Here is a 144,179-nt window from a genome sequence, read left to right on the forward strand (position 1 = left end):
TGCAATCGATTCAATAATCAGATAACCCCCGGGGGCGGAATGTGACGCTGAAACTGGAAGAAAACAATTGAATATCTGGTTGAACAACGCACCCACCTGCTCTCTGTAGCTAGCTGTCAAAATCACTTAAATACGCAAACATGGAAGAGCGTCTCTTTACGCAGCGAAGATCAGGACTACATTGTGTTTAATTAGGTGGAAAATTCCTAATCCAACCGACTAATGAAGAGACAGACTATCGATTAGGATAGTTAACGCATGGCATTATAACAGCACAGTGGATTTTTTTTTGGCCAGTGCCACATTTCCATAATGCTTTAAGGAACCCACGGCTTAATTTCAACCGGATCAGCAGTTAGGCTATACACCAAAATGTGTGTCCCGCCAGATTTATGGAGAAACAGATACTATGGTTATTATTGTGAGATGCAGCTAAATTGACCTTTGTCTGCATGGTGTGTGAAAAAAAGAAATCATTAGCTGATGAAAACTTGGAAGCCCTGTGGATGTGGTTAGATACTGTATGTGCATGCGATTTAAGCATCAATTTAACATCAGATTTTCTCAACATGTTCCTCATGGTCATATTAAGGTCGGATTAGTGTTTTTTTGATGTGCTCGAACTTTCTGCACTGACCCGTCAGTCTATCACCCTCAGTGTTTCAGTGCCTCGTCCTCATTTGCATATAAATCACCGTCTACACACGCACCCGGGCGCGCTCTCTCTCTGTCCTTCACTCATTTTGCCACGAGCCCGCCACGCGCGTTTGGACAATTTGATGGGTGGGTGGGGCGCCTGAGGGAGGGGCCTGTCCGGGTAAAGGCAAAAAAATCAGCCCGTTCGTGCCATTTGGAGATGAAAGTTCCACGCGCACTTATGGCTGCATGAATCATCAGAAGAGTTTTGAACACTGGTGGATGCACGAAGAGACAAAACGCATAGAACCTGGACTTATCAGTCAGTTGCTGGCTTTTTTGTTGTTGTTGAATTAGACCGTTTTTCTTCTAGTTACTTCGCACAGAGCAAGCTGTGAAACCAAACAGGTGAGTTAACTAATGTGTTTGCATTATTAGTTCAGGACATTTTCCAAAATAGATTTGTTTTTAGGCTATCAAATTTGGGCTGCTAAATGTTGACTTGTTGGCTTTCAAGGTCCAAAAATGATCACTAAAGCTCAATTCAATAAATGTCAATTTCGATAAACTAAAACAAAAAGTGTTGCATTTGAAATATTCTTGCAATTATATTCAGTAGATTTTGGCTCAGACAACATCGCGTGCCCAAAATTCTAAATTCATAAATTACAATAATCTGTCCCACTTTTACGCATTAGTGCACCATCATTAACTGGGACAGTTGTTTCAAAACAAAAGCAAATTCTCAGTTTAAGGTCTGGGTCGGAGATTTTCTGAAAGATAAATAGCCTAAATACAACTTTGTTGCTCAAAGTCCTTGAAACATTTGCAATTATTCTGCCAGGACTAAGAATTGCTTTAAAAATCAGACCGAGAAATACAGTTGTCTGCTTGTTTGCATTTGTGTGGGGTTGCCTATTTAATCTGTTAGTTTTATATGCTCTGTAAATCCGGTCGTGTCCCAGATTGACAGCGGCTCTGCAGCGACAACAGCATAACAGCAGGGGACCATTCAGTCACCTCATTCTTAAAACAGTCATCTATTCCATCATATCAAAATATTATCATAGGATACATTTAAACTAGCTTTGGCGTGTTGTTAGACACAGCCACCAGCTTTTAAGTAAAATGAGTGAGCTGTCCACACTGCAGTGCTGAAATGAGAGCACCCATTCTGTATTCCATTGGACGGGAGTTAGCAGCCACTGCTTCAAGTTGGCTTATCAACCATTCACACAATTGTAGTACTTACATATTCATTTAGATCGCCCAGTTGATTGACAATTTTTTTTTCTCTGTGTTTCCTCAGATCAAAATGATGCCCAAACCATTTGGAAAGAGCGGGGATGTGAGTGAGCTGGTGAGCTCCCTCGGCTGGCTGGAGGATGATGTCAGCTCTCAGGATGGGGACGAGAGCCCTGATATGAGGGAGCGCCTTGGCCTGAGCGGGAGTCGAACACACCGCACCGAACTGGGCAGCGAGGATATGGAGGAAGAGGAGGAGGAGGATGATGATGAGGAGGAGATGAGTGGACCAAACGGAGAGCAGGCTCCCAAACGGAGAGGCCCCAAGAAGAAGAAGATGACCAAAGCCAGGGTGGAGAGGTTCCGTGCCCGGCGAGTCAAAGCCAACGCCAGAGAACGCTCACGTATGCACGGGCTCAACGATGCCCTGGAGAGTCTGCGCAGAGTCATGCCATGCTACTCCAAGACACAGAAACTGTCCAAGATTGAGACCCTGCGGCTGGCCCACAACTACATCTGGGCTCTGTCAGAGGTGCTGGAGAGTGGCCAGTCCCCAGAGAGCCACGGTTTCATGGAGATGCTGTGCAAAGGTCTGTCTCAGCCCACTAGTAACCTGGTGGCCGGCTGCTTGCAGCTAGCGCCCAGTCCCATAATGCTCAACAAGCTGGAGGACAAGTGTGGAGGGCCGGGGATGGGTGGTGTGGGGGGTCAGGCTGGCCATCCCCTCAGCTACCCATCTCCAGGGCTTCCCAGCCCCCCCTATGGCTCCCTGGAGGCTTCCCACCTCCTCCACATGAAGGGATTCAAGGGCCCTGTATACGACAACCCCTCCCCTAACGAGTGCAGCAGCGGCACCCCACCGTACGACGGGCCCCTCACTCCTCCCCTGAGCATCAGTGGCAACTTTGCCCTGAAGCAAGAGCTTTCTCCCCATGAGCCAGAGAGGAACTACACACCCCACCCTGGCCACCATGCCCAATACCTCTCATCCCACCATTACCCTTCCTCCACGAGCCTGCCAGGGGGCCCACAGGGACACCCACTTTTTCAGGCTTCACGCTATGACCTGCCCCTGGAGGTGGCCTTTGACTCATTCACTCCCTCTCACTTGATCACCTCTCAGATGGGCAGCATCTAAAAAGAGGAGCAGTTATTGACTCGGACTGCTCTTGAATGAACTGCTGTATGACCGTGGTGCTGACTGTATAGAGAAAACGGTTTGCATTTATGTTGTTAAGTACTCTGGGAGAGGAATTGATGCTAAGAGAGACTCACCACCTCAACTCAATCTACCTGAAACAAACATGCACCCATAACTTTTAATACTTTATTTATTATTTTTTTGATGACGATTCAATGTTGGTACTTGGATTATGAATATATCTGAAGAAGTTGCCCCCTCAGTTGTTGCAGAGTGATTTAAGATTATTTGACCATATCAGATATTCACATTTTAGCATTACACGGATGTTTTCTGTAAGTGCAGGGATTGAACCAAAGCATTAACTTTGTTAGATCTGCATCCCTACTTATAAAACAATTATTAAATTGTGCACTGAGGCCTACAACCAATGTCCCCATCGCCATAAGAAAAAGCAATGCATCTATTTATATCTGTATTTAATATTTATTTTGATAACGTCTTGTCCTTTTTTATATTTTCTTTTTCAGCACAATTTTTGTTTCACTGTCTTCCTTTTGGTTTTGCTGTCAGTCATTGGCAGCTGTACTGTATTTAATTATTATTTATTTGAGGCTTTCAGGTACTTGTTCATTTGGTGTCACAGTTTGTCATACTGTACTGTTGTAAATATTTTGCTGTTTCGCACTTAATTGAATAAATATTCTTATATTATATTCTATTTCCATAGTAACAATATTTGCCTTGTGTTTTCTTCAATTCATCTGACTGTGCTGTACTTAAAAGTTCAATTCAAGAAAAAGTGCATGTCTCCCAGAATAGCTCAGGGTATATGTACAGCTCTAATAAATTAGTTCAAATGGATACCAGTGAATAGACAATAATGAGGTGTTCATAAAAATAGGACTTTCACAATGCAACTGCCATGCAGTAAGTACTGTATATACTTGGTTGTCCCTAACAGTTCTTTATGTCACCACAATTAAGACCAACCATTTTTACTATATTCTGCTCCAACATTCAAATTAAGTAAATTACGTGCGGTTTCTAGCTAATAGTGTAAGAACATCTCTCTGTAGTTTTAAAGGCATATTGTTAAATGATAAAACTTCATTACACAAATACAACAATAATACACTGAAAATTGTAATCTCATGAAAAAGGAAAATTATCATTGAGTGTTTAGTTTTTAACATCACAATAATTTACATAGGCACAATGTGATACCAACAAGGAAAATATTAGACTAACTTGCTGGAATAAAGGGGTACTTTGTAGTCAGGAGAAAGAGATCTGTTGCAGGATGTGTGTGTGTGTGTGTGTGTGTGTGTGTGTGTGTGTGTGTGTGTGTGTGTGTGTGTAGTCATTCAGAGGCTTGCTCCGGGGTGTCTGTCAGGTCAGGCAGGAGGCTGTTGTGGGCCATGGGAAAACAGCTCTGTGAAACAGGTGAATGTGTCACAGGCTTTTCTGAGTGTCTGCTGTTCCTCCTCTGTCTCACACACATGTCCTATTTTCCTATCTAGCTCATGCCAAAACACTGTGAGGCAAGAGCTCATTCTCATAGGATCTACATATAATCTACATTAACCCAAAGAGAGAGAGAGAGAGAAAGAGAGAGAGAGAGAGAAAGAGAGAGAGAGAGAGGGGGGGGGCGCACATTTCTCTTTAGGAGACAGCATATGTATACGGATACTTTTAATTAATCGATGTTATTTTTTAAATGTTCAATTAATTTATCAAAATTATGTAATCCAACCACACAGTACTTTTCATAATATATCATAAAATATACTACTCTGATGCATATTTCCAGATCTGCTTAAACTAACGAGGTTCCTAACTCATTTATATCATTCAACTAATGACAAAAGTCTTGGTTTTGACTTTAACGGTTGTGTTGAAGGACATGATGGCTTTTGAAAATAACAAAAGAACATGCTGGCAGAGGATAGAGATGGGAGAGGTGAGAGCAACGCGCTGGTATGTTTGAGTGTGTTGTTATTATCATTGGGTCCTTTTGGGCCATTGTAAGAAGGGGAAGGTGCCTCAGAGGGCTTGTGCCCAAAGAGGACTTCCCCCCTCTTCAACTACCTCTCCAAAAAGGTTTGTCTTTTCCAGTCCTGGCAATAGCGGAGAAGGGGTCGAGGAGAAAAAGGGAACGATTGTTTTACTGGGCGCCACTGGTCCATTGTGAACACAGCCTGTTCTTTCTCTTGACCTGTGACCTGTATTGTTGTGGCGCTTCTAGTTTAGGGAGGGCAGACAGCTGGGGGAGCAGCGGGGGGGCGGGGGGGGGCTGACGGACAGCTGGGCCAATTTAGAGAGAGAGGGAGAGAGGGAGAGAGAGAAAGAGAGAGGACAGTGAGAGCATGAGAGAGAGGGATGAGAGAGGGAAAGGGGAATTAGTTTGTTGGGGTGGGGAAACGGAGAGGATGAAAAGAGAAGGAGAGGGCATGAGAGGTGACAGAGGTCCTTGCTCCTCATTCAGAAGTTTGTCCTCTCTGCTCCTGTGGGCCACCCTTGCCATATAGGAATGACACATAGCTTTACACGCAGGCAGACATTTGGCCTGTGAGAAAGTACTGGCAGAGTTTGCCGGCGCACACCCTCTTTGTGTCTTTGCCGTTTGGATACGGCAAAAAAAAAAAATAGGTGGGGGGCAGGGCTTGTGGATTATCCTCCTGAGTCCAAAAACACGAGTGGGTGGATATGGAAATAATCCACGTAAATTAACTTTGGATACAAGATTACAAAACAAGAGATGCAGGACAGTCTCTGGAGATTGAGGCATGGCGGTGGAGAGGATAGTTTCACGGAGCAATTTAGGAAGTAATAGGAAATATATGCATGATTTTATTTTTAAGGCAAACCTTAAAGGCTTAGTATTTTGTATTCAATTTGTTGTTTTTTTTTGTTGCAAAGATTAACATTTATCATGTTAAAATTAATGAAATAAATTAATAATTCTGTGCAATACTTCTTTGGTTCCAAGAATCGTAACCCTGCAGTATCTAAAGTACAGTACAGGCAACAGATTGAGTGAATCAAGTGATCCTTATCTATGATAAGGACATCTTAATGGGAAGGAAACACATGCTCTGTAATGCCATCTCGGCCAAGACAGGAGACAGCAGAGCGTGACCTGTAGATGTATCCCCTGGGGGAGAGAGCTCATGATATGTATCTCTCCACTGAAAATAAATGGCAGTGCACTCCAACTTGTGGTGCCTTCTTTTTTTATAAACTTTTATTTGTACATACATAATATAGTAGATGCCTACAACTTGAACGGCAAATTGAAATTATACAATTGAAATCAATTGAAGTTGGTTTTTATTTTTGATGTTTGTTTTTTATTGATATGTCTGAAATAAATATAATCAATTCAATTCAAACTCAAAATTCAATTCAGTGAAGTTGATGTGGCAGAGTTAGAAGAAGATTAAAAAATAAATCTGAGCCAAGAGAGACTGAGTTCTTTCCCTCTAGCTCTCTTGTGGATATATTCTAGTTTCTGTGGGCAGCACACTTAATCCACTGGCCAAACAAGAGTGGCTCCCACTAAAATGAAAAGGTCCTGATCCATAGGAGCTAGATAGAAGGATAAAGCATTGTGATTAAGATTGTATTAATGGTGCCATAGGAGGCTGGAAGGCTTTAATCAGTGTCTGTGTGCCGCTAATCCCTCTGCCTTTAAGCTGGGGAGAACACAGTGATCCCCCCTGCTCTTGGGCCACAGTGTGCATGCACACACATGTTCGCGCACACACACACACACTCACACTCTCACTCACTCACTCACTCACTCACTCACTCACTCACTCACTCACTCACTCACTCACTCACTCACTCACACACACACACACACACACACACACACACACACACACACACACACACACACACACACACACACACACACACACACACACACACACACACACACACACACACACACACACACACACACACACACACACACACACACACACACACACACACACACACACACACACACACACACACACACACACACACACACACACACACACACACACACACACACACACACACACACACACACACACACACACACACACACACACACACACACACACACACACACACACACACACACACACACACACACACACACACACACGAGTGCCCAGGTTGAGAGGTGGAGCGCCTCCAAGCAAGAGACGCCCTAGACTTAGAGCAGCTGGTAGAAGAAAGACAGAGGATATGGATAGAGAAATAGATGTGGGAAAAGACAGAGGAACACAATGATATATAGCAAGGCTGGTGTTATGAGAAGATGTATGTAGGAATTAGAGGAGGGGGGAATTGAAACGTTGATTGACTCAGTCATGGTCAACATGGCAGAAGCCATTAAAAATAAACTAATAACACATAAACCTTTCCTGACTTTATATCACATCACATAATTTCAAAACTGATCTAGTCTAGTGAGACTTGAATGAAATTAATTCCATCTTAAAATAAATATCTAAAGATAAGTCCAACATCTCATATTAAAAACGTTGAAATTGAGAGGAAAGTTGAAAGGATCGTCACTTTGGTTATACAACTTGCAGCTTGTTCCATCAGTGCAAGATTTACATGGCAGGGGAGGATAGAGGGCAGCTCGCATGCTCATTACCTATGTGAGTGGATGTGAAAGGTGACATTGTGCGCATGGGGATAAGGGATGGGCCTTCTCCTCCCAGAGTTGTGAGAGTATTAGGGTGTAGGAGTTAAAGAGCTTCTAATGGGATCTAGATGCTGTGGTGTTTACCCTGCACCCCCCGGCGCTGCACGCCCACCGCATTGTGGAACTTGCTGGGCTTTTGGAGTGCCACAATAGGCCAAGTGTAGGGACAGATGGAAGTCCCTTTGGAAGGGGGCACAAAAAAAACAAAAAAAACAGCCAAGGTAGGAGGGCCGTGTCGTCTGAGAGAGCAAGCAGCCAGCATGCCCTGCTGCCAGAAACGTGAGCGAACATTCAAAGTGGGAAGTGGAGGAGGGAGAAGAAAACACTGAAAAGGTTTTTTTTTTCTTTTTTCTTCCTAATTATAATGCAAGGAAGAGTGTAACTTGGAACGTCCCTCTCTGCTCTGGTAATCTGTGTGTAAATTTAACTGTGGTGTAGTAGACACACTCGCATTACTTTGGTTTCAGCATCACCGTGCAATCTATAGGCTTCTCTAGCCTGTGCACATGCCAGCCATTTATCCTGCTTTTATATTCTCAAAAAGTACTATTGCAGAGTTGAACATGCCAGCAAAGCTAAAGAAAAGGAAATTACAGTGAGAAAGACACAAGACTTTGATAACACCATTCATTTAGCTTTCGTTTATTAGGGGTTAAACCAGGTCAGGCCACAGGGTAAGTGCTGATGTCATTCATTTAGCGCAGTGCAAACCATGGAGCATCAGGGGGAGAGAGTTGATGGATGCTGATGAGGAGAAGCATTGGAGGAGGGTAGAGGGAGGTACCGAGGCGCAGGAGCAACAGATGGGGCCTGATGGAAGGCTCAGGTTGTAAACTTTCTGTTGGTAACATCTGTCCGTTTGCCCATCTGCTACACTCGCCGTTTACAGTTTGTTTTAGCACAAAACATTAATTAGAAAAACTGCAGCAGAGGCCAATGGTTCACCCTTTGTCACAGCATACTAATTAGTTCAGAATAGAACCAAATCCATGTGCAGCAAAAAAATTAATTGCTATTAGTGTAATCACTCAGGTTAAATGTATTCTAATGGGTTTATAGTCATAACTGCTTTAAAAACTGGGGTTTGGTGGGAAACATATGAGGCCAGGCCCTGACCTCAGTTATGATCCAATCAAATCAACAGTTTTGCACCATTCCCACAGATAAAGCCTGTCTATCACATCTGTGCCACCCAGGGACAGAAGTCCAACATGCTGTTCCCTTTGTTCATTTTCTGGAGCACACAAATAAGTGGATTGACACGGGATGTGGGAATAAATCCTGATTAGAGTAACATTAGCAATTACTGTAAACACATTCCATATAATTCGGTTCTTATGCAAATACCACACCACTTACCTAACTACATGTCAAAAACCAACATTATCTCATCAGTAAAATGGTTGGAAATTTTTATGCATTACATTAATTTGGTGTTCATCGCCATACAAGATGGGAACATGCATCTTAAACGAACACTTTTGCCCATGACAGAAATATATTAATCACCCAGTGACTATCACGCAACAGCATCTATTTAAGAGCATTAAAGAAAGAAAAAAACAACTTTTGAACTATAGCAGTTTTATTGGAAATGTTACATCACCTACGGGTATTTTACTTTTCTGGCTAAAAATATTCTCTCTTCAATTTGCTCTGCAGTGAGTGGATAAGGGAGAATTAAGCAGCTGATCTGGGCTCAGTGGCCAGAGTGTTACATTAGACATTAATCCAGAACAGTGGAAGGTTGGAGAAGGGATAGCATCTTTTAATCCTGCACTCCATTCAGCCATCCCTCCCATCAGTCACAGAAAGAGACTCACAAACTGAGCCAACTTTTTGTTTCTGCTACATGAAAGAAAATAAAAATGTCAAGACTTTACACCAGCTTTTGCAAAAGATGTTAGTGTTAAACCATTGTTGAAATTCTAAATAAAAGCAGTGAAGCGTTGCAGTGTGACAGAGTTTTCGTGGAGCCTTTTACTGCATGGGCACCTTTTCCCCCATTGTCATCTGCAGCATCCTTCAGTGTTTCCTTAAATCCCAGTCCTCCTTATAGGGTTACTTACGCAAGTGTCCTGGTGGGCCCTCTCAGTGCACACTGCCCCCCTATATGTAACAGATGTTACTGGGGCAACAGTTGGTATTGGAAGGGAGGGGCTTCGGGCCATCTGTCCAGGGTCAAGTTTTGAAAAGGGGTGGTAGAGATGGTGGCACGTTCAGGAAAATGGTAAGTATTTGGTTGAAAAGAGGGAATATAGCCCACATTGTAATCCTGCTCAATAAGCGCTTTCATTTCTGATTGCCTTTGTGGAGGTCTCTACTAGTAAGATTTCAAAACTCCTGAAAGTGTGTGTGAGATGGAATGACTGCAGCTCTAGTGCAAAAGCACCACCTTGTGGTTGAAGACAATACTACAGACAAAGTGTAATATTCCTTATAGCTTTATTGATATTTAAAAAAATGCCATCACATCAAACTATTGTGTCAATGTTCCTGCTGTCCACCTCAGTAGAGTGTGTGAAGGTTTTCAGCACCTCCACAGAGGATTGTATCCACGACGTGTGGGGTCACACCGACCAGTTGAGAGATGTGAGGCTCAAACCCTCCAACCATCTGCAGGCTTACTCTTGCTCAGGCTTTTGCTACAACCTCAACATTGGTGTGTCAAGAAAGTCATAATATATGGATTGGTTTGATTTAACTCATTTTGAGTCCAGAGCTCTTAGGCTCTCGTGTGTATGGTCTATGCCATCCCGCAACTCTGCCATCTTCTTATTATAAATTTTTCTCTAGAAAAAAAAAATGAAACATAAGAACAATCCCAGCTTAAGTAACATCTCATTTCATTGCAAACAATCTACAGAGATAGCAGGGAAACTTACAAGGTAGAGTTTTAGCCTCTCCTTCTCCACCTGATAGTATGCTGTCACTGTCAGCTCGGTGAAGTCTTTCTTCATCTTTAAGAATCCACAGTCAGGGACGCGTTTCATGTGTTCAGACCTGGGCAGAGAAACATTTCATGTTTGTCGTTTTTCTGAGGACACAATATCTGATTGTTGGACACCAGAGCAATTCTTTGTTATACTTCAGAAAATCCAGCAGGTTACCATCGTTTGTGAAAGAATAAACAATATAAAAAAAATAAAAAATAAAATAAAATTCTGGCATTATGCTAATCAAGATTAAGAAACAGCAGCAATATTGCATCTAATTGGGTTTTGTAATAGCATTTACTTTATGGGACAGCCATCTTTCCCTTTTCCATTCTCTATGGCAATTGTAATGTCTAAAAGGTAAATCTGCGTTCGGAGTAACAGACCAACAGAATTTCAGATCGGATGTTTTTGTACCCCTTTACGTAAGTGTCGTAATATTCTACAGTGGCTCGAAGCTTATGATATAAAAGGAAGTTGATATGATTTTCTTACCAAGGATCATCATCTGGCTCCCAGCCCTCAAGCTCAACCAGACAGAAGAAACAGCAGGCAACATCAGGCTCATTCTCACTGGGGCAGTGGACAAACCCAGCCCTGGCCATCTACAAACACAAGCAAAACAGAAACAGATGCCTCAATGTCCATATCATTTGTATTTCCGACTACTGTAAAACTTTTTTTTTAATGATAACTAAAGTGCAGTTCAAGAACAAGAGACCATAGCACAGGAGGATTAGTGTCAGCCGGAATGTAACTAGAGGCTTTCAGGTCTTGGGAGGTTAAGAGCTGGTAATATGGCACAGAGTGTAATTCATCGAGGGAGATGTCAGCAGCACATCCATCATAACAAAAGTAGGGTGGGCAAAGTGGACACTTGATGCCAGGAAACCGAATCTGGCACCTGCTTTACCGTAAATCGCAAGCTGTGACAGGCTTGGATAAAAGGCGGTGGTATAAAATTGGTATGTAAACATGGTCGGAGTATACCAATCATATTTTCCATCCGCCATAGTCATGTATTGTGTAGGCTTTTATGAATTGGGACATATTTCTGAGAGCGTACGAGCTATCTGATGCATCCAGTTTAAACTTACATTACACACAGTCTGACTCTCTGCTAGGCCTGTATTACCCATAAAGGAGGTTTCTTTACTGCAGAAAAAACAATCTTCTCTTGATTAAATAAATTGGGACACTGCACTTTTAAATATGAAAAAAATCTAATCAAATAAATATCACTGAAAGCATTTTATAATTACAACAAGTGCTCCGAAAACTTCACTGGCTGTCTGTGGCACCACAGCAGCCTTGTTACCTTTTCTGGTGTGCAGTTACACTCCTCTCTGAATGGCCAGTCTGCAAAGCTTTGCTCCCGTAAGTCCTGACTGTACATTTTGTCATATGATAAAAACCTTCTTTCCAGTATAGCTATGCTGGCCATATCTTCAGGGGGGAAAACCAGCTCAACCCAGTTGTGTTCACAGTGTCATTGCATGTGGAAATGTTCTGATCCCTTGCAGACTCCTACAGGTGTTTTCAGTTTTGGCTGATTAAACAGTGCTCAGGTTCATGGTGGGCGTGGCCTTAAGGTGCACCTCTATCCCTGCATTCCAATACCCATACTTTGCTTCTATTAAGTATGGCAGAACAAGATTTAGGATGTCCCAATGCACTGCGGAGCTGAAGTTACATTTCATAAACTGGGCCGCCAAGAGAAGACAACTAGCAATGCAATGGATATATAAGCTAAAGGGTCAAGTTCAAAGCACAATTTTATGTTTCTCAGTTACTTTACACTGGTTTATTATGTCCTATGTGTGAAATCAAGTCAGTCTGTCTCAGTACAGCACCAGACCTGTATTTGTTTATGTAGCAAAACACAAGGTGTGTGTGTGTGTGTGTGTGTGTGTGTGTGTGTGTGTGTGTGTTTTACCTACGCACTGGGCTTATTTAATGCATTTGTAGAGAAAGATGATATTTTATTTTAAATAATATAATGCAGTTCCACCTGAGACAAATTTGTAAAAAAATAAATAATAATAATAATTGACACATAAATATTTAATTGGCCTCATGACATTCCTCATATTTTGAAATAAGAATGTTTTCATAACATAATTGTAACGTCAAACCTGAAGATCTCATATATCAAATTATGTAGATGCACATAATGCAACTTGTTATGAAAATGTCATATTGATCATTTACGCTTCTCTGTCTAGTTCTTATTTTTTACTCTTATTCAACTATCCACAACCTCAAGAAACCTACCCACCTTGCAGTTCACAGAATATATGAACATGCAAAAAAAAAAAAAAAATCATTTGTATTACACAGTCTTGTGAGGCTTCAAATTGTCTTCATGTGAACTATATAAAATATTTCTGCACAGAACCTGGAACCATGAATTTTGCCCCCCCTCATCATTCACATTAGAGTCTCGTTAGGAAGGGATCCATTCATGGGCAGGAGGAAAGATTACTTCAAACTCTTTTAAAGCACATACAGACCCACGCCATTTTTGTTTTGAGATACACTTGAAAGCATGTGAACCTATGTCCTTTTAAGCCTTACAGGACAGGCTTAAGTCACTGTAATCCTTTGCTGTGAAACACCATTTTATCTCCTGATCTGACCCCCTGAAACACCAACCTGATCCCCTAGTCTTCATATAACACTGGTGAAAGCGGAGGAATTTACTTCCCCCTGTTGGTTATTGAGTGAAATGTAGGGATGCTGTTTGTTGAAGTGATGAATAGGCTACCCCCTTAATTCTCTTCTCCTATTTCGTTACAAAACAAAGTAAAAAAAAAAAAAGAGGTAACTCTTGCCCTGTTTTTCCTAATGCTTCAGAAACAACTTGTATTTAAATACTACATCACACATTATATAAATACATGGCTACAAAGACACACAAACGATCAATCAGGCATTATTATTGAAACACACTATTCAGTATCAAATTACTGCTTCCGGTTGAATATTTTCGTGAAGTTTAAAAACAGACAACTTCATAGTCACAAAGTCAACTGCCTAATTTAACAGTTTGTTTTTTTAAACTTTATTTGCCAGTTTATTACTGTGAGAGACAGAGATAGTCTCGGTGTGCAGTGTGTACTAGTAACACAACCCCTGAGGGTGCTGGGTGCTGAGATGTGCTTACAACTATAAACTGTTCTCCTTCTCCCCTTCTAACCTTATCTTCCAGCGCTGACACCAGTGTGCCTGCTTACAAGCTCAGGGTGTGTGATTTTTTTTATATAATTCTTTTATGTGGATTGTTTTCTACTCATACATAATTGGCAGCCCTTTTAGAGGTGATGGGTTTTTTTTAGGGCTTATTGAGCAGGAGGCAGAAGGTTGTGAATTTGACTGTACATTTGGTTTAATTTTACTGTTATCCAATGTGTCCTGTATGGTGGGTTGGCTGCTTATGGCGGACAGTGCAGAATAACGTCTGTCTCTGAATTTACGCATGTGTGTGTTACAGTTGTCACTCTGCGTTTTTCCATATGTTCAAATGTCCTTGCTGTTTTTCTCAACTTTTGCTCTTTCAACATTGCTACACCATAGGTGTAGGTGTATAATTTTGACCTCCTTCAATCCCTAGTCATTCTGTGAAAGTGGCCACGCATGATGTTGAGAGCTTCAGCAATTAAGGCCCATACCAGTTATTTACAGAGGTTCAAAAATGGTCCATGTGCGACAGTTTTGAAACAGTTTTAAGAGAATGTGTGATATTTTTCTTTCCTCTGCACACTCTATCTTAATATTACTCCAAATGCCTCCAATTGACATTTGATTCCTCCCTGGCACTGCCTTCTGCTCTGTGCGCTCTCCTTGCCCTGGTGCAACTGCCCTCACTTATTAAGGTCTACCACATTTAGCTGTTGGAATCTCCTCTTCTCTAGCTTTGTTTTCACACAGGGCTGAGAGATAGCGAGAGAGAGAGAGAGAGAGAGAATGAGAAAGGATGTAGAGAAGTAGAGAGGGGAGGTGAGAGTGGCTATGTGTTTGTGGTCTCTATTTCCACATGTCCTCTACGTTACCATCGGTGGTGGGCGTAAGGTTGTTTGCGTACGCAGCTCTTGGGATCTTTTCGAATTGATGAGAACTGTTGAGGATCTTTCTGATCACTTTCCTTCTGCCTGAAGAGCCTTGACCCTGTTTCATGTGGGAGTGTAGAGTTCACACAGGAAATAGTTTTGCCCCGTTTGCGATTCACTCAGAAAGAGCATCAGGAGGACCAGAGGTGCAATCAATGTGGAGCACAGGTAAGAAAAGGAGCCTAGTATAATCTACTGCATGGTCTGCTTTCACTTATAATTATACAGCAATGTCTCTGAGGGGTACAATTTTTTAAAACATTTTTTATAGCTCCGATATGGTGTATACGGTCAGCTGAGTTTTGTGAATTTTTGGTGATAAACATATGCTTTGATGCAGCACAAGACATGTGCTTCCATGAATAATTCGTGTGAGTGTGAGTGTGAATGTGTGTGTGCGTGTGTGTGTGTGTGTGTGTTTGTAAGCAATTGGTCTTAATGCTGAGTCTTCAGCCTTGTCTCAGTATACATGTCCCATTGGAGCTGACAAATGTCCTGACAGCTCCACCTGTCTTCCTTTGCCCTCACACCCCAGACTGAACACGGCACATTCGGGTGAAGCTGATCTTATCTTGCGTGTGTGTGTGTGTGTGGTGAGGGGGGAGGGGGTGCATACACTAAATCTGTGTGTTTTTGAATGCATGGATTAAATAGTTACTTGTGTGAGACTTGTTATTGCGTGCTCCATTTGCACATTTGTTAAAATGGGATGTGTGTCTGATTGGTGTTTGAAGTGTTTGTTTTATATACTATCTATGGTTTGAAGTAGACTAGATTTTGGAAAAGGGATGTAGTGGACCCTTGACATCCATGAAGAATTTTTTTTGTCTGCCACATCACTCTCAGCTGAGGAATGTCTGAGCTTTAGAAATAGACTATGATGTGTGGGGAACATAATTACTCCAAATTGCTGTCTTCTAAAACAAATACCACATTGCGTAATAAGGACTTGGAATGTGTCAGCCCCAAAGTACTTTATCTTGTAACATAACAGCATAACAAAAAAATTACTGAAGTGAAGTTTCAACAAGTAGAAAGTGTGTGATCCAAGTTTGGTTGGAAAGAAAGACGTCCTGTCTTCGGTGCTGGTGTAAAAATGTCATGGGCGTGTGAGAGTGTGACAGTCAACATCAACATTCTCCGTCTCTAGGCAGGCGTGGATTCGCAGCAAAGGCACACCCACCTGTGTACACACACACACACACACACAAACACACACACACACATCCACGAATCCCCCCCAAAAACTACAGTCTCAGTATTCCTTTTGCCTCTGTAAAGTTTTTGGAATGGCATTTTGATCAATTAACAGGTTGCTTTAACATTAATAATTAAGTCAATCTTACAACGTCTGCAACTAAAGATTATTCTCATTATTGATAGAGCTGTTGATTATTTTTTTGAGGAATTGATTCATGTTTTATTTTTCAAAATGTCCGAATGCAACAGAAAATAATGATTACAGCATCGGAGACCATATGGCAAAAATATATTTTATTTACCATTATTTAAGAAAAGCATCACATTTTTACATTTTGGAAGCTCGTCAAGTGTTTGGTACTTTTCCCTTGAAAAATGACTTCAAATTAATGATGATACATATTATTTTGCACGACGCATTGATTATTCATTGCAACTATAATATGAAAGAATAATATGAATAGGGGAGAGCGGGGTAAAGTGAGACACTTTTTACATTTGCTCCCCTCTAAGCGAGCTGAAAGGATTTATCAGCAAAATGTATGCATTTCCCATTAATTCAGGATGTTTCCTAACAATGGAGATTATCAGAATGTATTCAGGACGAAGGGCAGTGCAAATATGATTGTTTTAGAAAAAGTTGTCTTGTGTCTTACTTCAATTGCGTCTGAACGTGTTAACTTCTGAAACCCTAAAGGGGAAAACGGTTGCGGGGCTTGAAAACATAATGCTCACATGACCAAAAATGAGTTCCGTTGCCTGGATACAGGTGTCTCACATTACCCGATGTCTCACATTACCTCGTTCTCCCCTACTTAGAAAAAGCTGTGCACAATAAATGAAATTAAACAATTCATGTCTGACAACCCGTATTTGTTGTAACATGAAAGAAAAGATGTTCCACATGAAGACGTGTCTTAAATAGATAAATTGTCCCCTAACTTTTTGGAACGTTTTTTTGTTTGTTTTTACCAAAATAGTTTTCCACTGTCTTTGTATTTCATTGGCCACATTTTTGTTGGCCACTATTTTCTATGCACAAGTTATTTTACTGACTCTCTCTCTCCCTCTACACACACATGCCAGTACATTACATAAAGGCTTGAAAATGATCAGTTGGCATATAAGGCAACAAAAACCCACTTAATTTATAAAAATCAAAGCAGATTGATACTGATTTATTTGAACTCTTCCCTGGGGAAATAAGGAAAACATATTTTTATAAGTCTTACTTGTAAAATTATTATATTCTCTAACTTATAATGTTTCCAGAGATAACGTATTATACAGCTGGCTGTATTTCCACACCTGATCAATAGTCTAAATTTAGTGAGATGATTATTCCTCACAGCAAACTGATATGCTTAACTGACTGCAGGCTCAGGCCAGTTCAAGGGGAATGTAGAGGTCTTTTTCGTTCATACTGGCTTACTGGTTGTGTGTTCTTTATGCTTATGTGCCATGACTAGCTCACTTTCTGGTATATAGAGATACATTATTGCTTTCTTTTGAAGTTACATAATATTTCATAGTCTAACAAACTGTGATTTATTGCCTTGTAGCTTTAGTAAATGCATTGCCAACTTATGAGGGGGAAGTGCAAGTATGCTGATGCCTTGCGCTTTCCCGGGCCTCTCACCTTTGCCCTTCATAGGCAGTCTCTAAATTCACCACCACGGTGCCAGGAGACATCGGAAGCATGATTTATGACCTAGGTGTGGAATCTGTATCAACAGTAATCATTTTCATTACACTACATGCAAGCAAACTCTAGCAGCATAAAATGCAAACTAATGTTTCTTCAAAGTCCCAAAGCACCTGCAGGTCCTGGCTCATGAAATATGATTTAAGATTAACCGAAGATACATTTTGGCGCTGCATTTGAGCTGCTGCGAGAAAGCGAGTAACAGTCATTCTGACATTTTTTTGTGAGTGTAGATTTACAGCAGGAAAGAATGAGGAAGGCAGATCATATCTTTCTACTAATTTAGGAGTTTGGTGTTGTCTGTCAAGTCTGATATATCACTCACTGCACATCACCTGGCTAAATCCTTGAAGAATCTTCATTGTCATTTCTTCACACATTGACTGCTACACTTAAGCTCTGTGCAATTTGCCAATAAAAAAAAGAGACCCAACAGATGGCCTCAGATGCCTTTTCAAAACTGTTGTATGGAGAGTTTTCTGCTTGAGTAAGGAATTTTGGGATTGGGTCTGATAGGCCATCGATACTATGCCAGCTGTGCCTCATGTCTGTTTAGTTCCCTTATTTACCCTTCTGTGTTGACATGGCTCTAGGAACATACATGCCTCTCAGTTTACATTGGATCCTTTTTCCTTATGGAACTTTAGCAGATTCCTGTCTAGTACCATGGTCACTATAAGCTGGAAAACGTCAACAGCTTCCCCTGCCTGCTCTGTTTCCAGGAACATAATCCTGTGTTGACATGCTGACACCTGCAGGGGGCGGCATAGGTTAACAACTCATCACCATCCAGGCTCAGACAGTCCAGGGTCCCGAATGTGTTTGTAAAATCGTATTCATTACATTGTGGGAAACTCACCTTCAACGTTTGGACAAAAGCTGGTCCTCTCAGGGTCAAACATTCATTTTAGGGTTAGCGTTTGGTTTCAGTATTAAGGATATAATTGAAAACCAGTTGAAGGTAGGATTAGAGTAACGTGCATATGCCATTTAAGGTCAAGGTTGGGATTAGCCTCCTGGGGAATGTGAGTCAACTCAGTGTCGGCCATAGTGTGGTTGAAAGGTGAAAAGTTCACGTCCGTCGCCTCAGAGTGAGAAAGTCATGTATGTTGGTTGAACTTACTTTATTAATACAGTGGCCCTGAGGTACAAAAAACAACAATGTTGGAAACAACACAACAAATGAGGGAAAATGACAACAAACCGGAACAATATACAAATTATTTTTATTGAACAAACCTTTTATAATACACAATGATTCAGGAAACACAACAATAGGAAGTAAAGGAAAAGTAAAAGTGAACGCCTTATTGACTTATTTTCACAGACAATGTTACAAGACTTAAAATGGATCACTTCCACATGGATCTTGGATCGTCATAAAACTCTCCTGGGTTAATCATTAGTCCATTTATATTTGGTTTTGTGGTTTGTCCCGTCTTGTATAATATCAGTGTAGCATTGTATGTATTATCATGTGAATTAACACACCACACACACACACACACACACACACAAACACACACACACACACACACACACACACACACACACACACACACACACACACACACACACACACACACACACACACACACACAATTTTGAGTCAGCATATGAGCTAGAGTTGATCATCCTTTTAATCATTTCACAAAAAAGTTCCTGAAAATAGAAATAACGCTCAGTTGGTACACTTTTGTTGAATTAATTCAAATCATTTTGTTGTGTAACAAAAGCACTTCTTTGATCAGAGACACAGCAGGTCAGTTGGAGAACATACACAAATAGGAACTTTCTCTTCACATAGTGTACAGTAGTATTCACATCTATGAATAGTAATGAATGAACTGTTTGAACAGGAGAAGTTCTACCTAGGAAAATTCCTGCTTTCCATGTATTTACTACAAAATGACACTATTCATGGAAGGTTTCCCATAGGAAATGAAAGACCTGTACTTCAAAGTGTTATTAAGCTGTATATTCTATTTCTCCTGGCACTTTTGAAGAAGCTCTTGTGAGTGAAGTACCTCTAGCAACTCTAGTGAATGCAATTAAACGAAATAAATGAAATAATGTCAGTTCATAATTCATTAAAAATATCCCCCTGGTGACAACTTAACATGTGTCTGATGATGACCGCCCATCCAAAGGTGATGGAGGTCAGCAAATCATCTTCACATTGATTGATTCATAGCCATTGGCAAGCAAAGGGCCGTAATAGCCCAATTTTCCCTCCATCCCTCCTATCTCTTCTCCCAGTTTCTCTCCATCAGCCCTCTACTCACATACATGTCCAATAATGCCATCTGTCCTCCCACCAGTGGCCTTCACCCCATCCCTGTCTCCTCACTTCTCTCCCCTGTCCTGTACTCCCTGCCTCCTGTTGCCTATGGACGACACAGGATCTCCGTGCTCCGATTTCACCCTCTCATCATGACATCCATTAAAGTGGCACTGGGCCCTGGGCCCCTGTTGGCCCGACAGCACATTAGCACTCGGCCCATTGAACGCCAACAAGGACCGGCTCTGAATTATTGATACCAACACAACTAATGAGGAAACCCTATCTCAGCTCTTTTGCTGACACACACACACACACACACACACACACACACACACACACACACACACACACACACACACACACACACACACACACACACACACACACACACACACACACACACACACACACACACACACACACACAGATGCCCATGGAAGGACTTGCACGCATAGCTGTATTGATAATAACTTTTGCTCCAGTGTCCCATTTTCAGAAACTAATATTCTAGGTGCTCAGTCCATTTCCTGCAGACATGATGTGGGTATGTGTGTGTGTTTGAAGCAAAGACCCATAGGCTCAAATTCCTTCTGTAATGTCAATCCTTTTGCACTATAACATGTTTGTTCCACACATGTAAGGTCATTATTCTGTGTACAACTGCTATTTTTCATTGCGGTAGTAAGTGTTAGATCTCGGCGGCTACGATACTGTATGTTCCATAATGCCAGCAGCTTCAAGTCAGTGGATTTTATCAAAATTTACAATCTGTAGGAATCTGTGTGGTGTTTGTGGCCCCTCAGTGTGCCAGTGTTTACATACAATGGCTTAAATGTGTGCAGTGAGCTGCTGTGCAGAAGGGTATTGTAGGTGTCAGCCATCGTCCTTAGTATTCACTCCAACACCCTGTGACTCATAGCCTCAGCCAGAGAGCATGAGAGAGACAGAGCTAGAGAGAGAGCTAGAGAGAGAGAGAGAGGGGTGGTGGGGGTAGAAATGAAAACGAGAAAGAGAGAGTAGGACATGAGGAGGCACTGCGAACATCAGGCAGCTTTTTCTGTAGCCCGCAGGCTCACGTGTTTGTATCTGTGTGTTTTCAAGCATGCTCGCCCAAGGGGATTAATTTTTTGACAGCTTTGTTAAGCCTTCCCTTAAACACTAAGCATCTCAGTAACATCATGGTTGTGTGATTTTCAAAAGTTTCTCTCTCGCTATCCTGGCGAGCAAGAGAGAGAAAGAGAGTGAAAGAGAGAGAGAGAGGGAGACAGAGTAGTGCTCGGACATGAAACCAGACGTTGTTTGAGTGGTTTCTTGGTGTGGAGTAAGTGGGCCATATAAGAAGCTGGCTGTGAAGCTCCTCTTCAATTAGTGACCACAATGCTGTGGTCCACAGTTTCATTCTCCGCAGCCCTTCTCCTGTGTCTGTCTCTGGCTCTGTCTGTATCCCATCCTCCCGGTCCTCTCTTCTTGTCACTCCACATCTCTTCATCCCTCTGTCAGTTTGTATTTACTTCAATCTCTGCTCCTCTTTCCTCTGCTTCCTCCGCTCTGTCGCTTTCTATTTCTTCTCTCCTTTTTTTGCTTGCCCCATCCCCCTCACCCCCCTCACTCCAAGTATAAATTCCTCCCCTTTGTAGAAAAAACGCTAGAGGTTGATAACATGCATAACCTTGCCTCGGCAGGTTAAGAGATGAAGGGAGAAAAAGCGAGACTAGCAGAGCCTCGCGGATAAAAGGTTAATCCTTTAACAAGTCCACACACACATGGAGTCAGAGGACAAAAAGAGAAGGAGGGGGCGGGTAAGAAAGAGACACAGCAAACGGTTTTGGCAATCAAGCTCTCTGTAAGGGGGAGATGATTTAGAAGAATATGGGAAATGAATGGGGGAGTAACAGTGGTTGGGGGAGAAGGCATTTTCAGTAAAGCTCTGTCTCTCCTTCAGGACTTTCACTCTGCATGATGACAGGCGTCTGCTGCTGTTCCCATTGGTTGAGGCTGCCACCAATCGGAGCAAAAGCATGTAAGGTGCCTTTAGGTCGTATACCCAACCACAAAAAAAAAAGAGAAAGGAAGAGGAAGCCAGAGAGTGGGAAAAGGAAGGTGTAGTTTTACAGAGAAAGACCAAAAGCAGGCACCGAATGTATAGTGCATTGAGCACCTTCCATCTGAGGCAAATGACACAGTGAAGAAGTAATTGCCTGTCGTCAGCTGTTTGTTGGAGACCACTGCATTTCCTCCTGGCTGCTGTGTAGGAGAAGATCTCAGCTCTGTAGCCTCCTCCTGTGATTGGCTGCCACACTTTAGGCTCCCCCTCCTCTCTCTGACTCTCTCTCTCTCTCTCTCTCTCTCTCTCTCTCTCTCTCTCTCTTCTATCTGCTACCCCCTCCATAGTGTCCTCAGGCTTACCTGAGCCACAACTGCAGAAACGCTGGACCCCCTCCTCCACATACTCCCTCTCTTTCTCTCTCTCTCTCTCTCTCTCTCTCTCTCTCTCTCTCTCTCTCTCTCTCTCTCTCTCTCTCTCTCTCTCTCTCTCTCTCTCATACACACACTCAGCTTTTCACCTGGAGAGGGCAGACGCAAGGGACAGCATGTGCAGCAGCAGCAGCAGTCTCTCCTCACATCTAGCGTTGCCTCTCTGAGTTGCCTCTTTCTGGAGAGTGGAGAGGAACTCTGAAAAGACATTTAGGAGCCATTGTCCCCTTGAGCGAAAGCAGGAGAGACCAGGGCAGTAAGGGAGCACTGGTCAACCCAGGGACACCAGAGGCAACACACAGTCATGATTTTGGGTGAGTTGTCCCTTTTTTTGCATGAGTTTTTTTTTTTTTTTTGGAGAGGTCAGTCACGCTGTTGGATCACTAATCCCTACTTAAAGTTGGCAGCCAGCAAGCTCTTTATTAATAGTGAGCTCTGTTCGCTTTCCATTCCACACAGACATCTGTCAATACTGGAGCTCTGGGATGGACCTTTAAATCATGGTTAGTGCTTGTAATTACGATAACAGAGTGCCATCAATATGGCAGGTGTGAGTGATGAGAAGGAAGGTCAAAGTGTTTGGAGCTGGACTGTATCATTACGGACTGTTTGGTCACATGACCAGGCTTAACCATTCTCATGTCCCTTTCAGAGGAGGTGAAGATGACAAAGCTGGTTTCATATCAACCTTATGATAAATACAAATGTATACAAACAGTGAACAGAATTCCTAAAGTGAATGCGTAGGTCTTCGTTGCACTACCACGTAGTTTCCACTTAGTCACTGTATAACCCTGTTTACCAATGACCAGAGCATGGTTCATCCCATGAATGGCATTTTTAAAGAAGAACATAAAATATTCAGCCCTTAGTTTGCAGCACGTTGAAGCCTTTCCGTTACTCTAGGGTTGTCCTGTTCTGAGTCAGCCAGTGCTTTCTTCTTTAGTATTCTGCTCGCATAGTGGCCATGTCTGAGAGAGGGGTTTCTGTGTGTTCTCTGTGCTCTACATAGTCAGCATTTACGTTCATACAGAGGACGGCAACTTGGCACTGTAAGCCCAATGATATGACTGATGATGAATGTGCCGTTGAATGGAAATGATGGGATAGGATAGGGTAGTGTGTGTTTAATAAGAAAGACAATGCGTGTAGGCTTGTAAATATGTTCCAGATTCTTCTCATTTGTGTATGTCTGTGTCTGTGCTAGATTATTGTGTGTGCACCACAAGTAGCCTATGTGTGTTTGTGTGTGTGTGTGTGTGTGTGTGTGTGTGTGTGTGTGTGTGTGTGTGTGTGTGTGTGTTCTCTGCCGGAGAGGCCACTTTGTTTTAACGCATGCCTGGGCTGATTCAGGCACAGCCCTGCTCCTCTTCTCTCCCGGCAGGCATGTTTTTCAAGCAGACAAATCTAATGATTATAGTCATGTAGTCTGAGGTGTGCGTGTTTGAAGTGCGCACATGGAAGAGTATATATTCCTGTGAGCTCGAAGCTGGTCAATGAAGTTCAATTCCTAATGTAAAATTGACAACTTTCTTCAGTCTCTCAATCGTCTTTTGTGGTTTTTAAATGGAGATCTTTTCATTTTGTTTCTGTCTTTTTTTTCTCCATGGGTGACATTTCCCATTTCTGCCGCTGGCCAAAAGTGAACAGTTACCTTCAGCCTCATTTAATGGGAAGACAAGCTCTGTCTTGATCAGGTTTGCAGGTGGTAGCAGCTCCTGTAAATTATATTTGTCCGGGATGTGTCTACAGTAGTGTTAACCCATAACCACAGCTGTCTCACTGTAACAAATGGGAGGTAAACTGAGGGTAGTTATTACAGTGCGTCCATTTGAACTGTTTAGCGCTACAGTTGTGGTAGGAGGAATAATAAAACATGGAATGTGTCTTCTGTTTGGAAGTACCACGACTTTTGCCTTTGCATGAGCACTTGATGCTGTCCAGTTCACTGGCTGCATGTACAGCAGACTTTTACAGCAGAAATAATGGAGCAATGATAATGTTTATTCAGCTCAGAGATACCAAATCTGTGTGTTTTCCATCCCATCTAATGGTCTGTAAAATCTTCCGCCTTCACACCTGCCAAAAACAACACTGACCTGGACACCTCCTTATAAAATATTCACTCGGATAGGTATCTTAAATTATTTCCGTCAGAACTTTGAGATTTTCCATTGTCTAACAGTCTGCTTAATGTGCACGATGATGTGGCTGCTGAGTGATTTTACATTTTCTGGCTTTCCTCCTCTGAAAAGGCTAATGTCATTGTAATGACCTTTACAACTCTGATGCTGGCTGATCCGGAACTTCAATCAGCAAATATCCTAATTCAGCTAAATGATATAAATCTGCAAGTTGGTGATAACATATCTCTCGACAAACGGGAATGTGCATCTTTTTTTTTTGTTGATTTTAAATAATGTGTGTGTGTGATATGTGTGCGGTGTGAGTATGCCTGTGTTAATCACATGCTTTATCAGCTGTGTCTGCATAGCTATTAGCTGTTCCTATCCATTGTTGTGTATGACCTTGAGCGAACAACCTTTCCCAATGATGCTCTGTCCTTGACGTTGTATTCACAAGTCCATGATAACCATCGCCCAGGCAGAGGTCTTTGGCACACTGTGATAGCGATGATAGTCCTGATACCGATAACGGCTATGAAAGCGCGGCTGCGTTGTACCGTGTCTTCCACACAAAGCTGTAGACAGCCCAGCTTAGCTCTCTGCCTGACAATGGCCTCTGCAGCAAGTTAGAATGTATGGTGCTGCTGCTGATGCTGTGCGTGTTTGTGTGTTAAAGTGAGTGGGTATTATCTTGGCAGAGGACAGAGCGAAACCGCAATAGAACAATGTAGAGAACATGATCACCAAGCTTCTGTTGACTGCGCTTTGTCATTGTGACCAGCCGCCATCTTTCCTTTAAAAAAAACCTCCTATGCTTTCAGCCCGCTGATGCCTAGAGGCAGCTCCTAGTATGGAATTATAAAAAAAAAGTCTTATCAGGTCCTCTCACTGTCACCAAAAATTGCTGCATTATGACTGTTTCTTAAGCATTCTTGGGACATTCTGCTATGTTTGCTTCATAACAACGTGTATTTATCTTTTTGTGTGGTAGCCTCAGTCATGATCAGTTCAAGTTCTGGATGTTGTTTTATGTCACATCATCCGTCTTGTTTGTTTGAGTCTGAGCTCACCTCCTGAGCACAGGGCGATGAGTCTATCTGTCTCTTTGTCTTGGTGTTTGTGTGTCCACTCCAACCCCATCTGTCTTCATAAAAATCAGTCTCTCTGTTGACCTGTCTGCATAGCTATTGCTCATTCCTTTCACCCAGTCCCCCCCCCCCCCCCCACACACTTACCTGGTTCCAGAGGTCAACTCAAAGAGACACCACCAGAGAGTAGGCTATGCCTTCGAGCAGATCAGCAGTTTTTTTTCCCGTCCATTTTGTTCATGACATCTCTGCTCACTTTGTTTATGTCAAAGTAACACAGTAATTATAACACCATAATGAGCCAGATATTTGCTATGCATGGCACAGTGTTTTCCAGATAAAAACTGGAATGCTTCGGTGCGGCTGAAACTTTCATATTCTGCAGTGAAACATGCTGAACAAACCATGCATGGCTACTTTTTAATGCTCTGGCAATAATACAGAGATGTTAACCTGAATAAGTGATGAGCACCTGTGAATAATAAAGCTCACTTCATCACTCAGCTAAATTGGATGTTCTGTTATTGTTGTCAGACCTTTAATATGCCCACTTTACATTTTCCTGCATGTGGGCCACAGGCTTCCAATTTCAACATTGTTGTTTTGCTGGAGATTTCCTTACTGATAACATTTTTTTTTATGGCAATTGCAGTGGGGTGGGTGACATATTGCCGTGGGATAAAAAAGTCCTGTGCACTTGCCCTTACTTCACCTTTCATAAGCCCCTAATGTGCGAGGCACTCTTGAGAAGACTTATTCCCATAATTGTAATTACAATAGGGCAACATATCTTGTGAGTGACCTAGGTTGCAAGATTAATGTGGCACTCATCTGAAGGGGGACTGTATTTTGTGTGTGTGTGCAAATGTGTGTATGTGTGTGTGTGTGAGCGTGTGTGTGTGTGTGTGAGAGAGAGAAAGAGAGAGAGGGAGAGAGAGAGAGTGAAGGTGAGAGAGAGAGAGAGAGAGAGAGGAGGAGAGAGAGACGATGTGGGCATATACTGTATGGCTAGAAGTGCACTCTTTCTCTTCTATCTTTAAGTCTATATAGCTCACTCCTGACTTGTCAAAAAGCTACTATAACAGGTATTTTCCTTCTTCTCCTCCCTCCATTGCTCCATATGTTCATGCTGGAGTGACTGTGTGTCAGCAGGTTGTCGATACTGTCTGTAAGAGACTCTAATGAATAGGCCTGTTATTGGACTGGTGGGAAGGCAACCCATTGTGTCTGTGAGTGCATGTGAGTGTGTGTGTGTGTGTGGCCCACCACCAGTGTGTGTAGCACTGCAGAGCAGAGGGAGGTGGAGGTGTCTGTTCCTCTGACTCCCACTGCAGTGCCCTCTGACAAACACCATTCACTAAAGCTGAAGGCCAGAACAGCACGGGAGCTCGCCTGGTTTCATTTTGTGAATCAGAGTGATGAGGAACATGCAATGAATGTAAACATGGGGCAGTTTTTCAGCTCTTGCGGACACTGGAATGTTGTGTATAGTGTACAGCGACACAGACCAGTGCCAGCACCTGCCACCACCAACAGCCCGCTGCTGTTGCTCTGCGAAGCACAAAAATGCACCTGCGCGTGATTATGGTGTCACATTAGTTCATTCACCAAAGGCAGTCTGGCTGACTACTTACTGGGAATCCTGGGGCTACGACACACCTGGGAGTTGAAGCCTGGAAAATGTTCCGTATGCTTCAACAGTCACTCTGATCACAAAGTGGAAAGTGGCACAGATGATACTTCACACTGCAGCTCTCTGTTGTTTGCAAAGGTGCACTGTTGCATTTAACACTTTGACATTTGTTTTTATCTACTCTACTTTTGTATTTGCAATTGATTTACTACACAGATAATTCTGAAATATTGTGTTGATATCTTGATTGTCATTTTCCCTGTTGTTTTGACCGTTAATATTCAATGGTTGATGTGTATTGTGACATTTAGTTCTTTAGGAATTCCTATCTTTTTAGATCTTGGGAACTTTAAACGAGTTAAACTCTATTTCTCATGTATACTTGCACGGCATAGCATGGCTTCATTCTTTTGCCCGCACAGGTGTTGGATTACCTTGTGTCAAACATTTTCCCTGATAAAAGTCTGGAGACTAAAAGTCTGGCTTTTTTTTTTCTTTAATGCTTGGCATTGCATTGCACCTAAGTATGCACATCATTATTTTCTTCTTCTCACTGTAACAGAACGGCATTTCTAGTTGGACCATCAAGATAGTGACATAATTCTTTTATGAGGTGAATTATATACTCTTTACATGTTGCTATTGACTCTGTGATGCAAAGCTGCACACACTAGCATTCGGTACTGAAATACTGTCCAAATACTGACTCTAATAAAGACCAGGGACCAAAAATATATACAGACCTAATCAGGTTAATTGCATGTTATACTGTACAAGTGCAGGTGTACTATGCAGATATATATAAAAAAAACGATATAGCTTCAAAGCACGCATATATGGATACTTTATAATATTTAATAAGGCAATAATCTGCTGTTAATATTTAATAAGGCAATAATCTGCTGTTGCAGTGCTTGAATTCGCAAAATGTCATGCAATGCTGAGTGTCAGATTTATGAAGATTTAAGAAGCATGTCTCATCCGGCTCTTGTGTTTCCCTTAAACCAATACCGATCATCAAATGTAAGTAAAACGGTTTTATTAAGCAGCTGATGTGATAATTCAGTAACAGCGCTGGAACGTGAGTGAATGACAATTTCCCAAACAGCAGGCAAGCATGAAAAGGTTGAGCAAAGCTAACATTTGGCGGCGATAGATGTTGCATTAATCATGCCTGCTCTATTTATGTGTGCTCAGAAGAGGAGAGGAAGAGAAAGATAGAAGTAGAGAGAGAAAGAGAGAGATAGAGAGAGAGAGAGAGAGAGAGAGGGGGGGGGTGCAGACGGATAAAATGGAGTGAAAAGTGTCCTCGTGAAAGAGAATTAGCTCCATGCAATTTTGGGCGGTGGGGGGGGGGGGGGGGAGGAAATTCCTCTGAGGGCTGTTTAGATAGGGTTTCACACAAAGACCCAAAGAGAAATCAATTCTCCTTGAGATGCAGCAAGGTCAATTTATAGGGGCATGGGGAGAGAAGGTGGAAGCTAAAGTGGAGGAGGAAGCTGATGAAGCAACCAAAGAATGGGAAAGTGGGATTGAGCGAATATAGTGTAGTATCGGAGGAGAGCGATTTAAGGGAGCATTGGAGGGAATTACGGCAGAAAGGAAATGATTGATATGAGCCAAAGACTGGATATCAGGTTGGGGTGACAATCCTTTGGTTAAAACTGTCCTGTGGAGAGAAACGGATGCCTTCCTACCAGAGCATGGTTACATTGAGCTGCAGTCTCTCTGTCAGACTCACGCAAAAAGGAAACATGAGCAGTAAATCTGACACACACTGTTGCGAAAGTCCTCCTACAGCCCTGCATGAACTTTACTTATAGCCACAAGGACATCACCGCACTCCCTGACCTCATCCATCTACACAGCTCTCATTTTACTACAGGGTTAGCCAGGCACACAGACTGAAGGAAGAGTGCCAGCTTCTGCATGCAAGAAGCCTTCAACTAGCTCTTAACCCTTAATGTTACATGAAAAGATTACAATTGCCTTAATCTCCACCCCTTCAACGCCTTCCCACTGCCAAATAAAACTGTTCCAATGTGCTTGAATGGTGCGTCTATTGGCTTAAGGGATGCAGAAAGTCCTGGTGATAGAAAAGGCGGCGGAAGGATGGGCCCAGACCTGCCCTCTGTGGCGTCTTTCCCATCGACAGCCACTGAAGCCACAACTCGCAGAATGGTTCTTGGGGAAAAGTAGCTACGAGGAGCTTTCAGTTTTGGTTGATTCTACTGGCACCTTTAGATAAAAGCGGTTGTGTTTTTACGACACCAGTGCCTCGTCCTTTGCCTGCGGTGCGTTCATTTGTTTAGGAAACGAGTGAAAGAGAGAGACAGAGACTGCAGGATGCACAGAGATGAATGTGCAATGCACTTATTTCTGACTATGTAAGATTAATAATGCTAATGATGATGTTGAAGGTGATGGTCTTGTTTGCTATTGCAGGTCATTTATGATAACCACAGACAGGAAAAATTAGACCGTTTCATAAAAATGTAAAAGCTTCTCGTAGGAGGTTTAATTTCAACAGTGGATGTGAGCTGGGGAAGCCTAGCTAGCAGGTAGTTACGGGATTGGCGTGGTGTAGGGCTTTGTGCAAGCGTCAGGTATGCACACCTGTCTCCACACAAGCTCTCCCCTGAACAAGGGACCCTACTCCTCAGAGAGAGAGAGAGAGAGAGAGAGAGAGAGAGAGAGAGAGAGAGAGAGAGAGAGAGGGAGAGAGAAAGAGAGGGAGGGAGGGGGAAGGTGAGGGTGTTTTGCCAGGACCTGCACCACTGCGGCCTTCCACTGCCTGGGGGATGCAGTGGGAGGAGAAAGGGAGGATTGGGAGGGTGAGGTGCCATTCGAAGTGGTGGATTCGAAGGCTGAAAGGGACACAGGGGTAATGTGATACCTGGGGTCATTCATTTATTGATTGTTGCTTTGTTTATTTTTCCTTATTGCTGATGTTTGTGTGGCGTGCCGTTTTCTGGGCCCTTGGCTCCCTTTGGGGGTCACTTCTTACATACATTTAGTGGACAGATTTATGTGCTTGATCTTTGCAGTTATTGTGGAGAGTGTAGCCTGGGCTGAATACACCCACTGTCAGTTCCTGCTAATATATTCCACCATGAGACACACGGATGGATGAACTCCTGCTTACATGTTCTACGTAGCTCTCAGCTAACACAGAAAAACTCAGACAGAGGCTGTTATTGTGGTTCAAAAGAGCACTGATGAAACGTAACAAATGGGAGGCAAAGAGGAACAGTGGAAACACGCATTTCCATAAAATTAGCATAGTCAGGATCAGTGCAATTTGCCCGATGAGACAGGAACAACAGCGTAAACATAAGCGACTTCACATTGCATTCTTCACATCTGAATAATGTTGGTTAATGTTTGGGCTTGTAATGGGATTGCCTATTAATTTAGCATCAGGGGTTTGACAGCGTGTCGGAGCACAGCAGTAGCCAGCCAGCCCACGAAACATTTAGTTAAAGCAGCGTTTATGCCTGCACCCTTAATTCTTTTCATTTGTGCCTGTGATGGCTTGTGTAAATGTGAGAGATTATACTCACTGTAGCACCGAAGATGGTTTTTGTCTTTGTGCGGGGCCAATAATCGCCAGCTAGCCACTGCCACAAATCTTCATTAGAGGATTAGCCGACAGGGAGACAGCCTGTGTTCTTTTGCTTTGATTGGTGGCACTGTGTCCTATGCTTTCAGAGTCGCTTTCTCCACATTCTGCCTCCTGTGCTTAAACCTGTGAACACAGACGACAACGCTCACCCAAGAGTCACACACTCGCATGTACAAGGCATGCACACACGCACACCTACACATTCACTCTTTTCTTTGTGCCGTTTCACTTCTCTCACTTTATGCCCCTATCTCATTCCATTGCTGCCTTTCTCCCACATATGCTCAAACCCACATGTACGTAATGCTCACACACTCTGTCAGCTTGTTCCCCTGGGGTGCGTCAGCTGCCCAGTGGGCGCTCATACTCAAGACAGAACAAATTAAGGTCACAGTGGGGAGAGCCATAGCCAGCAAAGGACAACAGGATCTGCCAAGTGTATTGTGTGTATGTGTGTGTGCGGTTTTTGTGTCTCTTCCGACATCTAAAACAGTGGCAGGACTCCAGAGAGAGCCGATGTCAAATTGCTCCTGTCCAACTCAATGGAAAACTGACCCCCTTCGTTGCACCATTTTTGCAGGATAAAAGGTGCCATCTCCCCCTCCTTTTGAATCCAGGCTACAAAAACAGTGTGATCAATGCTCTTTTGAAGGCTCTTTGATATCACCTGATCTTGTGCCTGACGGGAGTATTCTCCCAATTGCGGTTCGTAACTGTTATTAGGCTGTAACCAGTTTTGGACTGACCCCAGCACCAGCCCGGAGCTGGCTATTGGTTCCTGTTGGTGTGAAAGGGGTAAGAGTGACTCATCTAGGCCTGTTGTTGGCCCATCAATGAATGCTGTTCTGATACCTGAGGGTTGCTTTTCCGCACACTTTGGTGGTGAGCACACGAAGCAGCCACGGACACTTAGTTGGAGCACACTGATTACTTTCTGCCCTTCTACCTTTTATTAGCACTTGACTAAAAGTAGTTACCTTATTGTACTTGCTGGTCCTGGTGGGGTCCAGAAGATCCAGAGGGCTTGTCTGTGGCAGCCCGAGCCTCAGACCTCCCCTCAAGGGCAATATCGTATTCTGCCTGACTGTGCGTGCCTGTGTAATCTAGCTGCGGGGAGGGTGACCTTCACAGCATGCAGCCTCACAGCAGGCTGCGACACAGCCACTTAGGGAAGAGGACAGGTTGGGCAAAGAGGGTGCTGGGGGCAGGACACAGCAATTCTTAGATTAATTATCCTTTCATATTACATGTGGTTTCTCTCTCTCACTCTCTCCATATTTCATGTTAAAGCTCTAATGAATATACATGTTCTTTTTCAAGAGGGCTGTTTTAATTTTGGGGAAAAAACACATTGTGTGTGTCCATTTAGTTATTCTCAACTATAGCAGATTCAGTTTTGACGAGAATAGATTTGACTTGTATTTCCCCCCCAGTCCCACTTAATAATCACGCTGTTTGTGCCACCACTCCCAATGGAGTTTAGCTCAAACCTGATGGAAAGAAATGTGTCACTGTTAACTGTTAAAACAGCTTCCTGCAGTTTGCCCTGTGTCTTAGAGAAAAAATTTGATATATCATTTAAACATTTACTCTGCATCGAGTGCATCCTGCTGCCTGAGTAAAGGTGAAACAAAAAACTTATTGGCAGTTATGTGAGGAGATGACGCAGCCAAATAAGTCCCTGCTCATGAATGATGCATGTCCCCACCGGCCCCTGATGGAGAAGGAGAGTGAAGCTGATGACAGCTGGGGTGCTGTGTGTGCATGGTGCAGAACAAGGTGAGACTCTTTGTGGTACAGCCAAGCTCTCTCTCTCACTTTCTCTCTCTCTCTCTCTCTCTCGCCTTGTTCTCCTTCCCTCCTTTCCTTTCTCTTACCACGTCACGCACATTTATACACAAAATCAGGAGTACCCAGTGGAGCTGTGACTCTTTACAAGTCTCCGCTGAGCCTGTAAAGCCACACGGTGACCTTAGAAATGGTCTGCTCTAATGCTCTCTATCTCTCTTTTTCTTTTTCTCTCTCTATCTCTACCTTTCATCCATGTGACTATTTCTCTCTCTTTCTCCCCTGCTCTCTTTCAGTGTCTCCCTCTCCAGCAAAGCCTCTCTATTTTGGTCAGAAACAATCACTGTATTTTCCGTCTCACTGCCCTGCGCTGCTGCAGTCTGAGGCTGTGGTAGCAGGAGGGAGAGAGAGAGAGAGAGAGAGAGAGAGAGAGAGAGAGAGAGATGGGGAGTAAAGGGGGCGTGGGACATGTGCAGCACGCACGGCAGAAACAGGAAAGGCTACATAATGGCTTGTTGTCGTCGTCACTGTAGCATCACATCTGTCTGTCCCCTTAGCAGCAGTGGAACAGCAGCCTGAACACTGTTTGCATCAGCAGGGCTTTACACCAGTGTCAGTGGCCACACATACACTTGCACGGCGATTGGTATAGGCATACAAACTGCATATGCGTACTGCATCATTCTTATTCAGCAGAGATGCTTAGAGTTGCTGCCATGGTGCCTTTTTTTATTTGGCTAACCCCTGCAACACAGGGGAACAACATCAAGTAAGGAAAGGCCAAAGATATATTTTTTATGAGCGAATCTTTGACTCTCTGATGCCATAGCTGTACAAAGCTGTGGCAAATCTAGAACCCCCTCCAGGAGCTATACTCGCAGGCTGTGATACGCGCATGACATTTTAGCACAGTACACATTTTCAAAATAGTAGCAACTGGGCATAAAACCGAGGGGCTGAAATGCAAACAATGACAGCACTCCTGTGGCTGTTTGCTCTGTGGCGGATACAAACCACTCACCCAGCTGATCTTCTTTGTCCTCTTCTGTGGACGCCATTACAAACATGCATATACACATTTTCATATGTCAGCATTGGCCTTAGGGGATGCATCAATATTCATTGAATCTGAAAATCTGACTCGTCCCATTTGCTTGGTCCGAGAGCGACAGGAGTGGTTTTTACTTGGAGGATAATTGCTGGTGATAAACTACCACCACAAACACAGCTACATTGATTTAGACAGAGCACCTGTGTAAGGGAAACTAACAGTGATAGATTTCAACACGTTACTAACGGACCCAGCGAGCATTTGAATAAAACATTGTGCACGGGAAACAGCATTGTTGAGGAAAGCCATTAACTCTCAGATTAGTATCAAGGCTAATGCAGTCAGTCGGTGTGTAAATCTGTATAGCTCTCCAGCACTCAAACAAACACATCAATCTGACTAACTGTGTGTGTCAACATGTGCCATGATTACCTGAAAACAGGAGACCACAGGAGATCATTACAGTCAGACAAGCGGACTTGACTAAAGTCACAACTCAAATGTACTCACTGTCACAAACACCTGCACACACACACACACACACACACACACACACACACACACACACACACACACACACACACACACACACACACACACACACACACACACACACACACACACACACACACACACACACACACACACACACACAAATGTTTCTCCTTTTTATAGACCAATGGTAAAATTATGTTTTTCGACTATCAGCAAAATGCAAATGGGCTCTGAAACACCTATTGTGCCTTGCTATCACACGTACACATGTGCACGCTTACAGACAATGCATCTCTGCTGCAGTGATATTCAGGCACCAATTTTATAACACTTTAGCGGTAATGTCATGTAAATAACTTGTGAGTGTTAGAGATTTCATGATGTGCTGGTGGAGGAGGGTGAGCCTGCAGGGTAGAGAGGGGGACTTTGGTGTGTGTGTATGTGTTCACGAATGTGTGTTTGTTTGTGAGCCGGGTAGCCTACATTTAATCTTGTAAAATTTGATAATAATACATGATGATTGTTGCAAATATGAAAGTTGGAAAGAGAGAAAGGAGAGTTTGAGGTTTGGGTTATCCTGAAGACGTGAACTGAACAGACTTGGTTTAAACTGGTGGTTAATGTGACATGGGAGTGTGCCAGAGAAATAATGTGTTGCTACCTGGCTATCACACCCGACATGACAACATGTCATCGTGAAGGGCAAGGTCATTGTTGTAAGTGAGCTCTTCTGTTTCATGTGTGAGAGAAATATGGATATTCCTCCAGTTTTTGAGGACACAAGTAAACAAAATTAGCAATGGAAGGTGATGGGTAAAGTTTTTCCTCTGATCATATTCCGAAAAGACAACATTTCCTAATTGCACATATATATAGGCAAGAAAAACAGAAATATTGCAGGGCATAAAAAAGAGATTGCAACACAGCTGAGTTTGTTTACGTAAACTACATTTTGATTCAGATAGATCATTGATAGATCTCTGATAAGCTGTTTTGTTGTGTTACAGTAAGACCTTAACACAGTACATTAATTATGCCATTATTTAATCTATTTAGTCTATTTGAAACAGACTTTGTAGCATTATGTGCTTGATGCGTCATTGTATCTCATTCGGAAGCCCCATCTCTCCAACATGGACTACAGTTTATTCAAATGAATCCTGAAAAGATATCAAAATATAAAAAATGTTTCAAACAGTAGCTGTATGTGGACAGTTCATGCAGCCCCTTTCATGAACTTGCCTTTTGCAATGTTGTGCAGATTTTGGGGTATGAGTACTTCAGTGCTTCACATCTTTCATTGTCACCTGGTCTCTTTAGGATCGGAAATGTGCTGGCGCTGCACATCCCCGGGTTCACACTCACACCCACATGCACGCACACAGATGCACAGTCACTCACCATGGTAACATTGGGCTGTCCTCCAAGATTAAAACACAATGCTGTTGATGATGCAGGACTGCATGCATGGCACAGTCACAGCAGAGCAGAGGAGAACAGAGTGAAGGAGAGAGTGAGTCAGAGAAAGACGGAGGGAGGGGGGCTAATTTGGGATGCATGGCATGTGGATTTAAGATAAGAATCTTTTCTGCAGCTCTCCTCCACCACCACCACCACATTGTTTCTTCAATTACAATTTACTGCAGAGAGAGAGAGAAGGACAGAGAGAGAAAAAGGGACCAGAGGGAGAGCAGAAAAGAAGAGCAGGGGCGACAGAGGGAGAGGAGGATGAGGAGGATGAGGCACTCAGTGATGCAGGGGATGAAGAAGTAGATGTGAAAGAGTTGTAGAGAATAGAACGAGTACCAAAACAGTGTGGGGGGAGAGGGAACACAAACATTCTGTATAGAGAGGCAGGGAGATGCAGAGGACATGGGGTGAGATGTGGTGCAGCGCTGACAGTAGTTGAAACACGCTGTCACATAAAAGTGTCATGTCCTCACTGTGCGCGACAAGCTCTGCTCTGAAGCACGTGTGTGCTTTGCTTCAGCTTGAACATTCATAAATATAAAGTCTTTGTGACAAGATGTCCTTGTGTAAAAGCTCACCACATGCAGAGCTACTGTTATTAGAGATCAGAGAAATGTGATTTTAGCTTTTTTTATTATATATATATATATATATATATATATATATATATATATATATAATACAATAAATATATCTTATTATAAAAAACTATTCCCAACTTTCTGCATGGGGTCCAAACTGTACTTAACTTTAGATATACAGAGCCGTATCTCGATCCACTAGCTCCTCTCATCAATTCTCCCCCTCTTTCTTGCATCCCCCTTTTTAAAATTCTAATCCCTCCCTCCCTATCTTCAGTCAACTGCCCCCTTCCTCTATAGTCTCTCTCTCTCTCTCTCTCTCTCTCTCTCTCTCTCTCTCTCTCTCTCTCTCTAGCTGGCTCTGGCCCTGGCTCCAGTGTACGGAGCAATTACAGAGATGATATCCGCTGTCATTCAGCGGCTCACAGATGAAGCCGGGCCTCTTTAACATGCTAATAGAACGCCAGATTCAATCAGCCTTTGTATGGCAGAGAGGAGGGCAGCGCTACTCATTAAAAAATAAATCATAATAACAATGAGGCCCAGGCTGCAAAGGCAAGCAGCACCTTAGCCGTGGCGCTGAACTCTCTCTCTTCCTGCTCTGCTCTCCAGGTCCGTCCTCCCTCTCTTCTTCCAGTCCTCCCCTTTCCCTTCCATCTTTAGACAAATCAAGACGCCAAATAGCGGCGCTAGTGGTGTGGGGGATGGATGGCAGGGAGGAGAAAGAGAGCAGGCAGGGTGCATGTGGGTGCAGACTCCCTGAATCATCTGACGAATAAAAAGAGCCAAGTTATGTCAAGTCAGCACCCTGTCCTATTCGCCTTTCTCAATCTATCTTTGTCCCTCTGTTCTCACTCTCCAATAAGAGCTCTGTCCTCCAATCATCCTCCATAGAGGCACACACACGAGCATGCACGCATGCACGCACACACGCACGCACGCACGCACGCACGCACGCACGCACGCACGCACGCACGCACACACACACACACACACACACACACACACACACACACACACACACACACACACACACACCCACACACAATTTAAATAGCACATTTTTGTTCCCTAAAGCAAAAGGTTTTCTCCAAGTCAAATAAGTTAGAAAATCGTGATGCAATCCTGCATAACAATTTTAGGATTTAATAGCAAGAACTGTGTGTTTGTACACTCTAACTTAAAAACTATATTTGCCCGTAAACATTTAATTTCTCAGAACTCAGTGTTAGCCAGTTGCTCCCTCCTGAGCCACAGAAGACATTTAACAGCAGTATGTCACAGGCTGAGTAGTGCTCACTATATAGTCAACAAATTATTTTGCATAATATTTTGTGTACCTGTACTTTAACTCTCTGAAAGGCTACTTGAGGCTTGACCCTCGAGTTGTGGGCCAGTGTTACCCATTGCCAGATGTCCCTGCTTGTGGCAGGTTACGTTTAGATTTATGAACACTTTCACTTAAAGTAAGGTGTCATTAAAGTGGGAAACTTTCGACCATTAGACTGCACACTTGATTCAGCAGTGTTTTGCTTTACAGGGATGAACCTCTGATGTAATTCAACTGTCACATTTAACAAGTATATTGCACCACGTTCAACGTCTGATATTCTCATTACTCTCATTACCATGCGCCTTTGGACAGCTTTTCAAAAGCCAACGCTCCTTTCATCCATGGAACACTTAGTTTAAGATCTCTCCACGGCCGTGTGATTCAGAGTTGCTCACTTCCTCTTTATTCATCATGCATCAACACACGAGAATGCATGTTTGCGTGAGTTACTGTGTCCGGGTTTGTCCGAGTGTCTGTAGACCGCACATTTATTACAGCCAAGATCAACCAGAGCTCACTGAATAATGCATCACTTGCTATCGTGGAAAAATATGCTGAATATGCCTCAGCTGAACTTAAAGGTGTGGTAGGTGGTATGAATTCTGCTTGCTCTCAACTTCTATGTATGAGAGAAGAGAGGGAAAACATTGCTCTCTTCTTTGACAAATGAGCTCAGGTCTGGTTCAAGGAGGTTTCCCTCTTTCATGTAACAAGCTATTCCAGGGGAATCGGCATCCATTGGGGTTCTTTTTATGTGGGGTTCACTTAAAAAGTCTTCTTACAATATGTTGACACACAATTTTAGCCCAGCGTTTTCAATTTCAGATGCTGTTTCACCTTTAAAAAAATTATCAGCGGCTGCTTGCCCTGCTTGTCTAAGCATTCACACCTCAGCAGCTGCCCACACTTCTGTACAGGGGGAGGGGGGGGGGGGGGTTGATGGATGCTGATTTAAACAAAAGTGTCACTTGTGGCCATGCCAATGACAAGTGACATTACAGAAGAGACGCCCAAGCACTTAAAGAGATTGGGCCGTGTGTGGATTGCCCAGGGATGAACAGAGAGCACCGTGTTAGAGGACATGCCTGTTTGTTTAGCTACTCCATATTCATAGACAATGCACTGCAGGGCGGAAATGAAAGTAGTGGCCATCAACCACACAGAGTCCCCTTCCCCCTCTCTATTAGGCTGATAGCATATTGCCCTCTACCCTCCTTGGGGACTAGAAGTCAATGAAATGGACTGGCAAACACTGGGCAGGGTGCATTATGGTTCACATTCTTTCAAAGGGCATAAGTACTTTTTTTCGTAAAACTAATCAGGCCTTCTTTTCTCTTCCCCTAAAGCCAGGGGTCTAGTCTTATCTTATGGAGAATCTTGTGCCTTTGTTGCCGTCCTCCAAGGTGTATTTGGGTTGATCCACCTGTTTGTGGCTGAGTGATAGAATTCCATACCGGAGGGTGCAGGTTTCGGGTAGGTGCATGGGAATAAAGTTGCTGGCTTTTGTTCTACCTGGGTGTGTGACCACTGCCTTGAACAAGGGAAGAAGAAGGGGAGGGAGGGAATTTGGGTTTGGGTGGGTGCAGGGAACAAGTGGCAGCTGATTGGAACAGGCTGCGGGGAGGAAAACAACGGAGTACAGGTGGAGAGAGAGGCACAGAGGGTACATGTTCCGGTGTGCTGCCTTCTCATACTAGGAATGTCACCTTGTCCTCTTTCTTTCCCTCTCCCCCTCCTTGTTTCTGTGTCTCCCCCTCTCTCCGTCTCTTTGTGCCTATGTTCCTGTTGCAGTGCACTGATTCACAGACACCATTTTCTCCATGTTTTTTTTTTTTTTTTTTACCAGTGCCATAAGTCTTATCTCATTCCGCAGCAGTAGATCACTGTATTCCAGCAGACACAACAAAGAAACGCTCTGGTTCCTTACTCTATAGCATTCCAACAGTCCATCCATCACTGACTCAGACACTGCCTACAGCCATCTACATCAGACACACATCTCCAATGGACATCTCTGTGATCATCTTACAAACCTGACTGGCCCTCAGCCAAGGGTTCATTACAAAAAGAAAAAAAGAAAAATCATACAAAAAGATAGAAACCTGAGAAAGAAAGAGAGAGGATTTTAAAAAGAGGACAGAAGGGAGACGGAGGCGAGGAATCGGCAGTGGAGCTGTTTGTCTTTTGAAAACAACCGCTGGATAATAAAGACAGTCGGCTTATTCCCTATTCATGTGCTATCACTGGTACCAGTTGTTGGGCTTTACATAATTGAGATAGTCACGGTACACCAAAATACATTCACCAACTTAGCAAATTGCTCTACTCTACAGTCTGTTCATTTTTGTGTGTGTGTGTGTCTGTTAAATTTTTGCTGCCTCTGTGTGGTTCCTGTTTGGAAATATACAGAGACTCAATGAGTCGCTGTATATTTTGTGCATCAAATACTCCTTCGCTAAGGACGGTATATTGTCAGCCTATAGTCACAGTTATAATGTATTCCACTAGTGAGTCAAGTAGTATTACATGTCCAGAGAAACATCTTATACCTCCCAGCACTTTAGGAAAATATATTTTGCTGCCTTCTACAGCATGGCAACAGACCCTGCACTCCGAATCGCATACTCTTTCTTTTTTCTATTCTACATACTACATCTGACAATACAAATAATCTAGTTAGGATGCAGTCTGCTACAGTTGGGACATACTTTTAATTATTCATTCATTTTAACATTGCGCCTTGATCTTGCATCTTGCTTTTATATCAGTCGCATCCCCTTTTGGAGTCTCCATTGATGTGACGTAACTTCAGGTGCGCACTGGATTATGGGTCAAAATCGCCCAAATAGGGTGCTGTTTTCAACACTAAAAATCTCGGCCGGGTCTTTCTCCATCCTAAATCTGGCCACAAGAATCGGGTCATCCTAAATCTTTTTTCTACCATACTAAGTATTAGAAAGTATACGATTCGGAATGCAGGCAGGGTGAGTGTTACTTTAAGGGTCAAGATTAATATTGGAATTAAGATGACGTAAAGTGATGTCGGCAATCAAACCATGTTGAACTAAAGGTTGAAATTAAGGAATACAAGTATGCCAGTGATCTGACAAGAGCAACCGCACAGGGGCGTGTGTTTGCGCATACAGTAATTGTGTGTTTGTTTTGTGCACTCATCGTGACCCACTCTCTCTGTGTGAACACTGTAGCAGCACTGAATGCCTTGTCTCCACAGCCGTATACTGCTTTGAGCTGTGCTGCGCTGTTCTCTCTGTGTTCCCATCATCCCTGCCTGTCCCCTCCCATTAGCCCCGACAGCTATTTGTCTGTCATTACTGACCTCAAAACAGCACAAACACTTTCCTTCACAACACACACACACACACACACACACACACACACACACACACACACACACACACACACACACACACACACACACAGAGGCAGGCTGCACATGAGCTGAGCCCTGCACTGCAAAATCATTTTGTGCCTGCTCTGTAGTTTAAACTTAATTATATGGTATGCTTTCATCACGCGAGGTGCCATGGAGATAAATATCACATTGGAATGTAATGAGACGTAGGCCAATTCAGACATATTTTCATTAAGTCTATTAATCCTGTCCTGAATGGGTTTGTGCAAGTTGCAACAAGAAGCCTAACATGTGGCTACCCTCCCAAAGTAGCATCATTATCTGAGCTGTCATTGATTTAAGGTGTAACTAGAGACAAAAAGGAAATGAGTTGTGTGCGAAGGAATAGAGCTGTATCATTTTACCGGCCCACCTTAACTGCCCTTGGTTGGATGGCTAATACAGGGGCAGTGTTAGACAGGTTAAATTACTTAGTCAAAGGATTTGGCTTTGCAAAGCCAATCCCAGTGCTACGACGTATCTACACAATTGGAAAGGTTGCAGCCTACTCTAACAGAGATCAGCCTACTAGATCCGTGTGCATGTTTGTGCATGTCTGCGTTTGTGTGTGTTGTACCAGCACACCCTCACCTCACAAGGTACAAAAGCCAACAGCCTCCAAAAGTTCAGTGGCTGTCAGACGAGGAGCCAGCTGGAGAATTATCTGTAGGATTAAAGCGGCGTGCATCTGCCTCTGTGGCTCAAGCACGTGCCCCGGCCTCAGTGTGAATTCAGGACACTGAGTATTGTGGAGTTAAGGGTCGCAAGGCAAGGTAGGCAGGGGGTAGGCTACCAGAGACAGGCTGTGTCTTCTTTCAAACCCATAATTGTTTGCATCATACCTCCTCCCTTACCCTCAATCTTTCTTCCCTCAGTCTCTTTTTGGAATCCCCAGTGAGCTCCTCTGTGTCTACCAAAGAGACACACCGGCAATTAAACCCTCCCAGCCTTGATTCAGCTACTTAGGGCAGATCAAGGTAGGATCTTTTGGGGGGCTTTTCGAGGCCTGCCTCTGTCATATTATCTCACTAGCGTGTCATTACCACCCCATCCACTCTGTCATTATAGGCACAATACTCCCCTTTGGGAGAGACTGAAGGTTTACCCTGCCTTATCTGTGTGTAGTGTGTGTATTTTTATGAAGAGCAGGTGTGCGTTTGGTTTAATTTTTTAAAATGTGATAATATTTGCAGGACGAGGTGCTCTTGAAATGGACCTGTCTGGAATTAGGTACTCTGATCAGATTGCAAAGGGCAGCAGATAGAGTTCCTGCTGTGTGTGTGTGTGTGTATTTGCGTGTGTCCTTAGCTGTGTAGGGGTGTGTGTGTTGTGGAAGGATGGGAGGGAGGGGGATTATGAACTAACACTTGGTTGCCCTTCCTGTGAGCTATGCCTGTGGGACTTGAGGTTTTGGAAGCCTTGATCACTCATTGGAAGCTGTTTAACTCTGTTTGACCTTTATCAAATGTTGTTGCTGCTCAGGCATTTTCTATTTAATTCCATACCCAGAGCACAATACCACACGTGCACAGTCTGTACTTTACTTGTTCCTTACAGTACAATGAAATTAGTCAAATTGCTGTTCTCCAAATTGGTAGGTTGGGCACAATCTGAAAAACCTACAATTAGAAGGGAAATTTGACCACCCTCCTTCTGATGCAGAAAAATGTTCACAGACAGATGCAAACTTGTTGCCAGTGCAGTTAGGCAACACTGACACTAAATCCAAAAATGTAATAATCCAGAAACAAAGCCAGTATTCATTTTTAAGACATTTCTAAACCCATCATATTTCACCAGCATTGTAAAGGGTTGTTTCCAGTATTTGAGTGTGTTGTCATGGCTCTCACTGCACTGCGTATATTTGGATTAAGGAAGGAAAAATGTACTGACTAACACTTACCATTGTGCCAACGCCTTTAGCACCCAGAAGCACTGTATCATTTCCCAGTAACCAAGCTCTCAAAACCTATGTATACTATCTGACATACGCATGAGCACACATGCTGTCAGACACACACACATACCTTACATGCAGTATGGGAGCAAACAGAGGAAACAAGTCGCATTGAGGCAAAAAGACATCTTTCAGCTTTCCCTACTTACCCCAACCATAATCCTCCCATTGAAGCGTAGCATAACACCAGCAGTTCCAGGCAGCAAATCAAACAGATTTTTATCTGCATCCTCCCACCTTGTGTGCATGTATTAACTTTAACAGGAAGCTAGAAATTACCATAACCTGGTTATATATGGTGGGGAAGATTAAGTTTGATAAGGACTCATTGTTTTTATATCTTCTCATAACCTTTGCTAACCTAAGAACATGAAGTGGCTGCTTTGAAGTTTATACAGGGCCTCGACAGCTTACTTTCTTGTTGTCACTTATACCGCTCAGGTTTATTTATTTTTATTTTTTGAATGCTTGGCATCACTGTCGTAGTGGGTATGAAAATGTTGGTGGTGCCCGACAATTTTTTACAAGAAAATGTGATGATACAATCCAAAACTTTCATTATATTGAACCCCACTCTTACAACCAATAAACTGACCGCCATTCCGTGAGGGGAGACACTGACTAATGGATCGCCGTCTATTTCGCTCGTATGTCCGGAACACTGCAGGTATAGATATAGCTCTGCCACAAACTCAGGCAAGCAGCATGAGGTCAAACTTACACACCTTACAAAGTAATACTTTTCTAGAGACAAAATTGCATCGCAAAAATATGGTCTGAGATTTAATGAAATAGACAAAGGTGAGTTTGCTGTTAAACTCAACACATGATTATGTCACAGAGAGAAGCTCACAACTCCCGCACAATAGCACCTTCTAGTGGCCCTATGGTCCCCTTACACCAAAGCTTGGCATAAAGGTGGAATGCTTCACTGAGTGACTCCCAGATCTATGTGAGCCCTGATACACTTAATGCTTTCTCTGATGATGTTCATCACTACCTGTGAGTCAGAGGCTGTGAGTCCATAACTCACTCCTAGTAGAGGCAGCTATCTGGAGGCAGGCTGCTGTCTGTGAAGGGAGTGTTCAGACGGGTTAGCAGCTCAGGATACAGCTGCAAGGCAAAACGCTCTGGGCTAATGACCCGCACAGTGCTCTGTGACACAATATATAGTTGAGGCATCAGGCCGATCTTGTGTTTTTTATGAATGTGAGAGGGTGTGTTTACATTGATGTGTGAAAGCAGAGTTAAACCACAGTCAGCTACTTTATGATGGACACTGGTATAAAGGCAGAGAGACATGTGAGTCAGAGGAATGTTGCCTTTCATGGTTCTGGTTGGATAATCCTCCATATGTGTAAAAGTGGGTGCACTGGAGTGTAAATGTGTTTTAGAGGAAAGGTGAATCGATTATTTTGGAACACTGTGTATGTGTGTGTGTGTGTGTGTGTGTGTGTGTGTGTGTGTGTGTGTGTGTGTGTGTGTGTGTGTGTGCGTGCTTCCGTATGTGCGTGCGTGTTTGTGTATGTGTGCCTGCTGTGTGCGTGTGTGCGGGCACATAGTTGTGTCTTTGATGTGTGTGTTCAGGTGTCTGTCTATTCTGTGTGTAAGGTATCTGCCAACCTTCGTGTGTGAGTGCATTTTCATTGTGAATTTGAGCCGCTGTTAGCCAGTCCTGTGATCCTGTTGATTGCACTTGAGTCCAGGTGAAAGGGAGGCATGCTGTCTTGCTGGGCCCGAGACTGGAAGGCAATACTGAATGGAACAGGGCCAGATTTTCATTCGCCCTCTCCCTCTCCTCTAGCCTGTGTCTGCACTCTATCACGCTGCTTCCACTGCTGAAATGATTTGGCTATTCCTGTAGGCCTGGGCACAGCTGTGTACAGCACAGACTACACACTGAGTCCCTCATGATGGAAGAAAGGAGCGAATGAGAGTGAGATATGAAAGCGAGGGAGAGAGATGGCAAGAGAAAGGGAGACAGAGAGACAGGTGGCCAGCCATCCGTCACAAACTACAACCCATATGAAACAGTAGGCCTGCAGGGACGTCAGCTTTACACCAACAAATGTAATAATAACATGCATATTTCTTTGGTTCATGAGAATTCTCCCTCTTAGCAGTCTGGCATCCCCAGTTTGTATCTTTGCCTTGAGTCAGTCAGTGTGCAGACAGACACCATCTTCTGAACTGTCACACTCTATTGCACTGTACAAGTCTGGTGTTCTGGTGGAGTCATGTGTGCCTGAGAGAGAAAGAGAAAGAGAGAGAGAGAGAGAGAGAGAGAGAGAGAGAGAGAGAGAGAGAGAAAGAATGAAAAAAAGGGTTTGATTAAGGAGACTACTATATGTTGGGGGTTATGTTGAGAAAAGCTCCCAGTGTAGGCCCAGGTCTCTTTAAATCATCTGACTGACTCAGAGTTCTCTCAATAATGCATACATAAGCCAACGACAGGTTTTCTCAAGATTTAAAGCCGGCAGTTAGTCTGAAATCTCAATGTGCCGCACACACACTAGGTCGATAAAGTAAATTATGAATGTCACACCGATAATCGCTAAAGCTGCTGCGTGGCACAAAGCTTTGAGGTGCCAAAAAAATATTTCTCACTTGTCATTTTCATTATGTTAATCCCTAGTCGGGTCTTGTATTGTCAAATGTATTGAATCTTAGCAGGGCTTTGGTTGGTAATAATATCCAACCAGAAAACATATCAGCTGCACTGATTATAAACTAAATGTATAGTCCCAATGTCTCCCTCTCCCCTGGGCCGTGTGGTGGGGGACAGGTGCCTGCTTCATGGCCCAGCAGAAAGACAAGTTGGCAGCCTGACTGTTACCACCTCCCTCTCCCTGCTGCTACTGCCAATGAACCTGGCAACATCTGTGCCTGTCCAGCGTGCCTGGTGCCAGCTACCCTGCTCCTATTGTTCTCTCCTGAATGCACCCAATGCCCATGGGAAAGAAGGCTGAACTGTGTGGCAAAACCTACACAGCCTGTTAGATAATCTCAAGACATGAAAGCATGAAAGCAGCCTAGATTTTTTAGAAACAGCTTTTTTTGTTTTGCAGCACAGATATGAAAAAACAACACCCGATGGTGATTCTCAATAGACTGTTCCTCTATCAGCTTCAGTTTCTAGAGTTCTGAGTATGGAATAGTTTTTGTGCTTTTGTTTGTCACCATCATATTGGTACTGCATCAAATCATAATTATTGCACGAGGTTTGGAAACCCAAAACTAAGGCAGTATAGATATAAAAAATATATATATATTAAATAATTAGGGCTGTCAAGCGATTAAAAAAAATAATCTAATTAATTACAGGCTCTGTGATTAATTAATCTAAATTAATTGCATACTTTTATGATACTTTTATACCTGTTTATAAACGGCTGTATAGCCTGCTAGTCTCTCTCTCTATCTCTCTCGCTCTCCGTCTCTCGTAACTTCTGTCTCCACAACAGACAGCGCTGCACTGCCACAGATGCCTATGTCGATTCATTCACCATCGTCGTACTCATAGGCAAAACTATTGACACACACACACACACACACACACACACACACACACACACACGGGGCGGGTGTCCGTTTACGCGGGAGACGAGACAGCTAGCAAACAAAACTGAGACACACGGAGGAAGATTGAGAGATACTGTTTTGAACCTATACATTGTTGGACCCACTAAATCACAGACACTGCGGAGAATAAAGTAAGATGTCTTCCTACCTTCATGCTTATTTGCCCGAAGCATCCCATAAACCGTCCATAGAGCCCTCGGCCCCGCCCTTTCCTCTGCTTCTCTCTTTACTTTTCTCCCTTTCACCCGTGCGGGCTGTGTATGCAAGCTTCAGGTGCCGCTGTGCACCACTTTTGCATCGGGTCAAAGGGCATTATAGAAGTGCGATTAATCTGCGTTCATTTTTTTAATCGCGTTAATTTTTCTGTGATTAATTAATCGAATTTAACGCGTTAATTTGACTGCCCTAAAAATAATATGATCCTCTATCTAGTATTTTTTCTCCACGCACACAAGCGACCACACACACACACACACGCACGCACGCACACGCGCGCGCACACACACACACACACACACACACACACACACACACACACACACACACACACACACACACGTAAAGTTAGGAATTAAGATGAGTCAGATGGACAAATAGGATTGGGATTTGGAGGCATTGATTTGTGTGTTTTTTGTGTATAATGAATGTGTCCTTTCGAAGTGGAGGCGGTGATGTGGCCAGTAGCAGGAGAATCAGTGGTGCTCGCCTTTGATCTCTTTTCTGCCCACTACCTCATTTTAAGCCTCCTTCTGTCCCCCCTACACTCATCAACACTTATCGGCCTTGATCCCAACTACATGCCTAACCCAAACCCAAAATAAACCTTAATCGAAATTATAAACAAAAATGCCTCGGCTCTCATGTTCCACAAATCAAAATGGTCCCCACAAACATTAAGCTATAAAAGGTGCAGAAAGACACACTTCAATCAAGCCACTGGTATAAACACCAAGCCCACTGGTGCTGTCCAGAAGGCTGTGTTACTGTAAAGAGCCCCTGCCAGCATAGGATTCCTGACATGTCAGAGGGTTTAACAACATCCAAATCACTGTCTGGGTCCTCTCAGCTTTACCAGACTGGCCTGTCACTCACTCCATTTCAGGCACCTAAAGCCAGTAGGGAGAAGTAAAAAAATCAATTGAGTCCTTGATATTTGTATGTGCTATTGAGCTTGTGGTTTTACTGAGGACAGCAAGTTATTTACAAGGTTTGTCTCCTAATGGCTCGTTCGCTAACAGTCCTCAAAATGTGCCATGACCTTCAGGAGACAAAAACAGCCCATCCTCACATTTGAGAAGTGAATGTTTGGCATTTTGCTTTTTAAATATCAAAATTGTTGTTAATTAATACAATTTCGATTGTTCTATGCATCTATTCTATTACCAGTGTTACAGCTGTGCATGAATGATCTGCCACGATTCAGTGTGAACATTGGCTGTTCTAGTTCTGTTGTTGCAACATTTACAACTTATTATTGAATTAGCTGCAACTGTAATGCAAGATTTGTGTAATGTGCAAAGTGGAGCCTCTTGGGACCACATTTAAAAATTCACTTTTTGTCACACACCGCAAAGACACATTTATGCTCAAAACCTTGTGTAGGTCACACACGCACACCCCTGTGTCATACAGTGATTTGTTTGATTTACTCTGCGAGAAGGTCTCCACAGAGAGGTTTAAATTAATGGGGTAATTATACAGTGGGAGAAGAAAGCAGCCACACTCTGATTTATGCACACACACACACACACACACACACACACACACACACACACACACACACACACACACACACACACACACACACACACACACACACACACACACACACACACACACACACACACACACACACACACACACAACACACAAACACACATTCACATGCACATGCACAGTGTCCCTGCTGGAACAAGCCCTGCCTTTGCTCCAAGGACAACTGCTCCTCTCTTTCTCTTTCTGGTTCTAAGCCCCATTCACTTCTTCAGGGTTTCAGCTCCTCCTGTTCTGTTTCCAGGTCAGCCAATCTCTCTCTCTGTCTGTCTGTCTGCCAGAGGCTGGCTGACCCACTAGCAGTAACCGACTTTATGTTCAAGAGCAGACTCACTGGGGAGCTTTAAACATTACGACTTTAGCGAACAGAGTGTCGCTCCTTCCAAGCAAAACACACTCACACAGATGCCTGCACGAGGAGGGACAGACACAAATGCGGGCCATGCATCAACACACGGTGTGTTGATAAATGCATCCAGAGGCGTTGTATTAGTCATGTTGTCATGGTGCAGCCCCAGAGGAGGAGCTGCCTGCATCAGTCATCCAGGTATAGGTGGAAGAGAGTGCAGCAACAGGATCTCCCATCCTCTCTCATCACAAGCAAAAGCATCTAGGAGGAGCTCAGACAGGAGTTAAACAGACTGAGGAAAGGGAATGTTTGTTTGCTCATCTGAGAAATGCGGGACTGTGCATCCGTTTAGAGAGTGCTGAGTCAGCCTGATGAGTACAATCCACCACCAGCTATAACCAACAAGCAAGAGGCCACAAACTTGTTCCCCAGAGTGCAAGAATAGCTCTGTGTGTGTGTGTGTGTGTGTGTGTGTGTGTGTGTGTGTGTGTGTGTGTGTGTGTGTGTATTGTTTGTGGTTTGCTCGGCAGAAGAAACGTACATGACCGACTTGACGTAATGATGCAGTCCTCCGGGCCCCACAGATGCGCAGCAGAAGGCAGCTGGGCTTGAGCTGAGACAGCACTTTCCCTCAGTCTGACAAAGTCAATCTCTTTCTCTCTGTCTCTTGCCCTCCCCTCTCTCTCTAATACAAACTTGTGGAGACTGCGTCATCATCTATCGCCACATTCACCATGCGGCACGCAGCAGCCACATTATTTTTTCTGATCACACTCGTCGACATAAAGCTTGATGAAAATGCAGAGGTGTCAAATAATGCCCCAATTACCATGTGAACGTGTAGGCAGGTATATAAACATATTGCAGTGGGAAGCAGAGCGAGGCACAGCAAGTAATGGAGCGAGAGAGTAGCTTAGAGCAAGCTCAAGCAAAAGGAGAGCAGCAGAGCTTTAAGTCCCTGAGGGAATTTGAAAGCCACAGAAATCCAGTTGCAGATATTAAGAAGCTTAATCTAAGAGCTTGCAGAGGCTGAGGAGTTTTGCTGTGTGGGCCCCATCACTATCATCCCTGACAGAGGTTAAAGAGGAGACGAGGGCCGGGGATAAGGAGCATAGGAAGAGAAGGCAGATGGGAGCAGTGACTAGAATAGGGAGCCGTGTATCATAATGACAGCCGTGCGTGCTTTTATAGGAGAATTAAACCTTGACATAGTGCACTGGCTTGTGTGTATGTGTGTATTTTTCTCTCTGTGTGTGAATGTGGGGCGTGCATACAGCGGCTTTCATAAGTGACTGTGCTTGTGTAGCCCCCTGTGGAAATCTACCCTTAACACATGTTGGTAACATTCAAAGCAAAGGAGCATGTGTCAGACGCGAGTAGAGAAATCCGAGTTTGTGATTCATTTACTCCATAATTAGACACATTCAAGTGATCCCACACTAGTGAACAAGTCCGGATAACAAGAAGCAGCACACGCTGAATGAAAGAGATGAAAGTCATTATCATCAAGCTGCAGATATCTCCCAGGAGAGGAGAAGAGAGGAGGAGAGGAGAATAGAGGGGAAGAGAGGGGAAGAGAGAAGGCAGAGGAATCCCTACCACCTGCTCTGTGGCATTCCTTTCTTCTCCCTGGCATTCCTGCTTCATTTGATGTGAACGTTTTAGTGAATTGAAACGCTTCGCTGATGTGAATTCTGCAAAGCCGCAGCACTCTGTCGCGTCAGCTCTGTCAACTTGTCGAGAAAACCAGAATGTCTGTCCAGACTCCACAGCAATAATTTCAGGCATCCTTAAATGGTCAAATGCTGCGTTTTCTGACAGTTTAGAGATAGGGAGTCCAACGGGGTGCCTCATAGCTGTGCTTTGTCTGCAGAGAAATAATTGCCTTGCAATGCAATTACTGCTCATTGTGATTTTTGCAAATCACATTTCCGGTGTCCTTGAGTGCCGAGAAAGGCGCCTTTAAATAAAATGTATTATTATTTAAGGAAAAGAATAGCATGTCATTTTGAAAAAGCAACCCAATTATTATTTTTCTCTTCATCTCTCTATTTGTATTCTATATTCAATTTTACCAAAGACATTTACTGTCAATCGAACATGGGTTAAATTACAAGATTAGGACATGTATGTTTATCTTTCTCTGTCTGTTCTGTGTGCAGGAGGCATAAACCGGGCCGGGGCGGCAGTGCCCACGTTCTTGCGGACACCGACGATGCTCCAGCCCCACCTGGACATGAAGCAATTCCTGCAGTTCCCCATGGATACCACCCCTCCCCCGCACAGCATGAGCCTCTTCCACAACTTCAACACGGTGAGGGTTGATGCAGTCAACACACTGAAACAAAGAAACAAACCAACAAACATTCCTCTAGCTCACCCAATGCAAGAACAAAATCACACAAGATCCCCATAACATTATGCAAGACATAGTGATGTTGTGTTTTTTTTCTGCTTTTACTTACAGTGTTAATTTCGTTACTGTAATGGAGTATACATGTTTTTTACATATACTTAATTACAGTGGCTTTGAAGGTAAAATGTGTTATATAGGTGTATTTTGGCAGCACCTAGTGGTGCAAAATATAGTTAGCAACGGGCTGTTGCTACCCCTCCCGTTTGTAGAATTTACAGAAGCTACGGTGGCCTTCAATGCATTACGCTAGTTACGAAAGATGGCATCATCCACCACTGCCTCAAGTCTTTCAACAATATCAAGTGATGAGGTGAAGATGTATTAAGTTATTTATTATATAGTACTTTTTCTTCGTCCTCCAACAGCTGCATTTCGAGCTGAAACCCAGTATAAAAATGTATGAGGCTGAGAGCTTATAAAAAGTTTGTCCTATGCTACTGTAGAACCTTGCTGTGCAACATGGCATCCTCTGTGGAGGGTGCTCCGCTAATGTATATATAAAATGCTCATTGTAAGGTAATACAAAATCAAACACTTACCCTAGGCATACTTTTAATTTACTTTTTTTCAAGTCTGTTCTGAAAAATTACAATTCCTTTTACACACTGCACCTTTAAAGTGTGTGGTCAAATTGTTGAGGTGCTGTACTCATATCAAGAATGTATGTTGTTGTGTTGGACAGGCCTGACTATGAGGGAAGCAGGGTATTCCCCACACTGAATTATTTTGCGTCAGCACATTCTGTCCCATTCCTTGACTCAAAGTACAGAACTAAAGAGCAGCTCTAAGGCCATCTTTATCGCTGTGCACTTCAAACACCATAGTTTGTTTGATGTGGTATTTATTTTAACCGAGAGGGATCTTCCTGCTTCCCCAGGCCCTGACTAACATCTTATCATTTAGATTGGACCGTAGAGACATTTAGCATTTCACAGACTCAGCATAATCGGCCGCCTGCTCCTCCAGACTCCATTAGGGAATGTCAACACATTTCTCGTCAGCATTATGTAAAATCAGTGAACTTTGTATGTAGGCTACTCGGTGTGTGTGTGTGTGGGGGGGGGGGGGGGGCATGCTATTCCTGGACCACGTCTGCAACAGAGAGTTATCCTCTGCATGTGTCAGCCTGGTATCTTTGGCTTCAATCTGCTAAAAGCGGCCACGGAGCAAACACCTGTCACTAATTGGAAAAATCTGGCACGTGCTGTGACCACATATATATGTCACCTCGGGGATGGTAACACGAGTGCAGACACTGTTAAACACATTCAAACGATACAGTCATTTTAATAGCCCTCCATGGGCCATGAAATAAGTGGAAGCATTCTCACTGATGGTAAAACTGCAGTGCACCCAGCAGACAGGGATTAATAGAGATACTGGAATGATGCAGGCACTCAGTTTCCACTCTTGCGTCTGTTAGCACAGCTCTGAAATCAGTCTTGCTCGCTGTTTTTTTCCCACTTCTGTCTCGCTGCCTCTGAAACACTCCCTCCCTCAATCTGTAACATCCCTCTGCTCCCCATCCTCCTCTTCGGAAACATTAACTTACGATGGAAGGTCCATAGGGATGCTGTGAATGTTAATAGCTGTTGCTGCAAGCCAGTCCTGAGTGGTGTTTTACAGCCCGCTGGCCAGGAGATGGGGCCATAGGAGAGGCTTGGAGGACATATCTGTTTTTATAGTGGCCACTGCATACTGACACATATACATGGACAGTGCTTAAATGCTTTTACTTGCATAGAAAGAGAAAGAGAAACGTGTAATGGACACGCTCACCCTGATAGTGCAGTTGGTATTTGACTGAGAGGTCTAAGGGAAGGGCATGTGTATACATTTTCAAGCCGTAAAAATGCTAAAATGAAACATTCAATTTTGATTGCTGCTAATGAAAGCTCTGTCATAATGTTTTTCTAAGGAGGAAGTCATTGCCCTTTTGTTTTCTTGGACATGTTTTTATGTTTATTTCAGGGTTGTTCAGTGGAATACATTTATACAGGAAGACCTGGAGTAATGGACTAAGTGTGTGCAGCTCTGTTTACATCAATGACTCTAATTTATGGCTTGTTGACCTTTTTACGCAGTACACTGTAAACTATCAGAGAATGACTCCGACTCGGTCTCATCTCTTTCATATTACTGTGTGAATGGATGGTAAACTGTTGTTGTTGTTTCACATTAAAGGCACATTTCTCAGATGTTTGTACACCTTCAACAGCTGCATTTCCAGCTGAAAGCCAGTATTAAAATGTGTAAGGCCGAGAGCTTATCAAAAGTTTGTCCGTTCTGTGCTGCTGTAGAACCTGGCTGTGCAACATGGCATCCTCTGTGGAGGGTGCTCCGCTCATATGCATATTTAAAATGCTCATTGTAAGGGGATAACAAAGACACTAACTAAGCATACTTTTGTTAAATTACATTTCTATCAAGTCTGTTCTGAAAAATGCCAATTCCCTTTACACACTGCACCTTTAAAGTGTGTCTTTAAATTGTTAAATTGCACCTTTCCCAGTGTCTCAGATGCCCCTTGATGTCCGTACGCATCAACACAGTGTTATAGTATATGCAATAACACTGAGAACTGTAATCTGCCAGATAGTTATTCTAACGCTTAATAAGTCATCTGTGCTGAGTTTGTAGATCCTTAATGATACTCACATTGAGGGTTATTAGAACCATAGTAGAGGAATGGCCTCTCCTAAAGCCATATACAGCTTTTAATGGTGCTTTAATGAGATGTGTCCTTTACTCGCCTGTCTTGCCCAATGTGCCTCTAGACAGTGACGAGGCTGAATTATTTATTTGCAGCAGCTGGCCCCTGATATAGACGCACTCTCACACACTTTGGAGCAGAGCCGTCCGCCCCGGTGTGGACTTGCTCAGACTGCACAGTCAGGAATTTTCAATGAAGATGTCGAATCATGCAAAGCTGTGTGCAGACTTGTTGAATCTCATCTGCTGTCAGTCCCCACTTTCATCTCTTGTTTTCCCCCTTTCTCTTCTTTAAATATTCACTTTCTAACATTATGGGTGAGTGAGAGTTGGAACCAAAAGGGAAGTTTAGTGAAGCAGGATGGTGTTTGGCAGAGCTGAGCACAGCGGGGCGTTAACAGATCTTATGCCTACTGATGTCGAACTATACTGTAGCAAGAAAACCAGAGAGGAAGAGTATTGTGTGTGTATTGGGTGTGTTTCTGTGTGGTTTGGTTGGGTTGTGTGTGGGATGGATGGATGGATGGATGGGTGGGTCAGGCGAAAGCTCCAGTGGCAGATGATGACATATTCGATATATGGTGTAAACTTGGGGAAGAGGGGAGAGAAGAGCAGGAGGAGTGTGGGTCATACAATCTTGGCTGCATCTGGACGGATTGAGTATGCATGGAGAAGGGGAACACCGAGAGAGAGAGAGAGAGAGAGAGAGAGAGAGAGAGAGAGAGAGAGAGAGAGAGAGAGAAGGGGTGGAGAAAAACTGGAAAGCAGAGTGACGGAAGCGTACAGGGGAAGTGTGGGGCAGAGAGAGAGAAAGTTGCTGAGAGGAGAGCAGAGGAGAAGTGAGGGAGGGAGGCTAAACAGAAAGGGACAGGCACTTGCCAGGTGATGTGTCAGTGAAAATAAGAGACAGAAAATTCCTTCCAGCATTTAAAAGAGAGGCAGGCAGTGTGCCAAGATAGGAAAAACAAAGAATTCTCAGCTGGCAATGCATCACTAGGCACAATACCTATTTTATTTTATTTTTAAGTGAGTTTGCATCCAGCATTGACAACCAACTATAGGAGGCTGAATGAGTGAGGAAGGTGCACCACACTCTCTCAGTCTCGCACATGCCGAGAACCAAACACACAGCTCGGCCAGCAGCACACACACAGGAGGACCAATGCAGCTCCAAACTTCTACAGACACAGAGGAGAAGCAGCAGGTGAGTACCTATGGGGCTCTTTAGCTGTTTCAGTTTTGTTTTTTACCCAACTGTGTCACAAGTTAAACTGTGCACAAGGCAAAAAATTACTGTGGAACTTTAAGCTTCAAAGGCTGCTTTCATCTGGCACTGTTGCAGACTTCACAGTGACTGCCGGAGTGGCCCCACTGAGAGTCAGAGAGCAATGCATTTATCATTCCCATTGGAATTCCAACATTCCAAACAATTTGTTGCAGGGAGTTGATCAAACAACCTAGAAAAATGAGAATAAAAAACAAAGAAAATAAGGGAAAGACTGGAAATGATAAAGAAGGGAGAAACAAGAGTGGAAGAAAGAGAAAGTAAAATAAAGATGTTGGTGGGTTTGGGTGCGTATCCTTCTGTTGTATCGGGAGATGCTTGCTTGCTCTTTTGGTTATTTCTCCACAGAGACGTCCCTGTGTTAAAGAACATGGCATTGAGGGGTTTTTCTTGGGTCTTTAGGACCTGTGGATCTACTGACATGATCGCTGAGTGATGCTAAAATCAGTGGTCTGTGTGGTTTACTTACATCTGCCAAAGCTCACACCACATTCAACGGCATCATACTTCCACATGAACGTTTCCAAAACTCACTCAGTTCACCTTTAACAATCAAGACAACAATGATATATATAATTTACCCGTTTGATTTAAGGAGATTCAAGGGATTTAATCATAAACTTTTAATATAAGAAAAGTCGCCAGTTTGAAAATACAATCCCTGATTTTTGGTCAAAGCGATTTGAGTGGGTTTTGGAAAAAAATCTTTCTTCAGTTACATCATGATTGCTCTGCTCCTATTTAGTGTGGACATGTTTTGGAGAGCGTTTTGGGTTAGAGGCCCGTGTGAGCTGCTGTCCAAAAAGGCTTGTTGGCAGCTGGACAGTGTTTTTAACAGCTGGATAGACTGGATGGATCAGAGCTGACCCACACCCAGAGCACTTCACTGACTGGCCGGGCGGGGAGAAACCCATGATTCATGTGTACAGATACTCCAAGCACCGACCATGTTCAGCTCTTGTTAAACTTTCCTCAAATGGGAGGGGGATAGTGGGTCACAGCATGGACACCCACATACAGTGTAGTAACACAGAACTCTTTGAGTTTGATTGGAATGTGGGAGTTGGGGTAACATTGGGTAAGATTTTGAAAGTGGAGAGTTGACTGCTTTGTTGTCCGGGACTAATGCTAAGTTATCGTCCACCAACACCATTGCTTAATACACCCCCCAGGCCCCCCCCCCCTTCTACTATCTGAATTTACAACAACTGCAGCAGGGGGGGGGGGGGTACATTAGGCTGTTACTTGGGAGAGAAGTAGAGGGAGTAATGGAACGTGGAGCATGGGAGAGAGAGCCAAATGAGATAAGAATGTGCGATGAGAGGATGTCCGGCCTGGGCCTCTTTCGCTCTCTCTCTCTCTCTTTCTGGCCCCTTTTCCAATCCCCCCCACCTTTGTCTTTCTATCCATCCCAATTCATCTTCCTCTCCCACAGTCTCTCTCTCTCTCACTCATTCGCTCCTCCAGATGTTGTGTTTCTGTACTGTGCTGTCACCCAGCTAAATGTTTTAGGCCTCCTACCCATTTCTCTGTTTACCTTGTTTCCTAGGAGTTGCCAAGTAACAAGTACCGTGCAGAAATTCTAATTGTCTGCTCAGAGTTACAAGAATATCCATGTACGTTCTAGCTGCTCTGATTCTCTCCATCATTCCTCGGGCCAGAGTCTTGAGCCATTTGTGTGATGTGACTATATGGTTCTGGGGTGCAAGATAGCTGAGAAAATAAAGCTAAGTGATTGGTCAAATTAAAAGTAGTGATGAGCCACATTGAGTAATTTAGTGCCTGCCGTGCTCTCCCGCAGGCTTTCATCAGACTTGGAGGGAGGACTCTCTCTCTGGAACCTTCCCTACACTGCCTTACAAATTCAAATCACACGGCATAATTTCCAGTTTGTTCTTAGGACCAGGACATTTGTTTCCCTTGATTTCTTTGGATACAGTACAAAGCCCCCGTCATCGTATACATTTTGACTGCTTTAGCTGCAGACGTGTTGCCTGACAATTGCCCTGTGGTTGAAATCCACACCAGCCGTTGACTCCAGACTAATGCTAGAGGTCAATTAACAATGATCGCTAGATAAATTCAGGTTCAAACACAGATGAATAATTGGAATGGTGCCCTTTTGAGATCAGGGCAAGCTGGGCCTTTTGTGTCTGGGACAGAGTTTAAGTGGGCGGCTTAGCCATCAAAACCATGGAGAGCTGCTGAAGCGAATCAGTTTAATTTATACGGGGGGCTTAACACCACGCGGATGATGGACGTCCCAGCTGAAGCAATTAACACAGGGGACAGTATGAAGCTATATCAGGGTCAGACATCTGAGCTTGGGGTCGGATGCAAAGGGTGTCTGAGTTGCAGCAGCGCTTTCGACCACTGTTTGCTGAGCATAAACAGACATAAACATAAACACTGGATAGAAGCTGTAAAGCCTCTTATTCTTAGTAGTACTTTATCCACCCTATGCACGTGGTCATTTAGACTTTAAGGTTTAGTTACTTATGGGCGGACAATCTTGGCCTCTTCCATCTGATGTAGATTCATCCCTAGGGTTGCAAAATTCCGGGAATTTTCAAAGTTGGAAACTTTTCATGGGAATTAACGGGAATTTATGGGAATTAACGGGAATTTTGGGAATTAACGGGAATAAACGGGAATTTACTAAATTTAAAGCAACCCAAATGCACTAAATTCTCCTAATTATGTTATTTCAGTCCAGGCAAACGTTCTAGACTGTAAAAAGCTGTTTTTCCAACTAAGTTTTAATATATTTATGAACATTTAATTTCAAATCAGATTTTTTCTGAAGTTTATTGAGATACCCAACTTGATATCATATATTGATTTTTACTAGACCAGGTTTACAGAGGCTTCAACTGGGATTTTAAATATAGTTGGGGACAATATATTTTAGCATAATCTTGACTAAAACAACCAGATTTTATGCAAGTACACTTGGCAAATTGCACATAGCACACATCCTACTGCAGGAGTACTGAGGCCACGCCCCCTACGCTCTGTGCATTCCTCCATCACATGGGGGGCCTACCTACTTCCACTCAATTTTCATTTCACTTCAGTAGTCAGTCTAGGGGTGGTGTGTGTTCATGGAATCTGCGCGGCCAAATTTTTGGTTATCCAATCAGCGAACAGAGCGAGTGGCTGAGAACGATGACGTCGAAGTCGCGCTCCAGTTTCAGTTGAATGCTGCGTTCGTTTATACTCGGAACTCCAAATTTCCCACTTGGTAGTTCCGAGTTCCGACCTGTCTGTGTTCCAGTACATCTGCTCGGGAAAGTATGGACGCCTACAACCTTTCTCATCCAAATAACTTAACGTTAGGCTCTAGCAAGTTACTGTTGCCAGGTACCGGTAGATCCATAGACTACAATATGTAGTGAAGTCGGAAATTTCCGAGCTCCCTGTACAACTGAAACGCACCGTCAGAAGGCGGCTCATGACATACGTCTGACCAAACGTGATGCGATTGGTTGGCTAATCCAGAGTGGCACTAGGCAGATCCGATAGTTTTAAACTTCAACAGACACCCGCCCCCAAGTGAGTGAACGTTTGCCAATTACAGCACTTCCAGACCTTCTGTACAAATGAAATTAAGTACGATGGTCTGGTTGGACCAGGCTAAGGCATTTGACTTTATTTATTGAATGGGTGGGGTGAGACTGATGAGTAATATTTTACTCGACATTCATCTTTTTGTTGTTCAGTGAAATTATTGATTGTTCATAAAATAATCAAAACTTGATAAAGTTCTTCTTACAAATAAATCTGTTCAAATGTAATGTGTTTTGATTGTATTATTTTGCATGGATGTCTGCCTATGACAAAATGTAGTGTTTATATGTTTAGATTTATGTTTGGTTATAAAACACTTCATTTAAATTACCGCCATTTAGTTAATTCCTATAATTTCCAATTTTGAATATTCCCAAAATTCCCGAGCGAAAGTTCCCGTGGAAAGTTTCCGGAAACTTTCCGGTAATTTACCGGAAACTTTCCACCCGTTTGCAACCCTATTCATCCCTAATATCATGATGGACTGTCCTGTCAACTTGTAGTACCGGGACATCTGGAGCACAGTGCTGTAGTATATGACTAATAACTATAAATCATAGCTCACAGATTTATATTGTCCGCTCTCTCTCTCTCTCTCTCTCTCTCTCTCCTCCTGTCACTTTCTCCTTCAGATGGACCCGGTGCAGAAGGCTGTGATCAACCACACCTTTGGAGTTCCTCTGATCAAAACCAAGCGGCCAGTCATCTCTTGTAACGTCTGCCAGATCCGCTTCAACTCAGAGGTATAGAGGAAACTTCAAAAAAGAAAGAAATGTACAAAGTATTGCTTCTCACTCCATCTCTTCTGATGTCTCCATTTCCCACGTGACATTAAATATGCCGTATCCTGTTGGAATACCTTTATTTACTTTTTCTTAAGGAATCTGTTGGAGGATTTTCTATCCTGTTTGCTCTCCCGAGAGCGGGTATTGACACAGAGGATGTGGTACATTTGTTTGGGTTGTGTTTTGGCAGTGGGCGACCGCGTTGCAATTTAATTTGTTTTTGTTACTGTGTTAGCAGAAGCAATAATCACTGCAGCACAAAGTCTCTCAAGAGCGGCCCTGGAAGCAAGTTTTCAAAGCCATTTCTTTTGTCATGCCCATCAATTATAACGGGGCTTGATGAAGATCTTGAGCACTTGTAAAATCAATTTCACATTAAGGAGTCGTTAAGTAAGAATCACTTTAGAATATTTCATGCCTTTGTACAACTCTATCAATGAAATCCAACATTCGTTTCCCCTGCTTTGTCCATATGGTGTCATTTCTATCTATACTCATGATGGGAGTTCAATGGAACGTTGCACCCACACAGGCAACTTTCATACACGACTGATGACAAATCGACAAAAACAAAAATCACATGGAAGTACTTTATGTATAGTGTTGCCAACCAATTCCAAGCCTTTTTCTCCTTGCTCTATAAGACAGACACATGGCAACATCAGCGCCAAATGTCATATGTGTAGTGTATAATTTGGCTGCGATTCTCCCTATTCAGTGGTGAAGACTTCAGGGCCAGGGCGTACATTCAGTACATCCATCCACAATACACAATAGGGAGTGGACCGGTGCTATATATACTCTTCAGCTCTACAATCATGGTTTTTCCCTGTGGTCAGGGAGCTGCAGGGCTGTAATCTTGAGCCTACCCATTGCACACTTCTCTGCTGTATATCCTCTTAGGCTCAGGAAACAGTTAGACAGCGATGTTTATATGATGAAATATTTTGAACTCCACAGCCAGCAGTCAAAGAGAGGGATCTATAGTGATGAAATGTTCTGTTGGATACAGTTTGGATAAACATTAAAACTGTGAACAATTTAAAGACTTTAAATATTTAAGCCAATGGTTATGATTGTTGTTCTAATGATGACAGCTAAAAGGAAAAGTCACTGAGCAAAGTTTTAAGAGAAGCACCTAACGTATCCAGAATCTACTATATTTTAGTCATCATTTCTAGCTTAAAATGTGTGTTGCACAACAGAGTATATCTGACTTGAAATGATTTGCAGTGTAGGCTGATTTTGCTGAAATGTAGAAGCACAGGTTAAGGTTTCAAGAGAATTTGGTCTCTCCGCTGAAGCTCATGTCGTGTTTATTGGTGCACCTGTTCAAGGTAACAGTAGGTGAGACCTACAGCAGCCCTGGATGATGTCCTGGCTCCTGACAGATAGAAGACATTTTTTATTTCAAGTGTACACGAGAGAATAAAAAAACTCCCTCTGCAGTATATCAGCATTGTCAAACTTGTAGCGGGCTGTGTGTTGCTTGTGCTGTCCTACTAAGCTCGGCTGGAGAAAATCTGTCCCCCATATTGCCATGAAATGACTCCCCACACACGCAATCCTCTTTTACATAATGTTAAGTCAGGACGAATATTTCATGGATGAAAATAATACAGCGGGGAAACACTTCGAAGAATCCTGTGCCGCATTCCATGCCTCGTTTTTTTTCTGGTTTTGAGAAGAAAAGATAATTTTGCCCTTGATGTTGACATTTCTACATCTTTATCTGCCGTCTGTGAGTTGATGTGGGTCGCTTCGGTCAAAAAGAAAGAAGGAAAAAAAAGCAATGGGGGCTTCCCATGTAATGTCATGATCAATTTATTTGTCTTCAAAGGATCCATTTCTGGCTTTCTGCTCCAACCCCTTCTTCCCTCATTTCACGCATCATTTCACCATTATTCATTCGTCCCATTTGATCTTTCTCTCTTTCTCTCTCTCTCTCTCTCTCTTTCTCTTTCTCTCTCTGTCTCTCTCTCTCAGCAACCTTCTCCCCCTTATTCTATCCATCTCCCTCTCTCATGCTGCATTATTTACTGTGTGGAAATGCCTAAAATTGCCTGCCACTACTTATTATAAGATGCATTTGTCAAGGGCAAGGATTAGTGTCTGGCTCTGACAGCCCCAGTGCTTCCTGGGAATGTGGGTGAGAGGAGATATGGAGGGTGAGAAGAGAAGGAGAGGAGAGAGGAGGAAAGGATGGGGGGAGGGTTTGTGCCCCGCTGTCCCTGCATCGTGTTTTGGTGTGAGGTGTTAAACGGTGGTTTATGCAGAGTAACCTTGGTGGCATGCTGCATTAGTGACATCACAGGCTCCGTCGCGCTGCATTGACCAACGTCACAGCTGCTGCAGCAACACTAGGCTAATATGCCTCGTTTATTCTCCTCTACTTCACTGCTCTCTTTCTTTTTCTTTCTTTCTTTCTTTCTTTCTTTCTTTCTTTCTTTCTTTCTTTCTTTCTTTCTTTCTTTCTTTCTTTCTTTCTTTCTTTCTTTCTTTCTTTTTTACCACCCCCACAATCGTTTTTTTTTTCACTTTTAATTTCCTCTCCTTTTTTCTTCCTTGTTGTGTCATCTGGAGCTGCAGCTGTAGCTATGCTGTAAAATCACAGCCTTCCCTTCAGAATGATAGTCCTCTCTGCATGCTGAAACTTCCTCTATTTTTGTCTCCTTTTTATAATACGCAGTCTTGGTCCGGCTCTTGACACCAGCTTCTTTGTCTTTTAGTTTCCTGGCTAGGCACTTTATCTGCCCGTTATTCCCTTTCCAGGACCTCACACTGATACTCAGCTGATCCCTCTGACTTGGTGGTGGAGGCAGAGAGAGCCTTTGTGGCCACTTTTGCACACGCATCACCTTATACATGTTCTACTGTATCTTCCCTCATTCCTACTTTCATCTGGGAGATCGTTTCTCTGTCAGCAGCCCCTTCCCTCAGCACCTACGGCTCTCTTCACCAACCGTATACGAGCTTTGCTAAAAGAGTTCCTTAAGACCACTTTGAAGGCTACAGTTACAGCGGCTCTGTTATATCTAGAGCCAGGTCTGTCATCATGTAATCTTATATATCAATACTGCTTCTCTTTACAGTGCCAGCTCACGTCCTTGATACCATACAATGCAAACATACACAACTGAGGACACAAACATTACTCATCACCCACTGCCTGCCTTTTCTATCTCCACATTTGATCCTGTGGTCAGTGTGATGTCCTAAGTGTCAGTCAAATTCGCCAAGCCTTTCAGCGCCTGTGGCAGCTGTCGGCTTCTCCCCAAGAAAATGTCCGGCCCTTGCAAGTATAACCATAATCCTGCCACTTAATAATCATTTCATCGATGGATTCTTGATACAAGCATTATTTGGCCAGCACGGCACACAATATGAAACATCTGCTCAGTCTTCATACTTGAGGACATAGCAGGGAGCTATCCGACTAACTGACATAATGTGTCTGTATCAGCAAGGAGCCTGTTTGTGTTTTGAAATGAAGGACACTTAACTGGATATAAACAATGGAACAAACAGATTGCAAATGGGGTTACATGATCCCTGTGTGTGTCTTTGCATACACCATACTACTGTAAAGCTATAGACCGCTGAAGACAGCTCAGTACAGCAGCCCTGTATCTCATGCGCCATGTTGTCCCCTGGCTCACATGCCTCTGTGTGCACACGCAAACATACACAGACTAGCGAAGGATTCCCCTGATATCCCTGTGGTCTCTGCTGTTTACTCTCTGAAAAAGCACATAAACTATAGCCATTTTTTCTTTCTTTGCAAGAATGCAGGATGATCTATAGTTCCTCAAATCCTTAGCATAGCATATATATTTAGACCTTGACCACTCTACAGGCAAGCAGTTAAGTGTAGGATTGAGCAAGAGCCTGACCCTGTTCAGTGAGCAGCTGAAGGCGATCACAGAATGTATGTCAGAGCCCACGTATGCCAGCCTCTGTGTTTGTGTTTGTGTTTGTGTGTGTGTGTGTGTGTGTGTGTGTGTGCGTGCGCGTGCGTGTGTGTGCGTGTGTGTGTGTGTGTGAGTGTGTGTGTGCGTGTGTGTGCGTGTCTCTGTTGTAGCAGTGAGGGATGTGTCAGTGCAGGACTTGTGGGCCCTCTCAGGCATATAGTGTATAATCCCACTGACCCTGAGTTAAACTCCCCTTGGCATGTCTGTCAGCATGACTGAAGTAATGGAAGCTGGAGCCAAATACAGTCAAGGTGCATGTAGAGGTTTAGACTGCAGATGATGTATGTCAAGTCTTTGAGCTGAGCAGTTATGTCCAATGCAGAACACAATATGTACAGTTAGTCTGAATATACTGCATGAACATGTGTTGTTAATTTGATAACAAGATAACAAAGAGACAAGGGGGGCAGACAGGTCTTGGTCTCGAATGTACCCATCACTGCGTAATTTCGTCCCGATGGTTGTAATCCATCTATCTATCTGCTGTAAACCTGCCTGCTGTCTATGGCTCCAGTCCACTGATTGTATTGAATAACATGCTATCATAATGACATGCACATGTGCGCGGGTGTCACAGTGAGTCTATTCCCGCCAACAATGTTTTATTCAACCAATGGCTTTGGAGTTCACTTACAACATAAACATCACCCCCTCCCCCCATCTGTTTTCTCCTATAGAGCCAGGCAGAAGCCCATTACAAAGGAAACCGCCATGCGAGGAGAGTTAAAGGCATCGAGACCTCTAAGAGTCGTCCTCAGGAGGGTGACAAGCCTCATACTGTGCCCCCCACCTCCTCACCGTCTCCACCCGGAGCTGCCCCAGACAGTGAAGCCAGCAAAGCAGGTGAGAGTTTTGTTGAAGAAGTAATCATTTCAATCATCGCTGGATATTCACAGGTTCATCATTTGCATAGGAAACAGTACAGTCCCACAAACCCCAGAGACTATTTGCACTGACACAGATACTGTACACTCACATTCACAGATCACGCTTTCATGAGATTAGTGGCTGAACAATTTTAGGTGCCAGAACTTAAGAGATATAGTAAAATAGTCGATCTTCATTTTGAGATAACTTTAAAAAATAAAATTAAAAAATCGAACTCAGAATACTGAGGATTTTACTTCAAAAGTGGGTCACAGATGAAGCAATAAGTTCCGTTCTGTGGCCCTGGATATGTTGTACACTACACAGAGAAATTAAATTGAGCCTTAACTTCAAAGCAGTGGGCCCAAGTCAGCCTTGAAGGCAGCTTCTGTAAGTAAGTTTTTTGGCAAAAAACTTGATGAACACAGACGATGAGGAGTCAGAGCCCCAATTTTTCCAATGAGGTCGCGAAGCCTCAACTGAACTCATATCACAAACTTAATCAAAAACACATGTAATATTCCATATGTGTTCATTACGTCTGCTTGTGACTGATTCAGATCACTATATTCAGATGTATGTTCCTAGAGTTGCTACTGAAAAATATGGCCTTGTGCTGCTTCATTAATTTGCATTCAGGCCTTTTTTTGTTGTTACTGTAATACAGGACAATCATAATACAAAGGGATTGCCTTTGATTGTCTTTGTCTGGCAGACAGCTGAGTGGCACAGAGAGGAGTAGACAAACCAACATGTAAACCACAACCACACATCCGGTCCCCTGCTTTCTGAGTGATAGGTTGATCAAAGTCAAAGCATGTTTACTGTACCAAGGACTATCCCTCTGTATTAGCCCTGTCAAACCACAAATGCTTTGTTCAAATGAGCAATGTACAAACCCGTTTGCTCTCCATCTATTTAGACTGTGAGCAGGTGAGTTGGCGTACACGTGGCGTGGCAACGTGGCAGTTTCTTGGCCTCTTTTCAATGAACCCCACTGTGGCATGCATATGCCTGTCTGGTCTGTCTGGTTGTGCCCTTCTGGGTGATTTATAATGAATGCAACACCCTTTGCCACCAGAATCAAAATAGACCATGTTGACCGAGCCCAGGGTGGTGGTAATGAGCGCTAAGACTGATTGAGAAAAATAAAGATGACACCATTGTATACGTGTCTGATGTAGCAGAATCTAAGCCAGCATCTGAAGGGACAGAGACATCAGCTGATCTGACTTTAATGAGAAGTAATTCACAGTTGGCAGATTCATTTATTAGCTGTAAAGGATGCGGGGCATGGGAGAGGTGTTGCAAGCTCTTTCTTTAGCAGTATCTATTTAGCCCTGTCTCTGTTGTTTCAGTCTTACTTTTTCTCTCACTGTCTTGCTCATCTGCCTATTTAAAGCTAATGAAAGTCCCTCTGCCCTTTTCCCCTTCTCAACCCAGAATTTTCCATTCCCTCACTGTCACCACTGTGTCCTTGGATCACACACGAAGCAATTAATAGACCAGCTATGTTTTGTTGACATTTACAAAAGTTTCTTTTGCTTTGACTGTTTACCAGACATTTTCCCCCGTATTGAGGGGAGGGCGCAGAGCAAACACAATGAAGAAAGAGATTAAACTCAGGTTCAGTAAAGGTCAAAATACAGCAACGTAGCAAAGGCTTTGACTATTTTCTATCCATTAAAGAGTTTATTTCAGCCAATCCCAGAGTAGTAAGAGGGCCAGTCCTTTTCTCGTTTCCGTCCCTCATGGGGGATCTGAGATCAGCTTTAGGCCTGTCGCCATTTGTGAGACTCCATGAGCACGAGGAGCCAAAACAAGCCTGCCATGATCGAGATCTGAAAGTAGCAACATGTGAAAGAATGCCTTTTTCCATCCAAACCTCTGTCTCGTGACCCTGGAACCTTTTCTCTTCCTGGCCTGCCTCCTTGCTTGCTTTCTTTTGAGTGTGTGATTGTGTGTGTGTTTGATTGTGTGTGTGTATGTGTGTGTGTGTGTGTGTGTGTGTGTGTGTGTGTGTGTGTGTGTGTGTGTGTGTGTGTGTGTGTGTGCGCGCCTGGCCTCGGTGGGATCCTGTCCCTCTGTCCATAGTGGGGACAGTTATCTCTGGGAGCAGGCAGCTGTGCATGGCCTCAACTGGGAAAGCCTGTGGCCTTTGGAGACTAACACAGGTCACTCTGGGGCAGTTACGCTGAAACTGACAAGGCCACACGTGCACACACACACACACACGCACAAACACACACACACACACACACACACACACACACACGCACAAACACACACTTACAGACACACACAAACGCAAATTCACAAATACACAACCAACGTGGTCAGGCCCACGCACGCACACAGACGGAAGCATGAGGGGAAGATTTCCCACAGTGCAAATCCCTTATATCACAGAGCAGCATTTGTTGTTGATGATGGGTGATTTTTCCTGTGAATGGTCTGTTTGATGATCTGGGATGTCCCACAATATACAAAAAATTCGGACACAATACAGTAAACGTACAATCTGGTACATGATGACCTTCCCTTTGACGCTGCATCATTTCACATGCACATATCAAATTAAGTCAGTCAACAGTAATGGCTGTCAACAGGACATATCAAGACCTTGCTGAAGGCTAAAAGAGTGACAGGTCAGTCATGTCGCACTGTTAAAATGGTGATGCTTCTTTAACCTTAAGGTGATCAGAACAGGTCACGAGGTTTATAGCCCTCAAAGGGTTTGTGGTTAGTGTTGCCCCCAAAGAGGAGGCCATTGGCTTTGGGGGATTTGGCCTGATGAGCTGAGGGTTTGGCTGGGCCTGCGGGTGATGGAGAGGCAGCTGTTTACTTTTGGAGAGAAACTTTGCTCCTCCCTCCCTCCCCCGTCCCCTCCTCTTTATCCCTCTGTTGTCTGACACTCCCACTCTAATGAAGGGCCCTGTTAAAACCACCCTGATATTATAGCACTCTTTGGTCCACACAAACACACTCACAGGCGCGCACACACCCAAGGTCAATTAAACAGATACAGATGACTTCCACGTGAGGGCTAGGGTTGCATGGCCATGATGTGACTATAGAGTCGCGTTACACTGAGTTGCTCTTTCTTTATAGTCGTTGTTGATCTTAGGCGAGCTTGGATTATTTGAGACCTACCTGAAAGAATCAACATAATTATCTGATAAACTCAGAAAGTGTGTGCGTGTGTGTGTGTGTGTGTGTGTGTGTGTGTGTGTGTGTGTGTGTGTGTGTGTGTGTGTGTGTGTGTGTGTGTGTGTGTGTGTGTGTGTGTGTCGGACGCAGGCCAGACTTGGAATAAGGCCCCAAAATGCATTATGAATGAGGCTCTTCTCTTGTAGGGCCAGAATTGTGTTTCTTAGCTCATTAATCATTAAGAATGGGACCTGATAACACACACACACACACACACACACACACACACACACACACACACACACGCACGCACACACACACACACGCACACACACGCACACACACACACACACACACACACACACACACACACACACACACACACACACACACACACACACACACACACACACGCACAAACACCTAGAAATGATCATACCATAATAATACCCAACAATGCCAGTTCGGTGTTAAGCCTCCTGGAATGTTTTGGTGGAACAGTATGTAGATGACCTGTTACCAACACACAACTATGAAAGGCTTTATAATCTGCTTAAATTGCACTGCTTTCATTCAACCTTTAAACTAAACGAAGCATATCCATCACTGCATAATGTTCTGCCTACACAAAGGACTGATTAGGTCCCAGTTCTGCTTTCAACTTGTCTTTCTTTTTTTTTTAAACGCCTGCGTGTTATTTGGTACGCGACCCAGCATCAGTTATATTTCTTTTTGCAGTAAAGGCTTTGCATTTCCAAGAAGCTAACTTGCAGACTAGAGAACATTTCACACTGAAGCATTCCAGATGAACTTTGACTCCTGCTGCAAACAGAGGAAGTTATTTTGGTCTGAATTTGAAATGAGTCTGTATTAAATCCCATGGCTTTATCAACAAACCTCTCCCCATGGACTGCATACTATACGCAGCTTTAATTTCCTGAAGTGGATTAAGGCAATGCAGTCATGCCAGGCGATAGTGTTAAGCATCTGGACTGAGTTATATCTTGTTTGCTGACCTCTCCTAGTGAATAATGCATTCCTCTGTTTGGCTATGAGGCAAGCCGACAGGAAAGAAAGTCGGTTAACTGCCTTATCAGTGATAAATTGGATTGGCAACATATCCATGGTGACAGGGGGATTTTCAGGACAGGAAAACAATTGCAATTTGTCAATTCTTTTCGGTAAATCTGGCAAAAAGAAACACTTTGCTGCCGAGTGAGATTTTTTAATTTTGGGTTGGCTCCAGAGGCCAAGAAGATTTAACCTGGAGCTGAACTTGTTTTGTGGGTGTATGAGACATCACTGCAGTATGAGGTGAAACAGTGATAGGACCTGATGGTTTGGTATGGCTGGCCTCCAGACCATCATGGACTTTGAAAAACCCTCATTTCTATTTGGCCCACCTCTATTCTCCCCTACTTGATTTTTTAACTCAAACCACATGTAATCAACACTGTGGATGGGTCTGACTCTCGGCATTGTAATGAAGCCATGCGTATGTGCCTGTGTGTGGGCAAAATACAGCAACAGTTCTGGAGAGGACCATTTTTGCTTCTTTATCATTATACTTTACTCTACTACTGCAATCAAATAAACCAGCTCAGTCAGTGATGTGGCAAAATAAGTACATCAGGAGTCACAAACCTCACCAAAGAGTGTTTACCCACACACCGCACCTTGATCCAGCCAATGTCATAGCAATAAATATATTCTCTCCCCCAACAAAACATCTGTTTGACAAACATGCTGTGTAGCCAGCACCTTTGCATCTGGAATCTTCCAATATGGAAAGAGAGAAAATTCTGATCTTGGAAAGCAGTGGAATGGAAATCACTGACAATGGCATCAGAGATGATGCAATAGTAGCCGCTCCATAGTTACACACATACAATACACAAATGATCATAAATCCACATATAAGACTCGCATAGTGGAACAAATACATCAATATATCACAATCCCTGTTGTTTCTGTCATGTGACAAAATGACAAAGCATGTGGGAATCCCCAAAAGGAAATTGAGCAGTTAAAGTCAATATTGTTTTCTCCCCAGAAATACTCCATGTTATCCCTTTAATACCGTAATCCACTGGGGCTTCTTTCATGGCCGGCCCTCGGCGCTGTATCCTGTGGAGTTTGGAGAAGGGCCTGCTGGTGCTTGCTGATGGAGGAGTTCTGAATACCCCACCCAGATTTAGGGGGTCTTTTTTCAGCCAACGCCCATTGCTTAGTGAATACCGAAGGCATTGCGTACAGGAGCGGCTGACCAGAAACATGTGTCTGGAAATGTATAAACAGGTTATTGAAGAAGAAACAGTTACCATCATACAATCAAAACACAGGCAACAGTAAGAAATGAACAGTACAGTAAGTGAGCGGAGGGAGGAATGAGAGCTCGCTTCATGATATTTTCTTTGGACTCCGTGTCTCGCCCTGTGACAAAGCAGGAGCCATTTTGCTGCGAGCCCTGCCAAAAACGACAGGTGTGAGGGAAAGAGTCAAAACATTCACAGGCAGAGCTATCAGTTTCCTATTTCTCCCTTCGGAAACATTTCAATAAGATGAGACCACATCAGTGAAAGAGTGGCTTGAAAACTTCAAAAAGCCTATGCCTTCACACATACGTTTCCCTACTGTGATCCACTTTATAGTATATACATTTAATTAAAAGGAACTCTATTTAACCAATTATTGCCTGTACAGTAGAAAATAAAAAAGGCACTTCCGTCTGCAAGTGCTTTTATGTTGATCTGTCTGATCTACCCAGCAGACCGTGCTGGCCGCATTCAACTGGGAGTGGTTAGTGATGTGGTGTGACATAGCAAAAAGTTTATTTCAGGGGAACTTTGCTTCAACCGCAGAGTTTTAACACAATGAAGTCAATAGTAAAACACTTTATAGTTTCTAGTTATGGACGACAAAATCAGTTTTGTTTGATTTTTCTCCAAATTGCATTTGACTTGTATTTATTTGTTGTCTCTCTCTCTCTCTCTCTCTCTCTCTCTCTCTCTCTCTCTCTCTCTCCGTTTGTGTAGATGAAACACGGCCTCTGCTGTCACAGTTAAACGGGTCCCTGCTGGCTCCGGGGCCCCTACCCGCTCTTACCACCCCGCCCACCCCACCCATGGACTCCCCTGTGCTGACAGTGTGCCCCCTCCTGCCGACCCCCACTCCACCCCTGATACCCCCTTCTTCTTCCTCCTCCCCTCCTGGCTGTGGCACTGGGATGGAGATCTCAGAGCAACCCGGATCTGGGCCCCCGTTTCCAGGAGCCCCCCTGGCCCCCCCGGCCTCCTCCGGCCCCATCCCGTCCAATCCTGAGACAGAGGAGGACAAGGCCAAGAAGCTCCTGTACTGCTCACTGTGCAAGGTGGCTGTCAACTCCCTGTCACAGCTAGAGGCCCACAACAAAGGTGAAGTTAATCCCTTCTTGAGCTCTTATACGTTGAAGTTGCACTTTGTCGCTTTTTGGCTGGTCTTACAATGTGGGATTATTGGGAGACGTTGTTCCTCTTGGAGTCTTCTGTTGGTGTTTAAGTATGAGTGTCTGGAGGAGGAACTTTCTCCTTCATCTTTTTTTCAGTTATGGTTGGATTCCTCTCTGTTTGCTCAAACCACAAAGCTGTTGTTGTTGCTGGAAACAAAATGTCCCCATGTGTCAGAGGAATTTTACCAGAAAAGACCCATGCAGCAGCTCGGTTGATTTCACTTTCTAAAATCGAATTTCAAAAATGCTTTAAAAGTGTAAACAATGTAAAATGGTTGTTAATGGTAATACCCTTACAGATAATGAAAAGATAATGTGTTTATTTGAGTGATGAAAGGAAGTGAAAAACACATATGGAAGTCTCACTAAATCCACAAATGAGGATTTAGTGAAAATAAATAGTTATTTGACAACTATTTCTATTACAAATCTTTTGAACAAAATGTAATTTAAGTCACACTGTTACACTTCATCTAAAGTATTGATAGAAGGATGACTCCATGGATTCCACTTACATCACACCTAACACTTTTTGGCTCCTCACAGTTGCACAAACTATACCTGACTGCCCTTGCTGTCAGTGCTACTATCTGATTTGATGACACGACTGTGACCCAGCAAAGGGTACTGAGAAAAACAATGATCAGCAGATAAGTGATCTGTTTGACACTGGCAGGCTCGACCTATGTAACCGAGAGCTGGTCTCCTGGTTTCATGATCTCTGTCAAGGTGCCTCTGCTGTGTGCACCTACTCTCTCATGCAGCACTGACAACCCTACCCACTCTGCTTTCTTAACCCACACAATACATGATTATTAAGGGGAAAAGATTCTCCCCCACTCATTCATGAATTGTCTTGTCATTTACAGTACACGGAACATTACTTTTCCCTGTAGCCTGATTTAAGGGTTAAGATTAGGGTTAGTGGAAAAAGGAAAAATGGGTTGGGTTGCATGTGGATGAGGTCACCACAATACCACCACAATACCATTATGTTTCCCAGGGCCCACATACCTCTCAGGTGCCTGCTTTGATCCCTTTGACTTTGTTTTCCTCTGAGGACAGCTTGTATCTGCTGACCTGCACTCTTTCTTTTGGGATATATAGAAAACTATAGAAACAGACAATGAAGGACTGAGTCAGTGTAACTGTATCCTACTTGCCTTGAGTAATGTTTGGTCCAGCAAGCACAGCCAAATGAAAGCAGCCAGCAAATACTACTTTATGTTGGATAAAGCACTATCCCATATATTCCTCTCTCCGACATGTTAATGATTAATTGTAACAACCCAATACACTTGTTGTTATATCTGCCTGCTAGCTTGTTTACAATGGACATGTGTATGTAGGTATTAAAAGATATCCCACACACATTGGTCACAGCCGGCTGTCAGCTAGTTGGATCCAAAGTTCAACACTAGAGTAAAAGTTGAAACTCTATGAGGGAAGAAATCTGGAAGCAATCACCCTCATTCATTCTCAAAAGCACAACTGTGCATGTTAGCAGTGTTCCAAAATAAAAGCACATGTTTTGTATTAAATCAAGACATGATGAAACGCATGCGTGGCAGAGATTGAACAGCAGAAAAAAACAGAAAAAAAACAGGGAGCATGTCAACCCATGGGCCTTGTCTGCTTGAGTGTTGGTTTACACTATGAGTCAACCTTAGAATGCTAAAAAATCCACCAGGCCATCCATTGTCAGCCCAAAATGGAATGACTGTAGTCCACATTTCTGGCCTCAAGCGAAATCCATCATTCCAGCCCCTTCCTCCCCAGTGGAGCCCACGGCCTCTATGTTCCCCACCAGCCACCCCACTCCGATGATTTCTCTCTCTTTCTGTAACCTTAACTGTGTTCAAAGGGAGTTTAGAGAGTGATTCAATGTCAGAGCAAATGACAGTGGGTTGCTTTTTGGTGGGTTGCTTTGTAGACAACTTAAATGTAGCAGAATTCTCTATATGTGGTCTCTTTTGCAACTTCATCCACCTGCAGTGGGATTTGCTCAAATACAGAAAACACTGCAAACAAAATATTATGAAACATAACTTTTTATAAATAATTTTTAGCAAATGCAGCACATATTTTATTGACAACTTATGACATAATGTGTTTTTTGACTCGCGGAATAGGTTTCTATTCTTGCAAAAGTTGATCATAATTTATGGTATTGCCAAGAAACATGTCTAAAAAGCTTTCGATTTGATTGAAACAAAACCATATTTTGATTACTCAGCAGTATTAATGATTGACAGAAAATATGACCCTATCAAATTTTATTTCAGATATCTTTAATTTAAGTTCCCAGTATGGCTAAACAACACTAAGCTACAGCTCTTAATGGCTTGTTGATAGAGTTGACTAACTGCAGCCCTCTTGTGGTAAAAATGTAACACTACAACTTTTTGCAGCAACATGCTCTGCCTGTTGTGCATATGTGGTATTTTTATTAGAGAATCAATCCAATGGTACATTTTGTTTTCCTTTATGGCCCAATATATGTCACTGTCACTATTTCTCCGTCAGTGCTTTGTGCTGTAGAGAACAACAGCTCATACTCATTCTGCTTCAGACAGATGGAAAGAGCATGACTCAAATGTTACAAATAGTGATCCATCTCCAGCGCATTTTTTCATTCCATTCTATTAGCTTCTAAATATGTAATTTCAATGCTGTGAAGGGCATTGCTGACCTCTGTTATTCCTTGTGTTTGTGTGCGTGTGTGTGTGTGTGTGTGTGTGTGTGTGTGTGTGTGTGTGTGTGTGTGTGTGTGTGTGTGTGTGTGTGTGTGTGTGCGTGCGCGCGTGTGTCTGTCTGCAGGTACCAAACACAAAACTATCCTTGAGGCACGGAGCGGGCTGGGCCCTATCAAGGCGTACCCTCGCCTGGGCCCCAAGCCCATTGGGGAGCAGGGAGGGGGCCCAGTGGACCCCAACACTCAGGAACGCACCTTCCACTGTGAGATCTGCAATGTGCGGGTCAACTCTGAACTACAACTTAAACAGGTAAGAGGAAGTTACTATTGGATGTGTGTATTTTTATCCATGATAATATAATGAATTAATTGGATTTGTAAGTCTGTAAAATAGTGCACATACAACAAAACTGGTTCTTTTGAAATAAGTCTTAAGAGGACTGTTTCATGTTAACAAGCTACGTGTAAGAGCATTTGTAACCGCCAATTCCCTTTTCATTTTAGCACATTGTAAAATTCCAAAGTCTCATAAAACAGACTTAAGAAATAATTTAGACTCACACCTAAGATTTTTCACGTGGCTGGATTTTTTTTCTAATGCAGGAAATATTTTCACACAGGGAACGTGGGAATAACTTGACTTGTGTTCCTGTGTTCTTTCCTTGCAGCACATATCAAGTCGAAGGCACCGGGACGGCATGGCGGGCAAGCCTAACCCCCTCCTCAGCCGACACAAGAAGCACAGGGGAGCTGATCTGGCGGTAAGATTTCAGTTTCACTGTTGAATTATGACTCCTCCAGTGACACAGTCAGCATACCCAACATCTATACTGTAGATCATATAAACATGGTTAACCAACGACATGAGGTCTGATAACCTTTAAGTGTATGCATTCTCAAATGCTAGCCAATTGTTCTGTTTTTGGCTTTGTCCTCTTGAAATTATTAACTTAGTTAAACTGAAACATCTGCATCTGCATGTGTTGACCTTCTGGAACTAATAACATTTACCATATCTCTCTCTCTCTCTCTCCACTCTCTTTGGTCTTGTGTCTCTTCTGTTTGTAGTCTTCTTTGACTTTCTCTAAGGATCTCAGCAAATGTTTGGGTGCTGGGCTATTGCCAAGCCCCTTGGCTGTTGCCGCGGCAATGGCCGCCGCAGCATCCTCGAACCAGATGGCTCTCCGCGCAGCAAATTCCGCACACCACCATCACCATCACCTATTGCAAGGTCCGCCTCTCAGCCACGCCATTCTGAGACCGGCCCCGGGGCCCATGCGCACCACCCATGGGCCAATCCTCTTCTCCCCATACTGACACATCACCCCCTGACTTCGGCCAGTCAGGAACAGCCACTCCAAAAGCACACTGTGAAGATAAAAAACACGATCAACAAACAGCAATTGATAGGGGGGAGGGGAAATCCAACCATTTTAAATGTTAAAACTGAGAGATAAAGCAAGGGAATTGAGTAGCGGAAAGTTGTGGAATTATGCGTCTCTCTTATTTCCCTTTACCTGAAACTCTCCTTCCATTTCAAAGACTTCTGGGTGATCCGTGGATGGACTGAGCAGAGGAGAGGCTTTATTATGCATCAAACTACCTTGTACATCTCTCACTACCCCTGGTCACCGACCCCAACCCCTTGCACGGTGGCCCTGTCACAGCCGCCTCAATAACAGCAGAAGAAACACACAGTCCTTTATAGAAAAATCAAACCACACGTAGTGTTACATAATTATCCCGGGCCAGGGGTGGGTTCTTTTCTCCTGTTGTCACAGCTCAACGTGTTCTTCTCATCCTATGCACCTCAGAAAACCAAGACAATAATGTTATGTCAGTAGGGTAGCTGCTTCCATCAGTATTTGCTGTATGCGCCTCATGTAGCTGTGGTGGTCTCCATGGTACTGTCCTCTTCTGCACAGGAGGCCCAGCGACTCTTTAGCTTGTGACAGTAGGTCCTCGCTACACACACAATGACTTCGGCTGACAGGCAGGTGGTAGCCGCATCCCAAAATGTCTGATGGTCAGAGGGTTTAGGAGAGGAGAAAAGTGACTGTGGGAGATTGCGCTCTTGTCATTTTCCGAGAGGGTGAGGTGAGAGGAGGGCTGGCATTGGTCATTGGAGGGATTGACCCCAGGCGGCATGCAGAAACGCACAGGCCCAAGGAAATCTGTGTTTTTAAATAGGCTGTATACCAACAGAAAGGACTACAGGGCACATCTGCCAACCTTCATAACAGTCTGAAAAGAGCTTCACTAAAGGGGAGAGGGGATGTGAGAAACAGCAGCAGCCACAAATTGTTACATACTATACTCCTGTTTTTCATCCATGATCACTATCTTTCGCTTCGATGTCTAGAGTCTGTTCTATTGGTTGGTTCTACTGGAGAGGGCAGAGTCCATATGTATTTCTGTTCATATTAAGGTCATTAAAGGAAGGTTATTGACAACCTCACATTCAACTTTTCACAGGTTTGTCAATAGTGCGACACCTGAGCAATGACGTTTTCGTGATGTTTCTGCATGCAGCCTGTCAACATGATCCTGCAGGGTCAGGCTTCTGCATCATTGGGTGAAACTCTTTCCATTCCTGCCCTGCCCTCCTCCTCCTCACCACCTCGACCCATCCTGAAAAGGTTCATATCTAGTCTATAGTAGAGGGCACATATACACTGGCAACCGTAACACTCAAAGGGAACAAATTATTGAGAGGAAGATGAAAGCCAAACACAATCTAGGAGAAATGATCTCGCGCCGAAGTGACAACTGAGCCAGAAGCCCAGCGAGGCCGCCTGGAATGGGAGCCTGGATGTCCCGCTCAAGGCGCTTATCGATATTTCCTGTCTTACAACTGAAAGCCATGAAACGCACCGTGATTTGTTTGCTTTTACAAAGACCGGTGAGCACTTTGTTTTGTTTTATTGGTTTGGACTGTTTGGTTTGCATTTATATCACACATAAAAGATGGAGGACAAAATGGAAAATACAATAAAAAATATTTTTGTAGGTAGGAAATGTTGGAATTACTTGGAATTATTGGATGGTGTTGACTCGTGCTGACAGGCAGACCAACTGTCTCAGCAGAGAGCCACAAAAGCTAGCAATGCAGCAGCAGACCTATCTTGCTCGAGGTGTACACTGTGCCCTTTCATTGAGAAGCAATGAGCTCTAATGTCTTACCTTTGTCTGAATATTGCAATGCAATGAGCAATTCTTATCAGAGTGACTTGTTATCATTGTGACATGTTGTGACATGTTGTCTGGAGTCATGTGTGAACTGGGCGCAACCCAGCTGACACTTTTCTGTTCTTCCATGTGGAGTTGAAGAGAGCCTCGAAGGAATTTAGAGAGAAACAGGTGTAGCTGGGCTTAGGGACCGACCCTTCATATTAAAGGGCCTTTTTACTACGGTAATCTCTGCTTGTGGCACAGGGTACAACGCCACGTATCAATGGATTAAGACAGATATGTTCAACAGGCTTATTTTGTAGTTGGATTTACTGAGTTGCGTTTTATAATTTTTTCTTCTGTGTGTGTGAGAAATGTGTTTAAATCCTGAGGAACATTATCAATGCCATTACTTAAAGAAGAAGCTGACTTGGTGTCAGCTTCCACCGTTGTGCTCTTTTAGTTGCTGAACGAAACCTTATTTGCATACTTCATTTTGTGAGTGAGATACTATTCCAGGAACAATGCTCTCCTTCCTGTTGGTGTGTGTACCATATGTATTCTAGTGTGTGTTGGGACTTTTTCTCTCCCCACTTTCCACCAATCAGAGAACAGAGGCAACCTGGAGCTATTAAGTGGCCTAACACAATAATGGAGACAGAAACCTGCACATGTCTTGTTTGGGAAGATTGATCAATCTTACTGGATTATATCAGAGACCTGATCGATGAACCAACCTAATCAAAGTACTGCAATATTCTCCCTGGTACGTAGGTCAGCCAAGTAGCAGCACCACAGATATGTTCATATTGTCTTAGATATGTTCATACCATCCTCATTATTCACATGGGAAATAAATGTTAGATTCCTATTTTCTGGGCAAGTGTTTCATGTTAGCTGTGTTTAGGCCACTAGCCTTAGCCTTATTCTGCCCTCTCCCTCTCCCAGAGTCGAGACAGACATGGAGAGGCTTTGGTGTAATTTTGTCTTGCCAATAAAGTTATTTTTTAATTTCATTGTCAGAGGGGGCAACACGTTTGTATGGCGAATTGTAGCAATACCTGACTCATTCTGGCTACTCTTGTTTATTGCAATAAGAAAATTAAACAATAAATGTGTATGTGAGTAAAACATTATAAATGTAATTTAAATGAAAAAGAAACTTTATGGTAAATACTATTGGTATGGAGAGAAACGATGGTGGGGAAAAAGTCAATGTCAATAAATCATTAAATGAAACAAATGTCTTCAGAGTTTTTATGAATCAATTATTGTGTTGCACAAAAACTTCTATCAAATGTCAAAACTTATTAAGAAAAATATATTTCATACGGTGTCCCTGAAGATATGGTTCTCAGTGCATCACATGTCCTAGTACATGTATATTCCATCCATCTCTTATGTTTCCAGAGAAATGCCTTAAACAGATTTCCCTGAGTTGAAATGCAATATAGTGCCTATTAGAAAGTATTTTAGCAGTGTTACCATTGACTTTCATCCATTTACAGGTACTTTGTGAAAGAAAAGTAGATATTGTCTTTTAGTATTACCCCAATAAGGGGTTCAAATCCTGTAAATAACCTGTAAGTATACTCCCAGTAAAATGATAATAAAGTCAAAGTCAAACTTATTTCTATAGCACATTTAATAACAACATCAGTTGACCAAAGTGCTGTACAAAATTCAATACAAAACAACATATAAGATACATGAGAAAAAAAGGGAGGAGTGTCAAAGTCTCAACTTTTGTTAAAGGCCAATGCAAAAGAAGTGTTACTTTACAGGAATCCAGGTTCCATTCATTCCGGTGGTGGTAAATTACAGTACTAGCCACAGCTGCCCTTGGGGCAGACTGATTGAATCGTGGCTGCCATTCAGCGCCTATGGCCCCTCTGACCACCACCTCAAACATACAGCAGTCATACACATTCACACGAGGCAAGGAGGGTCTAGCCCAAGGACACAAAAACCATGACACAGGAGGCCCGGGATCTAACCGCCAACCCTTCAATAATTGGCCGACCCACTCTACCACCTGAGCCACGGTCTCCACAAGGTAGATACACCTAGGTCAAAAAATGGATACCTTAGCATGGAATTATAAAGTCTAAAACAAAGTGTAACAGTAATGTTAGTTATATGTTAAGGTCCGCCTATTGTGCACTGCCAGCATACTGCTTTTCTGTCAGGGTTTGCTCCCTTAGCATTTACGAATAATTACTAAATTGGGAGTGGCTGTATTTTTGTATGTATATTACATGGAAAAACTCCTTAAATTACATCATCACTACAAACCTCTCTGTGAATGTATCAAGAAATATTCTTGATGTATTTTGCATGTTTTTTTCACACTTTTCCCAACTATTTAGCCTAATATGCAATTAGAGACACTTTATTAGGCATAAGTGTACAACCTAATCCAATTAATAGTTCTGTCATTACTTGTATTAATGAATTTCTGTGACATTGATGAATATATGTTAATTCAATTATATGTTTAGAACAGAGTTCATAGTTCTTTTTTATAGTTAGATGTTTCTCTCCTCACTATTTAGATACAGCATTTGAAAAACCTCTCAATATACTGCACTCTAGTAAAACAATATATTTTAATATACAAGTATCTATGTGAAACCCAGTGATCTTTTTTAAGAATTAAAGCATGTTTTATTAGTTTCTACATTTGAGCATTTGTGCAGTTTGAATATTTGACCATGCAACATGTATTTCTAAATCCAGCAGAAAAATTTGTTCAAACACTGTTAACTTCTTGAAGGAGCCATTCTCCTCTCATCTTCTTTGTGAGCAGCAGATGCAGCTGACATGAGTCAAATTGGACTGGTGCTGCATTGTAATGCCTGATGAAGAGGAGCATTGTTCTCACTGGTGAGCATTGCATATTTTCCTGTGATAGATAGCCCCCATTGTGCCCTGGCACATTTTTCAAGACAGCTTGCCAGAAAGTTCAATACGCAACTCAGCCACTAGATGGTTCTACTGTCATGGTTAGGAAGAGCGTCAAGAGCAGTAAAGAGCCCACAGCATAATCAGTCAAAATGATTCACACTTCAAGTTTGTGTGTGTGTGTGTGTGTGTGTGTGTGTGTGTGTGTGTGTGTGTGTGTGTGTGTGTGTGTGTGTGTGTGTGTGTGTGTGTGTGTGTGTGTGTGTGTGTGTGTGTGTGTGTGTGTGTGTGTGTGTAAAACTGCAGTGCGTTGAATGCAGCAATACAGTTTGCAGAACATAAACAATAGAACATGATAAACTATGCATAGCCATATGGCCGAGAAAAGACCATGAGCAGTTTGGACAGATGGTTGCCATGCTGTACTTTCTTTATTGCAACGTTTGTCAAATACATTGTAAAACTATATCACCCACGGAATTCCGCTGAACCTTGAAGAAATAAAAATGAAATGACACGATTCAGAGATGGATCCTTATAATTTGCTGTTTTCTTAAATTCTTCGGTCTCTGGTATTTAGGAAGTTTAACTCTACTGAGATCTGTTTTCAGGCAAGTCTCTCATATTTGCAGACTTAATACAGGGTATCTGCAGGTTTCAGCATGTCAAATTTAAGACTTTTTAAGACCTTTTTAATACCACCTTGAATGAAATTTAAGACCTAAGACACAATACATATAGGCGATATTTGGGGGGTCCAGCTGTATTATAACCCAAGCATAGCTTGTGTGTCACTCAATGAGACTCATTCAAGTTTACTTTTTGTCTGTTTATTGAACATAAAGTGATACTCTTTATATCAGAAGCTAGGAAGAAAGTAGCCTCTCTCAGGGTATCTGCACATTTGAAGACCTCTAATGAACACCAATACCTTGGCAACATAAATCTACAAACTACACTACAGTAGCCTACATGCTCTGTAGAGTTTTATTAAGTTTGAATATCAAATATTCAATGCACTTTAGCTAACAACTGCTGTCTAATTACAGAAAATAAAAAATGTTCAGCAGTCTGAATGAAGACAATGTCCCCCCGCATTTACCATCAAATAAATATAAGATCACTGTAAAGGCAACGTGAAAACCCGTCATTACCACCTTTTCAACCTATTATAGAGCTGTATCAATTGATTTACATTTTCTGATTAATCGAGTCACAAGAACAGTTTAATCAATAAAGAAAATGTGTTAGCTGCAGCATGCAGTATTAGAATGAAATACAAAAATTTGGTAATTTATGGGGAACAATGTCCTTCAAATTTTAATTAGCCTACTTATTCAATAAACAACAAACTTAGTCCATTAACTGTATTTTTCAGAACTTATGGCAGAAACTATTTAAAAATTGGTTCCACAGGTGAATGTTTTTGCACTTTCAAAATCGGGAAATAGGCTACTGTAAAGTAGGCATAGCATAGGCTAGGCCTACTGTATACAGGTTTGCATAACTGGGGGATGCCCACGGGACCTGCGGTAATTTGCGAAATGTTTTATTTTCTTCATATTGTTACAGGCAGCCAGGTTAATAAACTGCGGGTATTAGGGTTGTACCGAATGGTGATGGAAATGTAGGCTACTGTCTGCGATTGACGGGACGATCGGCAATAGTTCTTAACTAGCCGTCAGAGAGCGAGGGCAGAGTGGAGAGAAAGAAAGCGACAGACAGAGAGAGAAGCAGAGACTCGCGTCTCACTCTGTGAGCTCACGGCAACGCGACCCGAATGACCGTCTAATGAGCAGCTATTAATTAATAAATATAGATACATAAAAATGTTTACTAAACACAATAACTCTGTTTGTTTCTGTGTGAGTTGCGTTTGGGTCAGTAGCCTACCTACATCGCCAGCGGGCGGGTGGTTGCACACCTACGGAGCATAGACGGATTATGAGACAATGGGCCCCTGGGCACAAACTCTTAAAGGGCCCACTCCTCCCTATCCAGTCCGGTACACTGACTTTTTCGCACAGATACATACAATTAATGGCAAAACATATTAAGGAAGTCAGTGTTTCCCACAGGTTTTTGGGATACTGTTGGAGGGACCCTGTACCATGTTGGGGGGTCCCCCACGGATTTATTTTTTTACCTTTTTAAAGTAAAATGCATCAATCTGGTGCACTTTGAGAGGAGATTTTAGAGGCTATATCAAATCCTGAGATGCAGAAGGAACATTATTCATATTTTTCTTAAACAGATTGGTCAGACCCATGTTCCATGATAGAGGGGCCCATTTCAACAGATAAAGGGTGGATAGCTATTTTTATGAACAATTTAGAATTCACACATAGAAAGCTTATTTCTGTATGTGTGAGGGGGCCTTAAAGGCCCCTCATGGAGCCCCTTAGACAGAGCTACTAATGCTGTTGTTTTTAACTTGCTTTTGTATTTCTCCCCTACTAGTTGAGGGGCCCATGATGATTTATATCTTGTTAAATTGTGATGAGTATACTTATATTTAGGCTAATACTTTCTGGACCCTGTTATTGACATGAGTGACTTGACTTTGACTATGCAACATGAAAAGTTACTATCAGTATCTCTGGCTTAGGGCCCCCCTGAGCCCTTGGGCCCCTGGGCCTGTGCCCGGTGTGCCCGTGCAGTAATCCACCCCTGCTACGGAGTAGCGGCAGTGTGTGGTCACGGGGTGAATAAAGCCAGCCATGATATTTGTCGTTCAACCTCCACCTCTCACTGAATTTATAATAGCAGGGCATGCATTTCGCTGGGTCGTTCTCATGGTCGTTCTCCCCTTTCTTGCTTTCACCATGGACATATAAAGAAATGGACACCGTATTGAAAAATGGCGCCCATTCATTCCTATGAAAGCTGCTCAGGCGCAGAGAAGCAACAAGGAAGCTGCCATATTGCTTTCATGTAAGCCCTGGCACGCCCAAGTGTATGACGTGCCGCTCCCTCCTCCTCCCTCGAAAACAAACTGAAAGCCGTTAATAGCCGTTGGGCTAATAAAACGCTTTATGTGGCGTTTTGAAATGAAAAAACTTCAGTTTTAATAGTATATGGTCTCAAGATAAGTTTGAGCCTATGATTGATATCCAGAAAAATTTTGCGGCGACACAATCTTGTTCGCCGCTTGTATTGGTGTGGACGGGGAAATCTGCCTTAGGGCTACCATGAAAATAAGCTCCCATTCACAGCATGCAGTACCAATGGGTTGGCCACTAGTCCATGCTGGCTGCTCGGAGAAGGCAGCATCCTGGGGGCCTGGCTTTCACGCGACCGACTTCAAATTCGGAGGCAGGGGACACACATTCTTCTTCTATGCTACGTTTATATGCAGATCACAGCCACACACGGCCGTACTGCCTCTAGCGTAGTGTCTGACTTTTATATGAGCAGTTAGTTAAAAGTAGCCTCTCTACATCTCCTTCTCGGAAAGTCGCGGAAGAAAAAATATATATAACATTGAATAGTCCTGCCCCGACAAATTTAAGACCTTTGAGTAATGGATTTAAGACCAGCATATCACATTTTTAATGAATTTAAGACTTTTTAAGGCCTTAATTTTAGATAGGCCTACATGAATTTAAGACTTTTTAAGACTTTTAAGACTTCCGCGGACACCCTGTAATAAAGTAAATTTTGGAACATGACCATGTTCAAAAATAATTGCATTATGTGCAGAATATTGTTTATACATGAACACTTAAATTAGATCATTACCAGTTATATTGTATGAATATATATAATATGTAACGAAACCATTGATATTTATATGCCATTAATACTTTTACTTTTCAAAGCATAAGATGGAAAGAGGAGAGGAAGAGACCTCACATATATTCCTCTTCTTAACAAGTCTATTTTCTTTCTTTGCTGATCATGATCGCTAAAAGCAAAAGCATAATGGCATGGACCTATTCTAGCACTAGACAGCTATGAGAGGCAGGCCCGGCGCCTCTTTTCTTGAGAGCTCCATGCATTGAGATGTGGTAATAATGCAGTGAGATGGCCAGACAGAGACCTTCAAATGGAATTTGAAGAGATGCACTTTCCTCTAAATGGAAGTCTGTACCTGAGAGGAGAGGGCATGTTCACCCTTTCTTTCTTTTCCACTGGCTCCTTCTCTCTTTATGGAGGTTTGCATCACACAGAGCCGGCCCAAGCCTTCAGGGGGCCCTAAGCGAAATATGATTAGGGGGCCCCTCTCCAATGTTAGCGCTGCTAAAACTATAGATCTGTGTTAAATATCATTCACACACCCAGTGTTTTCCGCTAGTGCCTCCACTGTGCGGCTGTGCAAAAATATTAGACAGCCGAGATTCAGACCCTCCTAGGGGGGTCCGGGGGTATGCCCCCCCGGGAGATTTTTTTAACCTTTTTAAAGTGAAATGCATGGATCTGGTGCACTTTGAGAGGAAAATTAAGAGGCTAAATCTGAGAAATTTTGTGTGAACAAATAATTTGGAGACACAGGGTCAGATGAATTAGAAGCTATTGAAGAAGGACACATGGATTTTCCATAAAAATATTAATATAAAATAAAATATTATGGAGGGTCCTCTGGGTTGGGCTTGGAGCTCTTTTTCTTTTACGGGACATATTTCTCTGTAATATAATGAATGCATTTAAATGCAGTGTGAGGAACGAAGCAGAAGAACTCTGTTGTCCAGCTACTGTATCTTTTTTTCCACAGACAAGGCTGAAATAGGCTATAGACTATACACAGTGCATGGGCAACTGAGGGCAGCCCCATTTCCAATTGTTTTTAAATAAACTCAATACACACTGTGCATGGATGTGAACGTGACATAATCACATAATTTCGGATTTCCTCCCAGATGAACTGATTACATTTTTAGGCTATTAATTATCTAGACCAAAACATTTTATTCCTTTTTTTGTATGATAACTCACATTTGCATAATATGATGTTAATATCAAACACACAAACTAAAAAAAAAAAAAAAAAAAAAATTTTTTTTTTTTTTTAGGGGGCCCCCCAGGCAGTCGGGGGCCCTAAGCGGCCGCTTAGTTCGCTTATGCCTCGGGCCGGCTCTGGCATCACATATGCTGTATTCAAAGTGAGGATGTGAGACTAATGTTTGGTGTTGTTGTGAGGCAATAATGTATTTTTAAATATTAAATATTCAGTATGATTTCTTCAGTTTTTTTCTTGCTGGATCCCAACAAACTATATAAGGAAATGTTGAAGCAACAGTGGGAAAAAGATTAAATGATGTCATGACTCACGGCACGGCAGTCTCTCCTTCTCCTCTGTATGTGTTGTATGTTTTCCCTTGTCTGTCTGTCCTTCTTGTTCTCCCATTTGTCTGTCTCCCTGTTGGCATGTGGGCGTGGCGGCACTCCTGGGCAGACTGCTCCAGGTGAGGATCGTTGGCTAATCAGACCCCTCTACTTAAGCCTGTGGACACCAGTCATTCGGCGCCAGAGTAGACTACGTACCAGAGCGGTAAATTACCCGAGATCAGGATTTTCTATGTTTGTTGTTTTCTTTCAAGTCTCAGTTGGAGTTAGTTGTAACTCTGCTCCTCTTTTCTTCCGTGCCAGTTGCATCCGCTGTTCACCTTTCCTACTCGCCTGCCTGCGGGTTTCCGGATGTCCACCTGCCTATGCTCGCTACGCCAGTCAGCCGTCCAATGTCATGCCAGCCTGTTGCGGATCCCTGCGTGAAATAAACATTGTTCTAAACTGACTACCTGGGTTTCTGTTTTGCTTGTGGGTCTAATCCCGAGCTATCACAACAAATAATGCGCATCAATTTTGTGTATGACAAATCTTTGTAATTGCATTCTGTGCACACAGTACTTTCAGGATGGAAGGGGCTCAGGGAAACAAGAGATTTCTGAGACATGTTTGCATTAGAATCATAAGAAAGCAGCAGAAATTAAAAACATGAGATAACAATCTCTTCATGTTTGCCACACGTTTTCACATGACTCACTGAATATCAAATATAAGATATTGGAAACAAGCCTCTATCTGAGGCCTCACATGGAATAATATCCTGTAGGTTTGTATTAATTGAAAGAGATTGACACTGACAATATACATATATATATATATATACAATTATCTACAGGATTTTAGTGTATGCAGAAAAAGACATAATGGTCACTGTTTAAAAGGAGGAGGCGAGTTATTTAAGCAAAAAGAAAAAAGTTTGAAAAGCTTTTATTAGTATGAAAAAAAAACAATCAGAGCCATTCATTTGAATGAAATGTGTTTTTTGAGCAAATAGATGTCCCTGAGAGGAAGTGTGTTGGCATTTCAGACTTGACTTGACTGCGACTGAATCACGTCCATTGAATCTACCCCAGATAAATACAGGTTCTTTGTCCGTCAATATTCTATTATATCGGCTGAAGCATCTCTGCAGAATCATTAAGACGTAGCACATGCCCATCAGAGGGAGGGAAGACATAGAGGGATCAGTCCTCCGACTAATATCTTGTCCTCTTCAGGGAAATTAAGTCAATTCTCAAACATCCACACAATAACACAAACTCCCACTCAGGGTCACACAAAGAACTGTAGTCGCATTGCCTCAAGTAATCTCTATACAAGGGGGTCATGTCATAAAACCAGGGCCGCCGCTCCCTATACGCAGGGTACACAGAGCGCGTAGGGCACCAAGTACCTTTTTTATATTACAATGGGAAAAAAAGATGATCCGGGGGCCCCCCAAAATTGAGGTTTCTTAAAAAATGTCATGATAATCATTACATTACAAAAAATATATACATTAGTTATGGGGCCTATCATGTGGCAGTACATTTTAGTTATTTTTTAAATAACATTGTTTGGGGCCACGAAGATCAGGGGCCTATATTGAGTCATTAAAAAAAATAAACGAAGACTTCAAAGAGAGAAGGAGCTTCAGGATAAGGGATTATTTAAAAAGATAAAATAAAAATTAAACCTGTACTTTCTGCTTTTTAGTAATTCTGTGCTTACAAAAATATTCAAGAAAAAAGTACTAAATAGCTCACATGGACACAGTTGATTTAGCGCTAGTTTTATTCTCAAAGTGCACCAGATTGATGAATTTTACATTAAAAGTTTCACATTTTTCTTCCGGGGGAGCTCCCCCGGACCCCCCTAGAAGGTCCAGGGTCCCCACCACAGTCTCCCAAATTCAAACTCAAAAGGCACTTTCAGACAACACACAAAGGGCGTGTCTGTAAACCAAGATCTTCTTACAAAAATAAATTTGCCAAGCTGAATAAGCAGCAAAGTGTACTTCAAAAAGGCTGTGAATGGTAGTGAATAGGCCCTGAAAGTTTCTTTGGAGGTGAGCTATCTCATTGCTAGGGCTGTGAAGCTGCATAGTATAGACATTAATATTGCCAGCTGCTATCGAAATGGTAAAAACTATGTGCGGGATGTCAATTTGTGCACTAATTCTGGCTACTCTGCATTTCTCTGCAGAGAAAAAATTCTCTGGGGTTGCCAGAAATGTTTTATGTCAAAATGGGGTCACAGCCCAAAAAAGGTTGTGAACCACTGCGTTAACCTGTTCTTTCTGTTAGTGAATGCTGTTCGCAAAAACTCATCACTGCAGAAAATGTGCCAAAAAGCAGTCGCAGAGATCTTGCAAGGTCAAAAAATGTGCGCCCTGCGCGCGCAAGCATCTTGGTGTTTTTTTTTTCTTTTTGGGGGGCGGGCCCTCACTGACAATTTAAGCTTAGGGCACCCAAACGCTTAGCAGCGGCCCTGCATAACACATTCATTTAGGTGCAGGGAATAAAGCCTTGAGCCTACCATGCTCATCGTTAAGGGCTCTACAATGACAGTTGCCCAAGATGTTGCTCTCACAAGGCATCTTGGTCATGTCTCGGCAGTTTGAGGACTGAGCAGCCAGCAGCCGGGTGGTTTCAGGTTTGTTGGCATGGCAGCAGCTCGAGACAAGAGCCACAATTGTGAGAGATTGGTCTGCGGTCCTTCATGGCTGAGTATGGGGTCAAGGCGAATTGCCCATCTGCACTGACGCAGCATGGGTGATGGTAGGAGTGAGTCAAATGAACTGTTAACAAGCGCTGAATGAGGACCTTCCATATAATGACTTTAGAAAAGGAGATGTACTGTTAATTAGTAGATTTATTAAGTTAAACCAGCTGAAAAGGATTCACTTCAGTGTCACTTTGTAATTTGATTTTCAATTACTTTTTTCCATGACATGGATGGGATAAAGGTGACTTAATAAAACAATAACTGTGAAGTAATCTTAATTGAATAAATTGGAAGTTAAAAATAAAAAAAAAGTGAAATCTCACCTTGGTTTTACTCAATAAAAAAAATTACATGGAGTTTTTTTTCAAACAGTCATGTATACCAAATGTCCTTGAATGTTCCACCTGCAATATAAGCGTGGATGATATGGCCTGTTTGTAGCCTTATTTATTATTAAGTTGTTTTGAATACTTACACAATGATTGCCAGTTCCTGATGTTTTACACCTTTGTAACAGTCATCAAAAGTGAATGTGCTTTTAAAATGTTTACTATCAATTGAATTTAATCATTTTGGTTACATTTTAAATATACTTACGTTCCCACAGTGCTTTAAAAAAGTTCAGTTCAGTTAACTTGTATCTTTTTCACATACGTCATATTTTATTTTTAGGATTTTCTTTAAACTAGGGGGAAATTTCAACTCTTATCCAAAGATAAACTGAATAGATTTCGGAGGTTATCGCAACTTTACATATTGTCACATGGCAGTGACCTTGTAACATATTGTAGCTTCTCAGGAACTTAACCTTCTTTACCATCACTCTACTTTCACTGTTTGGCATCGCAATGCCTTGCAGAGGCAAATAACTGCCAGGCAGTATTTCTAGTTCTTTATTTCTATCAGAGAGAAAAATACATTAATTTCAAGAAAAATAAGAACTAATGCCTGGTCATTTCTGTCAGCTGTCCCTGGGCAGGTAAATAGAAACAATGAAATACAGAGTAAACATTACCAATGGGCCAAACAGGCCATTGATGTCCATGAACGCATATACATACTGTATACAGACACTGACACGCGCACAATCCAAATGAATAAAAAGTATACTAAGTGAACTGTAAATATCGGAAAATAAGATACATCCAGAATATAGGTCATCAAAATGTCAAATGTAGCCTGAAATGGCTGGTTACTTAAAATCGGAATATGGAAATATGTGCATGTTTTCAGATTGACAGGGATCTTGCTGCATGAAATTGTAAGGCTTTAGAAGAGAATGCAGATTGTGCAAACGAGGGGCATCTACATTTTCCACTTCAAGCAGACATCAAGGCTGTGCTCATTTGCTACAGCAGAGCTGTTCAAAGCTGTTCAACAGTGGAGGAGCAGCATTATGGATTATTTTACGCACTAAACATACATCTAAATAATCCTGGCTTTGTTATATTTCAATACATGGCACATCTTTTTTATACGTAGCGGCTGAACATAGTGTTTTACGGTGTAGGGATAACACTGTGTTTTGTGCTGCTGACCAACATAGCTATTACACATTTCAAAGTGAGACTGGGAAGGACAGATCAGGTAATAGGTAGGTGTGAAATCAGGGGGGCCATCTTCAAACTAGATGATCCAGAAGGGAAAGTTTGAAACAAGTGCAAGGCAAACAGAACTGAGAAAACTCGACAGAGGATCATTTGGAACAGCCTATTCTAGTTTGAAATGTATTTTAAAGTGTAATTAATTTTTATTTAAAAAATAAATGAATACAATAAAAACTAGTAGAACGTATAACTTATACACACTCCCCCTTTGGCATTCAAGCCTCTGCCCAGCTGATCTAATGTTCTGTCCATACTGTACAGCTCATGGCGGATGTGGTTACCTAAAAGACATAATACGTCGCATATGTCCTACAAAGAACGTTGTATTTTAATCGCCCACATCACAGGGAATGTAAACCCTGGAGCATTTGAGGAAATGATGGTGATGAAAAAAACGGTGGGAGACGGGGTAAAACACTGACACTGAAGTTTAATGGTCAAACACCAAATGTAATGTGAACGATAGGATGCCACCTTTAATTAGATGATGAGTTATTGGTGGAAGGAAACAAATAATGTTGTCATTCAACAGTATCCTGTTCTGACAGCCACTCTCTAATTATCTTTCTGTCCTCAGTCGCCTGTGTGTCCTATTCCTTAGGCCAAAAGCATTTTCTCACTTTTACACTGTAATCAAATATTGCACAAAATATCATAATTGAGGTGATTTTTGTGCCTTGATGAAGACTCAGCTGAAACAAATTCTACCTAAACAGTGTTTTGCTCTTCATTGTTTTATGTAGATTTTTAATTGAAGCATAGATTCACTGTTAGCAAAGGACACAATAATCCTAATTGTCTTCAACAAGTCACATTTTTTGTCTCTGTGAATGTCATCGTTATACATTTTCCCAAATGACCTCCTTTTCATTCTCAACTGACCAATCTGGCCGATCTGCTCAGGTTGAAGTTGATCTAGAGAGCTATACTGGGAATTGACCTTTATCAAAGCAATTTTATTTTTTGAAAAGGACACTTCCGGGACTGAGCCCTCATTATTAATTCCCTAAGTGTATGTATTTTTCTTACTAAAAAAAGAACTCAATATAGTATACTCAGTCGTAGCCCACAGTCAGTATGCACACTAAAAAATAACCGATTTTTTAATGCGCTGTATATGTCCCGCAATGCAATATAATGAATGATAGTCAGAAAGCTCAAGGCAAATCTTAGGAAACAAGCACAGTACAAAATGTTCAGACTAACAATACTTTCTTCTTGTGAAATTGAATTGGCTGTGGCGCTCCAAATTCACAGTTCGATTAATGTCCTTTTGGTAATTTCTTGTCAGTCTTCAAATATGAAGTACTTTAATTTATGTATAGCAACCGCAGTATACATACCTTTAGGATATAGTACATATATTACAATGAGTATGAGGTTTTTAAATGCTTAAAGGAAAAAAATACTTCTAAACAGCAGACATTTCGACTTGTGATAGAAGCAGAGGCTCAGGAGTATTTGATGATGTTCTCATCTTACACCCATGCTTTCCCCCTGTGTATATTTGCAACTTGTCCAAAAGGGTTCATCAGTTCCAACCAGAGAGTCCAGTTGCATTTCTCTATGCTGTATTACCATAAGCAAATTACATTTCATTATAATCAGGACATGGCACTGTCAGATAGGAATCTCATTACACAGTCATGCGTGATTTATAATGAATTATAATGCATGTCATCATCAGATAGTGCTGTTTAACGGGTTTATAATGTGCTCCACATGCTTACAATAGACTCTAAGTGTGCTTCTCCTAGTATCTTATCTCGTATTATCGTACTTGGCCGTCTCTGACATCCTCTGGCCTAGACAGCCACAGTTTCTACAGTAAGTGAGGTGGAATAAAGGTGCAGTCCATCCATCTGCCATGTTGTTGACAACCCTCCGCCAGGACAAGCTAAAACACAATCCACAATATTACATGGGCTGAGCAATTTAACCTCATGTCTAGCGTGACAGACATGGTGCCACCTGTGTTTACCAGGGCACTGTCTGTTAAGAATGTAATCACTTTGCTAGTCCCTGCCTGTCTGTTATGGATGGCACTTGTCATTTATAGAGGAGAGCCCTGGGCCATCAGTCAACTGTATGTGCATGTGTGTTTCTGTTTGAGTGTGTGTGTTTATGGGGTGGGGGGCTTTATGTGTATGTCTGTGGCTCCATGGAAGCACAGTAAAAGCTCCACACACATATGAACAGTCAATTACAAGAACACATTTTTTTTACAACATAATAAAGTACATATACATACAATTGGGATATTTGCGTTGATGTTCAATTAAATATGAACGTACCAGTCGGAAGTTGACCACTCTTGAGCTGCAGGGACTTGACAAAATGATATAAACACAGCATGAAAATAGATGGTTGAATAATTTTATCATATTTAAAACCACACACACAAGCGTGGTTCAAATAAATACAAGTTAGTAAAAAAACGTAATCACTATAGAGACATTTGTTTTTTGAGGTTGCAAAGCATTGAAACAACAGTGTCAAAAATACCAAACCTTGGCTTAGAAGCAGGATCACTCAGTAAGCATCAGTTTGTTGCTGTTAATCGGGGCTGACATATGCCAAACACTGGTCAGAACCAATAAGAAACCGCTACAGTTGAGTGATGAGACGAACGTAGAGGCGTAAAGTGCAGTTACTTCAATGGCCATCAAAGTCCAAGAAAATTACAACTTACTTGAAATGATTGGAAATTCCCTCCTAGACAATAACCATGAGCATGCTGAGATATATAAAGAACTGACTGACTGACTACACATGGTAATTGATGTTAATTTAAGGTAGGGGCTGCTGCCAAATAAAAGGTGTGTTGCTTTACGTTATCAGCTTATCAGATACCCCATAATGTTCAAAATATTGTCTACTTCTCTACACCAATTTATGTCAAACATATTTTTCCTGCTTGATTTACTACTAAGTTCAACAGCTAGTCAACTTTTTCCTCATTTCTCTGGTTTGGTGAGACGGGGATGATGATTTTTTTGAGCGATTAAACCAACAAAATGAAAACATGTTACTCATCTCGTCTCTTGTATACGCCATACCTTACGTACCAAATGTGTTCAGCTATTTGGCCTATAGCAGGGTGGTGGCTGATGTTGTCTTTGTTTTCCTACAGTCCACTGATCAGTAATCTGATCAATGGCGTGTATTCATTTCCATAACAGGCTTGATAGCTGTATGACCTTATAATTTTGTCTTACTTTTAAAAAAACATAATATTTGGGAGACCTCAGTTTGTGTTTCATTGACGGCTGTCATGAGCTGGTGTTGTAGCTTTGCCTTCAAGAGACACACAGCTGTTTTGATTAAAAAAATTCAAATTGATCAATTGCTGACCTTTTATATAGGCCTACCATTAAAGCAATAACAGCTGTTTCATCAAGATAATGCGGCCAGTAAATAACGTGAATGCTACATGAATAATGACTTTCATTGACTTGTTGAAGGATACAAATTGCAGCATAAAAGTGCCAGCGGTAATTCACAGCCAAGTGTTTTATTGTCTCTAAAATTGCTTTTATACTGGACTGACCTTTGGTCCAGTCTTATCATTTGGGTATTCTATACTGTCTATTCTGATTTGAAATGTCAGCAATGATGGGCATACAGTGGGCATCAGCCAATGGTGGTTCATACACTCAAATCGCTTAAATCTGGTTATGAATCTCACTGCACTGACCATATTTGCAAATAATGAACAAAGGACGCGTCCAAACCCCTCAGGCAATGACTTAGGTTATAGAACAGCTCCAGAAAAGAGCTTAGATCAATGTGGCCAATTGCATTTACAGCAATGTCATGGGAAATATTCTACAATGTGTTTCTATCACATCACAGCTGAATAAAACATGGGCAGTTTGTATGGTGTTTGAAAGTTTATGTGTGTGTCTCTCTGCGTTCTCTTCATTCTGTCTTTGCTTCGGTTATGAACACAAGTTTTCTTATACACAGAAACAGAGTATCACACACACACACACACACACACACACACACACACACACACACACACAGCAGGAAGTGAAAAATCACAACATTCCTAGTGTCAAATATCATCACCCTCTTAAAATAATGGCCTAAGTCACTTTTTGGCCAAAATGATTTTTTTGCTTAAATCATCTCCTCATGATGCTGGCCACCTCTGGTAAAATGGCCTAAATCCTCAGTTGAACAGATCATGTGATTTTACTTGACATAGGCCATTATACCATATTACCAGAATGTCAAGAGTGTGTTTTAGGCCATTTTATTTTGCCTAAGTCAAAATTTACTGTTAATTTTTTTTTTCAAGGACATTTCACAAGTGTGTAAATTGGCTTAAGTCACAAGTTAAACATTATTATAAGGGGTTTATTCCTAATATCTTACATAATTGACAGAAATTGTTATTACAATGTCAAGAGTCATCTTTTGACATAACCTGTTTGAGTGAAATTATTAATGAATATCATATATTCAATCTTTGGTTAAGTTTTTTGTGTGTCCTGAAAACACTGAAAAAATTACTTAGGCCATTATTTTAAGAGGGTGACGATATTCAAACTCAGTCATAAAGTGAATAATGCAACCGTGAAGTGTGTCAAATGGTTTCCCATGTCTGTGTGAGTTGTTATGTTGCAGATTTTGATCTTATGATTCCATTATTTCCCTTGACACAATTTTGTTAGCAGGCAGAACAGAGTGAAATGGTCACGTCCGCTGCCCAGGTGTGATGTTATGTAGGATTTATAGCTTGTTCACACCACGGTAATGAGCTACAAACTATATTACATCTCCATCTCCGTGTGTAGAATGTAGAACTGCAAAAACAGACAGCACCGGCGTGGATTCAACACAAAATATTAATTTAGAGCCTATCTTGCCCTCAAGATGGTAAAAAAATATATATTCAGTGACTTTTGTTGCATATTCTATGTTATACTGTATGAAGTAAAGCTTTATATACTGGCTGACTATGGATAGGGATTGGCGGGTTTGATGACTTATGACACTCTATCCCTAGACCCTTAATTCAGATAATGACAGTGTTAAATTGGACAGATTAATTGTGATTTGTGATATTGGGCTATAAAAATGTAATCAGCTTAACATGACATGACTAGGTATATAAACAGGCAGATGGCCAAGTCGGAAGTCAAAAAAAGAACAATAAAATAAAGGTCGAAATCGCAAACCACTTTAGATTCAAATTGTTTTGTTCAGCTCAGCTTAAAGATGCTGTCACTGACAATGTATTTTTTTTTTTCCTCAGCTCATAATGCTCATAATGTGGTGAAGTTCACTGCTATTTATGTATGTAAGTAAGCACAGTAGGTCTACACATGCATTATTTATAAGGTTAATAACTGTCAGCACAGTAATGGCCAAATAGCAGAGGTAATAAATTTAGCATTAAGCGACCATCACCAGCTCACCATATGCTACCATAAAACATACCATATGAACGTGTATAACAATTAATTGGCAGATTAACAAGAAAACCCCTTTGGCAACAACCAAAATATTCTTCAAAAAACTTAAAATGTCCAAAATCTGAGGGATTTATGATACAGCAACTCTTTGGGAAAACCCCCATTGCTAGGGTTGAAAACACAATTCAAACATATGATTGCACCCACTTGATCATCTACAGTGCATATGAAAGCATGTCAGCAAGACACATTGTTAGAGACACTGATTGCCTCTGTTACAAGCAGAATGCTTATGTATATCGTATTTGCACTGCCTGATGAGTAGAAAATAGGCAATACTGTTAGAAGACAAACCTCAACAGCCCCCCAATTGCAATCGAAAAAGGATTCAAGCTTAAAAAGCATCAGAGCATCTTCTTTTTCCCACATAGGCCTTAGTGCAAACCATCATCATTGAGAAAATATTAAAGAGGATAAAAACCTTTTGACAAGAAGTGAGCCGAAAAACACTCTTGGGTTAATTTTGGAAAGCATTGACACCACAGCACGCAGTATTGCACACCCAACTTGGTATCACGCAAAATAGACCATCAAAGCCTCGCCAGTCTTGAAGTAACAGCCTTCAAATTAACATTTAGATGGAAGTGACACTTCAGCACCTCGCAAGTCAGAGACCACAGAGGAGTGGGCGCAATAAAAAAACTGCATCAATCAAAGTGATTTTGCGTGCCCTAAGGACAAGTATGGCGAGGGAACTCTTTAGATTAGAGCCTATTAAATCAATTATTGACAGGTGCGTCTTGTGATCTACTGTGGAGAGGCGTGGCATCATCCGGATCTGCTTATTTTAGCCTTCTTGTCGCCACCAGCAAAAGCAAACAGCAGGGATGGCCACTGAGTGTGTGAAGGACTGTTACTCTTGCTATGTTCACACATGCAAAATCCCCTCTGGACGTATTGGCCAGAGATTTCAAAGCTGTGCATCCAACCCCAGCCTGTATACAACCATAGCTAAATATACACCCAATATCCCAATTTCTCGCACATCTTTGCGATCCCACTCCCTCTTGTCACCCTCCTTAACTGTCTCCCTCTGGTCATTCATTTCAAGGGCCGTTGCGTCACTGTCCACTCTCAATGCCGGGGTGGAACGTACTTTATCTTCTCCCTCTCAGGCAATGAAAGCCCGCACAAATGGATGATTGGCAGCTCCATCAGAGAGACAGGCGAGGAACAGAAGTGTGACTGTACTCCAGGCTCTATCGACTGCTCTCCACCACTGGATGTACAACTACACAATGGATGGCTTTGTATTGTCCTTATACTTTATGAACCTCCCAAAAAACTGAACTTCCAGACTGTGGTTTCAGACAATGTAAGCCACGTTTTAGAATTAAATAAATGATGTGAACTAGTATGACGTGCTGTTACTAAGCCATGTATCAAGAATGCATGCAAATAGTCCATGCACTGTAGCCTCACACACACACACACACACACAGATAAAAAGCATGCAAATACACCACTTTCACCTTGCACACAAACTACTTTTTCTGACACTCTAGCCAAATCAAGGTCATCTCAATCTATGCAGCCTGTTGATTCAGTAAGTGATGAGAGAAAAAGGTAGAGCCACGGAGCTGCCATTCAGAAAGCGTGCTCTCTCCACACATTCTGGTAAATGTTTGAGAAACACATAATCAGGAAAAGGGTCATGAAACATCATTAACCTTTTGGCAACATATAACCATTGCGAGGAAAATGTAAATGTATTCAATTGAAGTCATGAAATAATTGCATTCGGTGCAGCAAATATATTGTTCAACCCCAAGATTACCGTTTCCTCATCATGTTGCATCATTGTGTGTGTGTGTGTGTGTGTGTGTGCGTGCGTGCGTGCGTGCGTGCGTGCGTGCGTGCGTGCGTGTGCGTGTGCGTGTGTGTGTTCTCTGAACACACACACACACACACACTCTGAATCCCACAATGCAGAACTACATTTGGAAAGTCGTCCTTCTCCGCTGTAGGCATTAAACAATGGAACAGTCTCCCAACAGATCTTATAACCAATGGTGATTTCCGGGCTTTCTCGACAAAGGTTTGGTTGCTCACGCAGCAGACCTGCACACACCTATAGAATGTAGTGCTTTTCATAAACTTTTTTATTTTTATTTTGTATCCTATGTATTTATATCATTGTTATCCTTTTAATGTTTAATCCCATGTCTAGATATTATTGTGTCTTGTTTAGTTCTTACCTGCCCAGGGACTACAGGTGGAAAATAGCAGTTTGCTAAAACCTGGTACAATGCATCTCTCCTCTTGTTCCAAACAAGGTTAATGTTTCTTTTGTACATTGTCCCTGTTCAAATAAAGTTATAATAATGAAAGAAGAAACCGAATCCATGGACTTCCTTAATGGACTGCTTGTAGTCCTATAATATTTAAACCCTCTGCTGTGCAGTTGCTCTACCCACCACCCATCATGATAACACCTAGTTTGTTTCACTGGAGTGAATGCATTGTTACAACTCAGCTTTGTGAAGGGAAGGGATACAGGACAAGATGAGGAGACTGACATAGAAAAAATAAGAGACCAGGTGTAAGAGATGAGAGAGGAAGACCAGCACTCCAATTGTGCTCAAGGAATTAGCATTATGTATCTGTTTAACACAAACACAAAACAGAGGGATATAGGATTTAATAGGAACCTATTGGTTCAAAAACAGAAAAACCTGACAAATTTATGGTGTAGTAATTTAGAATTATTGTATAATTCAAATTCTGCTTACGTTTAAGTGATTTAGAAACATTACTCATTCAAATAAAAAAAACACAAAGTTGAAAAAGTAGAGTTTTTTAAAATGTTCTTGTTATATTTTTTGATGCACTTTGGCAGGAGAGACACGTGGGGAGTGACAGAGCAAGGGGCAGACAGTGAACACAGAGGGAGAGACAGAACAAATAGTTTGATCTACATACTTCTTAAAAAGCACATATTAAGATCAGCGAAAACATAATTGGACCTATAAAGCCCTGCTTATGGCCCGGACTGTGCATGCTTGACTACAGCCATCATGGACTACCTGCTGTTAGTGAGTCAACCATTAACATCCTGCTGATGTGTCATGATCAGACAATGTCCAATTACCTTGCTGTCTGCAGCTCTGAGGGGAACATGAGCAAAGGCCAGGTGCACAGAATGATCGACATCCAAATGAAGGTGCAAGTCACAATGTTCAGCGGTGCACAGTGACTCCCTGTGATGTATATCACTATGTCCATTCAGCCCGGCATCACCTCCGACCCAATCCCTATTCGCCTTTTGGTTCAGTGCTAAACTTCCCCTGCTGCTGCATGTTGTGGATAAACAGCCCCTGGCACTCTTTCCCTATGCTCTCTGTTATTCCATAAACAGGGTCGCTTTGATTACCAAGGGGGATAAAAAGCATTCATCAATAATGTAAAAATTGAATTAATGACTTCCCCACTTCTGTCAGATCTCCCATCCCGAACCCCTGCGAAAGCTGCAAAGCCCTCACCCCACCCCTACACTACTATGTCCAGGACAGGTATGGAAATAGGAAATCATTACTAAAACATTGCTAAGTTAACCTTTATGTGAAATGCCCTATTTTGATTCTTGCCAGGTGCTTTGTTGTTGGTGTCATACGCTCCTCTATGAGGCCTCTATCAGTCCCCCAGAGGCCACATCCATTCAAACCTGCCACAGTTACCTGTTGTACAGTTACTATCCCAAACATTGCTTTGCTGAAATATTCATGTTTGTTTGCATTTTGAACGTGCACACAAACACCAACAGAAATGTAGTCGCTTGTGTAATTGCAAGAAAAATTATAGGTTTGGTGTGAGGACTAAATATGGTGTGCTGTTCTTTTAAATGATGGTGATGTTGGCAAAAAAAGAGACTGTTTTGTTGTTACTAAGAAATATAATTTTTACATGATTTCGAAACGTTAATTCCCCTGCCAATGTTAGATTTATAGGAAATGATACAGAACCTTTACTGCAATGCAAATCGTGCGCTTCTTGGATTTAAATATATATAAAATTAATTAAAGAGTTTCACACAGTCACTGCTTATACAAGCAACAAGCTGCCATTTCATCTCACCACCTGACAGGGCTGTTTAGAAGCCATGAGAAAGATTTCAAGTGACCCTCTGTAACTCATTGTGTTAATACTGTTGTGAAGATGTGTCTGTCCAAACAGCCCATCTCTGGATTTCAGTATTTCTGTCTGTATGCTGTACTGTACTGTACTGATAATATTCACTGCAGTGTTGTATGTATGTAATGAAACATGCTATTAAATAAAACTCTTGAGATATTTATTTGAATTGATTTAAATGGGTTCATACAGCGTAGGGGGAATGAAAATGTTGATCCATCAAATAATGCCAGATGTAGGCGGCCAAATGTTGTCACAAAATGTTACAGTTTATCAGTCTAATACATACATAACAATCTTCTCCAGTGACAAGCAGAGGCCACTGTTATCTGTAATTACTTCCTAAGACGATGGGTATCTTGACAGTGACCATGCCAATCGTTTGGAGAGGCACCCAGAGAAGCATGTGGCCATAGTGTCCATACTGACAAAGACATGGTTAAATGATACTGCTGTACTTTAAACACACAAGTTCATGATTTGACTCAAAAGAGATGATCAGCTGCAATTTGAAATTTGCTGTGTTTATTTGTTTTCTTTGTCATCAAATCCAACAGAGACTGGAGTCTGATTTTCTAGAAAATTCCCAAATATGTTCATGGATTGGCTCGAGTATTACTAATCTATGTCTTCGTCACGTTTGTGACGTTATTCTTTTGTTGATGGTGAGTGCGTGTTTGGGGGTTAACCATCTCCAAGCAGCATCATGACCATCATTGAGTAGGCAACGTAGCTTTCAGCACAACGTGATATACGTCCTGGTACTCCACCTACGCTCCAGCAGCTGATTGGCGTTACGCAGGTATCCAGCTGATATTTATGAACCCAAAGAGTGGAAGCCTCATTCATCCTGGCTGGATCTCACACTGCAGGATCTATCCGTCCCCACTTTAGTCTGGACCAGGGCGCACGCTGCTGACTCTTTTATCAAAATATCTGCTCTACGGGAAACAGGTAAAAAAAATACTTCTAAATGCAAAAAGTAAAATCTTAACACATTTATTTTATTTACAACAGTTGAAAGGTTTACCACGACTTTTTTGAGAGATAACACTACTGCGTAAAATCACCGTTGTGTTTTGTCCTTTCTGAAATTTATGAGAATCAGAATAATAATTTAGTGATTACATTTAAAATAAGTTTGATGGAGTATCTGTGTAATAACTTACACGGCGTGCTTTTACGCACAAGTGCGCTATGCGCAAAAAGATTGCTTCCTGGGCGGTAAAGGCGATATTCAGCAATGTTTTTGCCTTTAAGGAAAAAAAACTATTACACAGCATAACTGTAAATATTCTCGCACAGGTGGCGCCGAAAAAATGAGGAGAGGTTTGCTGCTGGTGACTCTGTTCCTCATCATGAAACTTCGATACAGCCAGTCCAAGTGCGATGAGCCCGGAACGCGCAGATCAACTTCAGATGTAGGTTTCCTGGCGCGCAATGGCCAAGCTGTTTCTCAGACCAACTTTAACATGAAACCATTTTTATTGTTTCTCATATTTTGCAGCAGACCTTAGGCTTGGGCAACCTCAAGAGGAACATTCTGAAGAGGTATAGCGATGTGGATTATGACAGCTTTGTGGGTCTGATGGGCAAAAGAAATGCCGGTGAGTATCCTTTTCAACTGACGAACGTACTCGCATTCGCTTCTTTCACAAGTTGACAACCATTATAATAATACTAATAATAATACTAATACTACTACTACTACTACTACTAATACTACTACTACTACTACTACTACTACTACTACTACTAATAATAATAATAATAATAATAATAATAATAATAATAATAATAATAATAATAATAATAATAATAATAATAATAATAATAATAATAATAATAATAATTTAAAAAAAGCAAATTTCGAAAATGGCAATAGACTTTGGGTTATAAATTCGTTGATTTGTAATTCAGCCAAGATCATTTGATTTGGATTGTATTAATGCTCCTGTAACTTTTATCTCACAAAGCTGTTTTCTTTCCCCATTTAATTTATTTTCTATTTTCATCAGAGGCAGACGCTGCGCAGTTACCACAAAAAAGTAAGAGCTTTGTGATTCAGTAATGATATGAAGTGCCTGCTTTCTGAAGATCGCTTGACATCATCATGAAACAAACAATAACAGTTCCCATCTCATCTTCTCAGGGGAAATGCATGACATATTCGTCGGTCTAATGGGAAGGAGAAACTCTGAGCTGGGTGAGTGTGGCACATCAGTCAAATATGGGAGGAATTCAGATAAAAGATTTCAAGTTTTCTCTGGTGTTCATCAAAGGGTCAATATATCTTTAAGGGACTATATGGTTTGCCTGCTCTCACAGATAATGGTCCCTGGAGGAAAGAGAATCCAGAGAGGAGAGGCATCTTTCTCAATAAGTGCAGACTGAGGTGAGTGCCTCTTCTTTCTCACTCAGAAGATAGAACATCACAGTCTCCAATACTTGGAAAAAAATAAAGTTGACACTTCACCTGGATAATAAAGGATTGAACCGAATAGGCCCGAGGAGGCTGTGAAGATTGCTACCGTTCAAGATTTAAGAGTGTGAGCAGAACTGCTCTTTCGATTAACCTCATGTGCTTTTCATTTCTAAAAAGTAATCCATCAGAAAGCCTTGTGTGCATGGTGTATTAATACAATAATTGTACACACATTTAAAATGCATGAGTGTAGGAATAATACTTATATAAATCTACAATTTGTTTCGTTGTAGGTTTCTTCAGGGGCTGTAGACATTCATACCAGAGCAATTTCCCATCTGGCGGCAATGACAGAAGATCAGCGAGAACACACACACACGATGAACCAAATGATGTGATTCACACTGTAAATCAAACTAGCTCATGAAATTGACCATGAACTACACAGATCGTATTTGTTTTATCTGAACAAACAAAAACATGACATTAATTATAAGTGACAGCTGATACATTCTATTTCTTAATCATGTTATTCTTTGTTGCAAATAATAAAACAATTTTTTTTATACCTTACTTGTTTATTTCAAATGACCCTCTAAGCTCGGCTCCACTTATATTCAATCACACCTGCGACCATGTTTACTGCTGGGGTTATATAAAATGACTTGGCAAGGATTCATTGGAGTTGTGTATAAAAATGTGTTCATCAGAAGCTGCAGTGTTTTCAAAAATCTCATAGCACTCATAGGTTAAAATAGAAAACATTGCATCACTGCGGACTGTGGGGGATCAAAGAGGATTCAAAAGGAAAATAAAATCAAACATGCAAACCATAAAGGCTTAAACCAGTGGTTTTCAAACTGGGCGCGGAGTTGTGGCAGGGGGGGCGCGGATGAATATGTGGGAAAAAAAAATAAGATTTTTTTTTTGTTTGTTTGTGTTTTTGATATTAACATCATATCATAAGATCATCTGGGAGATAATCCGTGGTTAACTGATCACGTCACATTCACGTCCATGCACAGTGTGTATTGAGCTTATTTTAAAACATTTGGGAATGGGGCTGCCCTCAGTTTCCCATGCACTGTGTATAGTCTATAGCCTATTTCAGCCTTGTCTGTGGAAATGAAGATAGCTGGACAAAAGTTCTTCTGCTTCGTTCCTCTCACTGCATTTAAATGCATTCACTATATTACAGAGAAATATGTCTCGTTAAAGAAAAAGAGCTCCAAGCCCAACCCAGAGGACCCTGCATAATATTTTATTTTAAATAAATATTTTTATGGAAAATCCATGTGTCTTTCCTCAATAGCTTCTAATTCATCCGACCCAGTGTCTCCAAAATATTTGTTCACACAAAATGCCTCAGATTTAGCCTCTATTTTCCTCTGAAAGTGCACCAGATTCATGCATTTCACTTCAAAAAGGTAAAAAGAAATCTCCCGGGGGGGCATACCCACGGACTCCCCTAGGAGGGTCAGGATCTCTGCTGGCTACTAATTTCACCCAGCAGGACATTGGAGGCACTAGCGAAAAAACACTGTGTGGGTGAATGACATTTAACAATTGTCAATCATTTGGGCAAGTATTTCTGCCTATCTCTCTCACTCCATTGCACACTCAGTCACTACTATCCATGCTTAAAGGAAGCAGGATTAAACCACTGGATAAAGATGTTCAAATGTATTTTAAAAAAGCTAAACAATGTTAAAATGTTTAAAGAAATGTGTTTAAAAACGCACAAAGATGTTTAGAATGTTTCAAAAATGTGTTTAAAATGTGTAAAATAATGATAAGATCTTTCAAAACACACAGGGATTTTGAAAAACATTTTTGGGGGGGGTTGGGGGGGCTCCGCTGAAATTTGTTCTCTGAGGGGGGGGGGGGGGGCTCACTCTCTCACACTTTGAAAACCCCTGGCTTAAACAATTATAGTATTTTTGCATGTTGTCTTAAAAAAAACGGTTTTAAATAATTACTTTTTAACTTTAAACATAAAACATCTCCTACTGTACTGATGGCTCAGATCGGGTACTTGTAAAATACATTAAAATAATATTCTATGTGCCTCCTCCTGCATCACTCAAAACACACATCATCGATTATGTAAATGTATAAATTAATACAATTAAATGCTGATTATGGCAAAAACATAATGGGAGCCAAACCAAATGTCTCCCTCGGTTTAAAAAGCCATTTGAAGCTGCCCCTGGAATATATTCAAATTTGATCTACTCAAACTGTAAGCGGTTACAGTGTCATACTGGCTGGAATGTACTGCCATTGGATCAAGGAAGCCCTGTTAGAATAAACCAATAGTTGGCTAACACACTGCACAGGGTAATACAGCTCTCCCACTTGATCATGCCCATTCAACCCCCCCCCCCCCCCCCCCCCAAAGCTGAAACCCCGGGATCAGCCTTGTGTGATTGCAGTCCTGTTGTCAGGGGCGCGGGAGTTCAGATTGTCCTTTCTCCCTTTCCCTGACTCTGTCTCTGCTTTAGTCTGGTTTCCACTGACAGCGGAGGCTAAAGTAGCTTGACTCCTTCCATCTGTCACCTTGTGGACTCCTTTAAGGGCCGTCGTCATGGCATTGAGTGAGAGTGGGCGGAGGCTCAGGCCCTGGCGCAGGGAGGGCCGGTAGCGTGGCCTGTAGCCGTACGCTCTCAGGTGATAGGTGAGGTACTCCAGTGTGTACATCAGCTCTGCCTCCACATAATGGAACGATACTGCCAGGTCAGAGCAGCACTGTGGACCCTGAGGAAGAAGAACACACAGACCCACACGGGCGAACACACACAGAGACGTTAATGTTAGCGCATACAGTCAGATAGCACACACACATAGTTAGAAAACGTTCTTAAACCATATATGACAGCATATCAAAAGATGCTACAAGTAGCATTTTAGCATATCAAGATATATAAATAGAAACAATTATTTGTGAAAGAGATACAAACTCTATCATCCACCGTGCTACAATCGGATTCAACAGATTTTTTCCAACAACTGTATAGATTAAATGAGGAAAGAAATTCTGTATTGCCAGGGAGAAATTCAAGTAGGATCATTTTGAATATGGTATCCATTAAACACTAAGTGACAATTCCAACGGCGCAAGGTGCCGAACAATATCCTATATTTTTGTAAAATACATATAAAAGAAATCACAATGAAATTATAATTTTGATCACAATATGAATACAGAATATCACCAGGCGTATCCTTTAATTTCTTAGATATAAACATATTATGACAGTTCTGAAACCAATATTTTAAATCATAAATAATTACTTTAATATATTAAAAGTACATTTGCTTTCTTGTTTCCATTTCAAAGACCAAAGGACAGAGAGGTTTAATACACTTGCAGTCAGTGTGTGACAGGATCAGTAATAGAACTGTCTCATTTTAATTGCAAAGTGCAATACATTTGTTGCATAACCTGGGACAAATTGGCCAATTTTCCTTTTGTTGACAGGACATTGTCTCTGCTGCAATCATCTACTTTAAACTGAACTCATTTCTTTCCCAATTCACTCGTTCTATGCAGAGGTCAGGTCTGGAATTTGTAAGTGCCAGATGATCACATATTCATTAATTAAGTTATTATCCTTCTGATGGGTCATTCAGAACAAAGCTTACATTTGTTTAATTCATCAAAAGCAAAATATCAGTATGTCGTACACACTTTGAGCAAGAAAATAGGTCCTTACTGTACATTTAAAAAAATAATAATACTGATCTCACTTGAAGTGCAGATGCACTCTTAATGATATTAAAGGATTTTCAACCAACAGATGTTCTGCATCAATACCCTTCCTAACCTGGCCTGGCTCTATCTAATAAGGATACTCCACTCTGGGGATGTTGCAGTTACAGGACAGGCACCTTAACCATTAGTCCACTGGACTCAATGTATTGCACTAGTTCACAAATAAAACATCAGTGACTTGCCTCGACAATTGGGTAGTAACAATAGCTCCAGTACCAGAAGCTCTTGGAGAACTTGGCAGTTAGATGGTGCTCTGGCACAAACGGGTGGAAAGTTTCTCGGTGCAAAGTATCTCTGGAGTCCCCGGCAAGAACGCCCATCTTCTCCAAACACTGCCCGAGTGCCAGGTCCTCTACAGGAGTGGTGTGTGTGCAAACCTTGGTCCGAAAACCTGCAACAAATCTCTTGAGTGCCTCTTTGCTGAGCACATAGCCTGCTCCTCCACTCATATAGCCCTGCTTGGTGTAAGGCTTGAAGCGCTTGCCGAAGTAGATGGGCTCTTCGGGGGTGTGGTTGGACAGAATCCAGCGCAGGTTGTCCACCACCACATAGGTGTCATCGTCAGCTTTTAAGAACCAATCTGCTTCATTGGCATGGTGCTCATGGACATAATGGAAGGCTCGAATGGTCTTCCAGTACAGCTGGTCACGGCCCTCCTTGGTGCCCAGGCCCACAGTGGGGAAGTCTGGGTCCTCCACAGAGCTCATAAACAGCACCACGTTGCAGTGGCGACTCCAGGTGGCCCTGACATGGCGGGCCCTGCTCTGCAGGTTATAGGGCCCTGTCATCACCCAACACAGGACACGTACCTTCTGGTACAAAACATCTGCCACCCGGCTATCTTCATCTACAGGAATAAAGCAAACGGTGGTATAACAGGGTTAACTTAAAATGGAGTCATCGATTCTGGAGACGCTTGTTTTCAAAATCAGTGAACTTTTCCTCTCGATCAGCTACCTGTCCATACTGTATGTGCACTGAAAAAAAGTGGTGTTCATACACAGCCTAAGCTCTGCAAACTGGTATGTAAAGAACGGGTGTGTAAACAAAAGGGGCCCATCATGCCCGTTTACAGAGCCTAGAATATGTATTAACACTGGAATCTTTTTTCCAGGGCACACAGTAAGATGTTCAGGTAGGAGATCGTGAGGAGATATTCACTGATTTCGAAACATCTGATTTTTACAAGAAGCTTTCTGCAGAATCGCTGACTCTACCTTTAACATAAGCAGAATGTGTTGAGCCAATGCTGGGATTTCAAGCAACATAGTATAATATGCATTACAGATATGTGGACTCTTTTTCACCCCATTCATAGTAAATAACCTTTATTTTGCAGAGGAGCAGATTGTGAGATGTTGTAAAGTACACCTGCATGGTGAGGGTGGAGGCGGTTGATGAGGGTGGCTCCGTCCTTCCTCCAGCTGGTTGGCTTCTCCCCCAGCGCTGTGGCTTTGTCCTGAGCCTCTGACAGCGCGGGGTAGCTCTTCTCAAACCAAACCTGGTGCAGGAAGAAGTAGATGCTGCAAGCCCCTACCAAGAAGCCCAGGGAGAAAGCCCATCTGGAGCTGGAGCTGCCCTTCATGATAACACCGTCTCCAGCGTCGGGATGGTCCTACTTATAGCATGGCTACACAGGAACACACAAGGATCAGTTTGATGAACCGAAAAAAAAACACCCGAACTGTGTCCTAAAATGTTTCGCTTATGATCGTACTCGTATAAAATGCATAATTTTGAGTTGATTGTGCGTAGTTGCACTGTTAATGTTGTTATGTATATAAAAGGTTTTAAAGATGAGTGTTGTGAGACACTTCAAGTATTATGTTGCAAATCATTGTGTCAAAAAAGGCTATAAATCCCAACTTAAAACAAACTGTGTGTTTTATTATTGCAGTATATTTGGGCTGTAAAATCTAAAACCCACACATAACTGCTTCACAAAAGTAGAACATGAAGTGTCAAGGCTTTATAGTTACTGGGGTCCCACTCTGTCTGTCAACGTTTTGTGCCCAACCCAAATAATTTTTACTGCAATCCATGATTTACCGTTTACATTTTTCTGAGATGCTTTGGTACATTTCTCGGATCATAAGCGAAACACTATTTGTTTAACTGCAACATCATCTAGTCACTTGTACCTTCCTTAGAAGCAATTTCTCATTGTATCTATGTTCCTTTGAGAGAATCGCAAATGCTTTGGCTTATTCATACAAATGATTATGTACAATTATCTGCTGTGTCCTATATTACCAAAATGTCATCTTAAACCAAATGTATTTATACTGGTTATCTGATGAATGCTCATACCCAAACATCTAGCAAAATATGTTTATCGCATAAGTCAATACATACACTTGTCATAATCAGACTCTTGCTCTTAGGCGAATCCTCTCACTTGCTATTGTTTACATTTCAAATTTAATATAAATATATTTTTTACTTTGAAGCTGTAAAACCTGTATGATCTCCTGCAATCAATCTCCCACATGCAGTTATGTTATGTGTACTTAAGTGTGGAGATCAATATGCCATACAGATAAGGTGTGTATTTTTAGTCAGCATAACCTTAAAGCCATATTTACACCAGAAACTACATACAAATTCCATTTTTATAAGGACACAATGGCCAGAATCTGTCTTGTTTGTAAACAAGGAAATGCTGGTTTGCCATTCTGATGGCATCCACTGACATGTTCAGTGATTATCTAAATATTAACTTCTGAGAGATAAATTAAGTGTTTTGAGCATGCTAAAGGCTTTGTTATGGTGTTGGCACGAATTGTTTAGAGAAAAGCACATAATGTTAAACATTAATATGACAGGTTTACAGCCTACATCAGTTTAAACTAGCCTGTAACCTTATACAGTTCATGGATGTACGGTGTGGATTCAGGTTGTCATTTCAGCAAGGGGACTTTACCAAAGTCCTTTGTGGGTGTGGAATTCACCCATGACAGTGTCAGTGTGACACTTTTCATTTGACTCTGCCTCAACGCTGAGGTTAAAGACCCCAAAGCTGGTAGGCTACAGATGTTAATGATTAACATGATCAAATTATTGGGGGAAACGCAATCTCCATAATAGCCTATACTTCACGTCATTTTCCTGACGATACAAAATAAAAGGCGAGCATCCAGTTAGCCTAGTCGAGGTAGGCTATTACATCCGTTTATTATAGCCTACCAAAAACACATAACTGAGATTGCTATGACAGCGACAAAAGGCAATGCAGGATATGCGATAGTCCATATGGACAGCCGGAGTGTAGCCGATTTCCAGTCTGAACAATATAACAGTGTGCATGGGTTATTTACCTTGACTGGGATCAGTCATTTGTGAGCACGGTGTGCGTATCTCCTTGAGCAGCGAAATTATTCCTCAATGTGAATACAGCACTCGCCTGCGACACCTTTCAGGCATGACGTCACGAGCTGGACACATTCATCCGAAATAAGGTCTATTATTTTTTCGATTGAATTCGTCAAATAATATGATGATTGGTAAGAGGAATCCACTGTGCAGCTTTACTTCAGCATCACGGGCTAAGCTCCGAAACTGCGGCCTCGCGTTGGCTGGCTGCTGGTGACGTAGCCAATAGAGGGGGCCGCCTTTCACGTGCATGCAATAGCCTAAATGAACGATAATTAACTGATGGTTTCACCTCTTACAACAGGCCCATGGGCTTTACTCACACAAGCCTGATTAATTGTCGCTGAGATGTGTAATTTTAAGATGACGGGGGAGAGAGAGAGAGAGAGAGAGAGAGAGAGAGAGAGAGAGAGAGCGAGAGACAGAAAGAGTGAGAGAGAGATGTTGCTATATTAATCTTGGCCGCTAGGTGTCACCCTCACAACGCCTTCAAAAATCATCAGCTCGGAGCCTTTCTTCACATCCTCACTGTTAACATTCACAATCAAAATGTTAAATGCAATGCAAAATGCATGCATATGCAGTAGTCGAAATTAACAAAGTACATTAACTCAACTAGGCTAGGCCTACTGTACTTTTTTTTTTTTATTATTATTCTTTTATTCTTTCGGACAATTCCACCAATAGGCTACACAATTTTCTCTTTCATATCTTCATACATCTTACTTTGTGTTGTCCGAAGGGTGACGGAAGAAGCCAAAGGCTTTTCAGGTCCCGCCCCCATTTTCATCAGATTCGGATTTAGATACACAGATACACAGTTATTGTTTCAGAAAATTATAAAAATAAAAAATAAAACAAACAATAAAAAAATAAGAAAAAAACAAACAAACAGACGCGTGTTGAAAACACGCGGTCAATGGCATTTAGAGACCAATTTAGCAGTTCTCAGCTCAGTTCAGTTTGTCTGTGTCAATGCAAAGTGTGAAGTGGCCTTGTATGTGGCCTGTTCAATTTCTTATCTGGCAGTCTAAACACATCTGCAAAAGTATTCAAAAACATACAAGTCTGTCTGCTGGCCTCTATTATTCGTTACAATATTGTTATGATAGTGAGTGACATTCACATTGTGCTCAGCTTATTAGTCTGTAATTTTCAATCATTTTTGAAACATAATTTGTTTTGAAATTGCGCAAACTGCAACTCCCTTTGACATCTTCATCAAGTTCATTCCACAGCTTAATACCCTTTACAGAAATCGAAAAGGATCTAAGTGTGGTCCGTATATTTTTCTCAGTGAATTTTCCTTTTCTTCTTAAATCATGTGAAACTCCTCTTTCTTCAAACATTACTTGTAAACTGTTAGGAAGGCTTTTTTTTGAAGCCTTGTACATAATTTGTACGGTGTGGTAATTTACCACATCACGTAATTTGAGAATTCTACCTTCAATAAAGAAGTTATTAGTGTGTGCCCTGTAATTGGCTTGGTATATAATTCTTATTGCTTTTTTTTGAAGAATCTCCAAGGGGTGCAATTTACCTTTGTAAGTGTTTCCCCACACCTCAGCACAGTAATGCAGATGTGGGGAAACCAAACTCCAGTATAATGTTAGTAAAGCCTTTTGATTGAAAAAATGTTGTGCTTTCCACAGTATAGAAATACTCCTGGCTATTTTGCCCCTGAGATGGCTAACTTGTTGTTTCCAGCTTAACTTGTCATCAATTATTACCCCTAGGACTTTGTGTTGCTTGACCCTTTGAATTTCCATCCCATTTACCTGGATTTTCACAGAAACATCTGATGCTCTCCTCAGGGCCGCTGCTAAGCTTTTGGGTGCCTTAAGCTGAAATTGTCAGTGATGCCCCCCCCACCCCCCAAAAAAAAAAAACACCAAGAAGCTTGCATCCGTAGGGCGCGAGCGGAAATTTTTTGCCCTTGCAAGATCTCTGCGACTGCTTTTTGGCACATTTGCCAGCATTTACTAACAGAAAGAACAGCTTAACTTGTGAAAAAACTGCCTTTGCAAAGGAATTGAGTGATAGGATCATAGACTGATTATGAGATAATGGGCCCCTGGGCTTACACTCTTAAAGGGCCCCCCACTTGTCCCTATCCAGTCAGGTACACTGAATTTTCTACACGGATACATACAATTAATGGCAAAAACATATTAAGGAAGTCAGTGTTTCCCACAGGATTTTGGGGTATTATTGGAGGGACCCTGTACCTTGTTGGGGGGTCCGGGGGTATGCCCCCCCGGAATTTTTTTTACCTTTTTAAAGTAAAATGCATCAATCTGGTGCACTTTGTGAGGAAATTTTAGAGACTAGAGAGATATCAAATCCTGAGATGCAGAAGGAACATTATTTTTCAGATTTTTCTTAAACAGGTAGCACTCTTTACTCTGCAACTGTAAAAACAGTAGATTGGTCTGCAGACCCATGTTTTATGATGGAGGGGCCCATTTCAACAGATAAAGGGTGGATATGAACAATTTAGAATTCACACATATAAAGCTTATTTGTGTATGTGTGAGGGGGCCTCCAACCCCCTTAGACAGAGCTACTAATGCTGTTGTTTTTAACTTGCTTTTGTATTTCTCCCCTACTAGTTGAGGGGCCCATGATGATTTCTATCTTGTTACATTTTAATGAGTATTTATATTTAGGCTATTCCTTTTTGGACCCTGTTATTGACATCAGTGACTGAGCTCTTTGACTATGCAACATGAAAAGTTACTATCGGTATCTCTGGCTAAGGGCCCCCCTGAGCCCTTGGGCCCCTGGGCCTGTGCCCGGTGTGCCTGTGCAGTAATCTACCCCTGGATAGGTTACACAATTAAGAAAAAACAACGATGGGCCTGTTCATAACTAATTTATATATTTTTTGTAATGTAATGATTATCATGAACTTTAAAAAATAAAAAAACTATTTTGGGGGGCCCCCGGACCATCTCTTTTTCCTTTAGAAAAAAATAAAAAATAAAAAATTATAAAAAAAAAATTTGGGGTGCCCCCCCAGGAACTTGGTGCCCTACGCAGTCTGCGTACTCTGCGTATAGGGAGCGGCGGCCCTGGCTCTCCTACCAAACATCATACATTTAGTTTTTTCTAAATTTAGTGATAACTTATTTCGGTTTAACCACCCATGTAACTTAGTCAATTCAATGTTTACGATCTCAACCATATTATTCAGATCATTCCCCGAATAAAAGATGTTTGTGTCGTCAGCAAATAAAATTAACCTTAAGACCTTCGACACTTTACATATATCATTTATATGAAGCAGGAATAATTTCGGCCCCAAGATTGACCCCTGAGGGACCCCACAAACAATATCTAAGCATGTCGATGTGATCTCCCCTAATTTCACAAATTGTTTAAATTTGGCTACTTTAGTAGCCTATATGAGGCAATCATATTTTACCTTTACTTAAGTTCCCTTTTTACTTTGCCTATAGGTAAAATGGTCCTTTAAATAGCCTAATAGCGTGCCTCATTTCCACCGAGTAGAGCGGGTCGGGTCGGAGCGGCTCAGAGCGGGACAGCTCACTTTTAAGAATCTCGGTGTTGTTTCCACCGCCGACCCTACCTTTACTGGTAGGGCGGGGTTTATGACCCTACCTTTACGGGTAGGGTGGGGTTTCGGCTGGACTGCGATAGCCGCCGCCAGAATGTGGGTCAAACTATCGGGCTGTGGAACAACTGTGGTCAAGCCAGCGGTCTCTCGTTTTTTGCTGGGTCAAACCAGCCGCTTCTTTATTTATTCCCCCCATGTTGTTGTGAGCACAGAAACGGCTCAGTGCAACTGATACAGTGAGCGAACAGTGCTGGCTGCGGCAGCTACGTGACATTGTAGCAGTGGGACACAGTGTAGCCAACTGGTTCATTTAATGACGAGGAAAAACACCACACAATAAACAGTGCTACGCTCACATTTTCGCCAACACACAAGACTCTCTTCACTCTAGCCGAGGTGACTACACACGGCGGAAATGATTATTTCTACCAACTGTGGTCAAACCAGCCGCTTTCCCCCGTGTTGTTGTGAGCACACAGACGGCTCTTCGCTCTAGCCGAGGTGACTACACACGGCGGAAATTATTATTTCTACCAACTGTGGTCAAGCCAGCTGTCTCTCGTTTTTGCTTGGTCAAACCAGCCGCTTCTTTATTTATTCCCCCCGTGTTGTTGTGAACGTGTATTTACTAGCCTACTATCTATGGCGAAAACACACAGAAACGGCTCGGTGCAACTCATGAGCGAACAGCGCTGGCTGCGGCAGCTACGTGACTAGCAGTGGGACACAGTGTAACCAACTGATTAATTTATTGACGAGGAAAAACACCACACAATAAACAGTGCTGTGCTCACATTTTCGACAAAACACAAGACTCTCTTCACTCTTGCCGAGATGACTACACATGGCGGAAATGATTCTTTCGACCAATCAAATGACGGGGGTGTGTCGCTCCGCATTTTCGGACCGCTTTCAGGCGGCCAGTACCCCTACGGAGGAGTACTGAGATCGGGAGCGGCTCAGAGCGGTTAGGTGCGCTTAAACCGTACCCTACCCAACTTTTGGCAAATGAAAAGCCAAACTACCCGGACCGAACCGATCCGACCCGCTCTATTCGGTGGAAACGAGGCATTAAAGCAGTTCGGATGGATGTGAGTTTGAGCATTTCAGCACAATCATAATATCCCGCCTTCCTCCAATGCAGCCCCACCCCCTCATTCCTATCCCCGTTTTTTTTGTTTTGTTTTTGAAGAAACTTAATTTAGGCTACACAAGCAGACTTACTTGCTTAATACTGTCTCCGTGCACAAAGTGAGTTATATTGTGGCTGAAGAAACTGGTGGCTGTAGTAGGCTACCGGTACCGCGCTGATCTGCTTGTATCACTGGTTTCACTTCAGATATGTCGGCCAGAACACCACTTATGCTTATAATGACACTAGGAGAGGAGGAGTAGGGTTTTATCCGCTCTTTATTTTCCTTCTTTCACAGGCACAGCCGCATATAGATCGCGGAAAAAGAACAAAGGCTTAAACTCCGCTCGTGAGGAGACGTTTGAACAGCTGTTGCGACTCGCGAATCGCAGCCGCTAATAACATGCACAAACTATAACTTATAACAGCGATCGGGACTACATGTACATACTCACACACGGGTGATTCACATTTACACTCAGATAAACACGAATGATGGCTTACTGTGGCAACTTGCTCACACACATCTCACCGAGGGAGAAGCGAAACGAAACTTACTGAACTGGCTCTCTGGCCGACTGACGTCACGGCCCAACACTAAACAAAACACAGCTTAACACACTGTAAGAAATAACAAGAAATAACAACACTGTAACCTTTTCTACAATGGTCGCTACTCGCTAGGCTACTGTCTGCATGACTGTCTGCCGTGGAATCAAAACAAACCCTTTCGTTGAGGACGCGCGTGCACGAATGCGCGGTACACAAGCAGACGGCAAACAGACAGGTCTGTCGGCCAATTAAATCGTTCGGTCCGAACGATTTGATTGGTTGTAGTTTTCACCTAATATTATGAGACTAAAATAATTGTTTCTTTTTATTCCTGGTGGGTCTACCATGCATTTTAGAGTGTAAAAACCTTATTTATACCATTTTAAAGTCATTTAAAATAAGTGTAAAAACTCTACAAAGGTAAGAATAGCTTTAAGGTGGGTCAGCTATTGTCAAGACAGTTTGTTGACAAATTCACTTCCTGTCAAAATCAGTGAATATTTCCTCACGATCCACTACCAATCCATACTATGTGTGAGCTGAATAAAAAACCCACTGTCAATACACAGCCTAGTATGGTTTAAAACAGGCATTTTGCTATAAGGCGGCCACTTTTTCTTTACATCTGCCAACCCTTTGCTCACATTCCAGTTTACAGAGCCTATGCTTTGTATTAACGCCAGATTTGTGTTCCACTCACACACAGTACATACAGTTAGCTGATCATGAGGAGATATTCACTGATTTTGACAGCAAGTGATTTTGTCAACAAACGTTCTCCAGACGCCACCTTTAAATAGAGAATCTTTTTCCACCTCTGTCCATAACAAAGCATGAGGGGCAGCCATATAACTGCAGTTAGTAGGCAATAGGTCCATCTGATCAGCGATATGTACAGTCACACAAAGACAGGATCAATATTGTTGAATACAATTGTATTGTACTTTGATGAATGAATAAACTCCTATGGTGTTAGAATACTGGTACAACGAAACAGACCTCTTACAAAAGCGGGAGCATGGAATATTCTTGATGATCTTGTGTTATAAAGCCCATTTATACCTTTGATAGCAAACAGGCCAGTGTCACAGAGAAGCTGCGTAGGCTACTGCCTCTCAAGATATAGCTGTCCTCACTTTAGACAACACATTCTGACACAGACCCCTTTTTCAGATGAAGACATAGTTAGATAGGTAACCCCGATTTTCAAAAAGTTTGGACACTGTGTAAAACGTATATAAAACATAATAATAATAATAATAATAATAATAATAATAATAATAATAATAATAATAATAATAATAATAATAATAATAATAATGTGATCATTTGTTAATCCTTTTTGACATACATTCAAGTTGAAAACCATACAAAGGCAATATTATTAATGATTTACCTTTCGTAAATATATGCTTATTCTGAATTTGATGCTAGCAACACATTTAAAAAAAAATTGGGACAGGGGCATCAATAGACTGGGAAAGCTGTAAAATGATCAAACAACACCTGTTTGGAACATTCCTCACATAAACATGGTAAGCTGGTAAAAGGTTGTACTATCAGAATTGAATATTAAAGGGGCAACCTGTAAACTAAAGGTTCAGTCTTCACAAGCAATAAAGGTCAGGCTCACCACTTTGTGAAGAACTGTGTAGGAAAATAGTCCAACAGTTTAAAAACAAAGTTTCTGCAAATAATTTAAGGATTTCACCGTGTACAAACCACAATATGATTAGAATATTTGGAGACTCTCTGCACGTACGTAAATGCAAGTTAAGGCTCCACCATGCAAAGCTTACTCAGTGTTGGTAAATCTGAAAGGGTGATATAACACAGTGGTAAACATGCCCCTGTCCTAACTTTTTTGAAACGTGTATGTGTATATATATATATATATATATATATATGTTTATTTCCAAAAAACAATACAAAATTATCAGTTTAAACAAATACATATGATATATTTTACTGTTTTATATTGAATACATGTCAAAATGATTAGCAAAGTATTACATTGTTTTATTAACATTTTACATAACCTACCAACTTTTTGAGAATCAAGGTTGTAGATAGATAGATAGATAGATAGATAGATAGATAGATAGATAGATAGATAGATAGATAGATAGATAGATAGATAGATAGATAGATAGATAGATAGATAGATAGATAGATAGATAGATTTTTCATTTAACTTTTATTTATCCTCGAGAGACCAATTGAGGGGTGACCCTCATTTTCAATGACGTCGAGTTCAAACAAATTCAAAGGAAAAACAACAATACATTAACAATATTCAACGCAAATACATCAAATACACAACAACAGGTGAAGAGAAAAACAATTGAAACATTTACACAGTGGTGAAATTAAGTGGTAGCAATTAAAATTAAATGGGTGAGAGTACAATATAGCCTAATTAAAACAGTTACAGGTAGAGTTTGGCAGATTTAAAATAGTTTGTTTAAATTGGTTAAAGGATATGAAGTTATTTAGTTTAATTTGTTGCTGTAAGTTGTTCCAGGAGTCAGGGGCACTGAAGCTAAAAGCTGTCTTTCCTAGCTCAGACCGGGCTTGTGGGACATAAAGCATAAGCATGTCAGTGGAGCGGGTCTGATAAAGCCCATCTGAGATTTGCAGCAATTCAGTTAAATAACGAGGAAGCTTCCCGGTCAAGGCTTTGTAAATTAAAATATGCCAATGTGCGTCACGTCTCTCTTTAAGGGAGGACCACCCAACCTTTTCATATAAAAGACAATGGTGTGTGTCATAAGCATCTCCTGTGATGAACCTTAAAGCAGAGTGAAAAACAGAGTCCAGGAGTTTAAGACATGAATGTGATGCATGCCGGTAAACCACATCACCGTAATCAAGGACAGACATGAAAACTGCTTCAATAATCCTTTTCCTACTAAATAAAGGGAAGGTGGTTTTGTTCCTATAAAAATAGCCAATTTTTTGTCGTAGTCGACGAACAAGATTTTTTATATGAAAATTAAAAGTGAGTTTATCATCTAACCAGATGCCAAGATATTTGTACTCTGTGACTCTTTCAATTAAAAATCCATTATTTGTAAAAATATTAAAATCATTCAAATTTGTAGTTCTTGCTCTGGAGAAACACATATATTTGGTTTTGTCTGTATTTAGAACCAGCCTGAGGTCCACTAGACAGTCCTGCAGGGTGTTAAAAGAGCTTTGTAGGTTCTGAATAGATTGGTGCACCGAATCGGAAATGCAATACAGTACTGTGTCGTCAGCGTATAGATGGGCATGACAGTTTTTTAGCGATGAAACAATGTTATTTATATAAATTGTGAAAAGAACTGGACCTAAAATTGAGCCTTGTGGGACACCATTTGTAACAGTTAAAAACTCAGATTGGTATCTTCCGAGTTTAACTGACTGCTGTCTATCAGAGAGATAATCCCTAAACCAGCTACATGCAGAATGATCAAAGCCAATGTCATGCAGCCTCTGTAAAAGCAAATGGTGGTCAACAGTATCAAAGGCCTTTGAAAGATCAATAAAAAGTGCTGCACAGTGCTTTTTCTTGTCTAATGCTGTAACAATGTTGTTTACAACCAAAGTCACAGCAGAGACAGTACTGTGGCCTGCCCTAAAACCAGATTGGAATGGGCTCAAAATGGAAGCACTAGTTAGAAATGTTTTTAACTGATTATTAATAAGTGATTCTAGAATTTTTGCCAGGCATGGGAGTTTGGAAATTGGCCTGTAGTTATTAAGATTATTTTTGTCACCACCTTTATGTAAAGGAATTACGTGAGCTTTTTTCCAAATTTTAGGAACTATTCCAGAGGAGATGGAAAGATTAAAAATATGGGTTATTTGTTTTGATATTATATGTGTCGAAAGCTTGATTGAAAACGGGTCCAAATTGTCCTCTCCCATGTACTTCTTGGGGTTGATGGCGAGGAGCGCATCTACAACAACACTTGTGGGAAGAAGATCAAGGCTGAAAATAGGAGTTTGAGAGACAGGCGGTACGTTACTACTGGTTGTAGAAGGTGTACAACCTCCATTTTGAAAGAGTTGACCAGCAGCTACAAAATGTTTATTAAAAGCTAAGCCAATCTCTTTTTGATCATTGAGAGTGTGACCATTTAATTTGATCTGAGTGGGAACTGTGCTAGAATTGTTTTTATTATAGTTCACAGCTTTCCAAAATAGTGCAGGGTTAGAGTAGCAGTCGGAGATTAATTCAAGGTAATATTCGGATTTGGCTTTCCTGACCATGGCTGTGCACTTATTCCTAAATTGTCTAAAAATAGTCCAATTGGTATTATCTCCAGAGCGTCTAGCTAGAGACCATGCTTTATTTCTTTCAGAAAATAAATCAGACAGTTCACTTGTAAACCAGGGGTTTGATCTATTTTTTACTCTATGCTTTTTAAGGGGCGCATGTTTGTTTATAATTGAGGTGAAACTATTGATGAAATAGTCTAAGGCTAACTCAACATCCGAAATTTCCGTAGTGAGTTGAATGTCACTATGACGGAGATCACTTAAAAAGGCTTGCTCATTAAACCCTTTAAAATTACGCTTAATTATGATTTTAGGTTGAGATCTTTTTAAATGAATACTTCTGATACAGGCCACTGGGCAGTGATCACTAATCCCGAGCTCAAAAACACCAGCTGAGACTATTTTATTTATTTTATTTGATAGGATTAAATCGATTAAAGTTGATTTTGCTGGGTTTTTTAGATTGGGTCTTGTGGACTCAGTTATTAATTGTGTAAGATTAACGTTGCTACAGATTTCTTTGAAAGGTTCAGAGGCACCAGAAAGCCAATCAACGTTAAAATCACCCATCACAATTACCTCTCTATTTACATAACTGGAGAGCATATGTGCTAGATCGTTTAAGGAGCTAGTAACAGCAGAAGGGGGCCTATACACACCAATTACAACAAAACAATCATTTGATGATAAAGATAATTCTAGCGCGATAAATTCAAAACAATTTGGAACAGAGACAGCATGTAAAAGTGTTACAGAATAACAGGATTTAACATAGACAGCCACTCCCCCACCCCTTGCGTTTCTGTCTATTCTGAATAAATTGTATTCATTAATTGCCACAATAGAGTCATCTGTACTCTTCTTTAACCAGGATTCAGTCAGAATCAAGACATCTGGATCTGCCTGGGACACTAAAATCTTTACATGGTCTAATTTATCATGCTGCAATAAACTTCTAATATTTAGATTCAGATTCAGATTCAGAAAACTTTATTGTCTGTCGTAACAGAAAATCGTCTATGACGTGGCTCGACATACAAACACGATGATGTAATGATAGGCATTCATACAACAAAGATGAAGAAAACCCAAGCCCTTTCTTGATTAAAGAATTTGTGGGGAATTTAGTTTAGAGCAAAGGGGGTCAGTGATGTCTGGGATGAATGAAGGACAATTTGAGGTGTTGTTATGAGTTAAATTGGGGGATATTTCAGCAGGATCCCTGGGGAGATCTTTTTTAATGGGGGATGATTTGGTAGGGTCGTGCTGTGGTAAATATCAGTCCGAATTATGCCAAGATGCGATGTGATGAATGTAGTGATTAGTAAGTTCTTTAATACCTTTGGCATTGGGATGGAGGCCGTCAGATTTGAGTAGTGTGTGTCTAGAGAAAGAGTCAAAGTTGTTAATATAGCCCAGAGAGTTGCCCGAGCACCAGGACTCCAGCCGTTCATGGAAATCCAAAAGACGGCTGTAGCGCTCAGGGCTTTTGGATGACGTGGGAATGGGGCCGGAAAATATACAGAATTTCCCCAGGCTCTCCAGGGTGAGGGCCAGACTCTGAAGATTGTCAAATAGTTGGTATGACCGTTTATTCATTACGTCATTAGTTCCAACATGCAGGATGACTGTGTGGGCAGTAGGGTGGAGGGCAACGAGGGCAGGTGTTAGCTCCATAATGTCAGATGATTTTCCTCCAGAGAGGCAATAGGTGAAAGCACCAGGGAGACAAAGAAATCTGACAATAGAGTCACCGATGATGAGGATCTCAGGTTGGCGATTCAAGCAGCTCCCACAGTAGAGAGACAGCTTCGATGAGAGGGGAGGAGGTGAGGGTAGGGCACAGCCGCGAGAGAGAGCCTCACCTGTACAGCGGATGTCAACATCGGGGGCACCACTTCGAGGAGGCACACAGGGAAACACACTTCCAGATGGAGCTGGTAAACGGCGGCGATCTTGACATCCAAACTGGGAAGTGGAACCCCGACGTCCACGTGCCACCCTGGAGCAGGTCTGGACCGGCGAAGCAGATGGAGAGCCGGCAACACGAGCCGCAGGTTCAGCAGCTCCACATAGCACCTCCAGCGGAGCAAATGGATTGCGCGTCAACACAGGAGGAGGAGATGGAGAGGAGAGCAGAGGAGGAGGAAGAGGATGAGAAGATCGTGTAGAAGAATAGATAAAAGATAGATAGATAGATAGATAGATAGATAGATAGATAGATAGATAGATAGATAGATAGATAGATAGATAGATAGATAGATAGATAGATAGATAGATAGATAGATAGATAGATAGATAGATAGATAGATAGATAGATAGATAGATAGATAGATAGATAGATAGATAGATAGATAGATAGATAGGTATTGAACAGTTACATAACCTAAGAACAAATGCATAATAAGCTACAACTATAAAATACTTATATCATACATAATAGTGGATGATTTGTTACTGTACATATTTAAATGTGTATTGCTGTGAAAGACTAGAAAGGTAGGCTTCACCTCCAGACTTCCTTGTCCTGATCTAGGGGGAACTGGTTATGCAGATGGAAGCTCGCATGCAGGACCTTGTTCATGTTCTCCCTGATGCTCAACAGTTTCTGCAGCTTCCTGCTCTCCAAAACCACCTCTAATAACTTGGCTGTTTCATAAAACGGGTCTTGTGGGAACTGTGGTGAATTGAATAGTCTAATATCAAGAGTTTGCTGAGCGTGTATATCTAAAGGTTGGGGTCACTGGTAAAGAGACGAAAACAGTCTATGTAATATCATTGTTCTACCACAGAACTTAGAGTGCAGGGATAAAATCAGAGTTTGTTAACCCTGCTTCCTGAAACAGCTTTGATGCCAGTGGAACTTTATTCTGTCTGGTGAGAGGATTCAAAGTCTATATTACCCGAAATCACATGCTTTGGGCTGGCAACTTTGGTGGCAGTGCTCTATGACCTCTTCAAAGCAACTGTCTGAAGAGGAAAACAAAGTCTGCTGATATGCTTCTTTGAGTGGCCTTGTGTCTGAATTGTGCTATATAAATAAACTTGCCTTGCCTTGCCTTGCCTTGCCTTGCCTTGCCTTGCCTTGCCTTGCCTTGCCTTGCCTTGCCTTGCCTTGCCTTGCCTTGCCTTGCCTTGCCTTGCCTTGCCTTGCCTTGCCTTGCCTTGCCTTGCCTTGCCTTGCCTTGCCTTGCCTTGCCTTGCCTTGCCTTGCCTTGCCTTCTGTCAGGGAAATTCTATATTCCGACATATCTGTAATAGAAGACTAAACTCACAGAGAATTTAAGAATTGAATTGCATAATATAATAAGACAAAACAACAGAGTAAAGTTGATTCAGAAACCTGCAGGGAGAGACAGCCCAGGAGGGGACTGCCTCCTGACCAGTATTTTCCGAGACCCTTTATGCTTCTACAGGAGAGGGGGGGTGTACAAACATTGGCCTAAGGGTTAAAGGATAACACAATTGGTCTTGGTCTTGTGTTTATATTGTATTGAGAAACTAGATATCTTCAGAGGGAGGACAGGTAAACCCAGTTAGATTGCCCCCAATAAACATTCCACATACACTATAGTATCTAAGAATCTCTTGACTTCTTAACATATAATGACTAAAGCAAGATTACAAGAGAGTAATTGTGGAAATACATTACTACAAATAATTCTGCCCTCACAGCTTCCTCAGAAGCAACGTGCCTTCACCAGTTCCAAGGTCGACAAGGTTTGATGATATTATTGTTTAATTTGTGGTGACACTGCATTAGGTTTTAAAGTCAATCAATGTCATATACAAGTCACCAAACCAGCATAGTTAAAAAGGTTAGGGTTGGGGCAAGTCTCACAGAAATTAATGTAATGCACGTATCACAAAATAAGTGATTGTGTGTGTATCTGTGTGTGTCTGTGTATTTGCAGAATGAGGAAATGTGTGGGTGCCTATGTAAAAACCGAGTGAAGCAACTTACAGTTATAAAGCATCCAGCTGCTGTGTAAAATTTGCCATTCTGCAAGACAATTGAAACAGCAATAGCAAGAGGCCAAACTAGTGACCAGCCAAATGCAGCTGTCTCAATTCCGATCAGACCTCGGTTTTGAAGGGCACAAAGTAATTATCCCACAGAAACAACCGCAAGTAAAAAAAAAGTTCCACTCTTCATTCCATCTTGTTTACTGTAATAGGGATGTTTTAGCCTACCACCTTGATAAACTGGTTTGTATCCAGTGCTTTTTGATTTATATTCATGACATACTGTATACCAAAAAACAGGTACAGTATCCACTGTTTTGGAACGAAAAGTTCAGGTGCCTGATTTACTTTTCAATGTTTTAGTGGTAACACTATACTTTAAAGTTTGCACACAGACAACTTTTTAGCTCACACACAGACACAAGCTTTTTAGCTTGCACACACACACAACGTTTTGCAAGAAAAAAGTTTGTTCAACATCCTATTGCCCAACACCGGAATGACTCAGGGGACTTGATCAAAGGGACGATGCAAGATGGAGTTGAATAGAAAGCTGGACCTGGAGCACAGATTGAGACAGGCATAGAAAATACTGAGATTAGAAAAAGAGCATTTAACATTAGACCTGACATAGTGACACTGTTGGGGACATGGGAGAAGAATGATCCGGTATTAAATAATGCAGACTGGAGACAAGATGATGGCAGGATGCATAGTGGGCACACCCAGCTCCAGAGAGACACCGAACACACACAGAATGGGAGCACAGAGATCAGGGAAGAGAAGGCAGGAGAACAAAGGGAAACTGACAGGTCCAAACATTGCATGGGCTGAATTTTACAATACTTCTTAATCCGACACATGCTCCTATTTTACAGTTTGAACTTCAAACGCATCTATTTTTAGCGGCAAATGCGAGTGAAACGCTCATCCTATTGAGCCCTATTAGGCCAGGCAAAGTAACCCATTTTTGGGCCAAAAAACAGACAAATTGTAAAAGAATTTTTTTCAGCTCAGATAATTTCTATGAGGTGTCCAGAACAACATACTAAAAGTCCTAAGAAATCCTAGTTGAGGAAATATGTTTAATTCTCATCAATCCGAGATGTGTGCCAATAAGGCGAAACACCAATAAATCCCAATAGGGCTATTTTTTTCCCTTAGTCCTATCAAAATGAAACTTTACACAATGAAAGTATCCATGAAAATAAAAAAAAATTGTATTACAAGTTTCTTTGAAAATGAATTTTAATATGCAAATGAGCTATACACTAATCGTACATGCCCAAAATAAACCCAAATAGGCTTAATTTTTTCCTTTACTCCTACCACAATAAAACTTTACATAGTAAAAGTATACTTGAAAAGTCACTTTTTTTGTATTACAAGTTTCTTTTTAAATGAATTTGAATATGCACATCAGCTCCACACTTATTGAATATCCAATCATCCTACTGCCAATGGGTGATGGCAATGCTGCTTTTAGACTGGCCTCAAACCTGAAAAACTGCCTGGCTTACCTGCCAGGGGTGCCTCTCATGAATTAGATGTGTCTCTTCAAATGCCACTGCACGCAATTTGATAGCACTACAACCAATCAGAGCAATGAACAATGTGCCGTATTAAGCCCCGTTCATTTAGCGAACAGCGGGATTAACTGTTAAATTTAACTTTTGCCGTGGTCGTCTGCAAAACAGAATATTCCTCTTACTTGCTAATGAAAGATTGAGTGCCGTCTTCCAAATTGTAAAGGGTCGAGGCCAAAGCCGTCTCAAACTCAAACAACATATCCGCAGCTATCTTTGATGTTTACTATCACGGCTTCGACGGCGCACTGTCGTCATCCGTTTACGTCCGCCCCAGAGCACCATACATAGGGCTCTGGCCCGCCCATATCAGATAGAACCAATTGAAATGTAGCTCAGGATTTCTTGACATATTTAATGAGCTTCAATGGAGAGTGCCCAGACCAACAGGCGCAGCACATTTAACTTGCCAGCGCCTAGTGGCAGGTCTGGATTTCCAGGCTAGTGCCATTCCCTTTCCTATGCCAAATAGACGAGACGTAGAATCACAGCCTGAAATGGCATGGAGAAAGAAGAGATTGTCACACACCTTGGGACCAAGTAACTCCTTTGTCTACTTTATGCACCATATCCGTCTTGTTTTTGTTGCTTTCTTTGGTTCTTGTGCCATAAACGGCTCCTGTGCATTCAGATCAGCATGATGCAACAAGAGTTCTGACAAGTCTTTGTCATCACCTACTGAGACTGTGTCTTTTGTTCTGGCAGAGGCAATAGCAGTTTGGACAATGAGCACATCTGCATCGTGCTTTGCATGGTTTGTGATATTCCATTTTTATCTTTGAAAATTGATTTTAATATGCAAATTAGCTATACTCTAATCAAATATAGGCTACCCAAAATATATTCGCATAGGCTTCATTTTTTCTTTTAAAGATCCAAGTGACTGCTGCAGATATTGCTGCAGTTGGTCGCATACACATTCAGTACTTTATGATTCCTCCTATACGTGAGCCTATTGTGTATCAGCCACTGGCTCTGTTGCCAGCAGATAACAAAACATCACAGCTGGATGTTTTGTGGAAGACAACCCTCCTCCTTCACTCTCAAAGGCCATCATGGTCTGGTATGATGCAGATCCTGCATCTTCTAGATGAACACCCTGGGAGAGCTTCAGTAACATTCCTTCCAATGATTGATCTTGATCCCAGTGATGAATCCTGCATATACTCAACATTGAGGTTTGTGGCAACTCAAGCTCTGCAGTATGACGTGACCCCTGTTCTGACGTTCGACCAACCCCTTCTGGAAAGCCTTGACCATTATAAGTTAACTTCTAATACAAATGTTTTACTTTTCATGTAGACTTTCATTGTGTAAAGTTTTAATGTGGTAGGAGTAAAGGTTCAAATTAAGCCTATGCGGATATAATTTGGGTAGCCTATATTTGATAAGTGTATAGCTCATTTGCATATTAAAATTCATTTTCAAAGAAACTTGTAAGACAAAAAATGGTGTATCACAAACCATACAAAGCACGATGCAGATGTGCTCATTGTCCAAACTGCCATTGCCTCTGCCAGAACAAAAGACACAGTCTCAGTAGGTGATGACACAGACTTGCTAGTACTCTTGTTTCATCATGCTGATCTTAATGCACACAAGCTGTTTATGGCACAAGAACCAAATAAATTAATTGATAGCTGTCCCCAGACAAATGTGCAACATCACATCTCTCTTCCTGAGATCCTCTGAGATTGTCTTTCCCTTTTGGCAAGTCTGATCTGTATGGGTTCACTTTGGTGGGCCTACACTGACCTGGTTTGATCTCTGTTTTATCTAGTGCCACCCAATTTCTTTATAACATTGGTCCATTTCATCACAAATTTGGCCCACCTGATTACCAATGCAGCTCAGGGTTCACAAACTTTTTCACATACAAAAGTTGGCAAATCATTTTTTTAAATCTGTTTTAACAATTGATTTCTGGAAAAGAAAAATGTTTAATTGATAAACAAAAATCTGTTATTTCATATAAAAAATACTGGTATTGATAAATAAAATTCATAAAGGCTCAAGGGGTTCTCATACTTTCAAGCAGCACTGTATGGTGCATAAAGTAGACAAAGGAGTTACTTGGTCCCAAGGTGTCTGACAATCTCCTCTATCCATGCCATTTCAGTCTCGTCTATTTGGCATAGGAAAGGGAATGGCACTGAAAAAAGTAAAAAATTACACTAGCTAAGGGAGGGGTTAATCTAATTCATGAGAGGCACCTGTTATACCCCTGGCAGGTAAGCCAGGCAGTTTTTCAGGTTAGAGGCCAGTCTAAAAACAGCATCGCCATCACCCATTGGCAGTAGGATGATTGGATATTCAATAAGTGTGGAGCTCATGTGCATATTCAAATGCATTTAAAAAGCAACTTGTAATACAAAAAAAGTGACTTTTCTAGTATACTTTTACTATGTAAAGTTTTATTGTGGTAGGAGTAAAGGAAAAAATTAAGCCTATTTGGGTTTATTTTGGGCGTGTACGATTAGTGTATAGCTCATTTGCATATTACAATTAATTTTCAAAGAAACTTGCAATACAAAAAATGTTAATTATCATGGATACTTTCATTGTGTAAAGTTTCATTTTGATAGGACTAAAGGAAAAAAATAGCCCTATTGGGATTTATTGGTGTCTCGCCTTATTGGCACACATCTCGGATTGATGAGAATTAAACATATTTCCTCAACTAGGATTTCTTAGGACTTTTAGTATGTTGTTCTGGACACCTCATAGAAATTATCTGAGCTGAAAAAAATTCTTTTACAATTTGTCTGTCGAAAAACGCTATTTTGCCTGGACTATATGGTTGAAACATAAAAGTTTAATGTATGCCTTTATGTCCCACCAGAGGGGCACTTGAGCAACTCAAATGCCACTCTGGTGCCCCTATAGTAGAAACATCATTTGTGCCCCCTCGGGCCCCTCCTCCATCATAACAAATTCAGTAGACACATATTGTGCTTCTGCTTGCTCCTTCTCGAACTTTTTTGTTCTTTGATATAATTGGATACTTTGTGTTTTGATCATTTTCTTTTTATTCCTTTTACATATTGTTGATTGTTTGAGATAAATAAATATCAAATCAGATGCTAAGATTATGCAAATAATGTTCGTTTCTAAGTCTAGGTGGACTACTGCATAAGGCATCTCCTGCTTCCAAGAACTCTATTTTAATTGTTTCCCCATTCCATGTTTGCAGGCTGCACACTGGAAAAAGGTTGGCTTTAAAACCAGTCGTGATGTCACAAAGTCCTGTTTATAGGGGCACAATTAAAATGTAGAACATCAAAGCTGATGAATGTCAAAACGAAAAGAGCTTCAATCTCGCCAATGAATGTTGCACCCCCAAACAGACGCTGAGCATGGAATCATGGTGGCATGCTCGATGCTGTGACTGTGTTGACTGTCTTTACAACACACAATCGAGGATCACATTTCAACCGGCAAAACTGTGTGAAGGCTCTTCTGAAGCCTATTAGCACTTGGATGTGAGTAGGCCTACGTAGCCTACAGGAGGAGGCGCAGAAGCTTAAGGTAGGCCTACACAGACACCCTCGTGCGCGTGATCTCAATGTTCAAGTGTCAACTGTCTGACACTAGCCTGGTGCTACCCATGGACATATAAAGAAAGGTGCTACCAGACCATCGTACGTCATTTCATTGAAGTGAAATGAAAATTGTGCGGAAGTAGGTAGGGGGCGGAGCCAGGCTAGGGGGGCGGAGCCAGGCTAGTCTGACACCACACCTTTCTGAGTTCCGATCAGACCTCGATTTTGGACTGAGGCGCTTAAATAATCATCCCACGGAAACAATGACGGTAAGCAACGCCAATTTTCATTATGACTGTTGTTTACGGTGAATATGTCTGTTCCTGAAATATTTCAGGGCTGTCTGCGTTCTATTAATGTCATATATTTACCGAACAGGTAGGCCTATCCTCTGTTTTGGGGTAAAAAAAAGAAAAGAAAAAGTCAAGGGTTTCTTAAAAGATCAAGTGTCTTAAATTGTTTTTAAATATAAAACTCGGTGCGTTAAAGTGCTTAAGTTTGGGGTTGCATAGGCCTTCATGTTTACAAAAGGTCAACCAGGCTTTGGATAGTCTATTAGGCTACTTGTCTAATTGTTGCACCGAAAGTTGTGACCTGTCGGGATATGTGACCCTAGCCTAGAGTAACCTACGTAAAGGTAAATGCATTGCATTACAGCCACGGGCGTAACCCTTGGCGTAACCTACGAAAGATAGCCCACACTGTCCCCGAAACAACTTCAAAACGGCAGATGGATGCATGAGTAATCGCTGTTTGTTGCTTTTATGTAGAAAGAGGACACCGACACCAGGCATAGTGTCCGAAAATAAGTAAAATGTAAAGGTAAAATTAAATAAAAGGCTACATAAAGTAAGCCTATTTTGACTGTGATTTTCTGTACAATTAAACTTAAAAATAAATTATTTCACCATCAAAACATTGTTTGAGTAGCCTACCTTTGTCATAGGAGTTATCTGGACATCTTATTTGGAGTCAGCACCATGGAGCACAGAGCCACCAGCGATATAATGTGTGATGGCGTCGTTATGAATAGCCCCGGATAATTTTTTTATTTTATTTTTTTTATTATTATTTTTATTTTTTTTGTTAAAAAAATTATAGCCCCGCGATAACATTCGCCGATTATAAAAGCAAACGTTTGTTCAAAGCAGTCATGTAGGCCTATGCTTTAGATTACTTGGTGCAGTTTGTCCCCTGGCCCTGGCAATAGAACAATAATCCACATTGCGTTGGAATAGCAACCATCTCTAAGTGAGGAAAGCTGTGAAAGTTGTATGCTAATTTTCGGTGAAATACCATATTGTCTGATGCTATAACAAACCAAGCCAGGTAAGGCAAAATAAGCTAGGACTGATGCTCTCTTTTTTAGCAACTGATTAAGACAAAAAAGCAGAGAGACATGACAACCACCGTTATGTTGTTTAGTTATGAAAAGCTAGTAATGTTACTGCTAGACTACATTTTATGCAACAAAAAAAGGAAAACAAACACAAAACAAAGACAAGCAGGAATTCATTGAGTGAGGGTGAGGAAAGGCTGTGGCTGTGTGTGTGTGTGTGAACAGGGCTTTTAGGTCCCGCTAGCTTCAATGCTAACTTACAATGCATTCTCAATGTAAAATGCTGCCGCGTTTAGCATCGCCGAATTTAAGCTAAAATTAAACATTCAGAAATTAAACAAACGGCCTACTTGCTATGCCACAAAAGTAATTTAGATCCTTTAAACATAAATACTCAGGGACTGAGACTCTCTCAGGACAAGAAAGATGAGAATTAACTGACATGCTGTGCTCTCTTGCTGGTTGCATCAAACTAAACTAAGGTAACACAGGGGGGTCAAAAAACACAAATCACACATGCAATGCCGTTTCTAACCATCAGACGTTACAGCAAAAACTAATTTTGGTGCAGAACAGTAGTTCAAAATAATTTACTTGTGTTAAGAATCAAGGGAGCTGGTTCCTAATGTAGGCTACCTATAATTCCTTAAATTGAATTTGACTGTATTGCTCACCTGCTTCACATGTTTCTTGAAGGAGAGCTGTGAGTCCACAGTTATTCCTAAATATTTAAAATGTGAAGCAGTCTGGATCTTTTCTCCATTAACAATAATATCAGGCTGATTTCCATTTGTTCTATTTTAAAAGTACATGCATGTTGTTTTACTGATGTTGAGTGTCAGGCAGGACTTTGAGAGCCAATCAGTTAATTGATTCATTGTTTTTCATAGCCTCTCCTCATTATCAACCTGTCGCAGGAGTGCGAATGGATTTGTATTCATCATCGCACGTGATCAATTTCAGTAGCAAATGCGATCAAAACTGTCGCACTGTACAGCCCTGCAATAAGGGGAGAATAGTTGGCACAGCCTGTACCCTGTATATGTACACACCCACACCCAATGGTCTGCATCCAATCAGCAGACATTTGAGGACTGACATTTTTATTTTAACTGTTCTACTGCACCAGATTGATGGATTTAACTAACTGACGTGCAACATTTTCTCCGGGGGGGCAACCCACCCGGACCCCCCTTAGTCAATGTTCGCCCCTGGGCTAAGCCCCCGATGTCTCATGATCCTAACAACGTCCCCTCTAACTACTTCATAAATGAGGAAAGCATTAAAAAAAATTGTTTCCAGCAGCTCTGTTATTCTATTGCATTAATCAGGATGCGTATTCTTCTTTGGTTTCATCACAGAGCCAGTATCTACTATGGGGTCACCATTTCTGATGACAGCCATCAGAATGTGTGACCATGCTCTAACTTCTTCATAAATGAGTAAAGCATTAAAAAATGTTTTTCAGGGGCTCTGTCATCCTATTGCATTAATCAGGACACATGTAATCTTCTTTGGTGTCATCACAGAGCCAGTAACTATTATGGGGTCACCATATCTGACAAGAGCTGTCAGAATGTGTGACCGTGCTCCAACTACCTTAAACCTGCAGTGTGTAGAATTTTGGGTTTTATTTCCTAGCAGATTTTGTAGAAAGTAATTATAATATCCATTGTACATTTAATTTAGTGCATAATAGCTGAAAACATTTTTTTGAATTATTTTTTTTCCCTTAGAAAGGGTCCAGTGTTTCCCCTACCATTATACAGGCCTGGCGGGCCCGCCAGGCCAACGGGACCCCCCGCCAGGCCAACAGCTGCCAAAAAAAAAAAAAAAAAAAAGTAAAAAAAAAAAAAAAAAAAAAAAAAATATTCATCTTTTTTTTTTTTTTTTGTCTGCGCTACGCCGCGCGATGCACGTGTGCATTCGGAGCGCACATGTCAAACAGGGAAACTGACGAGAAAGAACCTTCCTTTATAGGTCCATGGCATAGGCTACACTGGAGATATTTAGGACTCAGTAACAGGGAGTTGAACAGGAAAAAGTGATGAGCAAAACTTAGAAAGTTTAAGTTGCTACGTCGCCATGGCAACCAATCTGTATCAACAGCTGAGACAGCGCAGCAAGTTATCTTGAAAACAGCAGGCTATAGTAGCCCTACAAGCTTTATTTTTTGGTATTTTCAATGCTACTTTATTTTTATGTTTTAAATTGAGAACTAGGCTACATGAAATATAATGGGTCAGAATACAAAATGTTGCTTATTTTGCACACATTTTGATTGATAGGCTAATCATGATGTGTAGCCTAGGTTAATTCATTTATTTTAAATTAATATTTGATAAATTAAAGAAAATGTTTCATGATCCAGATTATTCCAGAAATTAATACTAGACAGGATATACCTGTCTATATTAGGTCTTCGTGTTTATTGTATTTTATTTTCATATCTATGTGTTTTTCTTCAATAGTTTATATGGCTTGTGTCTCCAAATTATTCCATAAAATTGTTTTAGGCAGGACATATGACAGCTGTTTACAGAGCAAAAAAAATAAAATCAGATTTAGCTTCTCAAAGTGCACCAGTTTGATGCATTTAACTTTAAAAAGGTAAAGGTTTTCTTCCGCAGGGGCATGCCCCAAGACCCCACTAGAAGGTCCATTCTCCCCCAGCAGTCTCAAAAAATCCTGAGGGAAACACAAAATGTACAAACGTACCGAATGTGAAGGCATAACCCTATGCCCTGATTTGTAGCGGGCTGTCAAAAGAGGCTCATCCATAATACAGTTAGTTTTGGTCAATTTCTACTACAAATTTGGTACGCACGCCGCGCGCATACTCTTTATCAGCTTTTACCACCGGGCCTAAAAACAATTCTAGGGGAAACACTGGGGTCTCATATATGTCCATATTTCTGCATATTTTGGACCAAGGCCTAGTGCCGCCATCTTGAAAGTGTCATAGTTGGAATGTCATCAGGTGCATTGTTTAAAATTTAGAATTGTTCTTGTCCTTGAAGGCCACTGTAGCTTCTGTTATTATTCGAAAGGGGTGGGGTTACCCAGGGAGTGTTGCATTCTAGAACTTTGTAGAACTTTCTTGATGATTTCATATTACACACTGCACCTTTAATAGTGAGTTAAACATCAAAATATTGTTTTGAGTGCATTTATCATCCTCTGGCATTACTTACTGCATTACTACATGTGAAATTAAAGAGAATAGTCAAATTTACCCATTTTAATACCTCTGTCTTTATTTCAAAATATGAGTTTTTATGATGCAACCACTCACCAAAACTTACATAATAACAGCTTTTCTTTTCAAGGCCTTATTGAAAAGGCAGAGGGATATGCAATGGGGCAGAGAGGGGAATGCCATGCAGATAACTGACCACGTGTTGGAAATAAACCCGGGTCTGCTGCGAGGACTGAGAATTTAACAGCATTTTTAACAATTTTCAACAAAAAACATACATCAGCTTAACCCCAATTACAAGAATGAGGGGAAATCTTGTGAAAGTGTGTGTGTGTGTGCGTGTGTGTGTGTGTGTGTGTGTGTGTGTGTGTGTGTGTGTGTGTGTGTGTGTGTGTGTGTGTGTGTGTGTGTGTGTGTGTGTGTGTGTGTGTGTGTGTGTGTGTGTGTGTGTGTGTGTGTGTGTGTGTGTGTGTGTGTGTGTGTGTGTGTGTGTGTGTGTGTGTGTGTGTGTGTGTGTGTGTGTGTGTGTGTGTGTGTGTGTGTGTGCTTTATGTCTAAGCTTTTGGAAGCCCTAAGCATAATTGGTCATAAATGGTCAGTGAGTCCCCCCCCCGCAAAAAAAAAAAACACACACACAAAACCTTAAGAGGTACCACTCAAACCTTTGCTATTTATTTTAAAATTGACATTAAATATACATATAACATGAATATATATATATATATATATATATATTAAGTAATATATACAACAAAATCAAAAAACAGCAACAACAGCAGCACCTTCAGTAATATATAAAGTAATATATGAATGATAAATAAATGGTAGGTTATATTTTCCAACAAAGACATGGGAGAGTTAATGCCCTACCAACTGAGCTGAGATTACATTAACTCAGGGGGCGCCCTTAGCTCAGTTGGAAGGGCGCCCCCTGAGTTAATGCAATCTTAACACTAAAGATCTTAAGAAATGAACAGGCTAAACAACTAACTTCAGCCGCTATTTCAGCCAGCTCCCCTTGTAAATGAAAATGTTCTTTATGCCAATGGGACTTACATTAAAGATTTAAAAAAATAAGTAAGAAAATGGTATAGCGTGATTGCCTTACTATTGTTCCATCTCATGTGTATCGCAGCAGCAGTAATTGTTACCTGAGTGACACCTGTGTAGTTCTGGGACGTGAATTTATTGAATCCCTACTTAAATTGCGCAGAACAGTGTGGAAGCGGGCGATGGGTTGTAGATTTGCACAAGAGGGCTACTGCGGCGGGCATCACTGGAGCTTCTCCCCGCATAGAGAGCCGCAGATTTGGGCAGCTGGAGCGGCTTTGCCCCCAGCTTCGGTGCCTGAACCATGCACGCAGTAGGAAATGTGGGCACTGAGAACACGTGCAGCGGCAACTGTGGGAAATCGGCACTGGAACGCATAGCTTACCCAATCAAACAAGACAGTCACACGCCAATATGAAGCATGTGCTTTTTAGTTGATTTCAAATGCTGTCATCTCTCAGTCTTCTTTTGTTTTTCAGCGCCAGATTCATGTTGTCTCTTACTTGCCATTATGAATCGCCATTCAAAAACAGATAAAATCGGGTAGGCTATAATTGGGGAAACTTCAGGCAAAAGGATGTTCTGCCTCCGACCCGAAAAGACGAGATCTTTGAAGGCTGTAACATTAGTCTTAGGGAAGGGGTGGGAGCTCTTTTTATATATTAGGTAAACACATCTAATTTGCCCTAATTGAGTGATAGGTTACACAATTAAGAAAAAACAATGGTGGGTTCTCCATAACTAATATACAGTCATATGAAAAAGTTTGGGAACCCCTCTCAGCCGGCATTATAATTGACTCTGCTTTCACAAAAAAAATATAAAAGTGGTATGTCTTTAATTTACCAGGAACAGCTAAGTACTGGGATGTTTTCCAAACAAAGATTTTTTGAAAAGCGGTATGTGGTTGTATGAAATAAAATAAAATGTGAAAAACTGGCTGTGCAAAAATATAGGAACCCTTGTGGTTTTGTTGATTTTAATGCCTGTAACAGCATGTAAAACTGATGACTTTAAACACAAAGTTGGTTGGATTATGTTGTTAAGCCTTGAACCTCATAGAAATGTCTGTTTAATCATAAGAAAATTTATTTTAGGTGCCTAAATGCAAGTTGCACTTCTCTTTGACTCTCTGCTGAAGTGAGACAGAATGGGATCATCAAAACAGCTCCCAAAAGATCTGAAAAACAAAGATTGTTCATTGTCATGGTTTAGGGGAAGGCTACAAGAAGCTTTCCCAAAGGTTTCAATTGTCAATTTCGACTGTAGGGAACGTTGTCAGGAAATGGAAGGACACAGGCATAGTGGCAGTTAAACCCAGGCATGGCAGACCAAGAAAAAAACAGGAGCGGCATAGGTGGAGGATTGTGAGAATGGTTGCACACAACCCACAGATCACCTCCAAAGACCTGCAAGAACATCTGGCTGCAGATTGTGTATCTGTACATCGTTCAACAATTCAGCGCAATTTGCAGCAAAACATCTGCTTTTTATAAAGACCAAATAACTTAATTTTTGTCTCATCAGTCCAAAGCATTTTCTTCCAATATGAATCTGGCTTGTCTAAATGAGCTTTTGCTACTCCATGCAACTCTATCTGTGGCGTGGGCGCAGAAAGGGCTTCCTTGTCATCACCTGGCCATACAGATGTTTTGGTGCAAATTGCACTGAATTGTAGAACCATGTACAGATACACAATCTGCAGCTAGATGTTCTTGCAGGTCTTTGGAGGTGATCTTTGGGTTGTGTGCAACCATTCTCACAATCCGCCGCATATGCCGCTCTTGTACTTTTCTTGGTCTGCTAGACCTGGGTTTAACTGCAACTGTGCCTGTGTCCTTCCATTCCCTGACAACGTTCCTTAAAGTAGAAATTGACAATTGAAACCTTTGGGAAAGCTTCTTGTAGCCTTCCGCTAAACCATGACAATGAATAATCTTTGTTTTTAAGATCTTTTGGGAGCTGTTTTGATGATCGCATTCTGTCTCACTTCTGCAGAGAGTCAAAGAGAAGTGGAACTTGCATTTAGGCACCTAAAATACCTTTTATCATGATTAAACAGACCTTTATATGAGGTTCAAGGCTTAACAACATAATCCAACCAACTTTGTGTTTAAAGTCCTCAGTTTTACATGCTGTTACATGCATTAAAATCAGCAAGACCACAAGGGTTCCCATATTTTTGCACAGCCAGTTTTTCACATTTTATTTAATTTCATAAAACTAAATACTGCTTTTCAAAAAATCTTTGTTTGGAAAACATCCCAGTACTTAGCTGTTCCTGGTAAATGAAAGACATACCACTTTTATCTTTTTTGTGTGAAAGCAGAGTCAATTATAATGCCGGCTGAGAGGGGTTCCCAAACTTTTTCATATGACTGTATATATTTTTTGTAATGTAATAATTATCATGACATTTTTTAGCAACCTTAATTTTGGGGGCCCCCGCAAGGTACTTGGGGCTGTACGCTCTGCGTACTCTGCGTATGGGGAGCGGCGGGCCTGCTTGTGCAAGGTTGATTTGAGATCTAAAAGCTTTCACCAGGGCGTGTTGGATGAGTGATACCATTGCAGAGTATGCCGAGCTTGGTTTCATGAGGTTGTATAGCCTACAAGGAAACATATATTTAAGAATAACAGACTATAACATCTGATTGACTATTAATGGAGGTGGTGAGTCATATTCCTCATTCAATGAAATGAATAGGAAAATGCTAGGAACAATCTGAAAATTACACTGCTTCTGTGATTTTATGACTATATACTGGGTCTTCAACCTGAAGTCGTTTTTTATTCTGAAAATGTTTCTTATTCTGAAAATGTTTCTTATTCTTAAGTTAAATATTTTACGATAAAGTAGGGCTGTCAAATTTAACGCGTTAACGCAGGGTGATAAATTTCTGGAATGAATGCATACATTTTTTAACGCAGAATGACCCGCCCCAGGCTTCCCACCCGCTCGGCTGAGCTCCACCGGAAATATGCTACCTTCTTCTTCGTTTTGTTTTACTGGCGGCGATCACCTTCCCTCACTGAATGAAGTTGTAAACAACGTCAAACAATAACAAGACACAGTGTCCACCGGCTATGGTGCTAGTAGACAGTAAAATAAGTCAGTTTGTTACCGGTCCTGGCTAAAAAGTAGATGTTGAGGTAGAAGATGAATGAAGCAACGAAGCTTTGTGTACATCTTCCGAAATCCGTCTCTTTAATTCACAATTATCACAAGAAGGCCTATCACACAAAAGTATAAACTCTTAGGGGAGAACGGGGTAAGTAGGCACACTTTTTACTCTAGTGAGAATTGCTCATCACCAAAACATCTGTCAATAGCCATTCCTACATTAAATTGAAGCTTAAGGTGTTGGCTAGAAATGTGTGTCTCTCTTTTTTTCCAACTTATTGTAATGAAGAAGTAATTTACCATCAAAGACACTCTGACACATTGTGACAACCAACCCCATCAAGGGGTCGGTTGTCACACACTATGGGGTTGTTTGTCACAATGTTATCTTAATGGGAAAAATCTTAAAAAGAAGGCAAGGAGGCAGAACCAAATTTGAATGTTTAATTGCATTGTCAAGTTGACAAATAGGCCTACATAACGTTCTGTAGCCTTGGCAGCTAGTCTAGTTTGGGATGCACTGGGTTGTTTTGATTTTGTTGCCCTTTTTTCTTTTGCTTGCTAGCTGCCTTTTCCTGCTCTATTCTTTCCTTCTCTGGGGTGTCAGTGAGGATACAGCTTGACAATTTATTTCGTTATTGGGTTCCTTTTCTGGCTGCAGCCTTGAGATAACATGTGACAACCAACCCCCCAAAAAATTTGACGACCAACCCCAACTTGAATTTCTTGCTAGCATCAAGGCCAACAACCATCTGAAAACTAATTAGCTTGCTAACCACAATCTAAACTATAGTTTACCCTTCACACTTTCTGAGGGTAACAAGTGTTTTGTTATAAACCCATTGTGTAAAAGCCTAGAAGAAAAATACTGAGAAGCAAAATATTTTGAATTTGACATGAAAAACACAAAACATCCTCTCACCTGAAATGCAGCTGTCTTCCTCCAAGGAAGTCTATGTATGTGACCTCTGATCCCAATTCTGGACCTTTTTTATATCAACATTTCAGAGCTAGCGCGCTCTGGTGGCGAGATATAACGAATGTGACATCCAACCCATGTGACAAATTACCCCGTTCTCCCCTATAAATAAAACACAAAAAGTGCAAACACATTAAAATACACAACTCATTTTATCAAAATTCACATGAACTTTTTTTGTTTTATTTATAAGAGTTTATATTTTTATGTGATATACCTTGTGACTGGTAACAAACTTATTTAACTGTCTACTAGCACCATAGCCAGCAGAAACTGTGTCTTGTTATTGTTTGACATTGTTAACAATACAAATTATAACATTCTACAAACACAAATAAAAATGTAAGCAATAAAATAATATTTAAAAGAAAAAGAATCCTCATAACATACTGTAACTCAAATACTATATTTCATGTTCAAAAGGGGTAGAAGGAAATTGAAAACTGTTCTAGTGCTACAGCCTTGTTCAATCCCGATTGAGGAAAATGATCTAGAGATAATCATCATTTTGTTGCCCAGCCCTACAGTATTTGTATACCATTTTGACATTCCCTTTAATCTTCATTCTAGATGCATACCACTTCCAAGAAGCGTTATGGACTTATTTTGGCAAGTGGACTACTGCTGCTCGCCCTGTTTTACACTTGGAGCCCTGGAACCAGTTCAGCAGTTGACATAAACCCAAGGCAGCCGAGTCCAATTATAAAACTCCTTGATCAGAAAATGCGAGACTTCATGAATGGCCATCATGACATTGCCTACCATATTAAGGACGATGTGGCACGGTGGGTTATTAATCAGCAAGCCTGTAATATTGTCTAAATTCTGTTCTGAATTCTCATTCTTATCTTTAACAACTCACTCTTTTTTTTTACTTAAAAATATATAAATCTGATAGTCGTTTGGCCCAAAACACATGCCTATGTCTTGCTGATAAAGACACCATTCACCTGCCGTTCTCCAATCTGTTGTTCCCACGGGCATGGGCCCAAAACCTGGAGCTTGGTTTCTTGGAGTCACAGCCTAACCCTCAGGGTGTGAAGCGTCACAGAGCTCAGGAGTATAGCAGCTTTCAGAGGAGGTAAAGTACAACTGACAACACAAATCAATATTAGTGAACACACCCTCTGCAATCATGTGGTTTTATTAAGTTGAGTCTAGTTGTATCTGTTTACTGTCAAAGAGCAATAGATAGTTTGCATGCACACCTCCACATTCCCGTGAGATAGCCTGAATACTGTTGTATTCTGTGAATTGCAATAATCATACAATTGCTTAAAAAAACCTTGAAGTAACAAACAGTAGCTTAACTGCATTTTTTTGAGACAGGGTGTGCCTGCCAGTTTCTGGCATTTTTATCAAGTGAAAGGCAGGTTGAAACTTGTGAGTTTAAGAACAGGTTCTGCGACCCTGAAGTCCTTTTATTTCCTTATAAGACATAAAGGACTATTGTCTTATATTGAAGTTCAGTTAGCCTCCACCTGCTTTTAGTTCTCTCTGTTTGAAGCCTTACAAACTATATTTGTCAGTGAATTGAGAGGTTGTTTGCAATGCTCTATCCATGGTATATAAGTACTAGTAGTAGTAGCTGATTGGTGGATTCAGTAAATTGTTTTCATCATGTCATGTACACAGGAAATCATATAAACAGATAAGATATAAGATTATTGAAAATGAGATAAAATACAAATTACCCAGCTTCATTTCTTAGCAAAACTAAAGTTCTTATCAACTTTTCATATATGACTCATTGTGTGGGGTTAGACAAGATTTCGGTGGGGGAAATGAATTTGCATGTGGTGGAAAAACCAGGCAGGATAGACCAATAGCATTAACTAGTACGCTAGTGTTTCGGGTACTTTCATTGTATCATTTTACACTGCATCCCACCTTGTATGCTTGTATTATTTAGCCATGCATTTGTTTAAACAATGATATTAACTCATAGCAACTAAATATGCGAATAGTTGCTACAATTACCTTGGATTTTTCTGTTGTGTTGATAAGCGTCATTATTTTGCATAACATGGCTTCATGTGACAGTTCTTTGTATTAGTCGAGCTAATTCTTCAATCTTTACATTATTGATGTCTGTTTAACAGATTAATCCTGTAGTTCTTAAAATTTCAGAAAAATAGCCAAATATTTCAGAGCCCCAATAACATCTTCAGATAGCGTGTCTTGTCTGACCAGCTGTTGAAAACCAAAATATTTTATATTACTGTAGGCTATATATGAAACAGAGAAAAGCAGGAAGTCTTCACATTTGTACAAGCAAGCATTTAACCAAACAGCTAAAGATATTAGTAATCAATCATTCAAATTATTTTCTAAATCGAATAATTGATTCATCCACAAATAATTCCAGAATGTAGGCTTGACTGGTTGCCTGATTTTGATGTTGCAACTTCCAGATGTGTTTTTCAGTTTTGCGTCACCATAACAGGGAACATCCTCTTGACTAGATCAATACAGCGAACTCACAATGTGTCTTTATGTGAAGGACCTACAATCCAGCAGATGTGCCTTTAGTGGCTGAGGCCAACAGTCCTCTTCAGTATCCTACCCAGGGCGTGGAGGTGCGACCCCTCAAAACCATCATCATTCCTGGTAAAAGCATATTGATTCAACACATTATATCAAGGAAAAAGATATCTCAAACATTACATCTTCACCTACTTGTGGTACTACATTTGCTAGTGACGTCTGGCAGCGTTCACCTACATCACTCAGTAATAATTGCTTTCTCTACTTAGGTTTGGGTCTTAAAGAAGAAACGAGGTCCAACCATACGGTAATTTAAAAAAGTTAAATAATAAAAAATCATACTGTCACAACTGTGGTTGAATTACACACTTTTTCTGTCCGTGTGTTAATCCGTTTGTATACCCAAACAATGCAAACAGGTATATTTGACCGCGACATTGGGTGTTTTTGATGTCGCTGCTACAGTGGACGGGGTCTCTGTTAGAGGAGCGGGAGAGAAGCACATGATCCTGTCGAGTCCCGTACTCACCGCTCTGAACAGGCTGCTGCAGTTTGTCACGTACACAAACACAGTGTTCCATCCCAAGACAGCAGATACAGGTGAAGTTAGCATGTTGACACTGTACTAAAAGCCGAATGTCCTGTTTACTCATTTAGCATTCAATTGTTTAATTGTAACGTTCAACGGTAATACACAATATTCTTTTGGATCAGTACATTGACTAATTATTTAAAAGACATGATTCACTTGTTTCTAAAATATTTCTCATGTCTAGTATATACACTCACCGGCCACTTTATTGGGTACAGCGGTTCATTTTCTTTTAACACATATAACTAATCAGCCAATCACATGGCAGCAACTGAATGCATTTAGGCATGTAGACCTGGACGGGACAACTTATTGAGGTTGAAACCGAGCAACAGAATGGGTAAGAAAGGGGTTTTCAGTGAATTTGAACATGGCAATGTTGAGGGTGCCAGGAGGGCTGGTATGAGTATTTCAGAAACTGCTGATCTACTGGGATTTTCACTCTAAACTATCTGTAGGGTTTACAGAGAATGGTCCGAAAAAGAAAAAATATCCAGTGCGCGGCATTTGTGTGGACGTAAAATGCCTTGTTGAAGTCAGAGGTCAGTGGAGGATGGTCATACTGGTTCGAGATGATAGAAAGGCAACAGTAACTCAAATAACCACTCGTTACAACCAGGGTATGCAGAATACCATCTCTGAACGCAAAACACGACCAACCTTGAAGCAGATGGGCTACAGCAACAGAAGACCCCACCGGGTGCCACTCCTGTCAGCTAAAAACAGGAAAATGAGGCTACAATTCTCACAGGATCACTAATATTGGACAATAGCAGATTGAAAAATCATGCCTGGTCTGATGAGTCTCAATTTCAGTTGCGACATTCAGATGGCAAGTTCAGAATTTGGCGTATACAACATGAAAGTATGGATCCATCCTGCCGTGCACCATCAACCATGCCATGTTCAAAGTCACCTAAACCCCCTTTCTTCCCCATTCTGATGCTCGGTTTGACTTCAGTACATTGTCTTGACCAAGTCTACATGCCTAAATGCATTAAATTGCTGCCATGTGACTGGCTGATTAGCTTTTTGTTTTTATAAGCCATTGAACAGGTGTACCTAATAAAGTGGCCGGTGAGTGTATACTGTATGATCAAACAATAGGATGTCTCGTATTCTCAGATGGCTTAAGTTCTAGGGATGACATATTAGCTGTGTCTTGTATATATCATAAAACATACAGTATTACAAGTATGCTAAACCTGACACACATTTCAATATTCCTACAATATTTATCTTAATAAATGTTGTAGCCGGCATCTGTTCCCAACTATGGTGTATATGGTATGGTATGCAGCCTACACCATAAAACTGTCCCTGCTCATGCTGGCAGTGGAGTGGGGTTGTGGGTGAGGGCTATGTACAACACAAAACCCTGCTGCTAAAGGTCTGTCACAAAACCATATTCTTATGTGTCCTTGCATATATTTAAGTGGGCATACGGAAATCCTGGAGATTTCTTAGTGGGTATATAGTACAGCATATACCTGCGTAGTAGCTCAGCGGTGGTAAAACAATGATATCAATTCCAATTGCTTCATTTCCTCCCCTGAATTCTGAAACCTGGATTTACCGTAATATTTTGTTTTGCTCTACAGTTCTGTTCTCAACTGAGGGTCACCAGTCATTTTTCACCATAAAAGTTGGACACGGAATCATCCCAAGACTTTACAACTCTGGACACCAAAGTGGTTTGTTAGTAGTTATATCAGGATCAGTTTCCTTTTGATGCAAAGAGTCACAGAAGGTGACTTAATGGGCTAATTTAAGGTTTGTTTGTGTGCTCTGTTTCTTGATAGAGTACAATATCAGTGCTCTTGTCACCATCGCCACAAAGACCTTTCTGCGTTATGACAAACTCAAAGATGTTATTGACAGCATACGGCAATACTATCCCACCGTCACCATAGTGATAGCAGATGATAATGAACACCCTCAGCCAGTGACCGGGCCTTACATTGAACATTACATCATGCCGTTTGGAAAGGTAGAGAGGTTTATGTTTCTATTTAGTGTCACGCATTGGGAGTGTTATAAAACAGCTCATGAGTTTTGACCCCTCTTATTTTTTTACAGGGATGGTTTGCTGGAAGAAACCTTGCAGTCTCTCAAGTGACCACTAAGTATGTGCTCTGGGCAGATGATGATTTCATCTTCACTGAGAACACAAAGTTGGAGAAGATGGTGGATATCCTGGAGAAGACCACTTTGGATTTGGTGAGATAACAAGATACAGTATGATGTGTGTCAGATATATTCTGGTTGGTCTTATTAAATGCACTTGTTCTAGATGGATAGATAATTGTTACTATACGTCACACACGTCAAGTGGATTAAGATCTGGTATCAATTTTTTGTCCTAAATTATCCTTCAGTTGCCTTAACTTTATGTCTATTTTTTAAATGATCTGTTGCATTGTCAGTGTAACTTTAGGATTATTATACTGAATGTATTAAAAATTACTTGAGTCCCAACACTGTCAGGCAACTCTTTGCTGTCTTGATGTCTTCAGGTTGGGGGTGCAGTGAGGGAAGTGACCGGTTACACCAATACATACCGTCACACCATTTCAGTGGAAGAAGGGGGAGAAGAGGGCGACTGTTTACATATCCGGAATGGCTACCACCATGTCATCGATGGATTTCCTAACTGTGTGGTAGCCGATGCAGTAATCAACTTCTTCATGGGGAGGACAGACAAGGTGCAGCAGGTGGGCTTTAATCCCAAACTGGCACGGCGGGGTCATATGGGTGAGTTTATGTATAACTTCTGTGCTATCAAATATACTAACAAAACAAACACGTTTTTTTTCTCTCTCCATATGTAGTTTATTTTCATTGATCCAGTTTGAAAAGATGTAAAATATACAAACCCAAGGGAAATTTAATTTCTTGTCTTTTGACACCTCAGAGTTCTTCATTGACGGCCTGGGCATACTCCACATTGGCTCCTGTAGTGATGTTGTTATAAACCATGCATCAAAGATCAAACTACCCTGGACTCAAACGGACACACAAAAGGCCTACGACAAATTCCGCTACAGATATTCCAGCGATGATGAAAACACACATATGGAAATCTTCTACTTCAAAAGCAGGTTTAAGTGCATGACCAGTCACTGAAACCTGGGCTGCCAAATGTCCGTTTCACTTTAATGTGTGGGTGAAAGGGAAACTATCATTGTTTTCAGGTAAAGACTGCAGAAAACTGTATGGATACGTTTTTGGGGATTGTTTCACTTGCTTATGAACAAGTATGCTAAAGGCATACTATGCAACACTTTAATGAAAAAAATAATTATAGAGTCACGCAAAAATAATCCCTCTCAATGGTTACTTCTGCCCCACTAGACTATGTGGTGATGTGTTTATCTGCACAGTCCTCCTCTGTCTGGCTGTATTTTCACCACTCCAGGGGCCTGTTTCAGGTAGCTGGTTTTACATACTCTGGGTTTAATCATACGCTCTGAGTTGGTTAACTCAGAGCGCAGGGTTGATAAGCAACTCTGGGTTTTCGGTTTCAGAACAGTGGATCAGCGTTGGGTTAATCAACTCTGAGCGTGTTCACTCTGGGTGGAGCGTGTGCATAAAAGCCATCGTCAATGGATCGCTGATAACATGATTCACCATGGAAACAGAAGAAACAAATGCGTGATCCTCCCACTTCTCCACTTCTCAAAAAAAGAAAAAAAAACTTCTCCGCTCCTCCCACTGGAGTTAGAAATATTAACGAATGAGTTTATGGTAGCCTATGGAGAAGAATTAACGGGTATATTGTCACATAACTCTGATCTAATCTCCTCGGCAATTCAGAAAAAATATATAGTACATAGTCCATTTTAAAAAGTTACGCATATCAGCAGTAAAGTAATAAAGCTGGCGCGGCACAGCATTTCTGACAGTGTTTTATATTCGCTGTATTTGGGAAGCTGTAGCCTAATAGCCCACTGTGCAGTAAACAGACTGTCGCTTCTTTTAAATGGGGAGTGAAAGACATTAACGTCTGACACATAAGGTGACAGTTTCCATTGAAGAGCCTGATTGATTTATTATCAGATCCATTTTCCTCAAGTGATCACAGTTTAAATTATTATATAATTATTTATGTAATTTTTATATTCATATTAGGCTATAATATGAATATAAAAGGGCTCGTCTGTGACTTTAGGATCGCACAAGTGAACAGTAACAATCGCGTGCAGCCGCAGCGTTACACGAATCCACCTGACATAAATCTGTTCAGTGGCACAGACGTTAAAAAGCATACAATACA

General features: G+C 41.6%; 6 protein-coding genes across 8 annotated transcripts in view; 4 read left to right on the plus strand and 2 right to left on the minus strand.

Moving 5' to 3' along the window:
- The window catches only part of neurod4 (neuronal differentiation 4), a gene marked incomplete at its 3' end in the record, with an annotated part of 4,049 nt that extends 1,030 nt beyond the window's left edge, over positions 1-3,019 (plus strand). The window contains exon 2 of the mRNA XM_080030855.1: positions 1,946-3,019. Coding sequence (XP_079886981.1) covers positions 1,952-3,019 — 1,068 coding nt within the window. The 5' untranslated portion in view covers positions 1,946-1,951. The remainder of the gene's footprint in view (positions 1-1,945) is intronic.
- Positions 3,020-8,913: 5,894 nt separating this feature from the next.
- On the minus strand, positions 8,914-12,116 carry birc5b (baculoviral IAP repeat containing 5b; the record flags this gene model as incomplete). Its single annotated transcript, XM_080031733.1, has 4 exons — positions 8,914-8,970; positions 10,622-10,739; positions 11,168-11,277; positions 11,991-12,116. 4 exons carry the CDS (start codon positions 12,114-12,116, stop codon positions 8,914-8,916), a joined length of 411 nt encoding a protein of 136 aa, XP_079887859.1.
- A 10,453-nt stretch (positions 12,117-22,569) lies between these two features.
- znf385a (zinc finger protein 385A) lies at positions 22,570-78,033 on the plus strand. 3 transcript variants are annotated; one of them, XM_080030976.1, is made up of 8 exons: positions 22,570-22,759; positions 50,871-51,022; positions 59,324-59,434; positions 64,125-64,290; positions 70,500-70,877; positions 73,772-73,956; positions 74,315-74,407; positions 74,715-78,033. In XM_080030976.1, the coding sequence occupies exons 1-8, from the start codon at positions 22,750-22,752 to the stop codon at positions 74,961-74,963; spliced, it is 1,344 nt and encodes a 447-aa protein (XP_079887102.1). In that variant the 5' UTR covers positions 22,570-22,749; the 3' UTR covers positions 74,964-78,033. The 3 variants fall into 3 exon arrangements, with proteins under 3 accessions (XP_079887102.1, XP_079887104.1, XP_079887103.1); XM_080030978.1 differs by lacking the exon at positions 22,570-22,759 and adding an exon at positions 41,702-41,820; XM_080030977.1 differs by lacking the exons at positions 22,570-22,759; positions 50,871-51,022 and adding an exon at positions 54,702-55,040.
- Positions 78,034-99,838: 21,805 nt separating this feature from the next.
- tac3a (tachykinin precursor 3a) lies at positions 99,839-101,336 on the plus strand (the record flags this gene model as incomplete). Its single annotated transcript, XM_080031799.1, has 6 exons — positions 99,839-99,891; positions 100,243-100,358; positions 100,445-100,544; positions 100,956-100,985; positions 101,090-101,143; positions 101,266-101,336. The coding sequence occupies exons 2-6, from the start codon at positions 100,257-100,259 to the stop codon at positions 101,334-101,336; spliced, it is 357 nt and encodes a 118-aa protein (XP_079887925.1). The 5' UTR covers positions 99,839-99,891; positions 100,243-100,256.
- Positions 101,337-103,777: 2,441 nt separating this feature from the next.
- Positions 103,778-108,595, minus strand: c1galt1la (core 1 synthase, glycoprotein-N-acetylgalactosamine 3-beta-galactosyltransferase 1, like a; the record flags this gene model as incomplete). The annotated part of the gene is made up of 4 exons (XM_080031734.1): positions 108,455-108,595; positions 106,509-106,767; positions 105,320-105,984; positions 103,778-104,119 (listed from the first exon to the last, which is right to left on the minus strand). The coding sequence occupies exons 2-4, from the start codon at positions 106,720-106,722 to the stop codon at positions 103,778-103,780; spliced, it is 1,221 nt and encodes a 406-aa protein (XP_079887860.1). The 5' UTR covers positions 106,723-106,767; positions 108,455-108,595.
- An 18,736-nt stretch (positions 108,596-127,331) lies between these two features.
- b4galnt1a (beta-1,4-N-acetyl-galactosaminyl transferase 1a) overlaps positions 127,332-144,179 on the plus strand; it is a 19,054-nt gene continuing 2,206 nt past the window's right edge. Inside the window, exons 1-11 of the mRNA XM_080030393.1 lie at positions 127,332-127,402; positions 137,395-137,609; positions 137,723-137,905; positions 139,328-139,434; positions 139,581-139,618; positions 139,731-139,911; positions 141,505-141,597; positions 141,706-141,893; positions 141,983-142,123; positions 142,420-142,657; positions 142,818-144,179. The exon at positions 142,818-144,179 is cut by the window's right edge and continues 2,206 nt beyond it. Coding sequence (XP_079886519.1) covers positions 127,397-127,402; positions 137,395-137,609; positions 137,723-137,905; positions 139,328-139,434; positions 139,581-139,618; positions 139,731-139,911; positions 141,505-141,597; positions 141,706-141,893; positions 141,983-142,123; positions 142,420-142,657; positions 142,818-143,029 — 1,602 coding nt within the window. The 5' untranslated portion in view covers positions 127,332-127,396 and the 3' untranslated portion in view covers positions 143,030-144,179. The remainder of the gene's footprint in view (positions 127,403-137,394; positions 137,610-137,722; positions 137,906-139,327; positions 139,435-139,580; positions 139,619-139,730; positions 139,912-141,504; positions 141,598-141,705; positions 141,894-141,982; positions 142,124-142,419; positions 142,658-142,817) is intronic.

Source organism: Ammodytes marinus, assembly GCF_949987685.1.
Source record: "Ammodytes marinus genome assembly, chromosome: 7".
NCBI classification, from domain to species: Eukaryota; Metazoa; Chordata; class Actinopteri; order Uranoscopiformes; family Ammodytidae; genus Ammodytes; species Ammodytes marinus.

Coding starts and splice junctions, on each gene's coding strand:
- znf385a (XM_080030976.1), top strand. Junction 59,435..64,124: donor AGATCCGCTTCAACTCAGAG/GTATAGAGGAAA, acceptor TTTCTCCTATAG/AGCCAGGCAGAAGCCCATTA. Junction 70,878..73,771: donor GCTAGAGGCCCACAACAAAG/GTGAAGTTAATC, acceptor GTCTGTCTGCAG/GTACCAAACACAAAACTATC.